The 121896-nt window shown below is 41.2% G+C and overlaps 11 protein-coding genes, 1 long non-coding RNA gene and 2 pseudogenes across 16 annotated transcripts in view; 11 read left to right on the top strand and 3 right to left on the bottom strand.

Annotated features, from left to right (window-relative positions):
• The first annotated feature begins 9179 nt into the window (after nucleotides 1-9179).
• LOC115663394 (putative fasciclin-like arabinogalactan protein 20) lies at nucleotides 9180-10551 on the top strand. The gene has a single exon (XM_030585400.2). The coding sequence runs from the start codon at nucleotides 9385-9387 to the stop codon at nucleotides 10381-10383; it is 999 nt and encodes a 332-aa protein (XP_030441260.1). The 5' UTR covers nucleotides 9180-9384; the 3' UTR covers nucleotides 10384-10551.
• A 6533-nt stretch (nucleotides 10552-17084) lies between these two features.
• LOC115670641 (glucan endo-1,3-beta-glucosidase-like) lies at nucleotides 17085-18557 on the top strand (annotated as a pseudogene).
• Nucleotides 18558-28271: 9714 nt separating this feature from the next.
• Nucleotides 28272-28824, top strand: LOC130137317 (putative fasciclin-like arabinogalactan protein 20). The gene is made up of 2 exons (XM_056308103.1): nucleotides 28272-28446; nucleotides 28532-28824. The coding sequence occupies exons 1-2, from the start codon at nucleotides 28272-28274 to the stop codon at nucleotides 28822-28824; spliced, it is 468 nt and encodes a 155-aa protein (XP_056164078.1).
• A 4050-nt stretch (nucleotides 28825-32874) lies between these two features.
• Nucleotides 32875-34103, bottom strand: LOC115682370 (probable ribose-5-phosphate isomerase 2). Its single transcript, XM_030606614.2, has one exon. It carries the CDS (start codon nucleotides 34055-34057, stop codon nucleotides 33215-33217), a length of 843 nt encoding a protein of 280 aa, XP_030462474.1. The 5' UTR covers nucleotides 34058-34103; the 3' UTR covers nucleotides 32875-33214.
• A 5457-nt stretch (nucleotides 34104-39560) lies between these two features.
• LOC115682172 (protein PIN-LIKES 2) lies at nucleotides 39561-42230 on the bottom strand. Of its 2 annotated transcripts, none has more exons than XM_030606357.2 (2): nucleotides 42038-42230; nucleotides 39561-41148 (listed from the first exon to the last, which is right to left on the bottom strand). In XM_030606357.2, the coding sequence occupies exon 2, from the start codon at nucleotides 41075-41077 to the stop codon at nucleotides 39719-39721; it is 1359 nt and encodes a 452-aa protein (XP_030462217.1). In that variant the 5' UTR covers nucleotides 41078-41148; nucleotides 42038-42230; the 3' UTR covers nucleotides 39561-39718. The 2 variants fall into 2 exon arrangements, with proteins under 2 accessions (XP_030462217.1, XP_030462363.1); XM_030606503.2 differs by lacking the exon at nucleotides 42038-42230 and adding an exon at nucleotides 41904-42027.
• A 3854-nt stretch (nucleotides 42231-46084) lies between these two features.
• LOC115669814 (uncharacterized) lies at nucleotides 46085-51607 on the top strand. The gene is made up of 4 exons (XM_030590950.2): nucleotides 46085-46546; nucleotides 47055-47428; nucleotides 50422-50464; nucleotides 50941-51607. Exons 1-4 carry the CDS (start codon nucleotides 46432-46434, stop codon nucleotides 51363-51365), a joined length of 957 nt encoding a protein of 318 aa, XP_030446810.1. The 5' UTR covers nucleotides 46085-46431; the 3' UTR covers nucleotides 51366-51607.
• A 2637-nt stretch (nucleotides 51608-54244) lies between these two features.
• LOC115689006 (beta-glucuronosyltransferase GlcAT14A) lies at nucleotides 54245-59048 on the top strand. Its single transcript, XM_030615002.2, has 4 exons — nucleotides 54245-55426; nucleotides 57691-57766; nucleotides 57894-58009; nucleotides 58134-59048. Exons 1-4 carry the CDS (start codon nucleotides 54940-54942, stop codon nucleotides 58646-58648), a joined length of 1194 nt encoding a protein of 397 aa, XP_030470862.1. The 5' UTR covers nucleotides 54245-54939; the 3' UTR covers nucleotides 58649-59048.
• Nucleotides 59049-60210: 1162 nt separating this feature from the next.
• On the top strand, nucleotides 60211-65060 carry LOC115688897 (pentatricopeptide repeat-containing protein At1g71060, mitochondrial). 4 transcript variants are annotated; one of them, XM_056304259.1, is made up of 4 exons: nucleotides 60211-62310; nucleotides 64361-64436; nucleotides 64623-64840; nucleotides 64971-65060. In XM_056304259.1, the coding sequence occupies exon 1, from the start codon at nucleotides 60283-60285 to the stop codon at nucleotides 61846-61848; it is 1566 nt and encodes a 521-aa protein (XP_056160234.1). In that variant the 5' UTR covers nucleotides 60211-60282; the 3' UTR covers nucleotides 61849-62310; nucleotides 64361-64436; nucleotides 64623-64840; nucleotides 64971-65060. The 4 variants fall into 4 exon arrangements, with proteins under 4 accessions (XP_056160234.1, XP_056160240.1, XP_030470741.1 ...); XM_056304265.1 differs by having other exon boundaries at nucleotides 64619-64840; XM_030614881.2 differs by having other exon boundaries at nucleotides 63066-64436.
• On the top strand, nucleotides 62169-65789 carry LOC115689099 (beta-glucuronosyltransferase GlcAT14A-like; annotated as a pseudogene).
• A 1976-nt stretch (nucleotides 65790-67765) lies between these two features.
• LOC130137517 (uncharacterized) lies at nucleotides 67766-68665 on the bottom strand. Its single transcript, XR_008815937.1, has 2 exons — nucleotides 68478-68665; nucleotides 67766-68192 (listed from the first exon to the last, which is right to left on the bottom strand). It is a non-coding gene; the product is annotated as an uncharacterized LOC130137517 (long non-coding RNA).
• A 14152-nt stretch (nucleotides 68666-82817) lies between these two features.
• Nucleotides 82818-84383, top strand: LOC115670084 (heavy metal-associated isoprenylated plant protein 20-like). Its single transcript, XM_030591311.2, has 3 exons — nucleotides 82818-83042; nucleotides 83217-83292; nucleotides 83871-84383. Exons 1-3 carry the CDS (start codon nucleotides 82965-82967, stop codon nucleotides 84161-84163), a joined length of 447 nt encoding a protein of 148 aa, XP_030447171.1. The 5' UTR covers nucleotides 82818-82964; the 3' UTR covers nucleotides 84164-84383.
• Nucleotides 84384-91981: 7598 nt separating this feature from the next.
• Nucleotides 91982-96836, top strand: LOC115670254 (multicopper oxidase LPR1-like). Its single transcript, XM_030591484.2, has 4 exons — nucleotides 91982-92456; nucleotides 93718-95175; nucleotides 96405-96504; nucleotides 96612-96836. Exons 1-3 carry the CDS (start codon nucleotides 92238-92240, stop codon nucleotides 96456-96458), a joined length of 1731 nt encoding a protein of 576 aa, XP_030447344.1. The 5' UTR covers nucleotides 91982-92237; the 3' UTR covers nucleotides 96459-96504; nucleotides 96612-96836.
• A 1677-nt stretch (nucleotides 96837-98513) lies between these two features.
• Nucleotides 98514-104633, top strand: LOC115665153 (uncharacterized). Its single transcript, XM_030587059.2, has 10 exons — nucleotides 98514-98696; nucleotides 98800-98934; nucleotides 99849-99965; nucleotides 100057-100185; nucleotides 100727-100903; nucleotides 101085-101225; nucleotides 103316-103498; nucleotides 103663-103734; nucleotides 104221-104489; nucleotides 104524-104633. Exons 1-9 carry the CDS (start codon nucleotides 98577-98579, stop codon nucleotides 104380-104382), a joined length of 1236 nt encoding a protein of 411 aa, XP_030442919.1. The 5' UTR covers nucleotides 98514-98576; the 3' UTR covers nucleotides 104383-104489; nucleotides 104524-104633.
• Nucleotides 104634-121288: 16655 nt separating this feature from the next.
• Nucleotides 121289-121896, top strand: part of LOC115665268 (MYB-like transcription factor 4) — a 1738-nt gene continuing 1130 nt past the window's right edge. The window contains exons 1-2 of the mRNA XM_030587301.2: nucleotides 121289-121520; nucleotides 121677-121806. Of these exons, the coding sequence (XP_030443161.1) occupies nucleotides 121391-121520; nucleotides 121677-121806 (260 nt within the window). The 5' untranslated portion in view covers nucleotides 121289-121390. The remainder of the gene's footprint in view (nucleotides 121521-121676; nucleotides 121807-121896) is intronic.

The following is a 121896-nucleotide window of genomic DNA, read 5'->3' as shown; positions in this document are numbered from 1 at the left end:
CGGGACTTTTCAGTGGGTGGTTATGCCTTTTGGACTAAAGAATGCAGGAGCTACGTATCAACGGGCAATGAATTTGATTTTTCATGATATGATTGGCAAATTCTTAGAAGTTTATATTGATGACGTGGTGGTTAAATCAGCTCAAAAAGATCATCTGGATTATCTCGAGCAAGCGTTTATTAGGACAAGGAAATACAAATTGAAGATGAATCCAACCAAGTGTGCCTTTGGAATACAAGCAGGAAATTTCTTGGGATTTTTGGTCAATCAGAGGGGAATCGAAGTTGACAAGAACAAAACAAAGGCTATTATGGAGCTTTCTCACCCTACATCAAAGAAACAACTACAGATGGTATCGGGAAAATAAATTTTCTAAGAAGATTCATTGCCAATTTGTCTGATAAAATGGAGCCGATGACACAGCTTCTGCGTCTCAAAAAGCAGGATGAATTTATATGGGAAGAAAAACAACGAAAGGCGTTTGATTCGATCAAAGCTTATCTAATGAATCCGCCGTATTAATGCCGCGAGAACGGGCAAACCACTGAAATTGTACTTATCAGCTACCGATATAACTATCGGGAGTATGTTGGCTCAAGAAAATGAGAATGGGAAAGAACAAGCGGTATATTATTTGAGCGGGGTGTTAAGCGATGTTGAAAAAGATATACCGCAATTGAAAAATTATGTCTATCTTTATACTTTGCTTGTATGAAGTTAAGGCATTATTTTTGCCAACTACGAGTACATGTGATCGGTAAAACGATATAATAAAATATATGCTATCCCGACACATTATAAAAGGGCGTATAGCAAAGTGGGCCTTTATCTGTCCGAGTTTGATTTGATATATGTGCCGATCAAAGCAGTAAAAGGCCAGGCCATTGTTGATTTTCTTACCGAATATCCATGTTTACAAATGGAAGAAAATGAGCAAAGTCTCAGTCAGGTGCTACCATGGACTATGTATTTTGATGGATCGCGTGCTAAGAGCATGGCTGGAGCTGGATTGGTAATAATTTCTCCCGATGGGAAACTTACAAGGTGCGTCTGTAAGTTAAATTTTGAATGTTCAAATAATCAAGCCGAATATGAAGCATTGATTATCGGATTGGGAATACTGATTGAGTTGAAAGCACAGTTTATCAAAGTATTCGGTGATTCACAATTAGTGGTAAAGCAATTAAGGGGAGAATACCAGTGTCTGAATAAGAATTTGATTGGTTATTACTATCTAGCTAAAAAGCAATTAGAGCAATTCAGGGAGTACGACATAGCCCATGTTAAAAGAGATGCAAATTTTGAGGCTAACGAGTTGGCTCAAATAGCTTCTAGATACCGAATATCAAAAGAGTTAGCTGACATCACAACCACCATAATACTGTTGGTACCTTCTATTGAACAAAGAAAGATACCGATAGCAGTTAGCGAGGTAGTCCAAAAAGAGGATTGGAAGCAAAGTATCATCGAGTATTTGAAGAATCCAGATTCAAGAGATCGAAAGCTGAGAAGACAAGCCCAGAAATATGTCGTATTAGGAGAAGAATTATACCGAAAATCCTCAGATAGATTGCTTTTGCGTTGTCTTGATGAAGATAATGCAAAATTGGTTATGGCAGAAACACATGAAGGCGTGTGTGGAGCTCATCAAGCAAGAATCAAGATGAGATGGCTGTTAAAAAGGTATGGATATTTTTGGCCAGCAATGATGCAGGATTGTATTAATTATGCCAAAGCATGTCTTTCATGTCAAAAACATGGACCGTTGCAACATGTACCTGCTATGGAGCTCCATTCTATTATAAAGCCGTTGCCATTTAAAGGATGGGCAATGGATACAATTGGTAAGATCTACCCACCCTCTTCTCATAAGCACAGTTATATTTTGTTAGCCACAGATTATTTTACGAAATGGGTGGAGGCCATTCCATACAAGAGTATAACACAAAAGACCGTGATCAAATTTATGGAAGAAAATATAATTCATCGATTCGGCTTGCCTGAATCAATTCTTGCCGATCAAGGTACGGTGTTCACTTTGGAAGTGAGGTAAAGGAATTTGCGGTCAAGAGGAATCAAAATGATTTATTCCACACCGTACTATCCTCAGGCAAATGGACAAGCTGAGGCTACTAACAAGGTTGTTATTGGTCTTATCAAGAAACATCTAGAAGAAAATCCAAAGGAATGGGATACTTTGTTGTCAAGAGTATTGTGGGCATACCGAACGTCACGAAGATCAAGTACAGGTATCAGCCCTTATATGCTTACATATGGACAAGAGGCAGTTTTACCAATGGAAATAACAGTGCAATCTTTAAGAGTCCAATTACAGAGTGAAATGTTGCCTGAAGATTATAAAGATTGGATGCATATAAATCTGGATGAACTAGATGAGGTTCGTGCAGCTTCTTTGGATCAATTGATCGCACAAAAGAGAAGAGTAGCTAGAGCTTTTAACAAAAGAGTTAAAGTTAAGCAGTTTGTGGTGGGGGATCTAGTATGGAAAGCGATACTGCCTTTTAATCTCCAAAATAGAGAATTCGGTAAATGGTCATCAAATTGGGAAGGACCCTATTTAGTTACCGAAGTGCTGAGTGGGAATGCATACAGGTTGATGGATGTCAATGGAAAAGAACTATCACGTTCTATAAATGGGAAATTCCTAAAGAAATATCATCCATCAATCTGGGAAACATAAGGAAATTTATTCATCTACTAGAAGTCAAAATACATTCTGATCTTGGTTACAAAGATTTGCGGATCCTTAACAAGTTTGAGATTTTGGGTTACAAGATTAGAATGTAAGGCAAGATTCGGGTGAAGTTCGGAAAGTTGTTCTTCAAGATACTTCATGTGACGAGAATGGAAGCGGACAACTTCAAACTTTTCCCAAGCTTCTCGAAGCAAGCTATGCATACTGTTTGAAGAAACTTCAACCATGGATCTAACTCGAAAGATTTCATCTCTGACCATTCTTTGTTCTACACAACGATGATTCAAAAAGAAAGTAAGGAGTCGACGTGCCATATCAACGTCATCTTTGGCCTGAGTACAAGACTCCTGGGTTTGAGCATATTCAGCCTTAGAATCTTGCAATCGGGAAAACTCCTTTTCAATATGAAGTTGAAGAGCATCAGCTTCCACAACAACAGGTTCCAAATTCCAAATCTCCCTCACATTATGTTCGAATGCATCAAAGTTATCAGGGAATAAAGAACATAGCTCCCAGACTAGATCCAGAAAGGTAGAATCTGCAGACAGAAACACTTTGGATCTGAAAAAGTCTGTCAGGTTGGTAACTTCTACCTTATGATTGTTGTTCAATAATAAAGCATGGTGTCCTTGGGACAGCAGTTCGTGTAGTCGTCTCCATAAGGATCGATCACCTATAGAGAATGAGGCAAGTTGTCACGTTAAAGGGAATGAAGAATGGTCGTCAAGGTCGGGTAGAAAGTTTACCTTCATAAGTATTACGACTATTCCGTGAGCGAGACCAAAGAAGCAGTAGAGATGAAGAACCATGTGAAGACATCATGAACTGAATTGTGAGTTTGCAGGGAATCTGTGGCAAGCTTAAACAGTTATAAAGGGAGCAGATCGTGGAGGATGATGTGTCAGAATTTTCTCGGAGAGACGGGATGGAGATGGAATTTGAATCATGTATGTGGATAAGCAGTTATTAAGTTGGTAACCAATAAGTTCAGAGAGAATGAATGATAGGAAAGATAAGCATTTGATCTTTCAGTTACTCAAGTTACAGTGGAACAGTTATCTTTGAGTTGATTCAGATATCTAAAAGAACCAGACAGAGATAAAAAGTGATATTCGGGTAGAACGTTTGAGTTACCGATTGCTAAAATATACAGCGTCGGGAATTTGCTTTATCGGGATATCTTACATTTGAATATACATCGTCGGGAATTTGTTTTATCGGGATATTCCACATTGGAAGATACAGCATCGGGAATTTGCTCTGTCGGGGTATTTTACAATTAAGCAAATGCAAAGAAGACCAAGAATGTACTCCAGCAAATGGTTTCAACATTTTATCTCCAATTAGCCAATAGGGTTTTGGCTTCAGTTACAAAGTCTCTTAATCTAATTTCTAGCCCGTAGTTTTCATCCATAATCTCTGCCCTTTTCTTCTCATGAACCTTAACTAACCCAATAGTATTATCAAACTCTTTCTCCAATTCCCTACATTTCTGCATCTTGCGTCTAAGTGTGGGAGAAAAGTTTGAGACTGTGAATTTCTGGTCTATAATTTGAGCATCCACCATCCTCAGCTCTGCTTCAAGTTCTGCTTTTCTGGCCTCCAAGCTTTGAAGTTTGCTTGCTTCAACTTTAAAATGATTATAGAAGAGACGAGCATCTTCACGCTTGTTGGCTAATTCATCCTGGATTGCCAGTCCTCGGCTTTCTCCAAAGAGAAGATGGGGAAGATGATCAAGATTGACTCTGATTTTAGTCACAGCGTCTACAAAGTCAACAGCGAAGAGATCAATTTTGTCTTGGAAAGAATCCGACAAGATAAAGGATGGATGGCCAGAGCATATTTCCTGGAAAAGATTCCTCGCTTGGCGTTCTTTGTTAGAGTCAATGATCAACTTTCCATAACCAGGCTCTAATAGGTTTAAGAGCTGTTCCCATTTAGCTCTAGCCACTTCTCTAGGAACTTCGACAAGCATTGACAAAGTTGAAGGCCCTGAGGAATCATCAGTCATTGAAGAACTGGGATGGGTACCTGCCAATATTCTTTCCAACTCCTCCCGTTCTGCTAAAGAGAAAATTTCTATCTGAGCAGATGGGTTGGGCACAGCAGAGGATGTTGAAGGAGGTAAACCAGTGATGATCTGAGAAGTTGGTGGCACTTGCACACTCAAAGGGTCTGAGACGTCGTTTCTTCGGGCGTTGGAATTTCTTGAGGTGCGAAACGGGTATGTCGAAGGCTGCGGATAACATATGTATATCGAGATAAGCGAATAGAAATTTCGAGTCAAATACAGGGCAATAACATTTACCAGTAAAAGTTAGAGGAAGATTTTCTTCAGGTTCTATGACATTGGTAGGAATATCCTGCGTTGGTATACCTTCTTGGGGATTTGAAACAGGAGTTTGATCTTGAATCAACTCAGCAGTGACTTCTATCAAAGAAGCAGGAATTACTGGTGAAGGATTTGGGGCTGATATGATAAGAGCCTTGCTAGGAGAAGCAACACTGGATGGATTAGTCTTGGAGGTATCTGGATTAATCAAAAGATATACAGGTTAGTGCTAATATGCACATTGCTAGTCTCCATAAATAGAGCAAGAGAAGTACCTTTTGGTGGGCGCGGTTTCATCATAGCTCGAAGTGTGAGCTCTAAAGATTGATCAGATGTTGGAGGATTTTCTGGAGATTCTGAGGAACGAATAGTTACTTTTCTAAAGCCGCGTTTTGCTGGTGCTTTCTTTGGGGCAATAGAGTCCGAAGCCTTTCTTTTCTTGTTCACTGCGAGAGTATGATATTAAATAGGAGGCTGAAATCAAGCAAAACATATATTGATAATGAAATTACCTTTGGAAGGTTCTATTGACTTGGTTGGAGACTTATTCACAGCCTCAATTGCTTTTGGTGCTATAGGAGGAACAACATCTTTTATTTTTGAAAGAATCGAGATCCGAGAGGATCGAAAACACGATCTTTTGATAATCTTTCCACCAAATGTCAAAATCGGTGAAGAATAATCGGAGTAGCCAGTGAATTCAATGACACGAGACAATCGGTAGATACTCCGTATCAACGTGGTCGGCTCATTAAAAGGTTGATCATCCTTCAGCTTGCAAGTTAATTTATCAAAAGAAGCAACAGAGAAAGTGTAAATAGCAGGAACAGGGAACTCCTTGAATTAACCCAAGTTGCCTGGCACAGTATTGGGGAGAATAGATTTCAAAGCCAGCAGCAAACCTGCCTTTTGTCGAAAATCTCACAGGAAGATCAACAGAAGTCAAGACAGATTGCCAAAAATCACTTTTGTTCTTCCGAAGCGGGAAGGTAAGATTTGAATTGAGGGGTAAAGAAAGGAGAGAAGGAATGTGAATTCTCCTCGGTGGAATAAAGTTGAGAAATAAAGTACCGAAAACGGGAGGATGGTGTTTTAGGAACAGAGACCAGTTTCCTGCTCAAAGTTTGGCAGATTAGTTGGTCAGGAATAGAAACCGAGAGAGGCTGGATAACTTGATCTTTGGAAAACCAAGTGGGGAAATAGAAGGTTGCCCATGCTTGAAGAAGCCAAAGGGGACCACCAAAAACGCCACTAACTTCATCTGAAGCAGTGGAAGAAGAGGCATGGGCTAAACCCCGATAGAGTAAGGCCAACAGTGTCTTGCCTAAAGAAAGCCGGGTCCCTGAAGCTAAAGCAGAAGCAACAGCAACAAAATCATTCGAGACCCTAACTATAGGGTGGCAGAAAAGGAATTTACAGAGCCAGTATAAAAGAAAAGCAGTGTGCTCCTCATCGGTAACTGCATTTTCCTTTTTAAAGTAGTTTTTCATGAATGTCCCGTAGGCCATTTCAGAATCAGATAATTTGCCGAGCGGCGAATGAGAGTCTAGAGCGGGGTAGATGGGTCGTACCCAAAAGAGAGAGCCCGGTAAGGCGGTGTACATCAAGCAAAGTTACCGACATAGGAGAAAAAGGGAAAAGAAGCACGGTTGGTCGAAGATGACCAAAAACAGGACAACGCGCCAATCAGTTCCCGATTCACATGGTAGTCGAAACAACTAAGACGCAAAGCATCGTGGATGGAAAGGGTATTCCAAAGAGAACCCTTAGAAGGAAGAAGACGAAGGTACCATTGATAGAACTCAGAATCAAAATCAGAGAAAGCCCTAAGGCGAGAAAGACGAGAATACCACGGTACGCCAAAATAGATGACTCATGGATAGGAAGTACCTCAATCGATGACGAGGGAAGCGGTTTGACGGGGCATTGTGGAACGAAAAAGTGATTGTGAGCGGCGGGGCCAAGGATATAAGAATCTTCAAAATCATTACATACGAGAAAACGAGATGAGATCCTTCTTTGAAATTATCAGAATCCCGGAATAGATAATATCGGTCGAGGGCATCTGATGCAGAAAAAGAGAAAGTTTGGTCCTTGGAAGCTTTGGAAGCCATGGATTTTAGTAGAGTGTCGGAAAAGATTGCAGAGATTCAAAAAGGTGAAGATGAAGAAGAACGAAAAAGGAACGATTTTTATAGAAAGTGTTTTGGAGACGAAAAGGTAGGGGCGCGAAGCAAGGTGATGAAGCGACGTCAAGAATAGGTACTATTTCTTTGATATTTAAAAGAATTAAAAGTTCTTTTAATTCTTTTAAAAGGGGGCATTTGTTTACACCAAAATCGGCATGGATGTCACGTCGGTTTAATGTCAAAATCCGATGGACAATGGAGCTCAGTCGTAGTACGTTTGGATAAAATTCGGGAATGTAGTAAGCGTGAGTGGCACCATGTCCCGAACTCGTGTGGAGAGAATCGGTAATTTTACCGAAACATGAAAAGTTTACATTTCGGGAAATGTTGAAGCTACCGAAAATCGGCAAGATCACAACCCAGCCACGTGAATCGTGACAACAGGAAGTTATGAGCAAGAAGTGGAGATAGTAAACACGAGCAGATCGTGGGAGATCATTTATCCAAATTGGAAGTTATCCCAGCAGTTGAGATCAAGTTTTGGTGGACAATGAAATTGAAAAACGTGGGTAGATAAGACAGTTATTGAAAGCGCCAAAATTTAAAGTTCGAAAACAAAGAAGTAACCGACAAGCAGTTACAGGGTAGGATGAGATATACGTACTCAGAGGAAAGAAGAAGAAAAAACACACACAAGAATGCAAAAACACTCAAGTTTATATGCACTTTAGTTTCATTTGCACTTTTACTTCCTGCGTTTACAGCTTCCTGTAGCTTTAGTTAACCTTCAAGCCCTTTACCGCTTTCGTAGGAGTATTGTAACGTAGCTTAGAACTCTGTTGATCCCAGATCCATTTTCAATCCACTCAATTTCTACCCGCTTCCACATAACCCAGCACTACACTCTGTTTTTTCGCCACGATATTCCTAGTAATCAAGCCACAGAACCTACTTTAATAAAAACCGAAAATCACAGTTTCGGTGAAGGATATTCCTCGTCGCAAAACGAGCGAACAGACCCTTCTTTGTTTCCTGTACCTCTCAAGTTGTGAAAATTGGTTTTTGGGCAGAAATCTGAATGGTGATCGGGTCAACCATCTTCCTCCCAATAAGCTATCTGGAATTCCACCCACGAGCTGAGAAGAGTACCAGGTTCTTGTTCTGTTTTTTTTTTTCAGCTTTTTCCATGTTTTGTTGTTCCGCTCTCAAAAGATGAATGCCATTATCAAATTCAAGGTCATTGACATTGATGTCAGTCAAGCTATTCTTGTACTCCCTTAGCCATGCGTGTCTTAGGAAACTTTAGTAAAGCTCTGAACTTGTATACAAGGAGATGACACTAGATTACAGCCGTAGATCTCCCCTTGATCTCACAGTAGATATCTCATCTCTCAATCTACCAACTATCCGCATTTGTTATAAGAATACTCTAGAATACAAGTATATATTTTCCATATCAACTCTAAAAATATTCGAGAGTACTCAAGAAACCCTATGCCCTTTAAAGCTTGAAGACTCGCTCAGTCATCTTGGCTACCCTCTTGGCCCATTCTGCCATGAAGACCTTTGGATCGTGACAAATACCTTAGAGATCTCCGGTGAGTGGCGGAAGTTGGCCTTCGATGTTTGTTGGTCAGAACAACGATGATGGGCATTCACCTCGGATGGTTGCCGGTGGAGACAACCTTCAATCTCTAGAAATAAAGGGCTAATCAAAATGATCCCCACAGTTGGGATAACATCGTCGACGACGGCATCCCCCAGTGGAGCTCGATATCTATCGAGCACACGCGAGAGAGTCCCGATATGGCAGTACTTGGCCAACACTTATCTCTATGGCCGAAACTCAGAAGAGAAACGAGAGAGATTTAGTTTTAATTGGAGCTTTTGGAGGATGAGGTTGCATACACCAATGTTGAACATGCAAATTATTACTTAATCACTAATTAATAAACAAAAAGATGCACAGAATCTGCTTCTGTTCTGATTAATAAGAAAATAAAATCCTAGAAGGGCTTTTGTGTCATTTTGTTCTACGCCGGACATTCCCACTTCCCGCCAAAACTTTCCCCAGCCTAGATAACGGTTAACGACCTCCTCAGCGAAACACAAACAGAAGAAAAGAAACTTCTTTCCCTCTCTCTCTGCAACGACTTCAAGCAAGAGCCTTTTCGAAAGAGAAAAACTCCATTTTCAGAGCTTCGACAATGGCGACTCCGGCCTCTGCCGTCGCCCTCGTGCTCCTCTCTCTCCTCCCTCTGTGCTCTCCGCTCCCTCTCGAGTCCCTCAGAGAAGCCACCCATGCTCTCTCCAACTCGGGCTTCGTGTCCATGTCCTTAACTCTCAATCTCATCTCCAAAACCCTGATTTCCCCTCAAATCCCGTCCCTCACCATCTTCTCTCCCTCGGATGACTCCTTCGCAAGGTTCGGCCAGCCGCCACTGTCTCTCCTCCGACTCCACTTCTCACCCCATGCGCTCTCTCTCGATACCTTGAGGTTGCTTCCTCGTGGAGCCAAGATCTCCACCATGAACGCCAATCATTCTCTGATGGTCACCACCTCGCCGTCTGATTATCAGGTTGAGATAAACGGCGTCAAGATTGTCGGCTCGCCGGTGTTCAACGATGGGAACTTGGTGGTCTTTGGGATTGAGATGTTCTTCGATCCAGAGTTCCAAACTTCGGCTCCGGTTCAGAGTCCAAGCCCTGGCCTTGAATGTGTAGCACCGAGATATGGCAGTTTGGAGGATCTTTCGGTTGGGAATGTGTTTGGTGAGGCTTGTGGGGCGATGAGATCAAAAGGATACTCTGTGATGGCTTCTTTTCTTGGTTTGCAATTGATGAAACTGAAGGGTGATAATCAGATGTTGACAGTTTTCACTCCGTTGGACGAATCGATGGTGAATCACACAAGGAGTTTCAGCGATTACCCTTCGATCTTTCTGCGGCATGTCGTTCCGTGCAAGCTCTCGGCCAGTGATATACTGGGGTTCAACAATGGGACAATGGTACATACTCATCTGGACGGATTTGTTATTGAGGTCACGAGAATTGGCTACGCTTTGATGCTTAACGGAGTTCTGATGACTTCGCCGGACATTTACAAAAGCGAGTGGCTCAGTGTCCATGGCGTTCTTGATGTCATTGAAGCAAGAGAAGGCGGACAGCCCGGGATGGAAGTTTCATCTGAAAGTGGCAGAGTCTAGTAATGATTTCATGATGAATCTTCTGTTTCAATCCTCTTCTTTTCCCTTTGCTTTCAGAGATAAGTCTCTTTTATTGTGATCACACACCAGTTCATTCTTTTTCACTAGTCAGTCTGTTTAGCAGTCCTCAAAACCTATACAGATAATAATAGCTCACACTTGCGATTTTCTTCATTGTCGGTCCATGATTGCTCTGGCTCCGTGGATTTCTGTCCGCGTCTGATTCTGAACTAGAAAATGTTCAGTAGGCTGGGATGAATGGCTAGTCTGCGAGATTCAGACTTCTAGATTGAATCAAATATATTGGAGTGATTTCCATATTTCTTCACTATATGTGAGATATGATGTCTGTGGTTTCACTTTCCTCCACATGGCCACCATCTTTTCATCTCGGAATGCCGTACTTTTACGTCTATTTCTTTGCGGTCATAGTAAAGCAGCAGTCTTTATTGGCAAGTTCAAGTTCAGTTGCATTTCTTTAAGACCAGACCGCAAGCGATACATCTTATTGTGGACAGATTACATCAGCACCTGCTCATGGAGGTTCTTCTGTGCTTCGTGAATTTGCATACTCATCAGAGCACCCAGGGTTTCTGAAACCCAATTCTACACCCAAATTCATCCTAGCCAGTACATAGCAGCCCAGTGAGCAAAACCTGTTAGAGTTCAGTCGTATTCTCGGTCTGCGATGATCATTCATTCTACCAAATTTATTCAACTTACCGAAACACAATCCAGACTCTGACAAGGTCTTTTTCTGCCATCTGTTTGCTGATGCTCTCTTGTACTGTCGATCGACACTCCATCGCTATTCATTGTAATCCAGTTACCACCTGGGTTCTTCCTCTTCTTTTCTTCATTAGCTTTAGTTGCTCCTTTCTTGCTGTTACATGCTTCACTCGAACCATGACCTGAAGTCTGAAGAATTCTTCTAGAGCTACTTTGAACTCTCTTTCCAATTCTGAAATTTCAAGAAATCAATTCTTAGATTTGGGTAAGAAAGGACGAGGTGACGTTTGACCAATGGTCGCACTCAAATACTGGATCAAAATGTCTCGCGTAAAGGTTAGTCATCGTAGCCACAGAAATCAAACATGTTTTCCACGAGAAACTTCATTTTCAGGGATCAAATCGCATTTCAAAACTTTCTTGTCAATGGCAACAGAGCTGGAAGGGATACTCGCCGACACCTAGAGAGCTTCTGCTCTTGTAAACTTGTGAGTTGATTTAGTAGGTCTGATTGTTCTTCACCCTCTGTAATTTAAAAGACATACGTCAGAACTCTCTAATTAGGCATTTGAGCTGCGTCGAGTCCTCTCTTGGTCATGCTAAGGAAAGGAATCCCAAAAATAAGAGAAGAGTAACGAATTCAAAGACAGCCAAAGAAGATTGATGAAGACTCACCCTACAAGACATGAAACGGCCCAGCGCTCATCGCGTTGCCCAAAACTCAAACGACTGTTATTCAACCAAAACATTCTTGAGCAAGTTTTATCTCTCTGTATCTTCCCTTCCCTGTTTCTTCACTCTCTTCCTACGAAGAGCTTGAACCAGGCAGGTCCATTCAGCAAGTCCCGTGTGAGGTTCACTAATGCGACGGCCCTGCTAAGCCGTTTTAGCTGTACAGACAGCAACCGTAAGGTTACAGACCAGATTACAGAAGAAGAACAGGACGGTTGAGAGGATTAGGAGTAATTGCCGTTGTCTTGGCGACCTGATGAGTGAATAAAGGAACCAAAGTAGCAATATAACTGCACAAGATGTTCAATTCGTTAGATGATGCCCTGCTGTGGCTGAGCTTCCTCATTATGCATATGCAAACACGCACACACAAAAAGAGCTGGTGAGAGGAGATTCTCTTTCGACTACCTCTTCGGCAAAACAAACGGAGACAAACGGAGACGCAACATTTGCGCTTATCGTTGCCTTAAGACTACCTCTTAGGCAACCCATTATAAGAGCGTTGGCATATGTCTTCTCAAGCAACCAAACATTGTAGTGTTGCAATCACAGTCCTGCCAAAGTCGTTTTTGTCGTGGCGAGGTCCATGGATTGTCAATCCCGTGATCAGGTTTTGTCATGGCTCGTGAGAACTGTCTCTAATCTCTAGCATTCCTTCGATTGAACTAAGAGCTTGATAACTATGGCAGAGTTTAAGGAAACACTGAGACAGGACCGAGAAGGAGGGGGAGAAGAATAATGAGAGACGAAGGCATGTTTGTTGTGAGATGCATAGAATGGATGTCTTGAGTTATAGGGCTTCCGGAGAAGAAAGGGCAACTCTTCATCACCAAGAAAGGGCATGTGGAAGTTTCCTTAGGGAAAAGCCAATTAAATTTATATAGTTCTTTTTTACTTTGAAAAACGCGTTTGCCTTCGCTTGAGCGATTGATGATGGAGGTGAGCACATGAGGAAAAGGCACTATAATCAGCATAAACATTTCTCCAGTTCAGGTTCATTTAGATTTCTTTATCACAATAAATCTCTTAGATAACTCAACTAGAGGTGATTATTAGGCGGCTCTGGGTGATATCGGGCTTTTGGATCGGGCATAAATTTTTGCTCGAGCCTTCATCATAGCCAGGTCTTTTCATTAAATGCCCTTATTCGAGCCTGCCCAAAAAATTACCTAGTTGCCATGTTGGATTAGCCACACGCCCTTGCCCCTCCGCCTCCCCCTCCAGTGACCCCCACAGTTACTACACCTCTTATTATGTATAGGCATGTGAATTTTTGTGGCTGGTCCTGCATCATTCATATCCCAGGTCTCTGACCTCCATGAATACCTTAGAGATCCGTGACGAGTGGCGGAAGTTTATTTTTTATCTTTGTAGATGAGGACAACGATGATGGGCATCATCTATCATCACGGACGATGTGGCATTCGCATAATCTATCCACATTTTATTTCGGTGTCACCCGATGGTTTCTTGAATTCAATCGAATTTGATGTCCAAAGAACTTCATTAGATTAAGTTTGTGAAAGTAGATTGATTAGACAGATTAAAAGCACAAAAACTTCGTACAAAAAAAAAGTTATAAGTATAGGGACCAAAAGTAAAAAGACAGTCAGTTCACTAAATGGGCTTTCCACAACAATATCACATATGGACTTAGCTATTGAGTGAATGGGCTTTAGTTTGTGGGAGCCTGACTCTAAATTGGTAACTGAAGACATATAAATTAGTTAGTGCTGTGTTTGATTCAAGCTGGATCGGGTTAATTGCATCGACCCAACTCAATTCATTGATCATATACATGTCCATAAGAAGGAGATCGCAAGCCATGCACTTATACAAGTAGTTACTTTCTCATATCGACGAGAGATTTACAAGCACAATGCAACCATCTAATAAAAGATAGAAGGACACTGGGACCTTCTAAATTGCAACCATCTAATAAAAGATACAAGCACAATGCAACCATCTAATAAAAGATAGAAGGGCACTGGGACCTTCTAACATGCGATCATGTAATAAAAGATAGGGAAAATGACACAAGCAGTCCCTGAACTTTGCCCCAATGTGCAATTTGATCCCTAAACTTTTAATTTGTTCAATACAATCCCTGAACTTTTATTTTGTTCAATATCATCCCTGAACTTTTGATATATGTTCAATTCAGTTCCTGAACTATATGAAAATGTTCAATGCAGTCATTTCCATTAATTCAAATTGAGGGACTATATTAAACATTTTCATATAGTTCAGGGACTGAATTGAACATATATCAAAAGTTCAGGGATGATATTGAACAAAATAAAAGTTCAGGGACCACATTGAATATTAGCCAAAAGTTCAAGGATTATATTGAATAAATTAAAAGTCCATGGATCAAATTGCATATTATGTCAAAGTTGAGGGATTGTTTGTGTCATTATTCCTAAAAGATACAAGCACAATGCAACCATCTAATGAAAGATAGAAGGACACTAGGGCCCTCTGACATGCAACCATCTAACAAAAGATACAAGCACAACGCAACCATCTAATTTGCCGGTCGAAGCTGGTCCCCGACAAACGCGTGGAGATCACCGCCAAGCGCGTGAAGATAGAAGGACACTGGGACCCTCACCTTCAAAACAAAGTCAAAGATTAGAATCTTGTCTGAAACAATTCTATCCCCATTTTTTTTTCTTATTACAGACGACGTAATGAAACGATATCTTTGTCACTTGCTAAAGAAATCCCCATTTTCTTCTTTTACTTTATTAAAGGCGATGGAACGATTATCTTTTGTCACTTACAAAGAAATCCTCATTTTCTTCTTTTATTTTATCACGTGCGATGGTATTTTACTAGAGGCGATGTCATGAGAAATTACGATAAGTATAAAGTGAATTTAGGACTTTCAACTTTAATACTATGTTAAAAAATCCAATCCAGATGTTTGAGCCGATAGTTGGAATGAGACAACATGAATATAAAGAATATTTATGACTCATTGTCAAGCGATATGACATAATATTTTCAACACTATTCATCGTAACAACGCTGGCATATGTATTCTTAAACAGTGAATTATTTTAGGTCTAAGGTCGTTCTTGTCGATAAGGTCTTGTCATGACTCCAACAGCCCGAAGCCATCGCATGGTGCAGGGTTGCCAAAGAGAAAGATCAAGTCTCGCGACGCGAATTTGTTTCTCGTTCTCTGCTTTCCACAGTAATGGACAAACAGTTGGAAGGGGGGTTGGTGAAGATTTCTTTCCCCAATTTTCATTTTTTATTTGTAACTTCTGTTGACCTCCCGGCGCTCACGCGAGCGAGCATGTGTCGTTTCGATTAGTTTATTGAATTGGCTAAGTCGAAGGCAATGGAATATTCATGTTCATTTTCGCTAAGATCCCTGTTTTTCAACAATTCTGATCGACGGACTCCATAAATAAAAATCACTCATGTGGTAGAGACCCATAAATGTTGTATAAATTCGTCCGACCTAGCTAATATTTCTATAAGAAATTGTGAGAATTACGCTGGTTTCGTGGCAACACAAGTTTTCAATGATTTTTTTTTTTTAGAGATGGGTTCATGAATTAGTTCTATTCTTTTTGCTTCTGTGTTATGGTGGATGCCGGAAATCTTTGGTTTTGGGTGTTTCTGCTGTAATATAACGCGGTAGCTAATCGAATCTTGCAATTAAATCAATGCTAAAAAAACACCGGAGATTTACAAACGAGGAACCACGTAGTTTGGTCCAAGTATCGATTCCTATCTTACGAGATGAGCCAACAGCAAATAATCCAATAATAATCAGAAAATCGTAGAGTTACAATCGCTATTTTCCAGACTTAGATTACGTCCAAACCCAATTATGTTTAGGCTCACGTAATTGTAAGATAAATAAATCACCTAAAATTACTTCACGGCTTGAAACACTCACGCCTTCACGAAGAAAACACTCAATTTGGATGTAAATTCTCCGTACAAGAAGGACCACAACCGTGGGCTCCTCTTCTCTTGGCGGTTCCAAAGAGCCAAAGAGAATCTCTTACCGTTTTTCTTAGGAGCCGTGTGCTGTGCCATCCGAACTGTTGAACACCTTGGGCTTCATTTATGATCCGCAATGATGGAACGGCATTTTTTTTTTGGTCGGCAATTTACAGATTCTGACAATTGAGCTGTGCTATGCGAATGTGAACACTTTTTTCTTCATTCTTTAAAAAAATATTAAGAGACATGTTATTTAAATTAGCTCGTCCCATTATTAACTGAGATCTATTTCCTATTCTTTTCAAATCTACTCGATATAAGCTTTATAATAAAACTGGAAAAAGGAAACATACAGACTATTTTAATAGATAAAATGAAGGATAAAAGATTAATAGTGTATGACTTATGCATAAAAGATTTATAACTCGAAATACAACTCGTTTCATTCCTCGGATAATATTAGTTAAAATAAATATAAATCAATTTAAAAAATAATTATAAGAAAAACCTAAAATGTACACATTCACTTTTTAATTTAACGTTGCTAGGACAAAAGCCATTTTAGATACTTTGTACTAAAACAATACGATTTACTACAAGTATTTTTATTTATCCAATTTGGAAAAATCCCTTTCAACTCAACACCGGGTGGAACCATGTCTCATTTCTCTAATCATCAACAGTGCTCCCCACCATCTTTTGTGGCGAGGGCTTCAAGCTGAACACTACTGGAATGCCAAAAACACACAGAGAGAGCCTGAGAGACGGAGCGAAAATGGCGGATGAACAAATTCATCAACTCACAGAGGAGCTGTACGAAGTAGGAAGGAGAATAAGGACTCTCCAACAGCGGCTGCGCCACAACAGAACGCTTTTGTCGAGTCATATTTGGGAAGGGAATGTCCAACGCGCGGATGTGGTGAGAGTGAGAGTACAGGCGATCCGAGAAGAGCTTGGTTGGGCTATGGAGGAGCAAAACGGGCTGATAGTTGAAATGGCTCAGCTGATACGGTATGGATGATGCTTTTTCAAGTTTTTTTTTTTCGTCCGAAGAAATTATGAAGTCGTGAGATTTGCACATGTTGAATGTTCAGGCAATGGTTTTCTCGAGCCATTGCAGAGCTGAGTAGTTAGTAGTTCTGTTTAGCTTAAGGGTATGTTATCAGGATGGCTTTGCTAAAGAAGCCCAGCTGAGAAGCAGATTGAGACTATAAACAATTGATGGTAAAGTTGCTTATTATTAAACCTACGCAACATGGTGCAACCTCCCGATGCTGATGGTGCCGCAAGGCGGTGCAGCCGCCGGGGCTGGGAACTGCACCGCGACAGGTCACACAGCGGACCTGAACGCAGCGTGCCTGCCCGCAGGAGCTGGAGCTGAGGTGACGAGCATGGGGAGCGAGGGCGGGGTGGAGTGCAGGAGCGCGTGCGGTGCATTCGGAGACCCGCAGTTCTGCTGCCTCTGGGGCTGCACCTTCTGCTCCCAGGGACCCCACCACCGGCAAGTTCGCCAGCTTCACCGGCGACCGCGGCTCCTGCACCCTCGAGTGCTCCAGCAGCGGTGCCACCCCTCCCGCCACCCTCGCCGAGTTCACACCTCCGGTGGGCTCCACTTCTATGACGTCAGCCTTGTTGACGGGTGCAACCTTCCGATGCTGGTGGTGCCGCAGGGCGGCGCCGCCACCGGGGCCGGGAACTGCACCACGACAGGTCACGAAGCGGACCTGAACGCAGCGTGCCCGCAGGAGCTGAAGGTGACGAGCATGGGGAGCAAGGGCGGGGTGGAGTGCAGGAGCGTGTGCGGTTCGTTCCGAGACCACCCCCCCCCCCCCCCACCGGCGACCGCGGCTTCTGCACCCTCGAGAGCTCCAGCAGCGGCGCCACCCCTCCCGCCACCCTCGCCGAGTTCACACCTCCGACGGGCTCCACTTCTATGATGTCAGCCTTGTTGCTGGGTGCAACCTCCCGATGCTGGTGGTGCCGCAGGTCGGCGCAGTCACCAGGGCCGGGAACTGCACCGCGACAGGTCACGCAGCGTGCCCGTAGGAGCTGAAGGTGACGAGCATGGGGAGCGAGGGCGGGGTGGAGCGTGTGCGGTGCGTTCCGAGCCGCGCCCCCCCCCCACCGGCGACTGCCGCTCCTGCACCCTCGAGTGCTCCAGCAGCGGCGCCACCCCTCCCGCCACCCTCGCCGAGTTCACACCTCCGGTGGGCTCGACTTCTACGACGTCAGCCCTGTTGATGGGTACAACCTCCCGATGCTGGTGGTGCCACAGGGCAGCGCACCCACCGGGGCCGGGAACTGCACCGCAACAGGTCACGCAGCCGACCTGAACGCAGCGTGCCCGCAGGAGCTGGAGCTGAAGGTGACGAGCATGGGAAGCGAGGGCGGGGTGGAGTGCAGGAGCGCGTGCGGTGCTTTCGGAGACCCGCAGTACTGCTGCACCAGCGCGTACGGGATGCCGGATGCGTGCAAGCCGAGCCAGTACTCGGAGTTCTTCAAGAGCGCGTGCCCGAAGGCCTATAGTTATGCTTACGACGGTGGCACGAACACCTTCACCTGCGCTTCGGCACATTACGAGATCACGTTTTGCCCGACACCTTCTACTGGTGTCAAGGCGGCGGGCGGTGAATATGCGGTGGCAGCTGGGGGCGTCGGGCGGCATCACCATGTCATCGACGCCGCTTTCTGTTGTTGCTGTCGTGGTTTCGGCGACAGTTTGGCAGTTGTGGCAGCTGTTCTGATCAAAAAATTTCTAGTTGTTAAATTAGTAAGATATTCCCCTTCATTTCGTCAATGGAAACAGTCGGCTAGAGCTGAAGGATTGCGTTAGTTTCTACATATCAAACAATGCTTTAATCGTTTGCTTATGGAATTAAAGGACGTTTGACTAACCAGTCTCTGGGGTGAAACAAAGTAAAGAGTGACAACAAAATGTTCACTGCAATTTGTATATCAAGTAGGATTACTGAGATCGCTTTTTCTGGAAAATGGCAATTTCTACTCAGAAAGTATTGATTGAAGTTGGAAACCCTAGTTTTCCATACAATTTTGGGGTTCTTCAAACTCTTAACATTTCAAAAAAAGTGCATGCTTTTTAGATTGCAAGACTTTTTTGCAAAATAGAAGATTATAACACTCGGAGAAAAACTACAATGGTTTATCTTATAGCTTATTTGCGTCGCATCATAAAATGTTCACAAGAAAATAGATCTATTTGAGGGAAAAATAAGTGGGTGTCGAGGTTCGTCCAAAGATCACGGTTAGATATGATTATTGGGAAGGCCCGTCCGAGCAAGGCGAGTCCTTAGATTAAGCCTAACTTTTTCCGCATACCTTCATCATTAAAAAGAAAAAATGATGCATAATATCTTCATTTACCGACGCTTTTTCAATGTGAGATGACAATTTCAACATTGTTGGGTAAATTTTAAAGCAACACTCCATAAAACATTGCATGAAGCATATAACTAAGCGAAAGTAGAGAATGCGACAATTTGGAAATTCAAAACTAGGACAATTAATTAATTAGACTGGGAAATAACTAGCGCGGTTACCTACTCGGCCATAAATTCTCTTTTAAGTCAATCTTGCAAATTCTAATGTATAATTGAAAGTAGAACGACGCTGGGACCCTTAATTTTTAACAAATCAAGGATTTCTTCTATCCACGTTTTCTTCTTTTATTTATTACAAGCAATGAAATGATATTTTTTGTCACTTGCAAAAAATCATTACAAAAGTAACGCTTCGAGAAATTTTTCCCTAAATTTGCAAAAATAATGTTTCGAGACTAGTATTATTGTGGAATATTAAAATTTCCAAAAGCAACCCTTTCCAAGCGAGTGTTATTTTTTACCGTAATTAGGGTTACGCTCTTGGTTGTCATGCCAAGAAGAAACCTGGTTCTTCTCTTGATCCAATTTCGTTTGATTGACCCAATCTTGTCATGGCTCTTTAGAACTGTCTTTAAACTTTAGGATTCCTTCCATCGAACTAAGCCGCTATAGGGGTTTATCTCTTAAGTTGGGATTTGATGTAATTCTCCGGTAATTATCTCCCCATTAATATGTCCTTCGGTAAAGCTTTGGTCTTGGAGTAGGACAGGTACCTCCAAAGCTTTCTCCCTTATCCACAAGAAAAGGGAAAATAAGTGTGTATTATGGTAGATGAATTACATAGCTAGTCATGCCTTGCTTGGCATTCTCCTAGTATCAAATAAAATAATATGACATCATCATTTTAGTCCTTATTACATGAGCTTGATGATTATGGCAGAATTTAGGGAACCCTGAGGCATGAACGAGAAGAAAGGGAGAGAATAATGAGAGATGAAGGGCATTTTGTTCTGGACATGCATGTCATGGATGTCTGAAATAGGGTTTACTTTGAAGAAAGGGCAACTCTCCAGCACAAGCGGAAAAGGCATCGCGGATAATAACACCACAGACTTTTCTCCCAATTTTGGAATGTCTTTTCCCCGACTCCTTTCTTGCTCACGACTCTTCCTAAAAGGACAAAGTAACTATCTTAATCAATTTTCTGACCAAAAAAAAAAAACTATCTTAATCAATTTAGGTTTGCCTATAGGGGCCAGTAGTTTAAAATAATGAGAAAGTGTATTGTGTAGCCATATACCCCAATTTAAGATATCAACAACCAATGAGGTATTTGGCCTTATTACAATCATCAAGCATGAGATTATAAAAATAAAAAAAATCATGCGATGGGAACTTATACTAGCGACTGGTTGGATATTATTGTGGATGACATGCCGACATGAACGTATCATGCGGTATCATCGTTGCACGAGATTGCCTAGTTTGGAACTAAATTTTCCCGTATATACCTTAATTAGTGCCTTCGATGGCCTCTAGATAAGAGCGCCGAGAGAAGCGAAAGAGGGGTAGCCCTTTCACATAAAAGAGAGACACTATATTATAGGAATAATGACACAAATAGTCCCTGAACTTTGGCCAAATGTTCAATTTAATCCCTGAACTTTAGTCTAATATTTTCAAAGACTACATTGAATATTTTGATATAGTAAATTGAACATGTATCAAAAGTCCAGAGACCACATTAAACAAATTAAAAGTTCGTGGACCACATCGAATATTAGGCTAAAGTTCAAGAACCAAATTGCACATTAGGCCAAAGTTCAAGGACCATTTATGTCATTTTCCCTATATTATATTTACTTTGTCCATGACATAGCCACTGGGATAGCGACACGCTACAAACTCCAAAGCCGGTGGTTCGGGTTTATATAGATTTTCTTAATCACAATAAACCTCTTAGCTAACTTAACCAAAGGTGATCATTAGGTGGACCGAGGTAATATTAGGCTTAAATTTTTGCTCGAGCCTCCGCAATTAAATTTCATATGAATTTTCTAGGTGACCCGGGTTTTCTTATAAAATGCCATTGCCCCAGCCTACACAAAAAAATGAGCCAATCACTTCGCTGTCTTAGCCACACACCCACGTCCCTCCACCTCTGGTGAACCCCACAGTTAGTACGCCTCTCTTTTTGCACACAGGAATGTGAATGTTTGTGGCCGAGCGCACATCATTCGACCTTGACGGTTGCGGATGGCGATGACCTTCAATCTCTAGAAATGAAGGGTTAATTAAAATAATTACTGCAATTGGGATAACACTGTTGACCGCATCTCGCATTAGAGCCCAATAGGGATGTGCAAAATGGACTGCCCAAATCAAGAATCACTCGGACTGGACCAGCTGGTTTGGTCCAATTCTCGAAAATATCGGTCCGGTTCCTGGTTTCTAAAAATGGAACCGGTGTCCAAGTGATCGGGTTCCCGGTTCCAAAGAGAACCAAATCGGACCGACTACATATACTTTTTTATTTTTTTATTTCATCAAAAAAATTAGTAAAATGTAAACTAAACCCTAAGTGAAGAACTTTTTTTATTCATTTTTTTCAATTTGAGGATCATTACATGCATATCACTTAATTCAAAACAACAAGATAATATCAAATAGTGGGAATAAAAAAGTGACCGGTTCCATTGGACTGGACCGGACCACCAGTTCTAGGACCAACTCGTCCGGTCCCCGATTCCCAATTTTGGAAATCCATCCTCCCGATCCGATTCCCAGTTTCACTTTAGAATCGGACCGGAATGGGAACCGATCACCCCTAAAGCTCAACACCTATCAGGACACGCGACATAGCTCCACTAATGGTGCCATTTGGGCAACACCTATCTACACTTGACACTCGCCTTTGTTTTGCCAAATCCCAAAGGAAAAATTATCTGAACTCATACTCACCGAACAACAATATCTCAACTTTTCAAACTGTCCAAAAACGCTCCGATTTTTACTTGAGAGATAAAGATATTCACAGTTAAGTTTTCAGGAGGAGTTAGAATTTTTTAACTGAATTCTATTCGCCTCAATACTTTTGTACCTCAAAAAAAAAAAAAGTCTAGGCATTTTTTTGGTTTACTTGAGGGTGAGGACATTTTTTGCCCCGTTGTTATAAGCTGATTTATTTTGTTTTTTCTAGAATTGGCCCTTTTTTTAATGTTAATCAAATTGGATAGTGGCTACGAAAGACCGCCCAAACTAGTTGGCCCAACGGTGCTAACGTGAAATTGGAAAGTGGTTTCGAATTCTCCGGGACGACTACATGTCGCTTTAGACTTTCGACAACGTGCGGTGTGAAATTTCAACACATTTGGTCCTTCACCCTTTAGAAAATATCTCATTTAAATTAGCTCGTCCATTATTTACCAAAATCTGTTTCCTGTTCTTTTCAAAATCTACTCAACATAAATTGTGAAATAAAACTGAAAAAAAAAAAGAGGAAACGTAGCTTTTCTGATCTAATTTAAGTAATATTTGGGTGAAAACAAAGCTTTGGACCCAAACGATTTCTGATCTAATTTAAGTAATATTTGGGTAAAAACAAAGCTTTGGACCCAATCGCCGTTGTTTTGGTTTATACTCAATACTTTAAAGTTATTACCACGTAGGAGAGAAAAATAATTTTAAAAAAATGGCATGTCAGCATTTTCGCAAGTCAAATTAACGTAATTAACGGAAGGACTTGATTGTGCTGATTTTACAAGTTTTTTGATTTTATTACGCTATTTAAAATTTTTAGGAATAGTACTGCACACACATATTTATTAATACTTTATATTGTTCCGAGACTTGTGTGAAATCATGAGGAGTCCAGCCCAATACTCAAGTTAGAAGTGAACAGTGCCCTCCTTTTAAAATGAAAATGGCCATGATTCTATCCTTTTCACTTGTCATCTTGCTCTGGATCCTCATGCATCTGACAGCCCAAGGAAGCGAAGGGCTCCGAGCTAGTTCGAACAAGTCCGTGGCACTTCCGTGCATAGGACGTGGCCCATTCGTGCATGGGACGTAACCCGTCCGTGCATGGTACGTAACTCATCCATGCATGGGACGTGGCCCATCCGTGACTAGACGAGAGCACCGTCCGCGACCCTTTAGTTCTCTCTGACACACGACCCTGCAGCTTCCCTTGGCAGGTGTCCTTCCCCACGCCCTAAGGCCTCTGGAACTTTTTGTATAGCTATGTAATGATTGTATCGGTTCAAACACCACCGTTGGATCATAAGGGTATCAACGAATCAGATTAGACCCGCACTTGTATATATAGGGGACCCTCCCCCTTCATTTGTATATGTTCATTTGCAAAAAATATAACTACGCTGATTTTTCTCCATTTTTGTGAATCGAGTGTGTGTGTGTGCAAGGCTGACTTGGGAGTGATCCTAAAGCCGCGCGGGTGTGGGATCATTGTAAATCGACCGACCCGTGACACATCCATAAGTTCTAAAGCTTCTTCCCGCATCTCAAAAGCAAAGAGAGTGCCCGAGAGAGGAAGCTAAAAATGGCAGACAGACGACTTCAAGAACTCACAGAAGAGCTAGATGAAGTGCTAACAGAAATAAGTGATCTCAGAAGACGGCTGGCCAATGCCAGAAGGGCTTTATTGCGTCATATTTGGGAAGGAAATGTCCCACGCACAGATGCAGAGAGAGTCAGAGCACAGTTCATCCAAAGCGACCTTGGTCGGGCTATAGAGATGCAGAACAGGCTGATAGTCGCAATGGCTCAGCTGATACGATAAGGATGAACTTTTTTCAAGCTTTTTTGTCTGAAGAAATGATGAAAGTCGTGAGATCCGTACACGCTAAATCTATTGGCTTTCTGGAGCCACCATAGAGCTGAGTTTAGCTTAGATTATGTCCCGAAAGGTTTTTCTCAAGAAGCCCGTTTGCGAGCAGGTGTTTCAATGAAGATCAGCTTGTAAAGTTAAAGTTATTTTTAAACCCATGCAACATGGTGCAGAAGCGGACAAGAGATTCTTCGTTTTGCAGGGTTCCATATCTAGCTTGCAAAAACGACTAATAAAGAGCTGATAAACCGATACGTCCTTCTTGCTAAAGATTTCTAGTCATTTCTGAATGATTGCGTTAGTTTCTACGTATCAGATTCAAGTGTCTATACTGTGGCTTCTGTTGCTTTAATCGTTTGCTCATGGAACCAAAGGACCTTTGACTAACCAATCTCTGGGGTGAAATAAAGTAAAGATTGGCAACAAATTGTTCACTGCAATTTATATATCAAGTAGGATTACTGAGATCGCTTTTCCTGGAAAATGGCAATTAGTACTCAGAATGTATTGACAGAAGTTGGAAACCGTAGTTTTCCATACAATCCGGGGGTTTTTCAAACTCTTAACATTTCAAAAAAGGTGCATGCTTTTTAGCTTTGCAACTGTTCCGCTCAGAGAAAAGCTTTAATGGTTGATCTTATATCTTATTTGCGCTGGCACATCTACTCTCGTGATGAGGTCCATGGATTGCGAAACCCATGAGCAGGTCTTGTCGTGGCTCGTAAGAACTCTGTCTTTGAACTTCAGCATTCCTTCCATTGAACTGAGCAGCTCTAGGGTTTTATCTCTTGAATTGAGTTTTGATGTAACTTTCTTCGGTAACCATTTCCCACTTAGTATGACCTTCTGTCAAGCTTTGGACTTGGAGAGGAGGAGTGATCCCTCCAAGCTTTCTCACTTATCCACAGAAACAGGAAAAACAACTAAATAAATGTGTATTATGTTAGATGAATGACATAGCTCTTCATGCCTTGCTTGGCATTCTCCTGGCATCAAATAAAACAATATGATAACATCAAATGAGATTGATAATCCTGTCAGAATTAAGAAAACCCTGAGACATGCCGAGAAGAAAGGGAGAGATTACTGAGATGATGGCATTTGTGCTGAATGCATAAAATAAATGTCTGAGTTAGGGTTTACTTCGAAATAAAGACACACTTCAATACAATGGAAGTGTCCTTTGAGTAGAGCCAATTGCATTTATATAGCTTTTTTTTCCGAACAAAAAAAAAACGTGTTTGGTTTCGCTTGAGGGACTAGCGGAGGTGAGAACATGAGCAAAAGGCATCGCACACAAAGATCAGCATAAAACGTTTCTCCTGATCTTCAGTATGATTTATCTGCTCCTTTCTTGTTCAGGCACTCTTCTTAAACGGACAGCCGCCGCTAACTTCATCAACAACCGACGAGGTATTTGGTCTTGTTACAATCTTCAAGCATGAGATGGTAAAAAGAAATCATGTGATGTGAACATATACAGATGATTGGTTGATGGCATGCTGATGTGGACATATCGGGCAGCATTATCTTTGCATGAGATATCTAGTTTGGGATTAAATCTTTCTGCATATACCCTTAATTGTTGCCTTCAATGGCCTCCAAATCAGAGGGAGGAGAGAAGTGAAAGACAGTAGCCCTTCGAGATCATAGAGAGACATTTAATTACCTTTACTAATTTTGTTCGTGATATAGTCACGTGGATTTGGGATCCTTTACAAACTCCAAATCCATTGGTTCAAGTTCATTTAGATTTCTTGATCACAATAAACCCCTTAGATAACTCAACTAGTGGTGATCATTAGAAGGACCCGAGAGACATCAGGCCTTAAGATCGAGCCTAAATTTTTGCTCAATCATCAATCATAAAAATTCATACGAATTTTCGCGCTGGTTTGGGTATTTTCATCAAATGCCCTTCCCTAAGCCCGCCCAAAAAATGACCTAGTCACCACGTTGCCTTAGCCACACACCCCCGTGCCTCCACCTCCAGCGACCCCCACAGTCAGTACGCCTCTCGTTTCGTACATAGGCATGTGAATGTTTGAGTCCGATCCTACATAATTCAGAACCGAGGTCATTGACCTCCATGAATATCTTAGAGACCTTCGGTGAGTGGTGGGAGTTGACCTTTGATGCTCGCCGACGAGGACAACGGTGATGGGGCATCGACCTCCGGTGGTTGCCGATGGAGACAACCTTAAATCTCTAGAAATAAAGGGCTACTTAAAATGACCCCCACGGTTGGGATAACATCGCTAACAGCATCCCCGGGCAGAGCTCAACATCTATCAGGGCACGCGAGTTTCGATATGGCGGTTGTTTCGCCGGAATTTCTCCCTCGACGAAATATCTTTCACCGAAAATAGTTCATCGGCTTCTAATGGAAAGAGGTTGGTTCTGTGGTGATCCTGGACAGGAAATATCCAAGTGAATACAGAAATCGAACACTTTACTCACAATGGAATTATACAAACACAAATCGTGCCGGAATTCAATCGATGGCAAGACTTGGAAAATACAATTGATTCAAACGAACCAAATGTTGTCGAGCCCTGGCAAAATTTAATTGACAGCAAAGCTTGACAACACAATGATACTACGCCAGAATTTTATCGACGACCCAGCATCGAACATGAAACACACGCCGGAATTAAATCGACAACGTCTAAAAGTTACGACTGTGAAAAGTAAATTGCAATATAGGAAAGTAAAGATAAAGACAAATTTGTTCAATTTGTGCGGAGATTTTCGGTTATATAATTTGTGGTATTTATAATGTTCCAAAAGTAACTGTTTCCCGACAGTTGCATTCTCTTGGAGCAGTTCCCTTCATTGATCTTCACGTTCCTTCATTTCCGAGCCACTTCTCGACAGTTCGCGACGGTTGAATTCTCTCAAGCGGTTCCCATCATTGACTTTCCACACCCTTTCCTTTCTGAGAATTCGATGCCCATGACCTACTTTTAAACCAATGCTTCAATTTCGTTGCACGATAACTACTCCACGATCTATCTTCGGCGACTGTTCAAACTTTCAAGCAGAAACCGTTCCATCCAAAAGTGTTAATTCGTTCCTCCTCGATTTCGACTACTTTGCCGGTTTCCAACTCTATGGTCATACTCTAATGTTATCAGCATTTGCTGGTGGCTTCTATCACCCTGATTAATTTGCCTCGACTAATAGCTATGCTTCCATGTCCATGTGCCTTCTAAAAACTTTGCTGATTTCCTGTCTCTCTTCAATCACCGCATATTGACAGCCGGATATGGATGTTTGCCGATATCAATGATGAGTTTCTACGGTTGTCGACAAGATACCGATCACCTCCGTCGATAAAAAATATCGCGTGTATGCTCACGTGTTTCTTACATGATTGTTTATGCTCGTGCCGAAAGCACGTGCATGTCCATGGCGACGCTCAACTATTTTTGTCGTAAACAGCGGTATTTGGGCAATACCTGTCTGTGTTGACACTTAGAAGGGGAAAGGAGAGATTGAATTTTAGTTGGAGCTTTTGGAGGATGAGATCGCACACACCACTGTTGAACATGTATATTATTACTTCAATCACTAAATAATAAACAAAAAGTATGTACAGAATATGCTTCTGTTATGGTCAATAAGAAAAGAAAATGCTAGAGAGGCTTTTGTGTCGTCCTGGCCCTACTGCCAAACGCTCCCACATCCCGCCATAATTTGCCCCAGGCCGGGTTGATGACGGTTAGCGACCTCCTCATCGAAACACAAACAGAAGGCAAGAACACCGCGTCCCCCGCAAGAACCTTAAACAAGCGCCTTTTCAAAAGGGAAAAAAAAAACATCAAAACTCCATTTTCAGAGCTCCAGAAATGGCGACTCCGCTCTCCGCCGTCGCCCTCGTGCTCATCTCTCTCCTCCCACAGAGAAGCCTCTCGATCTCGGGCTTTCGTGTCCACGTCCCTAACTCTCAATCTCATCTCCAACACCCTGATTTCCCCTCAAGTCCCCTCCCTCACCAACTTCTCTCCCTCTGATGACTCCTTTGCACGGTTCGGCCAGCCGCCACTCTCTCCTCCGACTCCACTTCCGGCCCCATGCGCTCTCTTTCTCTCTCTCTCGATACCTTGAGGTCGCTTCATCATGAGGCCACGATCTCCACCATTAACGCCAACCATTCTCTGTTGCTAAGCACCTCGCCGTCTTGATTATCAGGTTGAGATAAACGGCACCAAGATTGTTGGCTCGCCGGTGTTCAACGACGGGAACTTGGTGGTCTTCTTGGGATTGAGATGTTCTTCGATCCAGAGTTCCAAACTTTGGCCCCACTTCAGAGTCCAAGCCCTGGCCTTGAATGTGTAGCACCGAGATATGGCGGTTTCGAGGATCTTTCGGGTGGGAATATATTTGCCGAGGCTTGTGGGGCAATGAGATCAAAAGGGTACTCTGTGATGGCTTCTTTTCTTGGTTTGCAATTGATGAAACTGATGGGTGAAAATCAGATGCTGATGGTTTTCACTCTGTCAGACGAATCTGATGGTGAATCACACAGGGAGTTTCAGCGAGTACCCTTCGATCTTTCTGTGGCATGTCGTTCCATGCAAGCTCTCGGCCAGTGATCTACTGGACTTCAACAATGGGACATTGGTGCATACTCGTCTGGAAGGATTTGTTATCGAGATCACGAGAATTGGTGACGCTTTGATGCTTAACGGAGATCCAATGACTTTGCCGGACATTTACACGAGCGAGTGGCTCAGCGTCCATGTTGTTCTTGATGTCATCGCAGCAAGAGAAGGCAGACAGACTGGGATGGAAGCTTCATCTAAAAGTGGCAGAGTCTAGTAATGATTTCTAGAGGAATCTTTTGTTTCAATCCTCTTCTTTTCCTTTTGCTTCGGGAGATGAGTCTCTTTTATTGTGATCACACATCAGTTCATGCTTTTTCACTAGTCTGTCTGTTTAGCAGTCCTCAAAGCCTATACAGATAATAATAGCTCACACTGGCGATTTTCTTCATTGTCGGTCCATGATTGCTCTGGCTCCGTGGATTTCTGTCCGCATCTGATTCTGAACTAGAAAATGTTCAGTAGGCTGGGATGAATGGCTAGTCTGTGAGATTCAGACTTCTAGATTGAATCAAATATATTGGAGTGATCTTCATGTTTCTTGACTATATGTGAGATATGATGTCTGTGGTTTCACTTTCCTCCACATGGCCACCATCTTTTCATCTCGGAATGCCGTACTTTTACGTCCACTTCTTTGCAGTCATGGTAAAGCAGCAGTCTTTATTGGCAAGTTCAAGTTCAGTTGCATTTCTTTAAGACCGCAAGCGATACATCTTATTGTGGACAGATTACATCAGCACCTTCTAATGGAGGTTCTTCTGTGCTTCGTGAATTTGCATACTCATCAGAGCACCCGGGGTTTCTGAAACCCGATTCTACACCCAAAATCATCCTAGCCAGTGCATAGCAGCCCAGTGAGCAAAACCCGTTAAGAGTTTCGTCGTGTTTTCAGTCTGTGATCAGCATTCATTCTACCAAACTTATTCAACTTACTGAAACACAATCCCGACTCTGACAAGGTCTTTTTCTGCCATCCGTTTCTTGATGCTCACTTGTACTGTTGATTGACCGTCCATCGCTATTCGCTAGTCATTGTAATCCGGTTACCACCTGGGTTCTTCCTCTTCTTTTCTTCATCAGCTTTAGTTGCTCCTTTCTTGCTGTTACATGCTTCACTCGAAACTTGAAGTCTGAAGAATTCTTCTAGAGCTACTTTGAACTCTCTGCAAGGTCACTTTTTGGAAGATGTCCTCGCATCTTCCTTTTAAAAGATACCAGAATAAAGATGCTATTTTCGTAGTTACCATGTTCCTATCGTTCTCTTTCCAATTCTGAAATTTCAACCAATCAAGTCTTGGGTTGGGGCAAGAAGGACGAGGTGACGTTGTTTGACCAATGGTCGCAGTCAAATGTCTCACGTAAAGGTTGGTGATTGTAGCCACAGTTATCAAACATGTTTTCCTCAAGAGAAAGTTCATTTTCAGGGAACCAAATCGCATTTCAAAACTTTCTTGTCAACGGCATCAGAGCTGGAAGGGATACTCGCCAACACCACGAGAGCTTCTGCTTTTGAAAACTTGTAAGTTGATTTAGTAGGTCTGATTGTTCTTCACCCTTTGTAATTTCAAAGACACGTCAGAACTCTCGACTTAGGCATTTGAGCTGCATCGAGTCCTCTCTGTGTCATGCGAAGGAAAGGAATCCCAACAATCAGAGAAGAGTAACAAATTCAGAGACAGCCAAAGAAGATTGATGAAGACTCACCCTATAATAAGAGATCAAACGGCCCAGCACTCATTGGGTTGTCCAAAACTGAAATGACTGTCATTCAACCAAAAACATTCTTCAGCCGTTTTCCTTTCTGCATCTTTCCTTCCCTGTTTCACTCTCTTCCTCAAAGACCCGAAGAACTTGAACAAGGCAGATAAGGTTACAGACCAGGTTACAGAAGAACAGGACAGCTGAGTGGAGTAATTGCCGTTGTCTTGGCGACCTGATGAGTGAATAAAGGAACCAAAGTAGCAATAGAACTCCACAAGATGTCAAATCCCAGATTGCAAACCAGTTTTCATTAGACAATACCCTGCTGCAGCTAAGCTTCCTCATTATGCATATGCAAACAAGCATACGCAAAAAGAGCTGGTGAGAGGAGGATCGCTTTTGAATACCTGGCTCTAACAGGAAGCCTCGAATAAACGAAATATCTTCGAGTCCCCTTAAATGCCGACCAACAGTGGCACACAGCCACAACAGTTTTTAAGTCCACAATCGATTGAATCATACTTAAAAAGGGAGTACACCATTGCTTCCACAGATTAACGATTCAAGACTTTGAAAAATCAATTCCCACTGCTTGATTTCCACCATCATTTGAAAATGTCGAATTATGTAAGTAGCACATCGATTAGCAATCCAGAGAAGGAGCAAGATGACAGCGTTCTCAATTGCCTAAAACACTTCCTAAGAAAGCACATATTCCTCTCAACTGGTTGACAGTGCTCATGAAAAATTTGCTAACAGATCCACTTAATCACAGGTGACCTCAATAACAGGGCGATACCATAAACCAACAAGCACATGCGTATCATTATACAAGGAGTCCAAAGATTCTGAGCAAAGCTTGGATGCTAAAAAGCACACTGGTTCCCAAAATGCCCTGATTACACTTCAGATGGAGTAGGCTATTCACACAAGAATATATGCGAACCAAGAATATGTAGGGCTCATACATATAACGGGTCGATTCATTCCGACATAAACTCTCAACCATTAATAGACCGAAAAAACTATCAACTCAAACTAAAGGGACAAATTAGTCGAATAGGAGAAATATTGAAGAGATCCAGAAGAAGGAAATAAAGCAGAACTTATACTAGAAAGAGCATGTTTCTGGTATAAAGAAGACGACAGTAAAATTTGAGTGCACTCCTGCCACATACCGTTCTTCCTAACATCATATTGGAAGAAAAGACGGAAATTAAAGAAACATGCCCTCACCAATAACCACTGGGAATGGCTAGCAGCGGAAAAAAACACATGCAATCAGCACAATTTCAATTAGCTCGCATAAGCGAAAGATAACTAGTATCTCGACCTTTCGACATTGCCACCCCAGCGCAGACACTTGGCATCCCAATTGTTAGCAGGCAATCAGTAAAGACATTACTCTATAGTAACAACAAAGATGATAACACTACTACAATAATAGAAGGAAAACATGACAGAAAACAAACCCAGTAAGATAGGATTGAAACCCAAAATTTGTGCCTCTGTGTAAGGAGGAAACACAGACCCAAAGCTGAGGATCACTTCCAAATACCTGGCTCTAATATGCCTACTCTGTAAATGCAGAAGGATGCAGCAGGCAAGTGAATTGGGAGCAAGTATTGGAAAGGTTAAACGTCAGCTAAAAAAAATCTCTAGTCTAGATAATTACCCTTAACTCCCTTTAAATGCTAATGAGCAATAGAATATATAAACAGATCGGCAAAGTGGAGTATCTCAATGCACCAAAATGACATTTCAATCAATACATCATGTAGAGGTGGGAATTCACATCCTGTCATCATATTCATGTCAATTATTATATTGTAACATTGCTAAATTAAGTTCAAATTTGATTAGTATGAAGAAGACTTGATTTTCATAAGAACCTGTTCAAAACATATCAATAAATTCTTGTAATGTAATGTTCTCATCTTGTGTCAGAACTTGCCGCCCCCTCAAGGACATCCAAGGCTATTCACAAATCAATTCAAAGTGGTACTCCACCACCTTCAAAAATTTGAAATCACTTAGGGCATAAATTAACAATCAACAGAAGGAGAGACACAATGACCTACCGGATATGATGGCAAAATTCTCAGAGAATAGAGGGCAGAGCAGTATAACCTGTTTCAAACAAAAACTTTCCATAAAGAGTAGAGGACCTGCATTCCTCTCCACAGGATGAGAGAATTGAAAATGTTATATTGAATCTGCTCAACATGGACGTCCACTAAATCAAATATGACCTCGATAATAGAAGGCACAACGCCATAACCATAAGAACTAGGCTTACATGGCCCCGTATGCATACATATACATATTTGCAGTCTTGAAATGAACACAAAGATATCCGACAACCCTAAACAGCACACAGGTTTTGCAATATGCCAATTTATAACTTGGATGGACTATAGACCAAATACACATAAAAATCGGAAACATCCAAAAGAAAAATTTAATGCTCCCTTATTTTACACAGCCACAAGAGAACTAAAACCCTCCAATCAAACTAAAGGAACGATAAAGTTGAATGGAAAGAAACTGAAAAGATCTCAAGTAAATAAAGCAGAACTTGCATTTAAAAGAGCATGATTTTAGGTATACAGAAGCTTGTCAATCAGCTTTCCTAAGAAAGCCATGAATGTTCCAATGTCCCCCCAAAGTTTCTCTCCAGAAAACAGCAAAATTTGAGTGGACTCCTGCCACATACTGTTCTTCCTAACGTCCTATAGAAAAGACAGGGAAAAAGGAAAAATAAAAAAACTTGCCCTTCCCAATGATCGCCGGCCAAAACTTCCGGCCGGCTCGCCTCAACAATCCCGTAATTCAGGTTCTCAAACTAATAAATTTGTTAGGAATAGCCACTTCATCGCGGCGAACCAATCAAAACTACTTCACTATTTGTTCAGCACCTCAACCCCGTGCTTCCCCGCCACGATCACGGTGGTCGCCATGTCGAGAAACATCCCATGCTCGACGACACCGGCCAGCCGCAGTATGGCGTCGCTTGCCACCTTCAAGTCCCCAATGTCCTTCTTGAAGTACAAGTCCACAATGTAATTCCCGTTGTCGGTCACAAATGGCTTCCCAGTCTCCGGGAAAGTCCGCAGCTTGACGGCGCACCCCGCGTCCTCGAAGAGCCGCCGCAGCCTCTCGGCGGTGAACTTCCAGCAGAAGGGCACGACCTCGACCGGCATGGCGAGGCCGCTGCCGCCCAGATACTCGACGAGCTTGCTCTCGTCGACGATGACGACGAACTTCCGGCAAGCCCCCTCGACCATCTTCTCCCGGAGCAGCGACCCGCCCCGGCCCTTGACGAGGTTGAGGTCGGGGTCCACCTCGTCGGCGCCGTCGATGGCCAAGTCGAGGGAGGGGCACGAGTCGAGGTCGGAGAGTGGGATGCCCAGGGAGAGGGCCTGCTGGTGGGTCTGGGTGGAGGTGGGGACGCCGACGATGCCGGACAGCTCGCCGCGGCGGAGGAGGTCGGCGATGCGGTCGACGGCGTGGCGGGCGGTGGAGCCGGTGCCGAGGCCGACGACCATGCCGGACCGGACGTAGTCGACGGCCCTGTAGGCGGCGATCCGCTTGAGGTCGTCCTGGGTGAGGGCGACGGCGGGAGGCAACGAGGAAGAGGCAGAGGAAGAGGGAGGGGATTGAGGGGGACCCAACAAGCCAGACTCCATGGCAGGATTCTCGGAGCCGAGGAAATGGGGATAGGAGGGAATCGCCATGGTCCTCATGTTTTTTATATACCCAAAGAAAACGAACGGGAACGAGGGGTCAGAAGAATCAAGAAAATGCCCAGAAAGGAAGCAAGAAGCTGGATAAGGGGTGTGGGGAGGGGTCGGTCACAAGAGGGAGATGGGAGTGAATCCCATGGTGAATCGCAGGGGGAAAGCTCCGGGTAAAAAAGGAGAGATCTTTTTTGATGGGAAAGGAAGGAAATTTGGGTTGGGAATTTGGGGAGGAGGGAAGAAAGGGAAGTCGGGGGTCGGATTGTGTGGCGCTGGAGAGGAGAGAGGGCGAGGGCGAGGGCGAGGAGGCGATAGGGTTTCTTTGGGCGTTTTCGGTGGAGGAAGGGAGGGAGGGAGGGAGGGAGGAAGGGGATACGTTTGGATCTAGGGAGGGGGAAAAAGCTGAAAAAAGGCGGAATTTTTCAGAGTGGCTTCTGCAGAGGAAAAGCAAGAGACGCTGCTCCCTTTTATATTAAGAGGTGAGGGAGAGAGAGAGAGGGAGGTGTTTCCCGCGGTGGGCAGCGGCAGATTCCTCGAAAGAAGTGGAAGCCAAGCCAATCTCTCTCTCTCTCTATCTCTATCTCTGCCTTTCTTCGCCGGTGGCTATGGGTGGTGGGGCCTGCGCCGCGCGCGAGGAAGATGCCCTTCTTTTCCTTTTCCCTTTTCGTTAACGTAGGATTGCCCGGTGAAATCTTCTGATCTTGCAGTTCTGGATTTTTAAGATCGTTTTTGATTAGTCTCTCCGGCGAACGGACCTAGATTTTTTTTAGTTGTGTCGCCGGTTCTCCGAGCTGCTCGCTCGGCCTCGTAGCGGGAACGGGGGTGGCAACGGGCCCGCCCCGATCGCCGGCGGCGCGCGAGTAAAAGATGCGGTCTTGGATTGAATATTTCTCCTGTAGAGATAATCTATAGTTTGCCAACTCACACCGCTGTTCTTCTCTTGTGCGAAAAAGTTAGGCTCTGTGTGATCGCCGATACCGGGGGTTGACCCACCGTCCTCCTAGTCAATCAAAACATGATCCGTATTTTGCCAGATGAATAAGATGACAGTACCATGTAGATAAAAAGGAAACATCGATTCCTAATGCATACACACTCTCTCTCTCTCTCTCCCCCGACATCCCGACCCAAGCACGTCGCTGCCGTCACGTCTCCAACCATCACTACCACCGACGACTTTGCGAAGCCGGCGACGGTACCACCCCTCCTCCTCAAGATCGAATGTAAGGAATGTGTGGAGGGGACAAGACAGGGAAGCGATGGTGCAACCTACAAACAAAGAAGACGCCTTGCAACGAGTCTAGTGACGAGGGATGAGGATGCGACGACGTATGCGTGTCAGGGAGAGAGTGAGGGTTGGCAAGTATGTGTGCGATAAGATTTGGTGGGGTTGATTGAATGTATAGAAAATCGAAGTAAAATGTACGCTTGCCACGATCATGCGAAGGAAATAGCAAAAGAGGATCAAAGTAGAAGATTGCAGATCGCACATTCGCCAATGTCGGCAGGCTCGAACGATGTCCTAGTCCTAATAAGCTGGGTGCAATGGCATAATTAGAATTGACACTCAAATGTTAAGCATGTTCAGATAAAATTTTTGCCAAAACAGATACATTCTCAATAAAATTACTCATTTATGTACCAAAACACAAAATCACAAGGCCGCAAAGCTCGTCAGAATAGCGGTCTAACGTGTCAAGTTTGAGCCGTGCTCCTTATCCATCCATATTTACACATTTCTTGATTCCCCAATTCAATAATTTTCTTTGTACTTTTAATTTTCTGATGTAGTGTGATTACCAACGGAAGCTGATGCCTTCATTGCTCGAATACTGTTCCTCGTTTTACTAAACCTTTCTTCTTCTTATTAGCTCTAATCAGCCATTTTACCATCGAATGTCTTTTCTTCTTCCCAAAATGACACTGAGGTCTGAACCCACTGATGCTCTTACTGTCCCTCTCTCATTTATGTCATTTCTATGGTTTCTTTAGGAAACAAAACATTATTTTATGAGTTCTTAACTTATGAATTGATTTTGTAGGAGACGTGATACACCCCCAGAACATTCAAAAAATACCCTCTTTTTTGTTTTCTGGAAAGTTCAACCCTTGGTTATTATACTGTTGATAGACATGTCAATTTCCTAGACCCTCACGCCTATTCCGGTGTCAACTTTAAAGCGTGTTCAGAGCTCCATCGATGGTGGTCGTCTTCCATTTTTTAAACCCAAATGTAGAATTTCTCGGTGCGCCAAATTCTAAAGAAAATCATACGTTGGAATGCCCTTTTCGAGCAAAGCTTCGGTGCAGGTTCCATCCGAGAAAAAAAAGAATGGTCAGGACAGGAGGAGTCTCTCTCTCTCTCTCTCTCTGCTCGGAACCTGTCGTTGTCCCTTTCGAACTGGGGCCCGTGTAAACGGAATCCAAATCGATGCAAATCTCGATCTTCTTTAATAGGGCAAAAGGTGGGGAACAAGGCATGGAGAATGGCACTGATGACGATTCTCCGCATATGCTCTGCCTCGGCCCTCCCTCTGTTTTTTCCCACCTCCCGATCAACATCATTACATGCTGTTCTTTCGTAAAATTATGTGATTACAAAGCAGAATCCTGTGTCCGTAGACGTTATCTCGATGTGTGATGGAGACGTCAATGAACGAAGTGCGAAGAACAAAGATTGCGGGAAGATCTCTGCCCGTCCTGTTTGGCATCTTTTTCTTGGAAAAGTCAAATTTTGCTTGGCACCCTCGTACCAAAGAAGCAAAATGCCCCTACGATTGGACTGGATAGTGTCATCGTCTGCCTTGTCGTGATTGTCGTGGTTGTCGTGTTCGTGGGATTAGATAGCCACGGTCGTGACGCATACGCCAAACTCAACCGCGTTTAGAGCAAGGTCGTCCGAGCAAAAAGGTTTTTACCTAGGACCGAAGGAAAGCCTGCGTTTCTTGGTCTCGTGCTCAGTTTCAAAGATGACCTTGGATGCATTACTATCGAGTGACTTGACTAACCCAATCGAGGAAACATGTGAAATTTCCAATGGTTTTTGAGAAATAGTGCAGTCCGTGTCTTGAAAATTGAAACTTATTCCTCATGGAATATTGCCTAGCCGTGTGTTAAGGGCGCCCATTAGAAAGACCCAGATTGTAATTTCGAGTTAACAAACGAGGCACGATAAAGATAGAACAAGAACGAGGGTTGGAATGGGGTCGAGGGTAGAATGTGATTTTCTATCTCTAGCGAGATGCGAAAGACAAGCGAGGGCAGAAATTTTCTACTTGGCGCTTGTGGACATGCATGTCTTGTCATTCTCACTCCATGACATTGGTGATTTATATGAATCTACCTTTGGAGTACAAAAGAATATATCTCCATCTAAAAGTTCTTTGAAAATGTTCTAAGTGTTTGTGTGGTACGATGTTTCGTGTGGAAAGTGCGACGAAATACACTAGGATATAACATATTCCAAACGGTGGATCGATCCCTCAAGGAACCATAAAAACCCCAAATGATAATTCAAGGATGCAGATCATCTCATCAGTGTGTTTGATTCAGCATTTTGAAAGCCCATTAAAGAAATTTGGAGTGTTTGACACCCATTCCCAAGAGGCTTCACTCTAAATGCTAACATTGGAAAGGCTGAAAGCTCAAGATAAATGGGAACCTTTCTTGAGCTTTCAACATTTTTGAAATGCTAAAACAAGGGTCAAACGATTTTTTTTCTTCCAAAATTACCATCACCAATTCTTCAGTTTTTTTTTATTTTGCCTCTCATTACTACTGTTCATCTTCTTTGTGCGAGGGCGCTCGGCAAGGGTCGACAAAGCCAAATCTGACCGGCGAGGTTGCATGACCCATGCAATTGTTGCCGGAGGTCGCACAACCCTAGGCGGTCCTCACTCGGGTTGCATGATCCTTGCCTAGTTTGCGTGACCCTGGGAGTCGCTCAAGGTCGTGCAACCTCGGCCGACGGTTGCATAGCGCCAAATCTGGCTTATCGGCGGCTTGAGCCCTTTGCAAAATTTTTTTTACCAAACACAATTTGCATTTTCCCAGAGCTCTATAAACTAAAGGCCTTTGCATTTTCCCAAAACCAAGAATCATGGCCAATCCATCTAATAAGCAAAATAATCCACGTTTGATACATTAAAATTGATAGGTCCACGCAATGCTACTCTCATCTTTACCTTCTCCTACTTTCTACTTTAACTTCTAAACTTTTTTAAAAAAAATTTATATGCATTTTTTATGCATGTTTTTCTTCATTTTGTGCATTTATTTTAAAAACTATAAACTGGTAAGCACTTCACATTTAAAACCACAAGATACATTTACAATGTACCGCATGAGAATACAACTTGAGTCGACACAACTATATTCACACTCAATTTAACTTTTATCTAATGTGCATGTATAGTTAATTTCTTAACGTGAAATTAACAAAAGATTTAGGACTAAAATGATACGATGTAAGGTTTAAGATTGAATTAACCGTCGTAAAATAAGTTTAAGACTTTTTAGACAATTATCCCATAAAAACCCCACCGCTACAACAGAGAACAAGCAATTAAGCTTCACAAAAAGATCTTATGGCTTCGTTTACAAGCAAAATGGATCAACCGGAGCAACTTTTCCATCCTCCAATTTCAAGTTTCAACCTGAACATATGCACGTCGCGGGTTCTTCTCACGGTCCCAACGACCTAAACGCGATGAAATCACTTTCATCAGTGGCATAGATGAACAAAAAAAATCCAATACTAGTCTTGGATTGAATCACTTGAAGGAGGGGAAGAGAAGTGCTTTTCCAATTTTCTAACATGAGCGTTCTATTGGGCTTGAACTCCTGGGCTAGTTCAAACTGACTGGCAGACCCTCAGAAACCGAGATGACTAGTGCAGATTGGACAACTTCAGCACATGGACAGGCAACAAACTCAAAATATACATGTTGCCATGTGTTTCCAGAGCTACAGTATATTTCTCGATCCACTGAATACGCCAGAAAATGCAATCAATTTGACAATTGCATAGTCCTTTCCGTCCAACACGGAAAAGAAATATCTCACGGTAGACGTTACCTTCTACCGAAAGTTTCAAGATCAAGAACATATTCATACACAATTGGTGAGTCAAACTTTATGAAGTTAACAATTGCGAGATCAATTTACATACTGTCAAACAATGGCACATGGTACAGACAAAGGATTATTTATAAAGGTTCAATAAACTTCACCATCAGAAAGGTCCAAAAGAATTTCACCATCCAAAGTCCAAAATACATAGACCATCTTGCCGTTATTGCCTTTTCACCGGCTTTCTTTTTGAACAATAAAAAGGTTGTCGAATAGCTTAAAGTACATAAGGCTTAAGTAGAAGCAAGCTGAAGATCAACATCTGATCCTTCCTAAAGGATGTAAAGATGTAACATTTCACTGATCAAAATGATGTGAAAAAGAAAACGGAATCATCTCCACATTCAAATTTCACCCATGAGCAAAATCTACTGAAAGATTATATAAGATAACAACCTTACTTCATTAGAATGCTAATAAGAATATTGTCACCTGCATCATCACTTAACAGCATTAATTGAGCACAGACTACATATCTAATTACAAAATGTGACACAAATACTGATCATTAACCAGATGGACCTACGGTTGCCTGATTCATATGTATGAAAGAAGCCTAAAGTAGATGACAATATACAGAGAAAGGGAAAATAGAGCAAACACATGCTGCCAAAACAGAAGCGCTGAAGCCTCTTGAACTGCATAACCTCTCAAGCTGGCTATTGCTCCCAAAAGAATGGCACTTGGAGTCGTGTATTGCAACAAGAGAACGAACTTATACATTGCATCTCCATGGACAAGTAGATTTAGCTTATCAGCCAACGTCACAATACCTATCCCCATGACTGGAAGCACCAAGAGCCTCGCGACAGATATACCGATGGTAGTTCGGAGACCAAGAGTAGAATCATTTGGACCCTCCGCAAGCATACCACCCAGAATAAGCATCACTGATGGCACCATTGCCCCCGCTAAAATCTCTAAGCTGTCAGTGACAAAAGATAAAGGAGCATCGTATCCAAAGACAAAAGCTTTTATCTGAGGCACCGTCCCAACAATAATTGCCAATAGTGAAGCGATAGTTGGGGGTTGTAGTATGTGCTGTATTGGTGTCTGTTCTGCGACAATTCTGATCCTCCTGACCATTTTTGGCTCAACCAAACACCTGATTGACCTGGGACTACTATTACCACCAGTTTCGCCACTGAGATCAATATCAGAAAGAGTGCCCTGTGAGACACTAGATATGCTGTCGAAAATCCTAGCAATGAAGGGTGTCTTTGAATGCTCAGTTTCCTTATCCTCGATGCCCGGCCATTCAGCGTCCACGAGCAGAGGCCTGCTGGCGTCATTAACAGGTGGCTGTTCCTCAATCTCTGTCTCTTCCTCAACAATCTCATAGAACTCCATTGGAGGCTCCATCATGTGGTAAACAAGAGTATAAACAAGGATAACTGCAACCCACTGAGCAAATGAGACATAAGCTACCCCCCTTGAGTGGCAATGAGCTCCAAAAGGGTTGTCTTTAGTATGACAGACAGATCCAACCACAGCAAGAGGTAGATTTCCCGTATTCCCAAAAGCAGTCATGATTATGGTGAATCTATTGAGCTGTGGGGGAGGTCGACATATAATGACCACTATGTAACCCAGAATGCAACCAACAATGGTAGTCACCAACACATTAACAGGGATGAACCACCATTGCATAATATTCTCAAGTGTCATGCTTTCACCCAGTTCGGTGAAGATAAGGCATGGCAAGAAAAGAGCAAATACAAGTTTGCTGAGAAGCTTAAACGTTGCCCTTGGAATAATTTGCTTTTTTGGATGTGCAAGAATCAGTCCTATAACCGTGAGGGACAGAAGTTTCATTAAGGGGATTATTGCACTCAGCACATCTTGGCCGCCGGATTTCATACTGTCTTGGTATACTTCAGCCAGAACTCGAAACATCTTTTCTTTGAGCACCCTCCGGCCACCTCAAAATCAATGTTGCAGTATGGATGAATCACCAGAACTTCCCCCTGAAATGCATCAAAGAAGAGATTCGTTAAAAAAAGAATCAGAAAGTCTCTTGAAAGGAGCAGTTTCTAAGCTTTCGAAAGGATATTCAAACTCCAAAAAAGAAATCAATCAGACAACGGGAGGGTCAAGGATTACTCCAAATACAAAGGCAAATATACTGAAATGCAGCGCCTTTTGTAAAGCTAAAGAACCTTCTGCAGATCAAAAACAGAGGGGCTAAAGGAAAACCCGTTCACGTGTAAGATTAAAGATGTCATTGAATCAACACTAACTAATAACCACAGCTTGAATTGCAACAACAGACCACTATCGGATTCGGGGTGTATTACAATCTCACAAACGAATTGAAGCATAAATAAAAAATTACGTGGATGGTGTGACTTTGGGTAATTTTAAACTTAAGCGTATGAAATTCATACATCCCCTACAAAATCTTTCATTCTCGCCACACTGATAAAAGATTTTGCGTCCGACCACCGAACAATTAATAAATCCTGCGTAAGTAGCAAACAACAGAACGACCCAAATCGAGGGTACACAGGACAAAAGAACTTAGATATATCATTTTCCACTACTCGAGAAGTGCGAGCAGAATGTTGATTCTTGATCCGTTCGTATTCACAGAACGACCACGAGCTGCGTCCCAGTAATCAACCACGGTCGGATTCCAGAGAAACACGAATGGAAACAAGAGACCATCTTCCTCCCCGGACCGCGAATTGAAAAAAAGCGAGAACATTCAAACGAAATCGACCTGCTTGAGACGAAAGCTACCGCGATCGTAACCAAAGAACCGGAAAAGAAGCAGCTTGATCAGGCCCGCAACACACCATACACAACGCCATCCACAGAGAGGCAGAGAGAGAGAGAGAGAGAGAGAGAGCTCACAATACAGATCGAGAGAGGAAAACCCAGAGAAGCCCGCGAGCGGAATTCAGCTCTGCTCCGTCAAAGTTATCTTCTTTATCGCAAATTCGCCGAGAGGGAGAAGGCAGAAGAGATTCACGGGACTCTTGTTTCGAGGGGAGGAGAAGCAGAAGAAGAAGAGAGAAAAAAAAAAACCAACTTTATTTGATAGTGAGAGACAAAAATTGTAAATTTTTTTGTTTTGATTGATCCGAAACTTTGATCTTAGCCGATAAATAATTTCGCTTGTCGTTTTTCCAATGAATAGCTGAGGTACTAAGGAGGCTCTCGATAATTGTACCCTGGAATTTAATTTTTTTAAAAACAATAGAAATTATAAAAATATATTTTGGAGTAGAAAAATGTCAATTGGACAAGGAATTCGCGAGCTGGAGGATCCAACTATGAACCTGGGAGATACAGAAGCGAGAGCAGCGCACGTGCATAGGTTCTTGCTTCTATAATTCTTTATAGGGACAAGTCTTGCTATAAGTCACAAAGCATCATGAGAAGTGCGTTTGAGTCACAAAAACACTGAAAAGTTCGTTTAGTCACAAAAACATCGAAATGGTTCGTTTGAGTCACTAAAATTAACACCGTTAGATTTACGAACGGAAAATGCTGACGTGTCATTTTTAATTATTTTTCTTGAGACACGTGGCGCCACGTCAGCAAAAATAAAAATAAAAATAGAAAAAGCTGAAAAAAAACCAAAAAAAGGAAAAAAAAAAAAAAAAAAAAAGAACCCGGCGGTGGCCAAGCCCGGCGGCCGGGAAGGACTGGCGGAGGTCGCCTGGGCCTTCCCGAAGCCCGGCGACCCTCGCCGGCGAGGGCCGGCGACCCTCGCTCAGATCTGGGGCGAGGGTCGCGCCCTCCCCCAGATCGAGGGTCGCCGGCCCCGGGCGAGTCCCCGGCGAGGGCCGGCGACCCTCGCTCAGATCTGGGGCGAGGGTCGCGCCCTCCCCCAGATCGAGGCTCGCCGGCCCTCGCCGGGGACTCGCCCGGGGCCGGCGAGGGTCGCCGGGCCTCGAGAAGGCCCAGGCGACCTCCGCCGGTCCTTCCTGGCCACCGGCGGTTCTTTTTTTTTTTTCCTTTTTTTGGTTTTTTTTTTATTTTTTTTTTTTCAGTTTTTTCTATTTTTATTTTTATTTTTGCTGACGTGGCGCCACGTGTCTCAAGAAAAATAATTAAAAATGACACGTCGATGTCACGTCAACATTTTCCGTTAGTAAATCTAACGGTGTTAACTTTAGGACTCAAATGAACCATTTTGACAAGTTTTAGGACTCAAATGAACTTTTTGCAAGTTTTAGGACTCAAACGCACTTTTGTGACAAGTTTTAGGACTTATAGTGCACTTATCCCTTCTTTATACGATGCGTGTGCATTCATTTTAAAAATAGGGTTAATACCACGAAAAATCCTAAACTGGTACACTTGTGACACATTTACCCCAAACTATTTTTTTGACCATAAAAAACCCCAAACTGGTACACCTGTGACAATTTTACCCCAAACATACTCACAAAAAACCCTAATATGACTGTGACAATTTTACCCGAACTAATTTTTAATATTATTTTTTATTTTTTGAATATTTTCTTTTTCTTTTCTTTTCTTTTTTTTTCCTTCACCTTCAACCTCTGGCCGGTCGCCGGTCCGGCGACCGGCCAGAGGCGGAAGCCGGCGAGGGCGACCCTCATCGGTATCGGGCTAGGGTTGCCCTCGCTAGATCCGGCGAGGGCAGCCCTCGCCCGATACTGGCGAGGGTCGCCCTCGCCGGATCTGGCCAGGGCGACCCTCGCCTGAGTCGGGCGAGGGCCACCCTCGCCTGAGTCGGGCGAGGGCCGGCGACCGACCAGAGTTTGAAGATGAAAAAAAAAAAGAAAATAAAAGAATAAAAAATAAATAAAAATTCGAAAAAAAATAAAAAATAATATGAAAATTTTAATTCAGGGTAAAATTGTCACGTATGTATCAGTTTGGGGTTTTTGTGGTAAGTTGAGGGTAAAATTGTCACAGGTGTACCAGTTTGGGATTTTTGGTGGTAAAAAAAATAGTTCTGGGTAAAATTGTTACAGGTGTACCAGTTTGGGGTTTTTTATGATCAAAAAAATAGTTTGGGGTAAATGTGTCACAAGTGTACCAGTTTAGGGTTTTTCGTGGTATTAACCCTTAAAAATAACCATATTGCGAGTTACAATTAATATAATTTAAGATTTTAATAGAAGCAAAGGGTGACGTGTGCCGCGGCACTAAATAGAGTTTTAATTATTTTTAACCTGTAAGTACTGCATTTTACATTCTGAAATGTAAAGCGTGTGGTTAATGTTGTGCAGCATAATCACGTGTTTAGGGCATTAGTTTTTTTTTTTTTTACCCCTCCCCTTTGAAGTCTACAAATTTTTTTTTTAAATTGTTTCAGCTTACTCTCCAAAACTTCAAACCAACACAAGAAAATGTGTTATTGTCATCATTGTAAGTAGGCCCGTCAAATGGGCAGACCGAATTAGATCAAGTTTTGGCAGGTTGAAAAAGGTCCAATCCAAATTAGGCAACTTTACCCATTTTTATGCAGTATAATTTTAAAGACTTGCACCTGATTTAGACCTAAACCGTCCCAACCTAACTCGGGCTCTAATTTATAGCAATTTTCTCCTTAAATTGTAGCATTTGGAAAATGGGCGACTCTATCGACTAGTTTGCCGAGTCAATAAGAGAACTCGAGTGCTTGGGGTGGGCCTGTTGACGAATACTTCACGTGGCATATGAGCAACGTGGAGCTATGGGTAGGCGCTGTGATGATGGACAAGGATACCTATGCGGATGGGTTCGGATGTTGGGTTATGGATAGGGTTGGGTTCGGGTTAGAAATCTTCATATTATCTTGGTGCAAAAAATTTGATCTAATTTAGTAGAAAAGAACATGTTTCAAAGGTATATATATATATATGATATAAACTTCTACTCAAATAAACACTGGAGATCTTAATATTCTTAAAGATTTAAAAATACTCAGACTTTTAAAGATTTGTAATGTTAAGAAAGAAAATAGGGAAATGTACCGAATACCAACTATATAAGTTGAAAACGGCAAATCAAAACGAAACAAGAAAGTTGGAAAAAGGAAGAAGTTTCATAGTTGCAGATGTTCTTGAGGGTGGCAGCTTAGCTCTAGAAACTAGGGGCAAGCATGGGATTTAGGATATAATAGGGAATTGGGAACCGGACCGAACCGATCATAGGATTCGATCCATTTTTAGGTTCCCGTGGTTACCGTTTCCAACAAAAAGTAGGGCCAAAACTGTGCGATTTGATTCCTAATTCCTAGGTAAGAACCAAGCCAAAAATTGGGAACCGATGAAACGCAATTACATTGTTTGAACTTTTTATTATTTATTTTATTTTGCATGTTCATGATTGTTGCTATTGACAAGTGGGGTTTTTTTGTTGTTGTGTTCACTTTGATTTTGCTCAACTAAAAATAAAAAAAAAATAAGGAAGAAACACATGAAATGAAAAAAAAAGAAATTGACCGGTTCCCAAGTAGACCTCGAAACCAATTGACAGGATACGTTTCAGGTCACAGGGCCCTAAGATTGGGTTTCAAGTATTATATGATCGCATACATACACGAGGACTAAAAGTGGGGACGAAATCAAGCATCACGAAAAAGAATGGAAAGCCCATCATCATCTTTTGCAAATTCGAACCAAATTTGATTGACTAAAAACTCATCGACGCACCGCAACTTAGCAAGACCACAATGATAGGGAGTCCGACTTTGCATTGACCGAAGCAGCAAACCAACTCCTCGGTAATGCGATGCGAGCGTGTAATTCTTCAAGCACTTGGGGGGCAATCATCCTCCGCGATGGATCCGGACCATTCTTGTCAAAGATTTGATTTTTATTCGAAACTCTGATCGGGACAAGCTTTGGGATCCATCGCCGACATCATCAAGTCAAGAACACGAACATGGCCGAGAAAGAAAGCCCACGGACATGGATGGTCGTTCGCGTAGGCGAACGATCCCTTCGAGTAAATTTATTCGCTTTCCATCGTTCTCCACACCTTCTTTCCCCCCACTTGAGAAACCCTTTTGTCCTCTCTCGCTCTCGTTTCTTGTTTCTTCCTCCTCCTCCTCTCCTTCTTCTTCCGCCTCCCACTACTGGCAAGTGCGGCCGAGGGCATCCAGTGCCTGGCCAACTCGCCTTCCGACATGTGGGCAGGAGGTGGTGGGTCCCGCCCGGGTCGTCTCGGATTCCCATCACCAGCTTGATTGAACCGGACGGAGGAGGGGCGAGCAGTGCTGCGACGACGCCGTCGTCGTCTGGATCTTCGCCCGCCGACGCGGAAGAGCGAGAAGGAAGAAGATGGCCAAGGACAGGGACGAGCCTAGGACGGCTCCGCAGCCCGATCGCTGGTACAATCTGACCCTCGGTCCCTCGTTCAAGCACGATTCTTCCAACAAGTACTGTACCCTCCGATGTAAGTGTTTTGGACTTAACCCATTTCGTCACGTGGCCTGTCTTGTTTGCCTGAGATGATCGTGGGGTGTTGGCATTGTTGTGATTGGTTGAAGAGATGATCGGTGTGCCCGGAAATTCGAAGGATCAGAGATTGGTGGAGGAGATGGAGAAGAGATGATTGCTCTGTACTCGTAATGAAGCTTGGGGACGTTGTTTCTTGAATTCTAAATGGCTGGATTGATTCTTTTTTTTTTATGTATGTTGGTTTGAAAAAGGTGTTCTTTTAAATGCATTTAGTACTTTTTTCCACCTTATATAAAACATTCAAAGCGATTGTGAATTCCCCTTTTTCATACTTGTCTGATTTGTTCTTGTCAAGAATCGTTGGATAGCAGGAAATAGGAAGTTGACGTAGTGTGTGAAGCTCTGAATTAATACGTGTATGTGATAAGTTGTAGTGATGCAATGTATTCGTTGCTAGTACCTTACCTCTTTCTTGAACTTTTGTTCGATATGCATTTCTCCAGATGAATTTAAACCCGCTTCTATCGATAAGACGAAGCTGGGTACGCTGCAAAAGAATAAGGAGAATCGGGTTTCTGTGGAGTTTCAAAATAATCAACTAGGAAAGCCCAAAGTGGCATTTGAGGGCAGCAGCGAAGATTACAAGGAGAACGATGCTGTGTTGTTCTTCGATGGTGAGACATTCCGATTGGAACGACTCCATCGAGCTGTGAAGCAGCTGCGTCACGTTCGCCTTCCTGGTGAATCTGCGGCGGCTGCTTCTTCTGCCGCTTCTGCAGCCGTTCATTCTGTGCCAGCAGTAGAGCCTCGGTTATCTCCGGTGGCGAAGGTTGGAAAACCATTGCATTCGTCTCGGAATACAATTCCAGCTGTTCCGGTGAGTCCAATTGCTAAGCTAAGTTAGTCAGTCACTAATTATTTGGCTTGTTCAAAAGAGTGATCTATCTCCTAAAACATATGGAATGGGGATTAGAGATAAGTAAACTGTTGTTTTTTTTTTTGGTAAGGAGATAAGTAAACTGTTGTTTGTCTTTGCTGATTCTAATTATTCTGTATAATAATCAAAATCATTATGCTTAGGGAGAGATTGATCCATTATGATTATGTTGTGTAATTACAAGGACCGGTAGTTAACAAAGGATAGATGAAGAGACTCCAGGGGTCCCAAGTTTTCTTTATAACAGGAATGCTGTACATCTTGGTGTCTATGATTCATTGAATAGGTATATTGCTGTACGAACCCTTTATCTCGTTGAACCTACTCAAGTAGGCCTCCCACGTGAATGAAGTTTTGTGAAAGCTTGACTGCTTATGATGGATTGGATGCATTTGTGTGCTAGTATTCAATTTCTTATTGTTATCCTCTGCTTTTCAGTTTTTGTTCCTTCCAGTACTCCATGTCTGATCCTTTAATTGTCATTCTCTTGTTGGCTATTTGACTTCGTCTGACTGAATGAGATGCTAGATTGATGTGATGTCTCACTTTGCCCTCGAGCACTTGTATTTCTTTGTTCTGACAGAAAGTGAAGTGGCCCTAGAGTTGCACATCATATGACATTATAAGCACAGTTGGAAAATCATATGTGATCAACAGTGTATCATCTTCTACCTTTCTGGGTGAATTGTTAGCTTTGGAAATGAAGTCCAGTCATAATAGTCTGATTTCTTTAGTACAGACTTCATATTGTAGGTCATGCTTTTCTCACATATTGTCTCTAGTAGTATTGACTTTTATGGTTTGGAAACTAAGATATTATCATGATCTTAAGTAGGTTATGGTCAATGAGGATTTGCGTTCTTTCTGCATGTGAAGTTTAAATAGCTCGCCAGGTGGCATTTTTGGTTCATGGGTCAGGGCCAAAATCTTGGATAGAATCCAGGAGAAAGCCTAAAAAGAAAAACAGCATTAATTGTATATTTGTTTGTGAGATAAATCAAGTAGGCTCTATTACTTTCGAAATAAAATCTAGTTTGAAAGTTCTTATTAATTCAAGAAACTTTTATGCTTAGTTATGATACTTATCTGCTAAAGATTTAGACTCCCTTCTCTGAAGGTTTGTCGTCTCTATCTTATATAACTATATGTATTGCCGATCCTACTTGATTTCCTAGATTTGATCTTAACAAAGTGTGTTGAAATGATCTTTTCATAATTTTTCCCTCCATCAGTTTTATTGAGATTCGGTTACCTTTATGTTGAATAGATGTTTAGAATAACTTATCAAAACATTTATGCATTTAAGATCTGCTCATTGGATAGGGATAGTAAATCTTTCTTTAGTTATAGTGACGGATTGAGACGGATTGAGAGGCTCGAGAGGCTCGATATAAGAAATAGGCAAATTCAACGATCATTAATCTTTTAAGCTCAGATATATGGTGCTGCTTTTTCATTGATTCAATCTAGCACTTGATCATGTAGGCTATAAATCAATCATGAGTAGGATCTCCATTTTAGTAGTGTCAGTCTCTCCAAAAAATCCTGAAAGGAAAAAGTTCTAGGCCTTATCAATAGTAGAAAGTTCTAATTGTTAACTTGAGTTGGCTTGCATTGTGTGTCTATGGGTTTATACTTTTGATTCTGGCAGTGTAAAATCTGACAGTGGAGTGTGTACTAAGTTGTTAATTATATAGGGCATGTGGTAATTTCATGAATATAAAGGAAATGGGGGAAAACAGGCACAAGTTGTGTACCCTGAGTTTCAGAAGTACTATTAGCTTGGGCTTGATATCTAGTACTTCACATGGAGAAGAAGTTGACAGTACCTTGATAAAGAGCAAAACTTGAATGATGTTGGTCTGAAATGGATACGGGATCTTTGGTAGAACTGAGTGGTTGGATGTGAGGATCATCTTTAGAATATAACCAACATTGCCTGACTAAGTTGAAAACCTTCAACTTAGTTTCTCAGACGACAAGTATAGCAATATTGGTGAAACGCTTTTTAGTATTTCATACGTGGGATGCTATCTAATCAGCAATCTGCATTTGGATCTCTTCTCTGGTTGTGTGCTACATTGCAGCCTGGAATGGCAAAATTAATATCCTGACAACTCTGATATTGAAACAATCACCAGACCAGCATTTGTATACTCCGTATCCTATCTACCATTAGCAATTATTTTTTCCTCTTTTTGTTTAGAGTCTTCTTATTTGTACGCCCGTGCTTAGGGCATACTGCAACTTCCAATGGAGACAGACATTACATTCACGTAATTATATCCCATCAATCACATGCTCAACTTTGTTTAATACATTTTCTACATAAACAACTTAATGTGGATTACATTCCTTCATTCATTCACTGCGTTCATTCCACCGGGGCGAGCAAAGCACACCAATGCGAGAGAAAGTCTTTGCTCCTAACGACTTTACAATTAATATATCCTTACTTCAAAGGCCTGGTCTCTGTCCTATCAATGAGAGCTGCTACCCAACTGTTGTCTCAGTTAGCTATGCTTCCAAAGTCACTATGCCTCTCTTGTATATGACCAAACCCTAAATCAGTGGGTTACATCCCATCTAGCTCAGGAGTCATTGAATCTGTGGTGTTCTTTTGGTTTTTCTTCTTCCTGTTTTTCTTTGGAATGGCATCACGTCTGAAACTGACTGAACTCAATTTCATCAGGCTTTCTTCCGTTGACAACTACTACCACTCTCATTCCAAATCCAACCTCTTCCCTACGACACACTAGGAAAGCCATTTTATGTTTGAGTTCTGCCTGTACCAGATCTCCATTCTCCAGTCTTCCTATATGAAATTGAATTCATGTCATTGCTGGGGCTGGTAGTACTAGATGTCCAGAGTACATTTTTTTTTTTGTCTGTATGCTTCTCTCAGTCATCGCTCTCTTCTGATACCTGTGCAGGTTGAGGTGGAACGGATTGATATTGGTGAGCCCCATAATCCAGGTATGTTGTGTTTAGAGGCTTCTTTGTATTTTGAGCGTTACTTTTTCTTTCTTTGGTATTATCTTTCCAGCTTTATGTCATCATGTGGATTGAAGTGAGTGAGATTGCTACGGAAGCTGTGTTATATCATTGGCAAAAGCTAGTTCCTGTCAAATGTAATCCAGGAAACTTATCTTACTGATTTTGAATGGAGGCCATTCCCTGGCACCCCTTGGTATTAATGTTTGGTTAGTTATTAGAAGATTAAATTGACATTTTGTTTGAAAATCTATTTCTTTTGCCATTTTTTTACCGTCATTTCTTGTTCTTCACTTGCAAGAAATCTGAAACCTGTAACTCACTTCAATATGGGATAAAGAGCCTAAGTTCCTATAAAACTGCATAAAGAAGTGAAACATGAGATGTTTCTTTATTGGGTACTTGTTTAGGCCTTCTCTTGATTCTCTAATGCTAAATTGCTATTCATTGTTTGAAAGGTCCAAAACCTGCAGTGAAGGGAGCTGCTACTCATTCACCCTATCCATCAAGTGCCCCCACTGCCTCTCCAGGCCCCAGAAATTACGAGGCTGAGGAAAATCAAGACATAGACATCGACGAACTCTTCGGCATCGGATCGCCGGACAACGAAAACAATGCCGAGCAAAAGGTTGAGTTTGGATCTGATGCCAATGAGCCACGTCACAATGATTCAGATGACGAGATCGCTGATGTGGACGATAGTGGCGACGAAGGGCATAAGGGCCAGAATGCAGCGGATGCTCTGAGAGCTCAACTCAATGCAGAGGGCAGGGACCGTCAGACATCTTCGTCCGGCAGTAGCAGTGGGAGCGGAAGCGGTAGCGGGAGTAGCAGCAGCAGCGACAGCGATGCGAGCGATGACGACTCGGTCAACTCTGTCTGAGAGGCACCAGGTAACAAATTTTAAGGCATAAAGGAATACAGTCATATAATAGCAATATCTCAATAAGCCATCCCGGTGTTTGACGGGGTTGGAACATGATTTTTATAAATTTTTCTTTTCTGTGGTGGGACAAAGTTTGTCTTTCCGTCAATGCCGCCCCCTTCTCAGTTGCATTAGCTACAGCATGAACTTCAAAAACTGAGATGATTTGAAAGAATGTTCACTTGCATTTAGTTGTCTCATTAGGGCAAGCGATCAACCTCCTGCTGCTTTTTGGATTGAGGTGTATCATACAGAATTCAACCAATAGATGGAAAAGCGGCTGCTTCTGCTGTTTGCGCAGATTGAGTGGTGAGGGCAATCTGAGAGGGCATCATAGAGAAGCTAATTTCTGAAAACTTTTGGTTGAAAAGTATATGCAGGGAGCGTTTACAATCCATTCATGTGGGTGTTGGATGTTTAACTTGCAAACGGGGTTCCGGTATCAAGCATCGTTTTTCTCTTGGCATAAGGTTTGAATTTGGTGAAGACAAAGAATTCGCTTGTACCTACAAAAAAATCAAAAGTTTGGTCAATGATTAATTGGTTCTGTGCTTTGAATTATTGGCGATCTAGATTAATAGATCATTAGGTTGCATCATCAATGTTTAAAAGATGAAAGCTACATGGACAGATGACGCAGGATCTGACGTAGTACTTGAATCCAGATGTTCTCGATAGTCAATGGTCGACTATGGTACGGATGACGTCGTTGGTACTACTATTCCCAAAAGTCTCCTATTATTGAGCAAGCGATCTCCATTATTGGTTCACCTATCTCCTAATGCAACTTTAATGGAAGAGAAGAAGAATTAAATTGACTAATATGAAGTTGGTCATCAAACACCTTCCAGAAAAGAATGGTAGTTGGCTTAGACAATCCGAATATTGTGTTTTCAAAGTTTTTGTGCGATCCTATCATATAGATTGAATTATTGAGAGACGAGGCACGAATGAAGATCACGTTTTTAAGGGTGCGCATGGAATGCATTCCGGAATAAAAATTCTGTTCCGAAATGTATTCTGGAACAGAATGGCGTTTGTTAAAAAATTTCCGGAATGGATTCTGGAGCGACTTTTGCATTCTGGAATAAAAATGCGTTTGTTAAAAATACTTGATTCCAGAATGCATTCTTGATTCCAGAATGCATTTTTGATTCCGGAATGAGTTTTTGGCAAGAAAAAGAGAAGCTAGTTTTTGTAACTTCTTGATTCCGGAATGCATTCTCCCTATTTTCTCACAAATTTTTTTTTTTCAGAAAATGCATAAAAATTGAAAAATTCTAGAAAAATTCATAAAAATTTCCAGAAAATAAAAAAAAGTCAGATTTTGGGAAAACATGAAATTTGGTGAATTTTTTTTTAAAAATAAAAAAAAATCATAAATTTCAAAACTTCACAAAATAGCTTAAAACACATGTGGCCACCCACTTTGTGTGAAATTTAAATTTTTTGAGGTGCCCAAAAAAAAATCAAAAATTTCAAAACTTCAAAAAATGACTTAAAATACCTGTGACCACCTACTTTGAGTGAAATTTAAATTTTTTGAGGTGCCCAAAAAAAATAAAAAAAATAAAAAAATAAAAATTTTCAAAACTTCACAAAATGACTTAAAATACCTGTGGCCACCCATTTTGAGTGAAATTTAAATTTTTTGAGGTGCCCAAAAAAATAATAAAAAATAAAAAATTTCAAAACTTTACAGAATGGCTTAGAATATCTGTAGCCACCCACTTTGAGTAAAATTTAAATTTTTTTAGGTGCCCAAAAAAATAAAAAATTCAAAACTTCACAAAATGGCTTAGAATACCTGTGGCCACTCACTTTGAGTGAAATTTAAATTTTTTTAAGTGCCCAAAAAAATTAAAAAAAATCAAAAATTTCAAAACTTTACATAATGTCTTATAATACATGTGGCCACCCACTTTGAGTAAAATTTAAATTTTTTTAGGTGCAAAAAAAATCAACAAATCAAAACAGATTTCTATTCCAGAAATCAATTTCTGGAGCAGAATTAGTCATGTTTTACCAAACAGATTTCTCCTCCAGAAATCAATTTCTGGCAAGAATTCCAGAAATCAATTTCTGGCAAGAATTTGATTTCTGGAGCAGAATGGTTACCATTCGCACCCTAAGATGCTAGTCGACGCCTATTTCCTAATTGCTCGACTTGCCAATCCGAGTCCATGGTCCGATGGCTTTGCGTACAAATTGCTGTGCTCAGGCCGTGTTGGGTTGAAGTCTGGACCCTAGCCAAGCTGCAGACTTGGAATCTGGACATGGGACTTAGGACCTCGACCTTAGGCTCGGGATGTCTATTAAGGACTCATCCTGAGACTCAATTACCGCTTCAACCCGACATTTCGATGTAGGTATACTAGATTCAGGTCCCGGTGCCCAAAGTTGGGTCCCCATCCAGCCTCAAACTTGGGAGCCGAATGTGAGAACTCGGTACTTTGACCGGCGAATCTTGGACGATCGACGCTTGAGATGCAGGTCTGTTTTGGCAAAGAAGTGCATGAGTTTCATACTAATGAATACAGGAAAATTTCTTGGACACATGTTGAAAACTAAACTCTAAACGAAAATTCTTCAAGACTGACGTAACTTTGAACGCCTCGCACCCAAAGGATCAAGCACTTCAACACGATTTCCTTTTCAAATGAATCGATGGGATGAGCATGCATTTCACCTCGTAGAATTAAGCTAATCACGTGATTACAGCAACCTCAAATTTTTCGACAGAACAAATTTAGCTGCAGCGCGCGCGGCGAGCACGCCTCACGAACCGGAATGACCCAGGACGTGAGCCCACATCCCAAGAGGACAAATGTCCTCCGTGGACCTACAATTCAATTAACACTCATTTAGAAAATATGTGGGAAAGGACAGGGTAATAAACAACTAAAAGACACCATGGCGGTCGCTTGTGGGCGGTACAGTACAGTCTCCCCCCTGCTCAATCGGAAGAAAGCCTTTAAAAAAGAACAAACCTTTCTTAAAGATCCCAAATCAAAATCCCATTTTTTTTTTTTGTCCACACCGAAATCGCATCCGTAGAGAGAGACAGAGCGAGTCCCACGAACAACAGTGTCTCTTTCTCTTCTCCTCTTCGCCATCATCATCATCGCCATCCTGCTAACAAATCCGACCTGAAAACCCTAATCCCACCCTCTTGGAATCAAATCCTCTCAGCCTTCATCTCTTGCCTTTTCTGGGCGTAGAATCTGGTCATCGTAGCGGGGTTGGCTGAAGTAAATAGTGACGGGTGATACTGCTTCTGTTTTCTCCCCGTTATCCCATTTTTGACCCCATCTTCAGCTTCGATTTACTCCACCTTCACTTTCTTCCACCCCTTGCCTCTCCAAGAACTGCACCAGCGCCGAGATCGGTGCATACCCATTTCCACGAATCCGCTCCAGACCCTGAATTCGACGCAAAGTTCCGTCCTTTGATGCGATACCCGTATGCCCATCTTCGCTCTCGAGCTCCATAACCGACCCAGATTGCGAAGAGGCAGAGAGATTATTATTCAATGATGGGAGCTGAGAGAAAATGGATGTTCACGCTTTTCTCAGCCACATTCCTCTCCCTCTTCCTCCTGCTCGTCTTCTCAATCTCCGCCTTCAGCTCGCCCAAGCCCCTCCCTTCGATAATCCTCCGCGGCCCGCACCACCCGCCCGCCTTCGCTTACTACATATCGGGCGGGCGGGGCCAGAAGGACCGGATCCTCCGGCTGCTGCTCGCGGTGTACCACCCGCGGAACCGGTACTTGCTGCATCTCGGGAAGGAGGCCTCGGATGACGAGAGGAGCAGATTGGCGGCCGCGGTGGAGGCGGTGCCCGCGATTCGGAGCTTCGGCAATGTGGATGTGGTGGGCAACCCGGATCCCTTCACGTACATGGGATCGTCGAATATTGCCGCGACCCTGAGGGCCGCGGCAATTTTGTTGAAGGTGGACAGCGGTTGGGATTGGTTCATTACTCTGAGCGCGTTCGATTACCCGCTGATCACGCAAGATGGTAAGCAGTTTCGGAGAAAATATCCAGTTTTGTTTGTTTGTGTCCTGCGGTTGGGGATTATGTTGGATTTTGTGATAGAGCTGTTCTTCTTTGGCCAGTATGTGAAGGAGTTGTTATTGGCGTCTCTTTTGTCTGTGATTTCATGATATTAGTTGAGCCAGATGCTGCGTTGGAAAAATTCTCTGTTACTTGGAAGTTCCATTTCTGGGTTACTTCTCGATATGGAAAAACCAATTACCGATTTGCGAGGGTAGAAAAAATAACGTGCCTTCACATGTCAATTGTATAACAAAAAAGGGAAATTCTTCGCCTCATTTGGTATGTTATTGATGAGGCAAACTGCTAGTTTGGCCTGTTATTATAGGATCTGTTATGTGTTCTGTCGATCAGTAATCCTCTAGGGACCAAGAGGTCTTTGGTATGCTTACCCGCACTTGAGAGATAATATCAAAGCAAATTTGATGTAGTCGGAATCTGAAACATATCCAGTGAGGGTCTATTTTACATGGTGCAACAGAAAGGGCTGGGTTCCTCGTTTTTGGCTTAGGTTGCTTATGACTGGGATGTAAACCTGTGGCTTTTGTAAGGCCGATGTTGATTTTTGCAACTAGTTGCCCAAATTGTACTTTTCCTTCTATTCTGAGAGTAAGCAGGAACGTTGTTTTGGGGGATCTGGCTGGTGCAGCTGCAGGCCCCTGCTTATTCTGCCATTTAGAGACCATGGTGTTATCCTTTTGTGATCCTTTTATGTGTTTTATCTATCAGGTGCCTTGTGGTGTTTGAGTGATGCATTGCATGTACATGATCCTCTTGGAGTCGTGTTTTGCGTAATTCTTGTCATATTACCTGGAGCCCATGACCTTTGCTCTAAGCAATCTTCACATTCTTGCCATATGGTTGCTTTCAGAGAGATCCAGCGACCCATTTGAGTTGGCTGATGTGGATCCACCATGATGGTATCATCAAGTCAGATTGAACTGTTGCTGAGTGAGAGGCAATGTCCATCAACAGTTTAGATTACTAAATTCCTTGCTAACATGTACTTACTCCTTTTGCCACTCATATTCCCTATAGAAATATGCTGAAATAGCGCCAAACAATTTCGAGTGTACTTCTGACTATGCCCAGCATTAACTACATACAAAACTCAGACCCAAATGCCAGTTAAACTTGCGCAAGTATTTCTTGTTAGTTTTCACCTGGGATGTGAAAGTGGAAGCCAAGGATTGATCTCTTCGTCAGTAAGGTTGTTTCGGTGCAGCATTACATCAGGTTTTCGGCAAAGATTTTTCTGTTGTGATTGGGCATAAAACCTGTGTCAATATGTTTCAGCTCTGCCTGTATTTTGACCTAGTATTAACTTAATCAAATATGGACATTTGATTTCATGGAGTTCGCTAATGCTGGATTGGTGCATGCTAGAGAACATTCAAAGAAGATTCAGAAATTAGACGTTGAAATTATGTCACTTGATACTGTGATAGTGCGCTTTTGTAGCGAACCAGTGCAAGAAGGCTTTAGTTTGGTTGTTGTTAATGGTGTTGTTGATGGGTATAGCTCAGGCTGCTATGATTCCAGTTGTCTACCCCTGAGACAAGAGACCCACCCAATTTTTATGCAAGATGTCTTTATTAACTTACAAGTTGCGAGTGGCGTTGTATTTTAACTTTGAGGGATTAGCCCTGATTATAAGAGAGAAGGGCGAACTTTTGGGGGAGTATGGGGGGTTAACTCGAAATGAGAGACCTTCGGCATAAGTCTTGATTACCTCTTTCCTATGACACAGGAGATGTATGGACTTTGTTTGTGCATGTCCAGAAGTTGGTACATCTGGATGGCTACTATGTGCTCCGACTGCTGCGGTACATCTTGATGGTCTAAGATGTTCACTGAGTCTTACATAGAAAATTTGGTGCAGGATCTTCCCTCCATGCAGACTGCCGTCAGATTCTTTAGTTTCTTCCTTTTGCTTTGCTTGACATACTTTCTTTGAATATTTCCCCTATGACCTGGACACTTTTCCTTCTGTCAAGTTTCATCTACCAAAATCTCGATTTATATTCTCAATTTTCTTTGAACTCCAATGCTAGAAACTAATTAGTAGTTTAAAATCCTTCTCGAGTTTGCCATCATGACATGTGCCCTTTAATCTTTCACACTGTTCTAGCAATACATAGGCATTTCTTTCTTTCATTTTCATTGCAGCTTGCTTAAACTTATTGGGCTGCTGGGAAGTCCCTTGATCCTCTGGTTTCCCCTTGCAGATCTCTCCCACGTTTTCTCCTCAGTTAGCAGGGATCTCAATTTTATTGATCACACCAGTGATCTTGGATGGAAAGAGTAATTTCCTCTCTCTCTCTCTCTCTCTCCCGCGCACACACGCATGCACACAAGAAAAGCTCTTCCAAGATGTTATTTTGAAAGGATCGTCTTAACATATCCTGATTGCTTTCTTATTCTGGTGCAGACAGCAAAGGATCCAACCTATTGTGGTTGATCCTGGGCTATATTTAGCCAGGAGAACTCAAATTTTTCAAGCAACAGAGAAACGACCAACCCCCGAAGCATTTAAAGTCTTCACCGGTAAAGATTTCTCAATGGCCATCACCTATTAAAGTATCAAGTCAGAAGCAGATTGCTCTCTAAGCAGACTCACGTTGAGCATCTCTTGATAGGTATAATAACTAGTGTTTGTGCCTCCATGCAGGTTCTCCTTGGGTCATGCTGAGCCGACCCTTTCTTGAATTTTGTGTTTTTGGTTGGGATAACTTGCCTCGAACCCTTCTTATGTACTTCAACAACGTGATGTTATCGCAAGAAGCATATTTTCACTCGGTCATCTGCAATTCCCCCGAGTTCAAGAACACCACTGTAAACAGCGACTTGAGATTCATGATCTGGGACAATCCACCTAAGATGGATCCCCTGTTTCTCAACAGTACCGACTATGATCAGATGGTCCAAAGTGGGGCTGCTTTCGCAAGACAGTTCAAAAAGGATGATCCCGTTCTGGACATGGTCGATGAACATATTCTCAAACGTGGGCCCACCCGAGCTGCCCCTGGACCGTGGTGCACGGGTCGCAAGGGCTGGTTGATGGATCCATGCTCTCAGTGGGGTGATGCTAACGTCTTGAAGCCTGGTCCGCAGGCAAAGAAGCTTGAAGATTCTGTCATGAATCTTGTCGATGACACGAAGTCACAGTTGAATCAGTGCAAGTGAGGCCATAGTAGTTCAAGAAGGAATGAATCATTTCCCTGATAGCGGTGCAGTCACATAGGCGATTTAAAAGGGTAGCCGTCAGTGGATATACATTCTTTCAGGTTGAATGAAACCGATTCTTTTGAGAGTTCCTCTCATGATCTCTTGACGGGCTCCTGTTCTGTGGATAATAGGAGGGGCGGAGAAGGTAAAACAGAGCAAATTCACTTCAAAGCGTGGGCTGGCATTGTGTTTTGGGGAAAGGAGATTGTATGGTGAGCCTCTCTATTATGAAAGAGGATCTCTCTCTCTCTCTCTCTGGGCTCGCAATTTGCATGCTCTTTTTCTGCATTTGTATTGTGTAGGTTCTGCCTCTGCTTTTCATTGATCACAGTTTATTGGAGGAAAGTGCATTCTTTAACCTGCCGATGGTGCTCTCTCTCTCTGTCTCTCTCTCACTCATATTTTTTTGAAAACTGAATCCTGGAAACAAGATCTACTAAAATGAAACAGTTCGGGTCATTAACATTTTCTTCAAAAGACTAAATCAGGGTAATCAGATGCTGAGTTGCTCTGTGTTAGCATGTCCCATTGAAATCGCAAATAAGCGATGTGGGATAATTTCAATACCCCATCTCACGTGCTAATCGGACTGAGTACCACATGTGGTATTGTCATACGACATAAATCTTATCTGAACGGAAATTGACGTCGATACCATATTAGGGTATGAAACGGCATAGGATTATATTAACAATTACTACATACAAATCACAGATACAGAATTAAGTAGTTTTAAACAAGTCTTTGTATGTCCAGTATTACGTGGCTCGTATCTTTAATAGACCCGACCATTGACAATGGGTGCAAACGACCAATTTTTCTGATTTCCAAGAACGTCACGTAATTATCAGAGTGCTACGTACTTTTTAGGTTAAACCCCAAAAATTGGCCTAAAACTTTTGCCTGTGCGGAGGAAAAAAATAGCTCAATATTTTTCTCCACAAACTTTCGCGCGAGGGGCGAGAATACCTACCGTTAAAATTTTCAGTCCAAGCAAGATGATGTATAAGAAAAAGAGGCCGATTTTCTAAAAGAAATCGGCACCGTTTGGCTCTTGCTGACTTGTCATCGGCATCTTTCGCCTCAGCTCAGCTCTTTCAATATAGGAATAACGAAACAAACAGTTTCTGAACTTTAGCCCGGCGTGCAATTTGGCTCTTGAACTTTTAATTTGTTCAATGTAATTTTTGAACTTTAGCCTAATGTTCAATATGGTCCATGAACTTTTAATTTGTTCAATGTGATCCCTAAATTTTTTGTACATGTTCAATTTAGTCCGTGAATTATATGAAAATGTTCAATGTAGTCCCTAAATTTGAATTAATGAAATGACTATATTGAATATTTTCGTATAGTTCATGGACTAAATTGAACATGTACCAAAAGTCTATGGACCATATTGAACAAACTAAAAGTTCAGGGATCACATTGAATATTATGCTAAAGTTCATGGATTATATTGAACAAATTAAAAGTTCAGGGATTAAATTGCACGTTGAGCTAAAGTTTCGAGACTATTTGTGTCTTCAGCCATCGCCGTTTCGTTTCCCCTCTCTCTCTCTCTCTCTCTCTCTCTCTACCTACCCACCCACATGGACCGGCGTCGTTTCCTCCGGCGCTCGTCGGCGCAAGCCCGCTCCTTCTTCGCCCCCGCCTCCCCTCCCGGAGCGCCCGCCCCTTCACCTCGAATCCGGCTCGCGTCTCCGTCCGGCCACCGTCTCGGCCTCAGCAGATCGATCCGCGGCGGCTCGGGGCGTACCCATGACGGCCCGCGTTCGGACGGGACCGCCCGGGACGCGGATGAGCTCGTGAGGATCCTGTCGAGCGCCGCCGGCTCCGGTTCCTCCGTCGAGTCGTCCCTGAATGGCGCCGCGGCGGCGGCGGCGATGCCGCCGGCTCTGGTCGCGGAGGTTCTGAGGAGGCTGAGCAATGCGGGTGCTCTGGCGCTCTCCTTCTTCAGATGGGCTGAGACGAAGAGAGGGTTCGAGTATAGCACCGAGAGCTACCATGCTCTGATCGAAGCTTTAGGAAAGATCAAGCAGTTCGGCTTGGTGTGGAAAGTGGTCGATGAGATGAAGCAGAGAGGGTTGGTGACTAAAGAGACCTTTGGGTTGATCTCGCGCAGATACGCGAGAGCCAGGAAGGTTAAAGAAGCGATCGACGCCTTTGAGAGGATGGGGAAGTTTGGATTGAGCTTGGATTCGTCTGATTTCAATAGGTTGTTGGATACTTTGTGCAAGTCGAGAAATGTGGCGAAAGCACAGGAGGTGTTTGATAAAATGAAGGGGCGGTTCAAGTTGGATCTCAAGTCGTACAGTATTCTACTGGAAGGTTGGGGTCAAGAAATGAACTTGTTGAGGATGATGGAAGTTTACAGGGAGATGAAGGACGAGGGGTTTGAGCTGGATGTTGTGGCTTACGGGATCATGCTCAATGCGCATTGCAAGATTAAGAAGTACGATGATGCCGTTGGGTTGTATCATGAAATGCTAGCCAAGAACTGCAAGCCTACTCCTCATATATTTTGTACTTTGATTAATGGGTTGGGGTCTGAGAAGAGGTTAAGTGAAGCATTGAAATTTTTTGAGCAATCCAAGGCTTTTGGGTTTGCTCCAGAGGCTCCGACTTACAATGCTCTGGTGGGAGCTTATTGCTGGTCGATGCGGATGGACGATGCTTATAGAGTTCTCAATGAGATGAGAAAATGTGGCGCCGGACCAAACTCCAGGACTTATGACATAATCCTTCACCACTTGGTAAAAGCTAGGAGATCGAAAGAAGCTTACTCGGTCTTCCAGAAGATGAGCAATGAACCAGGGTGCGAGCCAGCTCTGAGTACATATGAGATCATAGTGAGGATGTTTTGCAATGAGGACAGGACGGATATGGCATTGAGAGTTTGGAAACAAATGAAGGACAAGGGTGTCCTTCCTGGAATGCACATGTTCTCTACTGTGATTGCCAGCCTTTGCCATGAAAATAAATTGGATGATGCTTGCAAGTACTTTCAGGAGATGATGGACGTGGGTATACGTCCTCCGGCTAATACGTTTAGCAAGTTGAAGCAATGTCTCCTGGACGAGGGACGGAAGGATGATGTTCTGAATTTTTCTAGGAAGATTGACAAATTGAGGAAAACACCACTCGTCTCATTGTAATACGCCAAAAGATTCTGGCCTCTTGATAATGCCTTGGGTTCTTATTTTTTCGGCCTTTGGGTATATTGACTCTTAGAGCCTCTGTTGGATGCATGTGCAACTGCGTAAGTAACTTAAGGACCGACAGCGGTACTGGAAAACCCATTTTGTAAGCATGGACTTGAACTAAGATCAGGTGGGAGATGGATGGAAATGCTCACTTAAGTCACTTGCTCACACTTCTCTGTCAAATCATTCCTAATTTCTCATCCTCTTCGCCCTTCTCCATCTCTACCTTTACCATCCCCAAACTCAGCACGCCTTCTTTACCTGCTTTATCGTTACAGTGCTGCCTTCTGCTCGGCATTGGGAGAAGGACCAGAACCTCTCAGTTGATCCCTACTTCATATTTGTAACCTTCCCTGTCTCGTCTTGTCACTGATGCTCTGAGTGCGTTCGATTACCCATTGATCATGCCAGATGGTAAGCAATTTCGGGAAAAATAACCAATTTTGTTTGCTTGTGTTCTGTGGTTAGGGAATATGTCGGATTAAGTGACATTGTTCTTTTTTTTGCCAGTTTGTGAAAGAGTTGTTATTGGTGTCTCTTTGTCTGTGATCTCATGATATTGGTGGAGCCAGATGCTGTGCTGGAAAATTTTTCTATTACTGGGAAGTTCCTTTTCTGGGTCATCTCTTGATATGGAAAAACCAATTGCTGATTCGCGAGGGTTGAAAAATTACACGCCTTCACATGTCAATTGTAGAAAAAATGATAAATTCTTCCACTCATTTGGTCTGTTATTGATGAGGCAAACTGTTATTTTTGCCTGTTATTATAGGATCTGTGACATGTTCTGTTGATCAAATTGTAAGGTCGATGTTGGTCATTGGCCAAATTGTACTTTGTAAGGCCAATGTTGATTATCGCAACTTGTTGCCCAAATTGTACTTTTCTCTCTATCCTAAGAGTAAGCAGGAACTGGATATTGGGGGATCTGACTGGTACAGTTATAGGCCCCTGCTTGTTCCATAACTTAGAGACCATGGTGTTGTTCATATCCTTTTGTGAGCATTTTTTGTGTTTTATCTATTTGGTGCCCTGTGGCGTTTGAGCAATGCATGACATGAACATGATCCTCTTGGTATTGTGCTTTACATAATTCTTCTCATACTACCTGGAGTCCATAACGTTTGCTTTAAGCATTCTTCACATTCTTGCCATATTCTTGCTTTCAGAGAGATCTAATTATCCCCATTTGAGTTGGTTGATGTGGATCCACCATGATGGTACCATCATGTCAGATTGAACTGTTGCTGAGTGAGAGCCATTGTGCATCAAGAATATAGACTTCTAATTTCCTTGCAAACATCTACTTACTCCTTATCCACTCATATTCCCTGTAGAAATATGCTTAAATAGCTCCGAAAAATGATAAATGTTCTCCTGAATATGCTCAGCATTAACTACATCCAAAACTCAGACCCAAATACAGTTGAGCTTGCACAAGTATTTCTTGTTAGTGTTCACCCGGGGTGTGATGGTGGAATGCAACGATCCGCCCAGATCTATCTGATCTGATTGGGCATAAAAACTGTGCCTATATATTTCAGCTCTGCCTGCCTTTTGGCGTAGTATTAACTTGATCAAATACGGACATTTGATTTTCTGGAGTTCTCTCATGCCAGAGTGGTGCATGCTAGAAAGCATTCATTAAAGATTCAGAATTAGACCGTGTCATTTGATACTGTGATAACATGCTATTATAGCGAACTCCAATCTAGTGCAAGAAGGCTTTTGGTTGTTTTCAATGGTGTTGTTGACGGGTATAACCCAGGCTGCTTTAATTCCAGTTGTCTACCCCTGAGGAAAGAGACCAACACAATTTATATGCAAGGGGGACTCATATAAGGAGATGTCTTTATTAAGTTACAAGTTGCGAGTGCCATTGTATTTTCACAACGAGGATTAGCCCTGATTGAAGGGCTAATTTTTGGAGGTGTCTGGGTGTAAATAAGAAATGAAAAAACTTAGGGATAAATCTTGATTACCTCTTTTTTATGACACGGGAGATGTATGGACTTTGTTTGTGCATGTCCAGAAGCTGGTACATCTTGATGGCTACTATGTGCTTTGACTGTTGCGGTACATCTTGATGCACTAAGATGTTCATTGAGTCTTGCATGGAAAATTTACTGCAGGATCTTCCCCTTCATACAGGCTGCCCTCAGATTCTTTAGTTTCTTCCTTGTGCTTTGTTTGACACTTTCTTCGAATTTTTTCCTATGACCTGGATACTTTTCCCTGTCAAGTTTCATCTACCTCTGTCTTGATTTATATTCTCAATCTTTTTTGAACTCCAATACCAGAAACTAATCAGTACTCTAAGATCCTTCTCGAGTTTGCCATTGTGACATGTGCCATTTGGTCTTTCACACTGTTCAAGCGATCGGCGTTTCTTGTCAATCATTTTCATTGCAACTTGCTTGTACTTATTTGGCAGCTGACCTTGATCTTCTGGTTTCCCTTGCAGATCCCTCCCATGTTTTCTCCTCAGTTAGCAGGGGTCTCAATTTTATTGATCACACCAGTGGTCTTGGATGGAAAGTGTAATCTTCTCTCTCTCTCTCTCTCTCTCTCTCTCTCTCTCTCTTTCTCTCTCTCTCTGTCTCTCTCTCTATCACACACACAAAAAAAAAGAAGAAAAAAAGAAGAGAAAAAAAAAGCTCTTTCAAGATGTTTTGGGATGTTTGTCTTAATATATCCTGATTATATTCTTATTCTGGTGCAGACAGCAAAAAATCCAACCTTTGTAGTTGATCCGGGACTTTAATTAGCCAGGCGAACCCAGATATTTCAAGTGACAGAGAAACGACCAACCCCTGAAGCATTTAAAGTCTTCACCGGTAAAGATTTTTTCAATGGCTGTCGCCTATTAAAGTATTAAGGCAGAAGCAGAATTGGTCTCTAAGCAGACTCATGTTGAGCATCTCTCGATAGGTATAACTGGTATGTGTGCCTCCATGCAGGTTCTCCTTGGGTCATGTTGAGCCAACCCTATCTTGAATTTTGTGTTTTTGGTTGGGATAACTTGCCTCGAACCCTTCTGATGTACTTAAACAACGTGATGTTGTCGCAAGAAGCATATTTTCACTCGATCATCTGCAATTCCCCCGAATTCAAGAACACCACCGTAAACAGCGATTTAAGATTCATGATCTGGGACAATCCACCTAAGATGGATCCCCTCTTTCTATACATTTCCGACCATGATCAAGAGGTCCAAAGTTGGGCTGCTTTCACAGGACAGTTAAAAAGGACGATCCTGCTCTGGACATGGTCGATGCACATACTCTCAAACGTGTGGGCCCAACCGAGCTGCCTCTGAGGCTTGGTGCACGGGCCGCAAAGACACGGGCCGCAAAGACTGGTTGATGGATCCATGTTCTCGGTGGGGTGATGTTAACATCTTGAAGGCTGGTCTGCAGGCAAAGAAGCTTGAAGATTTTATCATGAATCTTCTAGAGGTATTGAAGTCACAGTTGGGTCAGTGCAAATGAAGCCTTGGTAGTTCAAGAAGGAATGAATCATTTCCGCAACAGTGGTGCAGTCACATAGGCCAGCGTAAGAGGGTAGCTGTCAGTGGACATACATTCTTTCAGATTGAATGAAACCGATTCTTTTAAAGGTTCCTCTCATGATCTCATCACGGGCTCCGGTTCTGTGGATAATAGGAGGGGTGGAGAAGGTGAAAACAGAGCAAATTCACTTCAAAGTATGGGCTGGCATTGTGTTTTTGGGAAAGGAGTTTGTATGGTGAGCCTCTCTATTAGGAAAGAGGATCTCTCTCTCTCTCTCTCTGGGCTTGCGGTCTGCATGCCCTTTATCTGTATTGGTATTCTGTAGGTTCTGCCACTGCTTGTCATTGATCACTGTTTATTGTAGGGAAGTAAATTCTTTTTCCTGCTGGTGTGCTCTCCCTCCCTCCCTCTTTCTCTCTCTCTCTCTCTCTCATCTTTCGAAAACTGAATCATGAAAACAAGATCTACAAAAGAGAAACAGTGCAGCTCATTGACATTTTCTTCAAAAGTTCACATCAGGATGCTGAGTTGCTATCTGTTAGAATGTCCCATTGTAATTTCAAATAAGCGATGTGGGATAACTTTAATATGACATCTCACATACCGATTGGAATGAGATGTGAAATTGACAAAGCTTCACACGCAACATAAATTTGGACGGAACTTGACCCTGATGCCATGTCAGTACGGGTCTGTTTAGTAACGTTTCTGTTTCTTTGTTTTTCTGTTCTTTTGTTCCCCGGAACAGAAAAAGAACAGAAATCCGTTTAGTAAAAAAAATCTATTTTTTTTTTCGTTTAGTAAAAAAAATCTATTTTTTTTGTTTCTAGAACAAAAAAGTGTTCCAGAAATAGATTTGGAATAGAAACAAGAAGCATAAAAAATATGCTTCATGTTTCTGGAACAAGAAAAAAGAAACGATTTTTTTTTTAGAATTCTTCAAAAACAAGAAACAATCCATCGGCCGCAACCCGCCCACCGCCGCCTCTCGCCGTCCTTCGTCGCCACCTACCGCCCGCCTTCCTCCGCCGCCGCCCGCCGGCCAACGCTCGCCGGCCGCCTCCCGCCCGCTGGCCGCCTCTTGTCGTCGACCACTGTTCTCCGCCGCTCGACGCTTGTCGCCACCGGCCGCCGTCCTCCACCGCTGGCAGTCGTGCTCCATCGCCCGACGCCGGCCGCCACCCGGCGCTGGCTGCCTCCCCTCACCAACCACCTGATGCCGGCGATCACCCACCACCGGTCGCCGTCCTCCGCCGCCCCCGGCCACCCACCACCGGCCGCCATCCTCCGCCGCCGGCCATTGTGCTCCACCGCCCGACGCCGGCCACCACCCGGCGCTGGCTGCCCTCGGCCGCCGGCCACCTCCCGCCTTTGGCCACCCGACGCCGGCGGTCACCCGCCATCGGCCGCCATCCTTCGCCACCGACCGCTGTGCTCCATCGACCGACGATGGTCACCCTCCGCCGCCAGCCACCTCCCGCCGCCGCCCCCCGCTGCCGTCACCGTGCTCCGCCGCTGATCGCCGTGCTCCACTGCCTCCCACCGCCGGCCACCATCCTCTGCCGCCGCCGACCACCGTCCTCCGCTCCCCACCACCACCCGCCCCCCACCGCCACCCGCCGTCCTCCGCCAGTAGCCCAGAAGGGAGAAACTCGTCCATGGAATAGAAATGGATCATTCGCGCCCTAAACGCATTTCTATTCTTTTTCTATTCCAGGAATAGAAATTTTGTATAGTTACTAAACGCTATTTTTTGCTCAGAAATTGTTCCAAGAAATAGAAATAGAAAAAACTATTTCTGATAAAAAATTGTTTCTGGGAACATAAACATTGCTATGCAGACCCTACCTGTAGTGTTACTTTTAACACTATTAATGCATATAAATAAAAAAAAAAAAATACAACGAGATGTGAAACAATATTTTGTCCCGATTTTGATCTCCCATAAACTTTTTGAGTAATGTTTTAAATGAGTTAAGCACTCTCATGGAATGTCCGATTCTCCTTCTTAAAGCATTCTTTTTAATGTCTACCAAAGAGATTACATTCTATACCTAAATCATAAGTACTCCCTATCTGTCAGTTGGAGGAAAATGCGACGCTTCATTATCGAATAATGCTAACTAGGTTAATATCGGTTTACAAATTGATGTGCTAAATGATAAGATATTCGAAATGCACATCTATAGACGGCCATTATCACTTGGTACACGAACTCTTGCGATCTGGGGTTAGCTAGCAGTTGAAGTGCATACTCGAATTCACAGAAGAACCGAAGTTACGGAAGTTCATCTTATGCAGCTATCACGTTGACCTTTTATCGGTGCAGAAATACATGCATCAAAGACAATAATGTATAATAGAACACGAAGAACTTGTATCCTTGCACTCACAAAAGAACCAAGGTTATGGAAACCCATTACGACATATACGACAATGCGTCGAGAAAGCTAGATCTTTTCTAGCCATTCTACGCCAAAAACGACGTTCACAGTGATCGCAAACACTTACTATCGGCTATCGAATCAGGACTCGAAACAGTATTCACTCAATCATAAACTTCAAAAACGACCTATAGTAAATATAGAGGGAATGCATCAGTGTGGCTAGGGTTTGCGCGGTTCACTCAGAATCGAGCCGATCCTGCTTAGCCACTGTTGCGACCGAGCATCTTAATTTCGCAGCTTATACGGCAGATTCTTCGGCTTAGGGTCTTGATACGCGTGCGACGGACCTTAATCTTCATGTCTTCAAGCTGAATAGTTTCTGATGACTTGGAAATGCCTGGAACAATGGCACTTGTGTTAGAACTTACGTATCTTACAACAATGTGCAATCGCATGATTTTCCCTTCATTGAAACAGCAAAAGAAGATTAATAGAGTTTCGGAATGTTAAATAGAACAGTATGATGCCAGCACTTTTCTGCTCCTGCCACTCATATACACGTACGATGTACATACATGTCGCGCGCGCATATACGAAAGGTGAGGAAAAGTATCTATTGATATATTATCGTGCAAGAAATTCATTTTAATTTCTCGACGAAGATGAGAAGGGTTAGGCTTACCTATTTTAGCCAAAGCCGGGGCCGACTTCCCCTTTGAAGATGGAACCGAAGCTGTTTCTAAGGATGGCATGGAAGCCGGAATCGAAGCCGGATGGGAAACTGGTTTTGGACCCCAGTGCGATTTTGGCGGCAGAGGTGGAGGCGGAAATGGAAACAGGAACCGATACGGACACAAGAACGGCGGCGGCAGCGGCGGCGGCGGCAGCGGCGGCGGCGGCGGCGGCTGGGGCGGCCAGTCCATATGAGCCTTGGCTCTGCTCTCTGGTTTCGAGTGATGACCGCCCATCTTCCCCCACAAAACCAAAAGCTTCATGTGGAAATAATCGAGGAGGTTTTGTCGCCAAAGGTTGAGTTGTTGATGCAAAGTCTCGTATTCCTTAATGTCTCTTCTTTCTTTTAAAGCAGCTGCACAACTTATTATATGGTAATGCCCATTAATATTGCATGCAAATATTGGATTTCCTTCACAAAATAGGGTTTGGGAGATCCTGTTCTAGGGAAAGAGCATCCAGTTTTCATTTGCAAGATATTCACTTGCCATGCACAAAACAGATGTTTTTTACCAAAATATAATTGTTTTTAATCAAGAATATATAACTAATGACTGCCCTATGGAAAAAATATATATATTCTACCCTCCAAGCATATCTTTTTCGAAAAGATATTTTCAAAATAAAATCTCTCTCGAAATTATTTACCATAATAGCCGCCTTTATCTCTTCCTCCTTAAATTATTGAAACGATTTCTAACACTCTGCACAATCTGTTCCGCTGTCAATGTCCACCGTGAAGGGTTGAGAGGATCATTTGGCACACTAATTTCTCCGAATATATATATATATATTCATTAATTGTTGAAGGTATCAATCCTCGGTACTAATTAAATTTATCAAGCATTGTTATCGGATGCTTACCTTAAATTCGATATAATGCACATTATTGCTATTTCAGGAATAAATATATATATATATATTCTTTTATTCCTGAAATAGCAATAATGTGCATTATATCATGGTATCAGAGCCAAGGGGTAGATAAGGATATTCTTTATAATTTCATTCTCAGTAAAGACGATTTCCTTCGTGGAGATCTTTTCAAGTGATTTCTGGATGTGTTCCAGGCAGTAAAACCCAGTGGGGTAGTAAGACCGTTGGCAAGCATCGCCGAAATCTATTGAAAAGAAGAAAGTAGTCTTTTGAAATGAACTTATTAAGGAGATCTGAGTCTTCTTCTAGTTCTTTATCACAAATGTCCTCAGATCAAGGACCAATAAATAGGGAAGAAATTAATATAGAAGATTTCAATAAATCTATTGAAAATTGGTTTATTCCAAAAGTCAAGTTGGATAAAATTTATGAACATTCTAAATTTAGGCTCTTTGGAAACAATGATTACGTCATTGTTACTGAAGAAAGAGATATTCCACTTTCTAACTCCTTTGCTTCAATACAACTTTTGAATAAGGATTCTATAAAAAAGCATTCCCAGAAATGGAACTATATGCACATAGGATTAGTACAGGTTGGTGCAAAACCCCTTACCAAAGAAGGATTAGATACTTCCTTACTCCTAGTTTTAAGAGATGCTAGACTTTTAAAATATGAAGAATCTATTCTTGGTGCTGTCGAAACCAGTCTTTGCAGCGGACCAATTCATTTTGATAGTCACCCTGGTCTTACAGTCTCTCTCAAAGACAAAAATATTTTAAAATCTCTCACTCTTCAAATAAAAACCCATAATTATTCAATAGCTGAAGGTTCTATTCCCATAGCCCTTATATACAGAGTTTATTACAAAGTGATGAATTACGCAGCCGGGAGCAAAGCTTTTAAATTGAATTCCAATAGAGAAACCCTCCTTTTACAAACTGATATTTCTAAAGCAAATGTTACCATTCCCAGGACCATTCCTTGGAATCGATAACCCTTCCCGATCGGTGGGAATTAGAAAACCGAATTCCCCACCAATCATTCAAAATTCTGATCCTACCAATATCATTCAACATCCTGAAGGAAGAGTAACTATTCAATTTTCCAGAAGATCTATAGATATTCCTAGAAGGTCATGCGACATTAGATCAATTCCTTCTTGGCATTCTACTTCTTCTAGAAGGTCGGTAGATACCATTCCTAATGTTCCTTTAAATATCCCTTTGAATAATACTGAGGAAGCATCCACGAGTGCTCCCCCTCTTCCAAACATCAGTGGTATAGATAACAGGTCAGGAATTTCCAGGCCAGTTTATCAAAATACTCCTGACTTCCCTGATCCAACTCCTTCCGAAATGGAAGATCCTGAAATCAATGTTTTGGAAATAGCCTTTGAGCCTGACAAAATCATCTTGAATAAAGAATTCAATTCCTTTGATAATAAACATATCAGAGAATGGTTCTTTGCTAACTTTCAAAAACAAGCACTCGAAATCAAAAGGGAATATTATGATTACATGTATCAACATGAAGTCGAAATATTCTTCTTTGATTGGTTTGAAAATGAATTTCTAAAAGAAAAACAAATTTTTGTTCTAGATCAATTTTATAAATGGAAATTAGATGATGGCCATGTCATCGAGTCTAATCATCCCCCCCTTAGAAAAATCAAACTTGAACACCGAGAAACAGAAATAATTGCTTCTCCTTTCAAAACTGCCTCTGAAGCAGATGGCATCGGTATTAAAAAAATTGTTGAACAAAATAATTTTTCTAATCAACACCTGCACACCATAGGTAAGCAGCTTGATCGTATTGAGAATCTTACTCAAATTAATTTCCCATCTTCTTCTGTAACAATTCAGAAAAAGGATTTAAAACCGCCTCTCTTTAGGAATTTTGAAATTCCAAAGAATCCTAGTCTTGATTTTGCCAAAGCTTTAGAGGATAGAAGAAAACTCCTCAAAGGAAAAACGGTTTTGATTCCTAAAAATCCTATAATTTTGGATACTCCTTTAATACAAAATCTGAGTGTCAAAGACACTCCTGACCGCATTGAATCTTCCAATCAGATCAATCTTTTAGATAAATCCGATACTGAATCCCTTCCAGAAATAAATCGTATCACTTGGAAGGATCCTCAGAAGTTATATTACTCTCGTGCGACTCCTCCTGATATTCTCACCGAAGAAACTTTTTCTAGAGTCCAAAACAAGTATTCTTCTGATGCTATCTATGAATGGAATATAGATGGTGTTTCTGAACAAAACCTTATAAATATTCTGACTCAAATGGTCATGCTTGCTAATACTTATAAAACCATCCCTGATACTTCCGATCATTCTGTTGCTTATCTTTTAATAGCCGGATTTACAGGCCAGCTCAAAGGATGGTGGGATAACTATCTGAATGATGAGCAAAGGTCTCAAATTTTAAATGCCTTTAAACTCGACTCTTTTGGTCAAAATATTCTTGATGAGGATGATCAACCTATCCAAGATGCTATTAATACTTTGATATTCTCCATATCCCAACATTTTCTAGGAGATTCTTCTCATATTCTCGATAAAAATCAAGATCTTTTGTCCAATATGAAATGTAGATCTTTAGGAGAATTCCGAGAATATAAAGAAATATTTTTGCAAAGAGTATTCCAAAGAACAGGTACGCAACCGATCTTTTTGGAAAGAAAAATTTCTTCTTTGGTTTACCAAAACTCATAGGAGAGCAAGTCCGTGGTAAGATAAGAGAAGAATATGGAAACCAGATTCCATATGACCTTCTTTCTTTTGGTGAACTAACTTCTTATATTTACAAAATAGGAACACAATTGTGCACTAACATTCGTCTCCAAAAACAAATCAAGAAAGAACAAAAACTTTCTAAAAAAGGATTAGGAGATTTTTGTGCCCAATATGATCCATCTTTTGAATCTTTTGAAAAATCCAAATGTTCAGGAAAATGCCCTTCTAAACAAAAGGATAAAAGGAAATTTTATAAGAAACCTTATAAAAAGAAGTTTGATAAAAGACTTTCTAAGAAAAAGGAAAATGATGATTCTGATAAAACCAAAAAACCCAAAAGGGATTTTAAAAAGATCACTTGTTATAATTGTGGCAAGAAAGGCCACACCTCTCGATTTTGCAAACTCAGCAAAAAGGTCAATGAGTTAGATTTAGATGAAGAAACTATTAATCAACTCAATCAATTAATGATTGAAACTGATAGTAGTTCTTCTGATGAATCTAGTCTTGAAAAAGGTTTGCAAATTTGCGATTTAGAAACCTCTTCTTCAAGTTCAGACAGTGAAAATGAAGAAGCCACCAGTTTTGAAATAAATGTTTTGACAAAAGAAGAAGAAATTCTTCTACAAACTTTTGATGAAATATCTGACCCTGAAACAAAGATTAAATATTTGAATCAATTTCAAAATCCCAAATCCGTTTCTAAACCCACTCTTCAAACCGATAGTCCTTACAATATTTCTACTATTCTTGGCAAAACCAAAAAAGCAAAATTTAAACCTATTTCTATTAGTGACCTAACTCAAGAGATCAATAAACAAAAACAAGAAATCCAGGATCTCAAGGCCACTCTGATAATTGTGCAAAAAGACGTTTTGGATATTAAAATGAAAAATTTAAAAGGAAAACAAAAAGAAGAAGATTTTGAAGAAAATGTTCCTGAACCTCCTTCTTCTTCTGATACAAACTTTCTTTTAATGCTTTCTGAAATTACCACCAAAAAATGGATTATCAATATTTCTATCAGAATCCAAAATGAAATTGTTTTGGAAACAACAGCCCTTTTTGACACTGGTGCAGACCTTAATTGTATTAAGGAAGGTCTTATACCAACCAAATATTTTGAGAAAACTTCCCAGTCTCTCAAATCTGCATCCGGGGATAGACTTATGATTAATTACAAAATTCCCGAGGCCGAGATCGTGAAAGACCAAATATCTTTCAAAACTCCCTTTCTACTTGTTAAAAATATCAAACAAAATGTTATTTTGGGATCACCTTTTATCAACTTACTCCAGCCTTTTAAAGTTTCTGAGAAAGGAATTGAAACTGAAACCTTGGGCAAGAAAATTTGCTTCGATTTCATTTCAAAACCCCAAACCAGAAATTTGAATACCCTTCAAGAACATTCCATTTCTGAGATAAATTGCATAATTCAAGATAAAGAAACTCATCTTCAGTTTCTTAAAGAAGACCTTGAATATAAGAAGATTGACAAAAATCTCTCTGAAGCAAACCTTCAGAAAAGGATTTCTATTCTTGAAAATCAAATCAAAAATTCCATATGTTCCAATATTCCTAATGCCTTCTGGTCTCGTAAATGTCACATAGTTGATTTACCTTATGAACCAGGATTTTCAGAAAAAGATATTCCTACTAAAGCTAGACCTTCTCAAATGAATCACGAAGTCCTAAATCTCTGTCAAAAGGAAATACAGGAACTTCTTGAGAAGAAGCTTATTAGGAAAAGCCAATCCCCTTGGAGTTGCTCTGCTTTCTATGTCAACAAAAATGCTGAACTAGAAAGAGGAGTCCCAAGATTAGTAATAAATTATAAACCCTTGAATACAGCTTTAAAATGGATAAGGTATCCAATTCCTAATAAAAAAGATTTGTTAAATAGACTTTGCAATGCAAAGATCTTTTCCAAATTTGATATGAAATCAGGCTTCTGGCAAATTCAAATTAGTGAAAAGGACAGGTACAAGACAGCCTTTACTGTCCCTTTTGGCCAATATGAATGGAATGTCATGCCTTTTGGTTTAAAAAATGCTCCTTCTGAATTCCAAAGGATTATGAATGATATTTTTAATCATTGTTCTGATTATATTATTGTTTATATTGATGATGTTTTAATATTTTCTACGTCCATAGAAAAACATTTTAAACACATCAATCATTTTATCAACATTGTGAAGAAAAATGGTTTAGTAGTTTCCCCTACTAAAATATCCCTTTTCAAAACAAAAATCCGTTTTCTAGGACATTACATTCATCAAGGAACCATCATTCCTATTGAGAGATCAATAGTTTTTTCTTAAAAATTTCCTGATGAGATCAGGGATAAGACCCAGTTGCAAAGATTTCTTGGAAGTTTAAATTACATTATTGAATTCTTTCCTCGTATCAATATAATTTGCAAACCGCTTCATCAGAGGCTCAAAAAAGATCCTCCACCATGGACCCAGATTCATACTGATATTGTTAAACAGATCAAGCGAACTGTCAAGGAAATTCCTTGTTTACATCTCGCGGATCCTTCTGCTTTCAAAATTGTGGAGACTGATGCTTCTGATATTGGTTATGGAGGAATTCTCAAACAATCGAAAGACAATAAAGAACAAATTGTTCAGTTTGTCTCCAAACATTGGAACGATTGTCAGAAGAATTACTCTACAATCAAAAAGGAAATCCTTGCTATTGTACTTTCTATTTCTAAATTCCAAGGAGACCTTTTGAATCAGAAATTCCTATTACGCATTGATTGCAAATCTGCAAAAGATGTTTTGCAAAAGGATGTTCAAAATATTGCTTCAAAACAAATCTTTGCCAGATGGCAAGCCATTTTATCTGTCTTTGATTTTGATATAGAATTCATAAATGGTTCTTCAAATTCTCTCCCAGACTTTCTCACAAGAGAATTTTTACAGGGAAAATGCCTCCCAAACCACCCAACAAACCAACAAGGAGAGACAAAGGAAAACAGGTTGCAGAAACATCTTCCGAAAGGAAAACCCCAGGCCTGACTAATATCAGAACCTGGCTCCAGGCTACTCAGCAACCATTGAATATTACTACCATTTCTAACCAGGTCAAAAAGGAACCTGAAAATCCTTCTGAAAACCTTTCTCAATTCATAACACAGTTATCCCAGGAGGAAGCAATACAGCTTCTCTAACAAGCCTTCAATAGTCAGCCTATCCAACAAGCCTTAGATAGTCAGCCACGACCATCCATGGCAATGGTAAGCCCTGATCCCTCTCCCATAGCCACCCAAAAGGCAAAGGGAAAAACAATTTCTAGTGAGGTGGTCATTCAGTCTACTCAGACAGCCCCTCCAAAATCAAAATTTTTCCATAAAATAATATTTCAGAATGTTTGCAATGTTGAAAATGGTTTTTATAATGCAGATCCATACATATTTGCTAGGAACATGTTTTCTGAAAATTTTTTATACACTCCTCATGATGTTTACAAAACACATGAGTTTTATGAGAAAATTCTGGAAGAAACCAAATCGGTGACATTCAGACATTTCTCCGATAAGGGCCATGTAAATTATTCCACGGCCAGAATTCATAGGGTCATTCACCCTTCTCAGTGGAAACCAAATCCACTAACCTTGCAAAAACTTACTACCAAGACAAATGAAGCCCTTCCATACAGGACCTCCTTTTCATATTTTGACTACCAACAAGCCTGGTGGAACACTTTCTGGAGAAAGAATACCAATAATACCCATACTTGGTTATTCTTTTTCGAAGACTTTGATATCAAATCCATTCCATATTGGTTTATTCGCTGGTGGGAACATTTGGGACCTACTGACGAATTAATCCACCCAAAAATCCAACCCAGTTATGAACACTTTCTAGAAAAATTCACCCCACTTCCATTTGAGAAAAATTTCCCCAAATTGATGCTCTTTTTCTGTTATTTCGGAGTATCTTGGGTTCTTGGATGGTATTTTGATTACAGAAAATCCCCTGAAACCGGCATCCCCATTCTCATAAGACGATTCAAAGTCAAATGGTGGGATGGTTTCAAATTTTTTGATAGGGTTACCAAGCAGGCCGTCACAGAATGGCTAATTTCTAGGGGTTCCATCCCCATCAGTTCTGATAATATCACCCCCTTTCTGCATGACAGAGGTTTTGTGCTTTCTAAATTAGCATCTGCTAAGTCTCATCAACAGCTAGCCGGAATGCTAAAACAAGCCCTTTCTGAAATTGAAGAAACTGGTTCTTCTCATTCCCATCATAGTGGCAATTCAAATGAAGACGACTGCTATGGGATCCCAGGATTTACTCCCATTCCTCACAACTGGGCAAGTGTGAAGGATGAAGAAGAAGAAGAAGAGCCTGAACCAGTGGAAGATCTCTCCAGATTCTCCTAAGGACAAGGCGCCAAAAGACTCCTGGCTGTTTTCATAATTTCTAAGCCGAAAGAAGTCTGTCAACTTTTCTTTTTTCAGAACTTTCATAATTATGTTCGGCCGCTGTTCACTGTAACACTGTGCACTTACCGCTACAGTACTACCCGTGAACTATTTCTACAGGAACCCATTTTGCTTATATAAACAGACCTCATTCACTTGAGAGGGGAGAACTCCTCCAGACCCCTTCTCTCTGAGTTCAAAACCTCTCAAACTTCCCCAGTTCTCTCCAAGCCTCTTTCGAGAGAATAAGAGATCATCCATCTCACAACCTTTCAAAAACCTTTCATATCCAGTAAGCTTCTGGTCCCTGTTTTCATATTATCCTCTGGATCTTAGTTTCCTTTCGAGAAATATAGTCTGCAGACATCTGCTAGAACTATTCTCAGGAAACACAGTTTCATTCGAAACTCCATAAGATCCATCACTTTCTACCAAAGAAATTTTCATACAACTGCACTTGTACTTCAATATCTACATTCTGTAACCTTTTTATACTGTTATTGTAATCTTTCAATATTGTTTATATACCAGTCATTACTCTAGTTCCTTCTTGCATTTACATACTACATACCCCACAAACGGCAGGTCGAACCGCCTGTGGAAGGTCTGTACTTTAATTCATAACAGTTCTCTGCAATTGTTATATATCCTTACTTCTTCTTACCGTTTTGCCCTTTCTTCCTTGCTTAACAAAACCACCTACATGGTTGGTCTAGAATTTCTAGCAATTCTTCTTATGGTTTTATATATTGCTTACGGATTCTTTATTATTTATAATGCTCGCGCTTTTATTTAATTTTATTTATTTAATAGTTTTCTGTGTAGAAATCTGCACATTTATTTTAGAATACATATTTGCTGTTGCTAGAACCAGAGACATATCCGAGATTCTATACTTATTTTCACAATATATTAGATATTTTGAAAATTTAGAACAACGTTTAAAAATTACATACATCTTTGTTGCTCTGTTCTTTTTATTACAATTTCCAGAATTTTATCCTATACTCTTTTCTAATAAACGCAAAAGATCAGATTAATTATAAAAAATTCTATATTACATTTTATCCTACATTTCTTTTCTAATAAATGAATGCGTTTCTTATTTTAATATGCCGATACCTGCATGTCTCAGACCCTTAATTCGACAATGCCCCCCCCCCCTCCCCCCCTCCCTCCCTCCCTCCCTCCGGGAATATTTGGTTTTCCCAAGAAGGGGAAATACTCTCTGAAAGTTTTACTTTTCAGTAATTCTGACGTCCGAACAAGAACCATGATGAAGTCTTTTAAAAGGTCCGAAGTTTTTAGATATGGTTGGGTTACTCAATCGATTCAATGGAGTGGACACTAAAAAACAATTAAGTTCTTGCCTATTTGTATGGCTAATGGCCTGAAAACCTACCAATAGTACCTAACATTCCAGATTTGGTGAGAAATTAATATTATTCTATGCTCGATATTCAGCTATTATCAAATAACATTATATTTTCATTTTTAGCTCTTTACATATTATATAATAAAGCAAATTAAAAGACACTTTCTGCCTCAAACTTTGGCTAAATAGATTTCAATAATGTCCATGGTTTTTTTTTTTTGGTCAGACAATAATATCCTTGGTTGATATGGAAAAAATGGAAGAAAAAATATATAATTGAGTAAAAGATGAAATGGTAATTGCAATGGACCGACAGATAATCGTGTTATCCCATAAATCTCTCATTAATTGTAATTTCCTATTAAATATTTTCATACAATTACAATTCGCTCCGATCCTAAAGCAAACCAAATTATACTTCTCTTCTTTTGATAGCTTCTATTTCTTTTTCTGCACGTACATGGTATGTGCTCTTTTTTGCTAGTATTAAACAAAAGCTAGGAAACCATCTTTGTATTTGGATTTTGATTTCAGATATACACAAATTTCTTGTATTAGTTCAGCTACAGCATGTGTTATTCATGCACGACGTATGTGATGCATAAGATACTGTATATCTCGCACGGATATAAAATCCGCATAAAATTCGACACAATTAGAATTTCTGTTTTTAGGTTTGAGAACTCCCACAAGCAATATACACAAACAACAATCATTAATATCAAGAGTTTTTTTCCCCAACCCACATTTTTTACAAACTGTTTTCTCAGAAGAGAGCACTTTCAATCTTATTTATCTAACGAGGGTATTTTGTGATCTGTAAGCTTCTATATGGCTTTTTCTTGATTTTTCAATTTTTAGTATCTCAGTCAATCAAGAGAAATATAAAGATTTGCCTTTTTAATAGCATAAAAACAAACAGTTTTTCTAGAAAAAGTTAATTACTCGACTAAAATATCGTATGGATATATATATATATATATATATATATATATATATATATATATATGATATCTAATAATATCTTAATGATAGTACTATCCCTGATATAATTAGCATAATTGTTTATCACTAGACTAAAATATTATAGTTGGATGATTTTGGATTTTGGAGTTTTTAGGGATATCAATATTAATGAGATGAGATATTTAAAAATGATAATCCAATATACAAGAAGTGATTATAGATTTTGAACCATTTTTATTTTTGATGTTGTTTTTGTTTTGAATTCGAATGACCCATATATTAAACCCGTTAAGTTTATGTACGTGTATATCATATAGCCACTATTATTAGTTAAGGATATTTCAAGGATTTTAAAAATAGAAAATTACTTCCCTTTCTATGACATGTAGTTTATATTAATCTAACTGTCAATTTATTATATTATTTCGATAAAAAATATTATTATATTATGAATACTAATAATAATATTATACTAATTGCCATTACTATACTTGTAAGGTTAGTTGCTACTTTTCAAATATAGTTTTTTCTCAGAAAATTTCATATAATCATATACAGTATTAAATTAAATAATCAATAATAATTTCAGTTACTGTGATATTATAACCTTGAGAATATTATAGCATAATACACTATTAAATGAAATGATTAATAGTTATGCTAATTAGGCAATTTTGATATATCATACACGATATTCGATCTTTGCTAAAAGAGATTTTTTTTTGTGCTATCGAAAATGAAATTTCTTTTAGATTTTCTCTTAATTGATTGGGATATTAAATTCAAAGACAAAGGAGAACTGCATAGATGTTTTTTTTTTTCCCTAAACCACATATATGTTTGCATGGCACAAAGTGACCTCATTAGGTACGTCAGATCGAAAGTGCCATTTTTTTCGGAAAATATAAAAAAAAAATTACATAGAGTGTGGGTTTGGGAAAAAACTTGTCGTATCAAAGGGTCAATTTTTCTCGATCTCATATGTATGTATATATATATTAATTACCTTAAATCATTGGAACAAAAACATGACCAAGTACATCTCATCACACAACCATCGGTTCCTAAGGCCGAACACGTGCTTCAATTATGCTTGGAAGGAGGCTCTATTTTTCACACATTTACTTGTGAAATTGGTGGAAAATGATTGGTCTAGATTAGAGAAATTGAATATTTTTTTGTTAATCCAAAGTTACGTACACCCAAACTCCAACTAACTCTCTGTATAGCTGGCCCCTTGGCCTTCAATGATTGATCAAATCATGTGTCGAAAAGGCCAATTTAATGAACCCCTTTTCAAGTTAGAACATTGTCAAAAGCAGGCATTTAATCAAGAAATTGACTTCTCTGATGGCCACCGTTCCTGAGGCAACGTCCAAGTGATGGGAGCGGTCTCGGCGAATTCGCACCACAAGCAAGAAAAATCCATCTAATTACGTGATTTACCCTCGTCACTTCCATTATTGGCAGAGCAAATAATAGATACACTAGATATATAATAATGATTTTTCTTGTCTTTTGGTTTCCCAATTTCAAGGTTCTATGGCCTCGTGCTCGGAGGTTGATGCACTCTTTCCTCCTTTGACTTATGTGTGGCCATTATTCGAATAAACGTTGTTTGGTTACAGTTCGATTCATGGGGTATCCGTCACTGTTGCAGAGTTGTCATCCTCTTAGTCTTGATCGTGTCACATCAGATGGATAGTAGTAGAGAAGAAATTAATTCCCATCATATTATATAATTCAGTTTTTTGCCCTCACAAGTCACGATAATCATAACTGTTTCTTTGAGAATCGATCATGGCTACAGACGGTGAATCAACTTATTTCTGCTTTCGACGTAAATCGAAAGGATCTATACCCTTATAGAAAAACCGGCAGAAGGGTCTATGGCGCGAATCATCGTCCAAGAAACTCCTTCGTCAGGTTATTATCTATAGTATTATTACTAGAAACTTCGAGAGTCCCTTCGAAATTTTGAAAGAAACATGACAACATCCATAGAAACCAAGGGTATCATTATTACTGGATGCACCTACCATGCTTGACAAAATTCGTCCCTGATTTTATTGTGACAATTGATGATGTATATACTCATATATAGATGTTAAACCATGCTTTTATCCGGTACCATTTAAACTTTTATAAGGGTTTGCAGTGGTCCACAATTCGGATGCTGATATATTTCGAATGATTTGCGAACATGAGCATGGAATTAAATTTTGTGGGGGCACCATTGGAAAGATAGCATCCTGAACGATGCGATTCATACGTTTCTCTCTGGGACCATATTTAAACCTCGCTGTTGAGCTGTTGTGGCGTTTGTCTCTCTCTCCTTCCCACTTGCACCATCGTTCATCACGTTCAAGAACATTTAACTACACGCATCACATTGAAGATCTCGTCAATGGCGGACCGAGAATTAAGGTTACTTCTAGCCTCCCTAAGTCCGCCGACGTCTCTCTTCCAATGACAGGAAAGACTACTTAAAAAACTCTGCGTCTCTCTCTCTCTCTCTCTCGTCATCGGATTGAGGAGTGAAACTGATTCAAGTTACTTGCAAGTCATTAAGCTCAACTCGATGACTATTCAACTCTTCTGATCGTGAGTCTAGCTCGAGTTTCAACTAAATATGGGAAAATTACCAAAAAAGTCTAAAATCTATGGTACGGCAACCAATTCAGTTCTAAACCTTTTAATCTTACTACTTTAGTTTTGAACATTTTAACGATTTGTCAATATAGTCCTTCTGATCAATTTTGACTGTAAATTGTTGACATGGATGCTGGCCATCCTATATGACACGTTCGACGCTAATGTTGACAGTTTTCAGATTTTTTTTATTTCTTTTCCTTTTCTTTCTTCTTTTTTTCCTTCTCTAGGCCAGCGAGGGTCACCAGGCAAGGGCTTTGTGGCCCTCGCCTACGGTCAGGTAGGGTCAGCTGGTGATTCTTGCTGGCCTAGAGTTAGAAAGAAAAGAAAAGAAAAGAAAAAATGATAAAAAATTTAGAAAAATTAAAGATTTCAAAAATCATGCACGTTAGCACCGACCATGCCACGTAGGACGACCGGTGATGACGTCAGCAATTTCCATTCAAAATTGATTGGACGGACTACATTGGCAAATTGTTGAAAGGTTTATGACTAAAATGGTCAAATTGAAAGGTTTAAGATTTAATTGGCCGCCGTACAATAGGTTCGGGGCTTTTTTGTAATTTTCCCAACAAAATACTTGAGTATCTTTGTCTAGTTGAGGTTCGTGGATCTGAGCTCGAACTCGCCAATTCTCAGCTCGAGAGGCTCGTGAGCCTAATTGATTTTTTTTGCGATTTTTTTTCACATTAGATAAAAAAAATACACGTAGATTTCCTCAAAATTACACAATATATCCACCTTATTCAAGCTTTTCCAAGATTGAGCGCAAGCACGAGCTCTATATCCTTTGTCAATTAACTGTCGTCTAGTCAAGCTCGAGCGGAAATTTTAATACACGATCGAGCTCAAGTCGAGTTTTAAACATCGAATAGGCGAGTCGAGTTGAGCTCGAGATAGGCACCGTATCGGGTCGACTCCAATTCGATGACATTCCTTGGGAGCAAAGCAAGCAGCTCGATTGACAGCCAGGTGCTCATCAATCATTCCACATACTATAATCAGAAAACCCCAAAACATCTCAATTATTATAGCGTTAAGTGTAGTTTTTGTTCGGCTCATGAAGAAAACCGGTGCGTCGTGGCGAGTCCGAAGCCCCCACCTGTCTGGCATGATATTTCGGGGAACGGCGAGATTACACTTAGAGACAGTTCATCCTACGTTGTCCCCATCATTACCATTTTTCTGCGCGTAACTTGCGTCACTGTTCATCCCCTATATATACGTGTGCGAATGAGAGAGAGAGAGAGAGCCAATTCACTCCAGACCTTCCATTGCGTTCTTCCTCGGCCTTTCTCTCTCTCTCTCTCTCTCTCTCTAGCTAAGCTTGTTTTGTATATCAGTTCTTTGCTCTCAAGAAACAAAGACAAAGTGAAGAAGAAGATGGGAGTGCTAGATCGTCTCTCTGACATCTTCGACTTCGATGTCTCAAGGCCACGGAAGAAACGCAAGCCCATGCAGGTTTCTTTCCTTCTTCTTACCACCCCTATCCTTGCTTTGCTTTTCGGCGATCTTTTGGCTTTGATACTTCCTGAGTATGCTGCTCAAGGTCTTGAACGCGCGCCTCTCTTCCTCGGATCACTTCGGTGCCATTCTCTAACTGTGTAGCCCCCGCCGGGGTTGTGAAATTTGCAGACGGTTGATATCAAGGTGAAGATGGATTGCGACGGCTGCGAAAGGAGAGTCCGGAATGCCGTTTCGTCCATGAAAGGTTCACTCTCCCCCCTCCCTCACGTATACCATTTATCATCATGGGGCCAGCATCTCATATGGTTCATTCATGTATTCACCAATTATACGCCGCTCCTATGATTTGTATCTCAAACCCGACCTTCGTCTTAGGTAATTTCTCGCGATGAATGAATTAAGAGATATCGCACCACCGTATCGAGATATTGTGTCATAGCTGGTTTATGTTGGACAAAATTTCATACCATTTGGAGGCCACGGTCGCTCAGACAAAGTTAAAGTATTAGTTCTGTAAATCCGCGATAAACAGAACTTATGATAATACATGATATTAATATGGTTAATTTTTTTATTTTTCATTTTGCAACTAACCAACTACCTATCTATTCACATATAGCTAGGTAAACAACTTTGTAAATATACTCAATTGGACCTAGCTGCTCATTAATGAGATTCAAGGTCCTTTTATACATCACATCCAAGTCCACTTCCATGTCTTCGCATCACCTCCATTTCTTTCCTTACATATAATCCGCGCCACGAAAAGAAAAACGAACCTAAGGTTTCACTGATTAATTAAGCTGATTTCCTTGTTCATAGGTGTGAAATCAGTGGAAGTGAACAGGAAACAAAGCAAGGTGAGCGTGAGCGGCTACGTCGAATCGGGCAAAGTACTGAACAAGGTGAAGAGCACGGGGAAGAAGGCGGAGCTGTGGCCGTATGTGCCGTACAACTTGGTGGCATATCCGTACGCACGTCAGGCCTACGACAAGAAGGCGCCTTCCGGCTATGTCAAGAACGTGCCCCAAGCCCTCCCGAGCCCTAACGATCCCGACGAGCAGTTCACCAACCTCTTCAGCGACGAGAACCCTAATGCATGTTCCATCATGTGAACAATATATGAGAGAAAAGAAAATAGAAGAGAAAGATTAGTGCAGCTAAGTATTTTTTTTTCCATGCATAAAAGGGTTCTTTGCCTTGTGAGTGACTTCTTGTTGTAGTTCGAAGTTTTTCGGTTTAGGTTTTAGGAGCTTAATGTAATTTTGTGTTTTTTGGTACCATTTCATGGTGTCTAGCGTTGAAGGGCAGATCAGTATCAATCTCTTTTTTTTTTTTCTAAATCTTGAATTATAAAAGACATATAGGTCTTTTTCTGAGCACAAGCAGTGATAGGTGTCAGTGTATAAAACGTGGTTAATAATTTATGTCTAAATATTATCGTGGACGATGAAAAATATTTTTCTTTAATTCATTTTTCTAAGCGATACAAGTGATCATTTTTAGAAAAAAATATTTTTCAAATCATTTATTTTCCGCGAAACAAAAGCACCATAAGTTTAGAACATAAAGAAATTTTTTAATGGAGATATATACTAGAGATATCTAAATATAGATCTAATATATTTACTGAGCTATAGGCACGACAGTCCTCCATGTACACGAAGAAATTGACTAGACATATCTCCCTTGCGATTATATAGTCATACAATTAATTAGTTCCCCCTAACCGAAAACTAAAATTAACGTACTCATCTAAAACGTTGACTGCATAAAGATTAACACGATCGGTCTCTTCACAAGCCGTAAACGTAGTAAAAATGTATTCATTTGACATATCTTTTCAAAATAAATAATCGATAATAAATTCGACATGTCTTTTCTACTGATCATCAAAAGGCAATCTTCCAAACGAATGGAATGTTTAGGGCAAATGATTTTTCTATAGAAATGGCATGATCGTGTGCTTATGGCTAATCAATACCAGAGTTGGGAAAAACGTGGAAGCCCGAGGGTTTTCCAGAAATGGCAGCACCATCCTCTTCTGTCCATGATGTACAGATGTACTCGATTTGATTAATGGTGATTATGTTTCTAGCCCTATATCAATCAAGCATTCTTTAATCACCGTGCATGGAAGAGAGGATTAAGTTAATTGGATTGGATGGCAATTTTAGCAATCTTTTTTCGAATGGCGTATCAATTAGAATCCATGCACCGCCACGTAGCTTATATGTGACATGTGTCACATTATTGCCCCGATTCAACAGGTGGAAAAATCGCCTTATGACGTAACCAATCAATTAATTAATTACATGGGTATTTATCCTTAAGAGTGGTTGAGTGATTCTAGCTTATTTAATTGGAGTTCCGATTTGGGTAGGCTTGAGAGCTAGAAAAGAAATAAAGAAAACGATTAAGTAACAATAATGCTTGCGGGGATAAGGCTCCATGTAGTTTTCACTTTCATATAAATAGCGGAGCACGTAACACGTTGCGAATCTCGGTTAGACCAATTTAGATATAGAAGAGAGAGAAATCATTGCTTGGACCAATTGTAAACATTTGGGATTTATATATATGTGTGTCAGTACCAACTATGATTTTAATATGGTGGGACTCATATGTATAGATTTGACTGACCGCATTATATTCGATGGGTGCAATATATCTGAATGTGTGTATTTGGCATGTGTAACAAGTTGGTCACATAAATTCATGATCGAGTAGTAATTAGGGGATTTTTACATTGATTGGATAAGCATTATACATTTGGATGATTATTGATTTTTACTGGGGATGAAATGACGTGGTTTTGTTTTTTCAGCTCAGACAAAAAAATACATATATATTATTGAGCTGAGCTAGCTTCTTAGGAATTATTAACAATTTATTTGGCCCATTGGACTATATAACCTTTTGGACCGGCTCGCCTATTTGAGCAGGTCTAGACCAAAGAGTTAGGCCCATCTTCATTGCCACATTTCATGTTTTGGCCGATTAAGTTCATTAATTATTAATCACAAGTTAGGGTATAAAATTGAAAAATAAGGGCTGAATATATAAGTATTGAATGAATGCTGACGATATAATTGAAAAGGTATTTGATGATAATTGATTATCGATAGCTGAATATGATTAATTTCTTACCAAACATAGAACAATGATCATTACTTGTAAGTTTTACCAAAATATTTTGTAATATTGCAACTGTAATCAATTATTTTCAGGAAAAGTATCAGAAAAGTTCTAAACCTATTGCATTTGTACCAATTTAGTTATAAACTTTTTTTTATGTCAATTCAGTCCTAAACCTTTTATCTTTGTGCCAATTAAGTCCTTTCGACTAATTTTGGCCGGATATTACTGACTTGGACACCAACTGGCCTATGTGGCATCTCCGACGATGACATGAACAACTTTTAATAATATTTTAATATTTTTTAATTTTTTGATTTTTTAAAATTTTTTTCTTTTCTTTCTTTGACCTTTTTTTGCTTTTCCTTTCTTCTTCCCTCTAGCCGATCGCCGGAAAACTTTTAATAATATTTTCATATATTTTTTCGAATTATTATTTTTTTTTTAAATTTCTTTTCTATTTTTTTTGCTTTTCCTTTCTTCTTCCCTCCAGCTGGTCGCCGGACAAAATTTAATAATATTTTCGAATTTTTTTATTTTTTTAGTTTCTTTATTTTTATTTTTTTACTTTTCCTTTGTTCTTCCCTCCAACCGGTTGCCGAACAACTTTTAATAATATTTTAATATTTTTAAAATTTTTTATTTATTTTTTAAAAAGTTTCTTTTCTATTTTTTTTGCTTTTCGTTTCTTCTTCCCTCCAGCCGATCGCCAAAATTTTTTTAATAATATTTTAATATTTTTTTTATTTTTTTAGTTTTCTTTCTTTTTATTTTTTTACTTTTCCTTTATTCTTCCCTCCGGCCAGTTGCCAAACAACTTTTAATAATATTTTAATATTTTTTGAAATTTTTTTATTTTTTTAGTTTTCTTTCTTTTTCTTTTTTCTTTTTGCTTTTCCTTTCTTCTTCCCTCTGGCCGATCGCCATTAAAAGTTGTCCACGTCATCGCCGGCGGTGCCACATAGGTCGCCTGCTATCCAAATCAGTAATTTCCAGCCAAAATTAGCAGGAATGACTGAATTGACACAAAAAAAAGGTTTTGAACTAAATTGGCATCAATCAAATAGGTTTAGGACTTTTCTAACACTTTTCCCATTATTTTTCTATTGAATAAATTAAGTGTCCCCTCCCTTCCTTACCAAATTAAATGAATGCTTTAATTATTATCTGGTTGGTATGATTGTGACTTCACCGAAGCTTGATTTGCGACGTGGCCGTGCTGTGAAGTGCTAAAACTAGCGTGTTTGGTAATACTTGGTTTAAGACAACGGTACCTCAAAGCCAAGTGAGACGACCCTCGAAAGCAGCTTTGACGGGAGAAAGAGTGCTAACCTGTATTAGAATTTTTGAAATTTAATCACTTAATTGAGTTATCAATCAGGTCATAAGTGAACTTTTGACTTAATGGAGTCCTTCAAGTCCATGCTAAGTAAGGCTAGGGAAAATTACCAAAAAGTCCTAAACCTTTTTGCGGTTGTGCCAATTCGGTCCTAAACCTTTTTTTAACCAATTGGATCCTAAACCTTACGCAATTCAGCCAATTCGGTCCTTTTGGCCGGTCGGGCGACGTGGGCTGGCCGGCGCCGGGACGTGACGCCATAGGCCGTGCCAAAAGGACTGAATTGGCATGAATCAGAAGGTTTAAACACTGAATTGGTTAAAAAAAGGTTTAGGACTGAATTGGCACAACTGCAAAAGGTTTAGGACTTTTTTGGTAATTTTCCCGGTAAGGCTATCAAAAAGTTTAATCTCCTTAAGTGCGGAGTTCTCAATTTTCAGCACTTAGTTGAATTATCAAACATGCAGCACGAACAGTACACAACCACAAATTACAGTAGAAGATCATCACTTGCCTCATTTTTCTTGCCATAATCTTCTCACAATTAGCCCAAGATTCTTCATCATTAGTGACCATCTTTTCTTGACCCAACACACATACGATACATTATGGTCTCATCAAGAATGGCACTAATTCTTTATCCGCATCCCCAAGTGCTTTCCACGGCTAGACCCACAAAGAGCAATCTTAATGAGCCACTTTGGGCCCTTTCTGCCAACGAAGCACATGAACAGAATAATATTTCGTCTCCTAACTCAGAAAGCTCTCTCGCCCTCATCATTTCACCTGAGAAGATGGAAGTGCAGTGGACATTCATCATCATGAGTTACAGTCATAACAAGCACTGCAACGAAAACAAAATCAAGTGGCCAATGATGATAATAGACGAGTAGAGCAACTTTTTGAATCGACAGCTTCTGGACCAGTCCCAGTATGTGTAAAGAACATATATTCCGTCTACTGCTACATCTGGTGGTTGTAGATGAGTTTGGATTAAAGTACAATAAAGTTATGTACTGTGTCTATATTCAATTGCAACAAGATAAGTGATAGTTTAGAAGAGGGTGGGTACATATACGGTTTTCTAATGTATTGTACTCCGGATTATAGAAGATACGGGCGTAAGAGACGAACCGAAAGTGGGGGCTGGTGGCCTCTGTGGCCGCTAGATGTGCCTTAAGATTTATTTCCTTGAAATTCTCCGTGTACATATCTTATTAGAAAAATTTAAGCCTAGTTTTCTATCTAATAAGTGAAGGGGAAAGCTTTTCTCGTCCAAGCAAGAAAAGAGGCAGGAAGCAGTGGAGAGGAGGACCCCATTTCCAGGACTTCACTCTCAAGATGATAGGGATCATTTGACAGCAATGTTTTCTCTCTGCTTTCGTGGAAAAAATCTTCGTTCACATTTAAATGATTTGATCGATGGGCCACTTGTATAGGGAGAAAGGATTTTCTCTTTGATGATTTGATTTTTTTTTTTAAAAATCATTGTTATCATTTGAAGACTTTTGTCTCTGCATTCTCGGCATCCTGTGCAAGAGATCAGACAGGAAGCATCTGCTAAGTACCACATGAAAGAAATTGAGGACTCTGGGGAGAAAAAGAAAACAATAACCGGAAATCTTTTCAGACAAAAGTTATGGTCCACTTCCACAAGATTTCTTATCACGTGCGTGGCCACTCTGGTATCACCCATTGAAATCGAGAAATATCTCGATTGGAATTTTCATTATTAGACAAGCGGTTCTTCCCAAAAATTTAAATTGTTAGATAAGCACGCTAGCAATACGCTTATATCACATTTCTTAACATTTGTTAGTCGTGTCGGAGTTTCGTGATTCAATTTATTTAAGCTGCATGCTGCTATGGACAGGTACGTACGCTCAGTACCCATCTAAGGATCAGTCGGGTTCTTCGATGCGTTTATGCTTTTTGACGCACATCGCTTTTAGAAAGACTTAAAACATTTTCTTTTTCATGATCTGTAACTTGCATCCGGTTGCATTCCCAGGTCACCTCACCACCACCACCACTCACATGTTGTCTGGCAGTATGTCCCCCCCTGTGGAGCCTAGAACATGATGAAGTAAAAGTCGAGCATGCCCTTAGGTTTGGCGTTTACCGCGCAACACTCGGGAGGGTGGCCCCACCCAACGAAACAATGCAAAGGCAAGTCCTCATCCTGACATGACTTTTCAACGCATGAACTCCAGAAAGCAAGAAGGGTTTTTTCCTCTAATCAGTAACATAAGAACCACATATTTTCGAAGTTCATCTTGTCATGTCGGAAGGCATATAATTGTTAAATTGGCTGCTCACAGAGTTCAGTACCTTAGTTTCAAAAGGGTCCAATTTAAATGACTTATAAACCTATTGCAAGCCTCGGCATCAATCACATTGTCCAAGATTGATGGACATTGAGATTTCTATATGCTTACTAGATGATATGGACCCAGCTCGTAGCTAATAGTTTTGTTTACCTGAGAAGTCCAGAAACTCTCTTAAGTGATGACAAAGGGAGGGCTACAAACCAAAGATTCTCAACATATAGATTTCTGCAATTGCGAACAAGTCAAGGGAGGATTTGCGTTGGAAATGGGGTTTGAATAATAAAAAAAATTACAATGTATTTTGTCCTCGTCGAGAAGAAAAAGAACACTAATTTTACTGGTCTTTGGTTTCACCTACTTTCGTTTATTATGTTTCCGGCAATTCTTGTTCTTTCCTTTTCTTTCTGTTTGTTTGTGGAGGAGCAAATCATGAAATACGACAAAGTATTTTATGTGATATTGTAATGTATCTCTCACCAATCTTAAGTCAAGCTCGTACTTTACCGTTTGTTTGGCACTATTGCTTAACGCTTATCTCCCCATCTCTGTGGTACAAATGTCGAGTGACAGTCGCGGGTTCTTTTACCCTTTCCCTCACGGTCACTATCGGTGACTAAGTAGTATTTAATGTCGCAAGGTGGTCCTCTCCCCTTCTCAACAAATTTTACGTGTTTAGGAAAGAGAGACTCAATTAGAATATAGGATTCTCACCTTTTTTAGTACAACTACCCTATGAGTAGCATAGATAACTTTTATGATGATCACCCATCGGACACGTGGCCTAGTGATAAGGAAATTAGGTAGGGTGGTGGCGTTTAATTTCAAGTGTGATGTTTGATTCTCCTGCTTCGCAAAGAGTCAGAATAAAAATTTAAGAAAGAAAGAGGACAATTAGAGTAGTTTTTCTTTCCTCTAGCTACTAAGATGTTAAGTTTGCTAGTTATCTCGATGGCAAGACAACTTTGACTTGTGACGAGAATTGGCCTGAGTTTGAATAACTGTCTTTGGTGCTTTAGTCGTCTTCAATAAAGAAAGCGATATGAAAATTACGGAGAAAAACGCTTTCTAAAAATAGACTTTTATTGGGGGGCAAGCTCATGACCAGCTCATTCCCCAAACCAATCCCATCCGCCAGTTTCCTAATCAACTTGGAGGAGAAGGACAAGGAATGTTCTAAACGAACTTTTCCATTTGTTTTATGAACTAGTCAAGCTTCGAGACTTTTGTTTGGCACACCGATGATGTAAAATTATCATTGCACAAGCAAGATTCAATACTAACACTTATTCAATTCTTAATTTTGGCATTTGCATTCATTTTATTAGTAGATGAGGATTTCCATTTCATGACCACTTGCATAAAAAAGTATATTACGCCGACGGTGTACCTTACATAAATCTAAACTTAAACGGTGTTCCGAAAACAATATCGTCCATGTATAATTTTGATGGCTAGGTTGAATTTGCTCCATGCATATAATTTGCACATATTTATCCATTCTCGGTCATTAAGCCTAACGCAATCATGGTTCCCTTTGTCCTTTGCCAGTCATCACTTTTTCCTAGTTGTATAGTATAGTTTGAGTCTCACCTACCCACTTTTCACTCCTTTACATATAAAGGAAAAGGAAATGATTGCACTAGCATATGCACATACTAATCAAGCATTAAAATTGGACCCAGTAAAAGCTTGTTAAGTCAATCATGGATATCTCCAAACACAAACCAACTAAAAACCTAAAATTTAATAGAGCGTCAATGGGCTTATTACTTCAAAACCGAGCTGAAGTCCGTTGAAAAGTCGAAGTATGACGTCCCTCTTTGATTGTTCATAGTCATGTTTCTTTAGGATATCAGTCAATATATCGATTTGTTCAAAAAGTCTTGTTCAATGCACGAATCGACCGAACAAAGTCATTGCTAACGAAAATCGATAAAGTTTAGAGTCACATGCGATAGCACTTCCGGTCCCCTCGATCTGATTCCCGACTCCATCGTCCCAATCATCTAACTCTCCGATTAGCAGACAACCGACAAACAGAACATGACAGCAACACTCAGACAAAGGAAGAAAAAGAAACACAAAAGCAAGGGCTGCACATGTAATATATAAAGAAGAGGAGGATCAATGCACACACACAAGAGTTCTTGAGCATGTCCTCATGTTCTCTTGCGGAGACATCCAAGCCCACCACCACACCATAACAAAAGAGAGCCAAAAATGAGAAGCACTACTTCCATTTTCACCATCATAAGAATCTGATCCCCCCCAAAAAAGCTAAAGATTACCAACTTTTCTCACCACTTTTTCCTCTCTCTCTCTCTCTCTCTCTCTCTCTCTCTCTCTCTCTCTCTGTAAGAGGGCTGAGTTGGGTGCGTTTGCATGATGCTCAAAATGGTCGATCCAGGGAAGAGGACAGTGCTTCTTGTGCTGCTCATCATGATGAGCAGTGTTTGGGCGGAGGACAGGCTCATAAACCCATCAAAGCTGGAGATGTTCGTGGACAAGCTTCCGGACATGCCCAAGGTCCAAGGTTTCGACGTCGTGGGTGGTGTTCCTAGGCCCAAATCCCTGAATATTGGCATGTACGAGATACGCTGGGTAAGAAAGAAAGACACTCTTTTACTTCCATCTTCTTCCCTGCATCTCTGTCTCTCTGCAACTCCCTCTCTCTCTCTTGGGTGTTAGATTATATTCTTCTTGAGTTCCCTCTGATTCATCACAATTCTATGTTGGCATCCCATGATTCATAGAGTTGCGGATTTGCCCTGCATAGAGCAATCTTGTCTTTCTCCATTAGGAACCTATGATGCAGTTCATTCCATTCACATATTTTTACACTTACTTTCGATGAATTCGAGTTCATTTGGGTCAACCTGCAAGAAATTTCCATTTTCGCTGTGAACAAAGGAAAAGAAACTAAGACACGCCATTTTTATATATTTTGCTAACTTTGGCTGCATGTTGATCCTGACACTTTCATCACACCCCCACGCAATCAGATGTCTGAATTCTCGAGCTATGGCTTGTGATTTTGGTCTGTGAGCTCAACCTTGTATTTGCCAGCACAAATCCAGACCAGGCCAAGGCTTGTTCAGTGCACCGCATGTGACATTTTTTTTTTTAAATAAATTTTTTTATTTTTGGGGGGGTCAGCAAATAAAGATTTTTCATTTTGCTATGGCTCTTCACATATATGAATTTCAATTCGCTTCTGGCCAGTGGCTGGTGAAACATTCTATTCCAGTTAAGATAAGATTAGGGCATATCTTTAAATTAAAAATCGCAGATCATAATCATGAATCAACTCAACTCATTTTGCATTATGTTGGAAGAGGGGGGAATAGATCGTGCACCAATCTTTGTTATTTAAAGTGACAAGATTCGCCGAATTATATAAAAGGAAGCGCACTTCCAAAAGAACTGCGATTTAGTCAGTCCATAGCAACTGGTTCTGGTTTGATTCGTCATTAACACTAGTGGCGTTTTTAGTCAAGATGATAATCATTCTTTCTGACTTCTGATATTTAATTTAATCATATGGTTTGTCCCACCTTTTTCTCGATATCTCCACCGACCACCACTCTTCTAGTCGTTACTTTCCTAGCAACTAGAATTTTATATTGCTATATACAATTGGGCCTCAATAAAGTTTAGTCTAACTTAGATAATTAATGGGTTGGAAGCTTTTTAGGTGAATTAATTATTAATTAATTCGTGAAGAACACCAATGATATGAAGGACAATAATTTATGCTGTCGGGTCCTCATCCTATAATTATGTTATCCGTCGTTTTTTTTATATATTTATTTTTGTCATAGTCGTTTTGTTATATGAAGTCTTTGCTTTTTGCTTTTCTCAGAAATTCCATAGGGATGTCCCCTCGACCCCGGTGTTCGCCTACGGCACATCGCCCGCCACCGCCACGGTTCCCGGCCCCACCATCGAGGCCCTCCACGGCGTCGACACTTACGTGACGTGGCGGAACTACCTCCCCACGAAGCACATCCTCCCGTGGGACCCGACCATCCCGACCGCGGTGCCGCGCACCCGGAGGGGCATTCCCACCGTGGTTCACCTCCACGGCGGGATCGACGAGCCCGAGAGCGACGGGCACTCGCACGCGTGGTTCACCGCCGGGTTCCGAGAGCGGGGGCCCATGTGGACCAAGGAGAAATACCACTACCCCAACAAGCAGCATCCCGGGAACATGTGGTATCACGATCACGCCATGGGGTTGACCCGGGTCAACCTATTGGCCGGCTTGATCGGGGCCTACATCGTCCGCCACCCGGCGGTGGAGTCGCCGCTCGGGCTCCCGGCCTGCGACGAGTTCGACCGCCCGCTGGTGGTGTTCGACCGGAGCTTCCGCGTGGACGGCTCCATATACATGAACTCCACCGGAAACAATCCCTCCATACACCCTCAGTGGCAGCCGGAGTACTTCGGCGACGCGATCATAGTGAACGGCAAGGCGTGGCCTTACATGGTGGTGCGGCGCCGTCAGTACCGGTTCCGCATCATCAACGCCAGCAACGCGAGGTTCTTCAGATTCTTCTTCACCAACGGGCTGGAGATCGTTCACGTGGCGGCCGACTCGGCGTACCTCGAGGAGCCCGTCGCGGCCAACGGGACCCTCGTGGCCCCGTCCGAGATCGTCGACGTGGTGGTCGACTTCTCCAAGTCGAAGTCCGACCACGCCGTCCTGGCCAACGACGCGGCGTACCCGTACCCGTCGGGGGATCCGGTCAACGAAGCCAACAGCAAGGTCATGAAGTTCATCATCAAGAAAGACCCGGAGGTCGACCCGACGAGGATACCGGAGAAGCTTATCGAGTACCCGGCGGCGGACCCATCGGCGGCTTCGCGCACGCGGTACATCGCGATGTACGAGTACACGAGCGACGCCGACGAGCCGACGCACCTGTACCTGAACGGCAAGCCGTTCGACGATCCGGCCACGGAGACGCCGGCGGCGGGGTCGACGGAGGTGTGGCACGTGATCAACCTCACGGAGGACAACCACCCGCTGCACATCCACCTGGGGCTGCTCAGGGCGGTGGATCAGACGGAGCTCCTCGACCTGGAGGAGTTCAAGGGGTGCATGATGAAATCGAACGACGCGGAGAGGTGCCACGTGGCCGAGCACGCGCGCGGCCGGAAGGTGGGCGTGCGGCCCCACGAGAAGGGGTGGAAGAACGTGTACAAGATGACCCCCGGGTACGTGACGACGGTGCTGGTCCGGTTTTCCTACATCCACTCGAACGCGTCGTACCCGTTCGACGCCACGGCGGAGCCCGGCTACGTCTACCATTGCCACGTAAGTACATCTGCGTAGCATCCCATGCGTGTTTTTTTGTCGTCATTTGTTTCTTCTTTTCTCGTATATTTCCAAAATTATCCTGATTGAGAATTTTCAACACTACACGCCAAGGACTACATAAACTTTCAGTCTAACGATTACTTTCACAAAAGGCGAAGATTGCGCCAATAAAATTATAAATCTTTTTGCGTCTTGTCAATTGAATTGCAGGCACAATAAAAAAATAATAATAATTAAAAAATTTGGAAAAAAATATTAATAAAAATCATTCACGTTAACGCCGGTCGTACCATGTAGAACGATTAGCGTTCACGTTAGGATTTCCAGTCAAAATTGTTCAGATGGATTCAATTGGCAAAACATGAAAATGTTTAGGATTTAAATGGAACAATTAAAAGGTTTTTTATGACTGAATAATTGGTAAAAGTTCAATAGGTCTAAATAATCCGGTCAAGAACTGTATCACTTAAGTCTGATGATTGCTTTCACAAAAGCGAAAAAAGGAATGAAATCCGGCATCGAGAAAGACAGTAGAGGTGGGTCGTTCCAAAATCGGTGCGTCGGGTTCCGTAAGCCCTGCTCCGAATGCAATATGTTTGCTTCATGCGACCGTCGGCTTAATAGAAATACATCTTCATCATTCATTAGTGTGTGTCTACATATAATATTCAATTTATTAAGGTAGGAGGAATAAAAAGCGGAGGGTGAAAATTGTTTAGGGGAAATACGATTGAAATTCGGGTCGGATCGGGGCAGCGATAGAGTTGAGGTCTTTGGGTCACGAGGTGTATACCCCACCCAATAGCGAGTCTGACATGACGAGCGGGGATCAGGAAAGGTGCGTTCTGGATAGACACGGGCTGTGGTTCACGTGATGCCGAATTCAGACTGATTTTGTCCTGTCCAATTCTTAAAAATTGAATAGATTTTTAAACTCCATTTATTTCGAGAAAAGCAAATAATTTAAATTTTCTTTTTACAAAGAACGATCTTTTGTATCGCTTGAAATGATTAGTCGATGAAAAATATTTTCATTATTGATAATAATAATCTATTTCTAAACAACGCGAGTAGTCGTTTTTACGAATATATTTTCTCAATCATTCATTTTTCGCGAAATCAACTAGCTCAGTACTGCGAATGCTGGAATGAGTAACTAGAATAGTGCCTTTTTGTTTTGGGCCATGCTATGGTATGGTATGACGAGAAGTGCTTGAAATGGGCAGATCTTGGATCACGAGGACAACGAAATGATGAGGCCTCTGAAGTTCATCAAATGAAGAGAAAGGCCCCCTGCATGTTGCGCCGAAGAGGCCCCAAAACAAGGTCAGCACTTCAGCTAGAAACCCCAGAACAAGGCCCACTTCATCTTTCTTTTTTGGCAGTTTTCCAAAGGAGAAATTGACTGGCATGTCTTCTATTGCAAAATGCAGGGTCAATCTTTTTGGGCGACGTGCATCGATGGAGAACGTGTGCATGGATCATGTCCAAGTAAAAATATAGAGTAGTGTCAGAAATTGATGCCAGAGATGTTGGCTATTTGTGTGTATGTGTTTTAGGGTCGTGGATGTTGGAATAATGAAGACAAAAGAGAGGAGATATACGTGAAATGGAGCAAGTCATATAAAGATTGAGATACGGAGCCACCTGATTTGATTCGTTCTTGATAGCAGCCATGAGCTGTTCATCTTAGGGTGATGTTTTTGTCAGCGGACTGTGGGGTCACCTTTCATGCATCCCTAGGGTTGAAGAAGGGCAACCGCTCTTTCTCAAGATCATTCTTAAGATCAAAGAGTCGGGCCGGAAGACCGCAAGAATCGTAAGATCGAATGAGATTCCGACTTAGCCTCCCGTAAGATATTCCGTCGCATGTCAATGCAACGAAGGAGCAGGTGACAAACAAATTTCTTATAGTTAAAGAAGAACGAAGATAGTATTTACTTTGCGATTGTACGTACAGTTCAAGTTAGCACTGAAAATATCATTTAACTAGCCGATAATTACTTAACAATACAAAGCATTGTCATATACTTCATGGGCCAGATATTTCCAATTTCTCCCAATGACTTTTGTATGAATGAACTATTATCGACACGTAAACAGACAGAAATCCAATTTCACTGTTCAAAGAGGGACGAGAAAAGAAAACATAAAACTATGTAAACACATGTAAAATCAGAAATGTTTACTAAAGGATATTCGAAATCAGGGGAAAATTGGTCTGATGGACTACATTGACAAATCGTGAAAAGGTTTACGACTCAATCGGGACAATTGAAAAGTTTAGGACTGAATTGGTATAAGCGAAATAAACTTTGGACTGTTTTTGGTTCTTTTCCCTTCAAAATCACATATTGCTCTTTCACTAACAAGGCAGCGACATGGACTCGATTAGAGAACACAACATCCTCTCGAGATTACTCTGACCAAAAGAACTCCGACAGCAATTCAACAATTCGTTAGGACTAAATAGCAAAATCCCACTTTAGTCGGTATTGAGATATAATTGGCTTAAACTCGAATTCAACTAATCAAATTACTCAAATACCATTATTCTTTTAGAATATACTTAGTTATTATAGTTGCGACAATGAAGTGAGCCGCGTCTCTAATTGCACTCAACTTTTATGGAGTAACCAAGCTGCATCGGCAAAATCACATGACACGATAATTTATTCAGCAGTGACCCAACATCGATAGAAATTTGAAAAGTTGAGATGCTTGATCGAGCAAAAGAGTAAACTCACGGTGCGTTTGTTTCGCGAAAAGTAAGTGATTTAAAATGATCGATTCCATCTTTTATAATAATCAACGAACGAAAACCATTTTCGTCGTTCACGAAAATAGGTCGATAATAAAAATATTTTCAATTAACTAATAATTTCACACGATATAAATAATCATTTTTACGAAAATATTTTCCAAATTATTTATCTTCTGGGAAATAAATCGAGGGTTTAAGGTTCATTTGATTCGATAGGGATAATGACACAAATAATCTATGAACTTTGGTCCAATGTAAAATGTGGTTCTTTAACTTTTAATTTGTTCAATGTAGTCCCAGAACTTTAAACTAATGTGCAATGCGGTCCCTGAACTTTTAATTTGTTCAATGTGATCCCTAATAAGGACTGCATTAATAATGTATCAAAAATTCAGGTATCACATTGAATAAATTAAAAATTTAGGAACTGTATTACACATTGATTTAAAATTTCAGGATCACGTTCAATAAATTAAAAGATCGTGAATCATATTACATAAGTTCGAGGGCTATTTGCGCCATACTTTACCGATTTTAATAAATTTTCTCGCATTAGTCACATTTATCTGGGGTTAATGTCATTTTGGTTTTTTGTTCGAAGGTTTGGGGAGAGCAGATTCGAGCTGCGCGAGAAATGGCGGCGCTGGTCGGCCGGCCATTTCCTTCAAGAGGCGGCGCCGGCAGTTTCCCGCCCAACGGCCGGCCATCTCCGACGAAGCCGCGCAAGTTCTGCATGGCTTCATACCGTCCATCAGTTAAGATGGGCTAAGATTTGGTGTTCTTGTTGTTGCGATTTTTCTTGATGGTGGCGGTTCGGTGCCGCAAATTGATTAACGGGAAGTGCCGCTACCGTGCAGTGGAAGAGGGATTACACGAGCGTGATGATAGTGCCCACGGGGGTCGGTGCGTCCATCGGAGGATATGCCGGCGATGCCCTGCCGGTTGCCCGCGCTCTCTCTTCGGTCGTCGATTGCCTCATCTCTCACCCCAATGTACGGCTCTTTAATTTCTTCTCCGTTTTTATGTTTCTCCTCGAGGGTATAGTTGCCATGTATCGTTTGATGGGGGCGTGTGAACGGCTCGTGGGTGCGCATGGTGATGCTCGGCATTCATGGTAGCTCTGTTCTTGGCTTTTAGTTCACTTCTCTGTTGCAAGAATGTGGATCGCTCAAGAACATTTTGATTAAGGAGAAGGCTGCAGAATTGCCAGGTTGAAATTCTTGTGTGGCTGGTTGTGTTCTGGTGGTAATCAATGAGAAACTTATGAAATTGGCAGAAGCGACTTTAAGTTACGCATCTGTTTTATCTCTGCTTTCAAGGTCCCATGGAATGGACAAGGAGTTGAACTGAAGCTTGTGATCTTTGCTAAGACAACGAGACAGCTTGTTTCCCTCCTTAAAGGATAGCGAGCCTACTATGATCAAAAGTGCCATCTTTGCAACGTGGAGCTACTCTGAGATCTTGTTGCCTTATCGCAACCGTAATGTAAATCAACAAATGGGTTTAAGTGGATTGACTGTTTTGTATGTTCAGGTGCAGCTGAATCAACGATAAACTCCTAGAGTATGGTAGTAGCACCTGTTGTCTGGAACCAACTCTTGCCAAGTATGAATATGAGTCTGGGCACAATAGAAAGATAAGCATGGAAATTTAAAGAAAAAATGAAGGAAATGTAAAATTTGTGCTCATGTGTCTCCTCTACTTGATGTCCGGGCAAATCCTTGAACTGCAATTCTGGATCCACTGGTTATTGTCAGATAAATGAATATAATTACAGATGAACAATATGGTGGAACAGTTCATGGGTGGAACAATTCTGAATATATTTGTTGGTTGCATGTTTCTTTTTTGACTCTGCAATGATCACACATGCCAATGCATAATTTAACATGTCATTGTTCTACAGGTTCTTAATGCAGCAATGCTCTACTGGCCAATGCCAAATATCTTATATGTCGAAGGCCATGCTCTTGATCGGTTTGCAGAAGGCTTATGGGCACTGCAGCCTGTTCACCAGAATAAGGTTCTACTGTGCGCTTCATTTATCTTTAGAACATCAAACATCTTCTGTGTACTTCATGAATTGAATGCGTGGGACTTGTGGCACACCGAAGGTTGGTCTTGTTCTTGATGCTGCAATAGAAGAAGAGCTTCGAGTTCGTCATTTACAAGTCGCTGATGCAACAAGAGCTTCCCTTGGTTTGCCTGTTCTGGAATATATTGTAACAGATACCCCACTAGAGGTCCGACACTATACTTTCTCTGAAATCGCGGTGCCAAAAGATTGTTCACTCCCCCCTCTCCCCTCCTCGTAAAGAGTCTTGTTCTTAGGGCACTCATTTAGCTTATTATGTATAGTGAATTTATATTTTTAAGACATTTTTTTATAGGTAATATGAAAGATAGAGAAAAGTTTAGTAACTTCACACATCACAAGACATTGGAACATGCGAACCTTACATTTTTTTTACATTTCGAATGCGCATTAAATGTAGCTTTGTCAATGCCTTAAGAGCAGTTTTTAACAAAATCCATTGTTTTTTGAATGTGTGCCAATGGTACATTTGCTCTCATTGATCAGTAATTATATTTTGGTTTGACAGCTTGCTATACTTTAACATTAATTTGTGTCACTTTACTGCAGAGTGTTTCTTGCCCGGTCTCCTTAAACTGCTTTCATGTTGCTTCATTTTATGGTTTGAAGCATTATAAACCTTTTTGTAATGAGTACAAGTTCTCATGAATTTTAAGGCTTGAGTTCCTCTTCATAAATTGTACTTTCAGTTGGAGAAGTGGATTGATCCTGAGAATGGCCATTCTACTGGGAGGATCAAGCATCCTGGCGCACTATTGAGAGCTGTACAAACTTTAGTTAGCAGAGCAAAGGTAAATGCTGTTGCTGTTGTGGGACGCTTCCCGGATGATGATTTGGATGATACGGATGATTATCGACAAGGAATGGTATGCATATCATTTGATTTGGATTCCTCATTCCCTGTTTAATAATAAGTTTTCGCCAATTAGAGCTCTATGAGAAAGCCAACTTCATTTATAGATTATTTGTGTATGGAAATGATGCCCTTCTTAGCTTTGCGGGCTCTTAACAAAATACTTCTCCTCATCAATTGACTCCTCTGTTCAGGGAATAGATGATATAGCGGGAGTTGAGGCACTCATAAGTCATTTAGTGGTAAAGGAGTTTCAGATACCATGTGCACATGCTCCTGCTATGTCACCCCTGCCCCTAAGCCTATCTCTCTCCCCGAAATCGGCTGCAGAGGAGGTTAGTGCTTCTACAGAAACAATATTTCTCTATCTGTTGGTGTGTATGTGTATGGTAGTTGGTGCGGGCAGGTCAGTGGCTGTGTACCCTGTCATGCATGTGTCACGGGCCGACAGTTCCTTGGCCGCGGAATAGCCGTCCTAGCGCGTCGTTCACATCAGGTCAGTCCTCGTTCAATAGTCGTTCCAGAGAACAATACGGCAATTAGCTTCCTCGTATCGAATCGTACCACGCCCAGCTTGGCTCGGACGTTTAGTCCATCGAGTGAGACACACAAAATACTTAGGTACGACAACTGGTTCTGCCTGCCATGGCCTCATTAGGGGAGCGGCATTAGCTCTCGACCAGTTTGTACATGGGAGGCTAACCCCGCCTTCAGAGCTCCTAAGGGTATATTTGTTCCATCCTATAACTCCTAGCACCAACCGTCCTGACACCACTCCCACGACCTAGTTACATTTCATCTCTTATGCGTCCTCACTCTTCACCCGATAACCCTGAGCACCACTTACAAGGGTACATGAGTACGAGAGAATCACAGTCCGTGACATTCTCCCCCACTCAGTTCTGCAACGCCCTCGTTGCGGGCTGTTCTGTCGCTTCCCCGTGTCAATTCTCACCATCAATGCCGTTTCTTTTTCGGGACTTACATGAGTGGTGGACGCTCACCCAACAAAACAATTTGTCTCCATTGGTAGCTTTTCTCGATTAGAGCCGTTTGGTCACTTGTGCTTTCCCTGACAAATGTGGTATTTTTCGCCAACTGCACCAATTTTGGCAGCACCATTCTTCGCCTACTTCGGAATTCTCAGGATCTCAGCAGACCAATAGAGATTTTTCTCCTTGTTGATAACGTGGTAGCATAGCCATCTTGAGATTCGCCAAATCAATCAAGGAACATTTTCCCTATTCAGTGAGGAATCAGTTCTTTTCTGTGCCCCTATTGTCATCCTAGAAGCTGGTGGAGAGCCGCACTTTGTTCGAGCATCTTTTGGCCCCGACGATTTACTCTCTACCCTCGTAGGGCCCGGTAGACCACAGGTTTTCTTCGACTCACTCACTTACCGGAGGGATCTTGCTCTAATACCATCTATCACGGGCCGACAGTTCCTTGGCTGCGGAGTAGCCCGTGCAATGCCTAGCGTGTCGTTCACAACAGGCCAGCCCTCGTTCAATAGTCGTTCGGAAGAACAATACGGCAATTGGCTTCCTCGTATCGAATCGTACCACGCCCAGTTTGGCTCGAGCATTTAGTCCGTCGAGCAAGACACACAAAATACTTTAGGTACAACAACTGGTTTCGGCTTGCCATGGCCTCATCAGGAGAGCGGCATTAGCTCTCGACCAGTTTGTGCACGGGAGGCCAACCCCGCCTTCAAAGTTCCTTAGGGTATATTTGTTCCATCTTAGAACTCTTAGCACCAACCGCCCTGACACCACTTCCACGACCCAGTTGCATTTCATTCCTTATGAGTCCTTACTCTTTACCTGATAACCCCGAGCACCATTCACAAGGGTACAAGAGTACGAGAGAATCACGGTCCGTGACACATGCGCATATGAAATTACCTCCACCTTATATGTCTATTAGAAATATTGTGAATAATCAATTTCTTATGGACAAGCCAGAATATCTTAGTAGTGAAGTAAACAGCATTTAAAGTGCTGCCTCAGTGGATGTTGTAAATATGGCACGAGATCCACCGGAATAGAGCATGTCTATAAGTTGCTCTTATCAAGGTTTCATCCTTGCATTCTAACTTATTGTTGCTTCTAGCTTGAGATAAAGGTTGAAATACTTCTCAGTGCTTTTTGTTGATTTCTATCTTTACATAGAACTTCAAAATGCTACGTTTGTTAGATGTATTGTTGCATTCTTACAAGTTATGACCTTACTTTAGTTCGAATGAGTAGCTTCTGGAGACCATACTGGTCTTGGGCTGCAACTATATGGAACGCTCAACACCTTTTCAAACAATTATGAAATTTTGTGCATTCACTAGGGCTCATGCTTGTGTGATTCTTTGTGCTTAACGTGGGTCTTTATGTATATTTTTACTATCCTGAGTCATAATGTATGGGTCTTGTAGATAGGATATACATTCCTTCCTTGCGTGCTTGCTGGGCTAAGCAATGCACCTCAGTACTTAGTCAACAAATCAGAGTTTATGGAGAACAGGTGCATATTAGGCAGTGATGTTGATAGTGTTGTTCTTCCTATAGATGCTTGTGGAGGTGATGGTGCCCTTGCTTTCGCAAGAAGGAAAAAGAAGGTAATTGTACGAATGCAATACTGCTTTCTACTAAAATTCTTTCTCCGAAGTCGTGCTAACAGAAAAGACTTGATAGCATTACCCAAAGGAAAAAGCAACCGGGTTACCTTGAACATGGCCAAAAGAAGTGTTATTCAACATTTATCTCTCTTTACTTATTTCAGCCGCTGATAATTGTTGTGGAGGAGAATGAAACAGTTCTCAATGACACACCAGACGAGCTGCAGATTGAAGTGGTATGTTACTGAAGCCTAGCTCACTCTTCTTCCATAATCTTTTGTGTTGAGATCCAATGAAACATTGGGAGAAGAGTTTGATGCCGGTGAGATTGTCAACCACCTTATTCTTGTTTCTCGAGAGATGCAATAACTGGATTAAAAGCTTCAAAAACACACAGTTGTGCCCTTCAATAAGGGCTTCCTTAGTTAGGACTAAGTGCTAGTTTTGAGACCCAGTAATATCAATAAAATCATATTTTGATTGCTTTAATTATTAAGGAATATTATGTTTGGGGCATCCAACACTTCCCCCTTTGCTGAAATTTAATGTAAAAGCTGTTGGAAACACTTGATCCGTGACTTTCCCAATATCTAATTTTATGCAATGATAAGTGGCGGAAACAAAGAAAAAATGGAAACTCTATGCAATGGCATGCTCTCTTCACGTCTTATGATTATATGTTGCCACTGAAAAGCACGAAACAACCTCATTTGTCTATACAGGTAAAGGTTTCTAATTACTGGGAAGCAATAGGTGTTATTGCAGCTCACAAGGCCGGCGTGCTCCCGGATGCACTAAGAAGGAACAGGATAGGCAACATCTGCAGTGTTTCAGTTGCGCCTCATAACGGTAGTGCAGTTGCTAGTTTTGCCTCTTCTGCTTGATCTGATGTATAGGCCTCATGCAAAAGACATTGTTATACGGCACGCATGAGAACTTTTTGATATGCGAAAGGGTTTTGTGGCAAGAGTCATGTAGAGGACCCATTCGCTTTGTGGCAAGAGTCATGTAGAGGACCCATTCGCGATATCAAGTACTTTAGATTGACAAATGTCTTCTTTTTCGATCTTTTCGGCGGTGTAACGAGCGCTGTACCTAATTAGATATAGGACCCGACGCTTTCGTGGTTGATCTACTCTCTCTCTCTCTCTCTCTCTCTCTCTCTCTCTCTCTCTCTCTCTCTCTCTCTCTCTCTCTCTCTCTCTCTCGTGGGTCACTAAGCTGGCCGACATACTTACTCCGAAACAGGCCGTTGGTGTTTGATGGAACATAAAACAGATGGTCAAGAAGTACCAGTGTACTACGTTGGTGATGGTCCTCACACCCTCACTTAAATACCTCATCAACCTGTTTCCAGCGATTATTGGGTGTTGTCGCTATCATTCACTGTCTGAAAACTGTATATGATGCTGATTTCTGACTTTTGAGGACAGCTATGTATTACCCATAAGTTGTGTGGCCTCGCCGAATGGTGTGCTTATCAAGGATGTCCCAAGGACTTGAACTCTATGTGGCGTCGCTTAGCGATTCTTCACTAGCTTAGGTATTTCCACAGGTGCTCGTGTTTATTGGGTCACTAATTTGGAGGAGTAAGTGTTGCCAGCTGCGAATAGTACAGCGTGCCGAACAGGACGAGTTCCTTAAGTCACGGGGTCCATGTGAATTGCGTGACTTCCCTTGTTTGTGCTGGTGGTCTATCTTCGCAATATGTACTAAAGGGTCAAGAAATTTTGCCTTCCCCCATGTGTTTAATGCAAAATTGCTGAAGCTAAAGTTTTAATAACTCCAAAGCATGCTTTGGTGAATCTGTCGTGCATATCCTCGTTTTGGACAGCAGAATCTCCATCTTTCACTGCTTTTAAGAAATGTCGAAAAGGGGAAAAAGGAAAAAGAAGCAATTTTACTTTACACGACTTCTTTTCTAGTTCTTTAACCTTTCATGATTGGAACATCATTCGTCTAACACCTTCGCAATCACCAGTTGGCTTTATTTGTTTATTTAATTATTGCCTTTTAATTTCAACTGAAGTCACTGTCATAGTACATGGCTTGCTCTCTCACTGCTAAAGCCGGCTTTTTCCTCGCCCCGCCTGCTGACAGGCAGAGACATTCTTGACTGCACCGGATACGTGTGAGCGCGGCGGACTCACTAAATTCAAGGACTCACATGCCGGGATCATTAAGAATTTGTTCCTGCTCTTGGAACGTGCGGGTCTTATGGGACCTATCAAATTCAAGAGCTTATATGCATTCGGTTCGCATGCACCGGTTTCGTTAAGAACTTGTCCTGCCGGCAATACAGAGGACCACCTCGGAGAGAGCTAAGCGAGTTAATATCTGACACCACCACATATTGTGGGTCTAATTCTCGTAACTTGTTTGAAGCATGGTGACTTAAAACCTTGGCAGGTACAATCTCATTGCAACTTCTGATACCGAGAGTGAGTCCCAACCAATTTTGACAACTGGGGTGAATTACTATGACATCTCCTTGTTTTGGTAAAATCATGTAAAACTCTTGTAATTTTGAGAATAAATTAAAATTCATTGAGAACTCTGTCCACAGTTCTTGGAACACATTGAAATAGCGAAACAAGGCTATCTTTGATGCATATTTTTATTAACCGAACAAACTAGAAAGCCGCAGAACATTAATATTTGCCTCAAAACCCGCACATGAGCTCTATATATCTGGTGCACTGTGATTTGCTGTTATGAAGCTGAAAACTACACATGGGAGCAAAATGTCGCGAATTTTATTAGTAAATTTAAGTGATTGGCATATCTACTGAAGATCATAGCACGCAAGCGGGAGCTTTCGCAAGAGGTAGAGGATTTGTTTAAAAGGTAACTTGGAAGGTTTAGTGGTTAATTAGTGCAGATAACCGTGGAATTGGTGAAGCTACTCAAATGAGATTATGACAATCAAGAAAACTACTCTTTTCAGCGGTAGCTTCGGGTCCCTTCAGTGGCATTCAACAACCAAATGGGGAGATTACTGAATCTCTAATAATAGTAAGAGATTGGAGAGAGGTTTAAACATGCTGACAACAGAGCATGTTCATCTGGTTAACACCACTTGATTAAAAAAGAAAAGATAGGGACAGCAACGCTATAATAAGTCTTATCAGGTGTATCGACAGAGTTTCTCTTGTTTGGAAACATCACAAAACAAGAGGGACCGACAAAACAACCAATCAAGAACGGAGCAAGTAAAAGCAGATAAGATCCTTATCCATTAACACTCTATTTAATTTTATTCACTAACATATTGCACACGCATAATGACAAGATAAAAAAGAAAAGAAGAAGAAGAAGAAGGAAAATTCAAATGTTGGTGAGGTTAGTTACATCTGCCATTAGCACATGAGCAAGTCTCTCTTGCTTTGCCTTGATTTTTTTTCCTTTTTCTTACCTAGGCAGGTGAGGATTATATCAATAATCAGCAAACGAATATCGATTTCTAGGGACGATCACTCTAAATCCAACCTAACAATCATACTAGGACACGTAAATGTCGAGATCGAACTTGGTGCACCGGGAAGTCAAAGATGAACTCGATACGAACAGAATACGAACCGGAATGAATGCTCTCTCATTCTTAGCTTTTCCCCCCTAGCACACAACTTCCCAATGTGACGATAAAATCAACAAAAGCCTGCCACAAAAGACTCGCAATAAGCAGACAGATTTCCTAGTCACCATTGAGATATGTTTGGTGGACAGACTAGACTTCACTTCCAAATATAATAAGATCAAACCAGACATGGTAGTAGGTGGTACTTAGGTCATAGTTAATAGACAACATGCATCCTTAATTATTCCTTCCAGCTCGCACAGCAGCTCACAGGTTTCCCAGCGGACAGTCTCACGATTCGGATGCATATCCACTACCGAAATTCTCAGTCAACAAGAGACCACCCTAGTTTCGTTTCTTTGCCACACAATGACACAGACGTACACTGCAGCTGAGATATTCAAGAGCGTCCGTGAGTCATACACGGCCTTTGATCGCATGGACATGCCATGCATGACAGGTTTGTTTGTTTTGCTTTCCTTTGTTTCTCATGCAAAAATGAGCAGATGGGGGCCCAACTCTGTAGGCCTGTAATGTGCAACCAATCCTCCTCCTAATTTCCCAACTCTCTCTCTCTCTCTGTCTGTTCCTTTCCCAAGCGGCCAAGTGCCACCGTTGTCGCCGCTGCTTCTGCTCCCGCCTTTGACCTCCAGCAATCCCGTCGTCGCGCATCGCCTCTCTTGCCCTATCATCTCTCTGTCCCGACATCTCTCTCCGCCTTTTGCGGCTCTCTCTACGAGCCTTAAAGACTTATGAAGGGACGTAACGAGAATCGAAACAGAACAATCACGCAGAAATCAGAGAAAATAGACGATGCACGAATTTTACCCAGGTTCACCCTCGAATAGGGCTACGTCCTGTAAAGAGATTTCACTATATTTTCGGTTTTACAGTCACTCAACTCGTTACAATGATCAGAAAAACGAGTAAAATATATATGTGCCCCAAACGGGCCCAAAACCTAAACTTATACGAAATCTCTTAATCTCGCACTATACAGGCCAGCTTAAATAAAAGCCCAAACCCGTTGAGGTTTCGGGGGTGCTGCCCCCGAGCCCCCGCCCGCTCACCGAAGAGCGGGGCAGCCGTCCGTTGACCGGGTAGCGGAACCCCCGTCGGGGGGCGCTGCCCTCGAACCCCGCTCGCTGACCGGGCAGCAAGACACCCGTGTCAGGGGCGATGCCCCCGAACCCCCGCATTCCACACGCAGGTGTCACATGTCGTCGGATAACACTTCAGTTTCCTTAAGCTCACGTGAGCATACCCGGTATGAGAAACAAGGATCCCCGAAGTATTCGCCAACTCCAATAACTTCTTCCTAGTAGAGAATCACCTTATTTTCACTTATGGTGATTGAAGACGATGGGGGCAACTCACTTTCGCGTAGGTAACACGTGGCTTGGTTGTCAGCATACGAGACGAAAACATATGATGGACCGTTTTTTCTGATCCTTTCCACGACGATCTACCGAAAAAGCTGCCAAGAAAAGTAGAAAAAGCCATGATGAGAAGAACCCTAACATATTTAAGTAAAATAATTAAAACAAATTTGTCATCATTGCTTTTCCCCAGTATAATCAGCTAAAATACAGTGCTTATGAACTTACTTTGCGCTGTTGGGCCCATTGAAAAAAAAATTACTTCGTAGAATTTCTTCTTTGACTGGTTTTGGTGAGTAAAAGACACCAAATTCTGCTTTCTTTGATTAAAGGTGAGCAGTTTCATATTCAACAAGACCAAAACAGAGGAGGACGGTGACCTCACTTTGACGCTGAGTCGACGTGCATGTTTGCGCAATAACGGATGAATCTCTCAATTGTATCTTAAATATGGATGATATAAATCGTTCTCTGCTGAAATAGTAGCTATTTGTACTGAAGAAACCCTAGGTAACGCTAATGGGTGAATAACATGCTAAATTAATTAGGAAATAAAGTAATATATGATTTTATCTTTGTTTCTCTTTTAAGTTTCCTGCTTACCCCAGCTTGGCTTATACGTCAAAACCGTTTGAAGTTCCTGTTCAAATCCCACTAACTCCATACAAATTGCTCTAGGTCAAAGCTACTTTACAATCCAAGAACCCGTATTTAACCTGTTTATGGTGTTTGCAGGGTGTTTCACGGATTTTCAAGTTCAAAAATAGAAGAGCGATCAAAGACCCATAAAAATGATTAATGTTGAGGCCGAAATAACCTCAAGCGAGTTCTGAACGAACTTTTCGAGTGAATTCTATTCTTGCGAACCATTTTATGAATTTATACTTGTTTGAACGCTCCAAAAATCCTTTTAGCAGCTAGCTCCGGTCACAATCATCGAAATAACATTATTAATCTCTCTCTCTCTCTGCGCAGCATTGTAGCATGGCTGTTTTTATCTTTATTTGCTGTGAGGATGTGCGATACTGACCGCACTTACCACAGACTTTGCGTGGGAAGTGGATAAGATTAACTTAAAACCCACATATGGTCGTGGTTTGGTTGAAATAATGGCAAGAAATGACCAGAGATTTCAAAGAGAAAGACCATCGTAGGGCATAATTAGCTGTCAACCATTCATTTTTCTCCTTCCATCACTAGAATTATTAGCAATTATCCTCTTTATTTGTTTTCCCTCATGAAAGAGTCAACTTCAGGTGGAGAGCCTTGTCACCTTCCAGTCAATACCCGTGCCCTAACACCTTCCCAAGTTCCAGCTAGCTTGGGCCTTTCAAATGTTATGGATGGGATTATTTGCGTGGACCACAAGCTTATCCAATATGGTTCCTCCATGTATTAATAGGGATGGGAGGGGTGAAAAGGAAATTAGTGTAGGAATTATCTCGAAACTCATGCATTTCAAGTTCTAGACTTTTAGCGACTTATATAATTGTTTGCACGCATTGATATTCCAGCATTTTCTAAGCTAGGTCTTTTCAGATATAAAGATTCATTAACTTTGTCAAACACGGTTAAATAGTCAATTAGGTCTAGGGTGAGCAATGGAACCGGACCGAACCAGCTGATTTTGGGAAGCTCCCAGTTCCTAAAATTTGGAACCGGTGATTGTCAGTTCGGTTCCTGGTTTCAGGTGTGGACTGAATCACCCGGATTGAGCCGATACTTTTTTTGTTTTATTAGCAAGTTAATGAAACTCAATCATATTTATCACACCTTTAATTTTTCCATCGAGATTTTCATTTAAAGATCCAAAAAACTAAAAAATGAGAGTTTAGACTATGTAACAATGCTTGCAGTCTTGCAAAGAATATGAAAAAAAATGATATCACAACTAGTTCCTGAACCCACTCGGAAACCGGTTCCAAGGTGGGAACCGACCCCATCTTGGAACCAATCACCCCTAATTAGATCTCACTATCCATGCCAGTGAATTCTTCCATCTCTACCCGATTTGGTTCTCTGTATATTATATCAAAGTTGCAAACCAACCATTATTAATGATCTACCTGCATGGCTCGAGTTAATTTTCTTCTGGCACTGGTAGCTTGTATAGAAAATCCATCTTGCATTGTTTATGCTCACTGGCCACGTTCGGCGGTTTCAAGCTGTATTTGGTTCGAGACTAAACTGCTAGAGAGGAAGTGTGGTAACTGAGATTGACTGTGTAATTGTTCTTGTTTTTTTTTTGGGTCAAAGACTGTCAATTGTTCATTAGTAAGAAGATAGGTTTAATTCTAAAATGGTAGGTGTAAATTGTATTAGGTGACGGTAGATGGGCTGCAAGTTCAAATCTTGGTTCCGGAGAATGACATTAATTGCATTTTTCTTAATCCAAGAAAGAATCTAGAGATGGTGGTACGACATTAATTTATTTTAAAATGGATTTTTGTTAATAAGTGTCCTTAGGCTCTCCTTAAGAAGTCATTAAAAGGAAGTTTGCAATTTTGCGTACACTGTTTTTCCCTTGTCCTGTGTAATGAACACTTTGAAAATCAACATATTCCGTGTTAATTATGTTTTACCAGTTTCTTGGTGCACATTTTTATAAGACCCTTGGAACGTGAAAGACACTCGAGTCAATGAATGAGCAACCAATAAGCATTGACCCGGTTAATGGTAATAAAAATAATAATAATATGCGGAAGAGATGATTGTGGAATTTCTGTATAATTCGATTTATATTGAATAAGAATACATTGGCCTATGTATAGACTTTATTAGATGACTATCTTAGATAACATATCAATCAAGATATGCATAATCAAAGAAATATACACGCAATCTTCAAAAATATGGAGAATCAACAGAATTATCAAATTATCTATGGCATAGGAATTTAGGGGATAAGTACCAAAAAAGTCTTAAACCTAGTGCATTGGTACCAGTTCAGTCTTAAACCTTTTTATTAGATCAATTTAGTCACATACCTTTTCATATAGTTTACCAATTCAGTCAATCCAGCTAATTTGGGCTAGAAATTACTAACGTGGATGCTGGTAGTCCTTTGTGGCACATCCAACACTGATGTTGACATTTTTTTTAATTTTTCAATACTTTTTTTGAATTTTTTCTTCTCTTTTCTTTTTTTCTTTCTTTTCTCTTTTTTCTTTTTTCCTTATTACCCTTTGCCAATCGCCAGCTGGCAGAGGTCGCCGGCCGCTGGCGAGGGTAAGGGCCAAGATGCCCTAGCCAATCACAGGCGAGGCCCCTGGCGATGGCGGTGAGGGGACCCTCACCTAGCCCTTGACTGCCACAACTTGACAAGGGTTGGGACGAGGGTTCCCTCATTAGATCTGGTGAAGGGCGGCTTCGCCTAGATGGCGAGGGGCCTTACTACCATCGGCAGGGGCCCTGCTTGGGCTAGGCCTGCCCCCACCGGCCTCTAGTGAGGGTTGGGCGAGGGTCTCCTCATCGAATCTAGGGAGGGGTGGCCTCACCTAGCCCTCGCCCAGCAACCTCTGTCGGCTGACGACTGGCGGAGGGTGACGAGAAAAAAAAGAAAAAAAAAGAAAGGAAAGAAAAAAAGAAAAGAAAAGAAGGAAAAGAGAAGAAAAAAAGAAAAGGAAAAAGAAAATAAAAAAGTTAACAAAAAAATTCGAAAAAAGTATTTAAAAATTTTTAAAAAAATGTCTACTTCAGCATTGACCGTGCCACATAAGATGTCTGGCATTCACGTTACCTATTTTCAGTCTAAATTGACCGAATGAACTGAATTAGTACCAATGTGAAAACATTTAGGACTAAATTGGTCCAATTGAAAGATTTAGAATTTAATTGATATCAATGCAATAGGTTTAGGAATTTTTTGTTATTTTTTCTTAGGAAAATTATCTTATAGAAAACCCTAATTATCTCTAACAAACCCAATTGGAAGATGGTTAAGGCGTGGGTGATGAGCCCTTGACCAATGGGAGAGGAAACTTTCCAAGTTTGGCATTTGATGCTGATTTAGTAAAGAATGGCAAGCATAGTTGAATAAAGAGTCACTATGGTATCGTTCGTTCTTGGATATTCACTTCAACGGCTTTGGACGTGTCTTAAACACATTCATTATGCGAATTTCCATTTTCTTTGCTAAAACAAACTGTTTATTTCCAAAAAAAACTCAAACCGTCATAAAATCAGCCAACAATATATACATGCGTCTTGTTAATAAGTGCCCTGAGGACACTATAAGATCACCATAAGTAGTAATAATACATATTGATACACTTCGAAATTTGAGAGAAGTTTCAAGAAAACCATGGGATTTAAACTAGAAAATATTACAGTTTCAAAAAACGAGCAACGACCCTTAACAAGTATCCAAGGGTATTCTTCCGCTCCTTGCATCATAAGATGGGACATACACGTGAAACAAGATCGGACGTTTACACATCAAATAAACAATGGAAAAGAGGTAAATAAACATGAGGAGAATAACAAGAAGAATTACTGTACAAGAGAGATTGTCAAAATTGAACTCGCGACAGATGCTCTCAACTGAGATACAATGTTAAATAAACCGTTTTTCCTCGACCTAAAAAAATACAAAAATGGGAGCCAACTATGCATATGTGATATAATATTTAAAGTTCTCTCTCCATGCAACAACTTTCTATCTATCTGTCTCTCTCTCTCTCACCTCAAATGGAAATGGATAACCTCACATGAGGGAACAGATCTATCTAAGACGATCGCATACTGCTCAGAAAAAGAAGCGAATGATTGAGATGCCGGCTTTTCAAATGTAATAAACTCCAGTTTGAATCGATCAATTTAGACAACTTGCCTTGTTCAATTGAAAGAGTCTCTACACATCTGGAAAATCTCTTTTGAGCTACTGTTCACCTATCGATTAGGGAATTTCGAGTCCTTTATGGTATGATAGAAGTTGCAAGAGACCGCCATAGTCATGGGGTGTCAACGGTTCTGTTCGGTTCGGGTTTCCCGGAAACCCGAACCGAACCGTTTGGATGTGCAACACCATTGTGATTTGTCCACAATACCCAAATAATTGCTGGTTAGGATGACAATGATGACTCGATTGTTGTGGTGGTGATCAGCAATTTGACCTGTCGTTTAGAGAGAGAGAGAGAGAGAAAGAGAGAGAGTCTCTCCATATGGCTTCATCTATCTTTCTTTCACGGACAGGCCAGGCACGAGGAGCACGAGCTCATCAACAGGTCAAAGGTCGGACCATATTACTTTTTGGTACTCCGCTCGTGCATGGGCTTTGTCGCTCTCGTACGTGTAGTTGCTGTGCATGGCCATCTCATGCAGCAGCTCCTCCTCCTCCGTTCCTCCTCCTCCGTTTAGGATAAACCCCCCATAAAGCGGATAGAAGTCTTGTGGGAGGTTGAGATATTAACGTACGCATCAAAACCCTTGGACACGTGTCCTCTGCTTAAAGAAGCCGCGTCTTAATCTGTCTCGGGGAAATATTTTATATGCGTGAAAATAAAGTGAATTGCAGCACAGGAAGCGTGCAAGTCTTTATGATATCGAATCGTCTGATTGAACGAGCGGGGATAGTATTCACCGTATGCGAATTGAGTAGATTAATTGTGTAATATATTAGTGTTCTGATTTTTCAGATGCGCTCTTTTGTTATAAGAGAGAAATCATGAAAATCCAAAACATATTTTTGTTGTCTAGGCACGCTTAATGAATACTTGTATCGAAACAATTCATATTTTGCTTTTACAATTGGGAAAATGACACAAATAGTCCATGAATTGTGGCTTGATATGCAATTTGGTCATTGAACTTTTTTTTGGTCAATATAATCTCTGAACTTTAACCAAATGTGCAATGTCATCCTTGAACTTTTAATTTGTTCAATGTCATCCTTGAACTTTTGGTACATATTCAATTCAGTCCCTAAACTATATGAAAATGTTCGATGTAGTCATTCCATTAATTCAAGTTCAAGGGATACATTTTATATTTTCATATAATTCAGGGACTGAATTGAATATGTACTGAAAATTCAAAGATTACATTAAACAAATTAAAAGTTTAAGCACAACATTGAACATTAGGTTAAAGTTCATTGACTAAATTGAACAAATTAAAAGTTCAGGAATCAAATTACATATTGAGCTTAAATTCAGAAACTGTTTGTGTCATTAGAATATCAACAAGCGAATCTCCAGAGGGCTTGCGAGCTTCTTGGACGGCTAAGGCCTATCCTAGTAAAAGTCCTTGATAGGTGACAAGTGATCATGGAAAAATCCAAAGATGTGTCGGATTGATGCGAGCGCGGGTGAACCATAACTCCTAATGGATCTCAGATGGGGTCGTGCGATTTGACGATTGTGGTGTACTGAAAGGTTATAAAACTCAATCACGCAACAACTCCTAGCCAACTGTCAATTGCATACGACAAGATTAGCATTAACAGTAGTAGTATAGGGAGAATGGGACTAAGAACATACTTTCTCATGCACTTAACAATGTGAATACAAAAAGGATCAAATCCATCTACTACCAAAATGGGTCATCAATCGCTTATGAACGTTCTAAATTTCCAAGTTTCTTTTTCATCGTCAGATTTTAATTTCCCTACGCTGCCTATCTCGTTTTCAGTCATAATGAAAGTCATCTCAAATTAACACGTGCAAAGAAAGAAAAAATCAATCAAACTTTGGCTAAAGCGATGGAAATCCAAAAGCAGGAAAAAGAAAAACGTGCGTCCAAATGCTTCGGCTCATCTTTTCAATGATGGTGTCATCCTGATTTCTTATTATGTATAAGCTGCATCGACGTCATATAGCTGTTTTCTAAATATTGCTAAGATAGAGAATCTCTCTTAATATGACGATTTTCAACTGGAGGTACCCTGTCAAAGACGCAAGGGTAATGATTTAGGACAAGCTGACCTCGAGATGGGGTTCGATAGTCTTTCATGCTATTGCTAATCATGCAATTCTATGCATAAACCCAACGTTTCCAAAATTAGCGTGTATAGCTAGTGATATGTGGGAGAGACCTGGAATCTACTGTTGCAACGGAAAAAAGAAAGATTTGACTAATCGTTGAGATGTATCAAGCGAGCCTAGCACGGGTAACGAGTCGAATCTGAACAGACAAAGAACCTGGTACAACTTTACAAGTAGTACCTCCCTTGGCCTCTCTCCATGTGAAAGATCTTGACTAATCGTTGTCAAGATTTTATTCAGTGAGCCCAGCACACGTCCCGAACCGAGTCTGGACCGTCCGATCCGGCGATACCCATGGTGGACCCACATCTCGACGGTCCAGATTCCACATTCGGCTCAGTGTATACATCACATTCGTGCATTAATTTTCCTCCTCGCCGTCGTTATTTGCTAGGCTAGACAAATAACCTAGTACAAACTTCAAAAGCAGTACAACCCTTGGCCTGTCTCTCCATGTTTTTAACTTACACTCCGGAGAGGAAGTGCGGATGGAAGAATTTTGGTCTAACCAAAAGTCACTATTCACTAAACCTGGGGGGTTTTTTGAATACAGCTAGAGACGAACAGGTGGTGGTGGTGGGGGTGGTGGTGGAGTCGGATATCTAGGATGCGTTTGGTAATTTGTTAAATAGTAACTGATTTTATTCTTTTGTTCCGTGAAACAAAAAAAGTACAGAAATCCATTTGATAAATTTTTTGTTCTTGAGCACAAATTTGTTCCCAGAATGAATATTGGAGCGGAATCAAAAACAAAAAAAAAGTTGCTTCTTGATTCTAAGAACAAAAATAAAAAATAGAATAAATTTTTTTTTCTTTTTCTTCTTTCCTTTTTGGCCATGGCCGGCGAATGGCGACCGGCCACAGGCCAGGGCCGGCGAGGGTCCCCCCTTGCGGCCCTCGCAATCCTTTTCCAACCCTCGCTCGAGCTGGCGAGAGCCGCCCTCGAGGCTCGCGGCCTGGGCAAGGGCCGCCCTCACCGGATCCGCCGAGGACGACCCTCGTCGGCTCGGGAAAGGGCCGGAAAAGGCCGGCAAGGGCCGTCCAGGCCACGAGGGTCTAGCCCTTGCCTATGGCCGGTGACCCGATCATGGTCAAAAAAGAAAAGAAGATAAAAAGAAAAAAAAAAGAAAAAGAAAGAAATATTATATTTTTTTATAAAATTATTAAAATATTAATAATAAAAAGAAATTTTGTGCAGTTACCAAATACATTTCTGTTCTTTTTCTATTCCGGGAATAGAAATTTTGGGCCGTTACTAAACGTTTTCAAATGTTTAGAAATTATCTCTGAAAATAAAATAAAAAAAATTATTTCTAAATATAAATTATTTTCGAAAATAGGATGATTACGAAACGCACTCCTAGTACTTCGCTTTCGTGGGTGTGTCAGCCTGTGTCCCACGTTATCCAGTTCCGCAAGCATTTCGGTGTCAGTAAACTAATCCCCAAGGTAAAAAAGAAGATAATAATCAAGTCGATTATGATTGTGGAGGGGGGAGATTTTTATATTCTGATCATCTGCAGACTGGTGGTTCCATGGAGTTATCAAGTGCCCAGTCCTTAGGGGGCCAATTGAGGATCGGGGTCGGGTCTTCTTTATTCATTTTCCTCTTACTTTATTGCGTTTCTAATGTCGATAGCTACCCTCTCGGTTCATTGAATCATGGGGACCAACAGATACGAGAAATAAATAAAAAACATGTATAGCATGACAAATGCGGCAGAGGTGAAGAAACCCTAAAATGTGCTGTTACAACGTGTTGATTTCATGGGATTTACCATGCGTATTCATCCGTTTGCTTAAGCTACTAAATGGAAGTGTGATTTGGTTTATATGTGCTCTTTTCGAAGGGGCATCGACGTCCGGTGTGAATCCGTTCATGTTAGAAACAGTGGGAGGTTCGCGTGCACCGTCATGTGATTGTGTCAGCTTTTCGCCGGAAGACTGGCGGTAGGATCAAATTACCCCCTTTGTGGAGAAGAAAAAGTGTAGCGTATCGAGTCGTCAGAATCATAGTTTGATACCTAATTGCAAAGTCCATTAAAAGTTTAATGCTCGCAAGTGAAAGTGACCCCCCTTCTTTGCCATTTTGGTGGTTGAAAAGCCACGTGATCAGCTTTCCCTTCTCCCTAACTAGTTTACTGTGAAGAATCTGCACGCTTTGTATCATACAATTAAGCCGCCGGTAATCATCGCCAGCCGCCACTGCCACCGTGTCAGCCAGCCAACGATGCCCGAACCAATCGACCTCTCCCTCCTCCCTCTCTATCTCTCAACTCCGGCCACCCCCACCCTGAGCCATTGCTACCCAAAGGTGGCCTCCACTCCGTCATTGTCGAGGACTCGAGGCCTCGACGGCGGCGATGAAAGGGGCTCCAGATTTGGGGCACGACCTCTGGATCTGGAGGCAACGAAGGCTTGTCACCGTCAACGAGGGAGCTGCTCATCCAGCAGCAGCGACGAAGCGAGTTTGAAGCTGTTAGAAAATATTCATGAAAGGTTTTGATGATGATAAAACTTAAATGAAGTATTTAGTGAGTTGATTTAAGTGTGCAGAGGATCGTATCTAAACCATGCAGAGAAGTTAAATTCTGACTCTACAAGTACATGGGTCAAATTTCACTAAGTTTGAAAACTGCACAAGGAAGGGTATAGACCAAATTCTTGATTCTGCAAAAGAGTCGAACTTGATCGTCGGGCACTTCCGCTATATAGACTAGACTTGATGACCGTTGTAGTTTCTAAATTGAAGATCCAACTCATAGCAATAAAGCATGATATTCTAAGACTGTTTATGCAAATAATCATGGACTAATTCGCTGAGCAGGTTGTTGAGATGGCGGGATCAAAACCAGCTATCGATAGAAGATAATTTGCCATCAATAGAAAATCTCATTGACATCCCAGATTTGAAAGAATTTTTTGCACGTGTTTTGCAAGAAACTTTTGCCGAGATTTTTTACATAGTGCAATGACAGCTACATGATCTAAGTGCAATGTTCGAATTTAGAGCTTTATAAATTGAAGAAAACTCGGCCAGAAGTCATATAGTCTGAAAGGGCAAAAACAAGAGAGATTCAGAATTTTTTTAGAAGAATTTTTAGTCCGTCAGTCTTTCATAGCTTGTAACACCCATTTGAGCGCTATTCTCAAGAGATAGCAAGAGTGACAAACCCATTCGTAGACACGCAATAAAATCGGTTGTACTTAGAGAGGTGTCGCGGAAGATTTGACTTTACCTAGCGTTTTTTGTAGGGAAACGTCCGGCTATCGATGGAACGTATACCATGGCAAGACTTAGAACAATAAACGTATCGGTTTTTCTTTTAAAACTTGTCTGTACTTGAAGAAACTCGTTTACACTGTCGGTGCATCGAATAAAAGTCAATACATCATAACAAAAACTATTTGATTTGCTTGAATGTCTTGTCGCATTATGTGCTCGTACTCAAAACCTGTTCTGCTAAGACCAAATATAATATTTTTCAACCTACCTGCGCATGGCCGAGTTGATGGGCGCTTTCCTTCCCTCCTTAGAGGTTCTGGATTCGAATCCCCGCTCGGTTCCGTAATTTAAGTGAGGGCGCAGCGGTGGGTTCTTTGAAATTTAGTCTCACGAGGTATAGGCGATTACACAATGCTTGGGTCTCGTCACTGTCCAGGAATGGTAGCGGATCCTCGGTCACCAAAAAAATATATATATATAATATTTTTCAGCTGCTCTTCTGTATATATTTTCAACTGCAGTCTTTTGTTGAATGTTGTGATTATTCTATATTTTTTGCGTTAGACATTATGCCATATACAATGCGCAGCTCCACTGCTATGGGTTTTTTTTCTTCTTTCTCCCTAAGCGACTTTGTTGTCATTATAGTTCGGTATATGCAAATTTTCCAACAGGTGGAACACGGGATTTTGAAAATTCAAATGTTTTTTATACATCAATCTCGATTCAAGGTCTATGCTACAGTAGCAAATCGCATCCTTCTATGTAGCCTTGCGCGTATCGCGAAGAAACTCACACAAAATTTATATTTCCTATAGCGAATTTTTGTTAGGGCTTACATTTTAATGCGTTTACCCCCAATTTTCTAAAGGTGCACATGGTCCAGCGACATGGTGCGACCATTCACGAGCTCTACCTACTATGACTTCCGTTATATGTTTGATGAGCTTTTGAAGTTCTTGGAGGAATTGAGATCCCGGAAGCTTGTGACTATTTTATAAATATCATCCGCATGAACAATAATAATCTCTATTTTCTTTTTTTACTTTTGACAGGAGTGCTTATATGGACAGGCGACTAGAAAATTAATTGGTTTTGCTAATTGATTGCTTCAGTGATCTTTATTTACAGTAACAAGATGTCATGCCTAGAAAATACGAACAACCCATAAACTGTGTTTTTTTTTTTTGCTAGATAAACTGTGTTTTTTTACAGTAATAAACTGTGTTTATTACTAAATGAAAATGCAATGAAATAACCTAGCGTACGAGTACATCATAAAAGAAAGGGTTAATATCACGAAAAACCCCAAATTAGAATACTTGTGACAAATTTACTCAAAACTGATACACTAGTGACAAATTTACCATTGGTTAGTTTTCGTTAATTTTTACTATCAAATTACTGAGTTTGATGATATGTGGCAATTGATAGGTATACCAATTTAGGGTATTACCCCTCTGTTTGTCACTGATTTACCAATTTATGATTTTTCGTGGTATTAATCAAACTTAACGTAGGGTAAATTTATCATAAATGTATCGATTTTAGGTGTTTGATGGTAAAATAAATTGGTTTGGAGTAAATTTGTCGCATATGTATCAGTTTGGGGTTTGTGATGGTCAAAAAATTAGTTTAAAGTAAATTTGTCACATATGTACCGTTTTAGGGTTTTTCGTGGTATTAACCCTAAAAGAAAAGGCATAAATGACACCGCCTTTTTCTTGATTAAAAGGAGAAAAGATTGACATTAGTTAAACTGACAGAAACGATATAGCTGCAGAGATTAATTGTACTTATATTCGTCAATGTCTGCATTCATGATAGTAGTAGTAGTAATAAAAAATAATAACATCAATTATAACAATAGTAATAGTAACAACAATATGTGTGCGCACAGATTAATAAACAACCGGTAAGCCATTAACGGAGTTCCAGATTGATTTCAACAAGAAACCCTAATTCACTGCACGTACATATTCATGTTACTGTGTTCTTTGTCTTGTCCATCTATACGGGTGACGACATATCCACCGTGTGCGAATGAGATGAGGAAACCGAAACAAGACCGTTCGTTACGCTGTTAAAGTCACAGGGCTGAGAGCATGGGGGAAACCGAAGGAACTATCAGTCAAACCATGGGAAGCATGCGATTGCTCCAACCCCTCCCCTCTCCCTCCTCCTGTGCGTGTGGGGGTGTGTGTTCTTGGATCGTATATGATCATCTTCCTCATCTTCGCATCAGCTGCTGTGAATTCATGTTTTGTTGATCGTCTTCAGACGTTTTTTTGTTTTGTCCTCTTTCACGCAAGAAGGCTTATATTCCCTTCGGTTCTCGCTCGTTTTGGATGGTTTCTCATCTCCCATCCACCCTTTCAACTAAAGACCAAAAAGTTTTTGCTCAGAAGCGCAGAGAGAGAGAGAGAGAGAGAGAGAGAAAGAGGGATGGTAGGGTTTGACAATGAATGTGTTGCTGTGGTAGTTAGTTGCCGTTAAGTATGAGTCCTTATCGTTCTCTCTCTCTCGCATGGCCAAAACCACCAGTCAAAGTCAACCTCCCCGCCTTACCATCCATATGACAGCACCTACCCTAGATATATACCTGCCTTGGCTCCTCTCTTTATCCCCTTGCCTTGTTCAACTCTCTCTCCCTCTCTCTCTCTCTCTACTGTGAAAATCATATCCGAAGCTTTGCCTTCGACGACTGCCCACGGAAATTAGAGAACCATGAGGAAGCCTTGCTGCGACAAGCGAGACACCAACAAGGGTGCGTGGTCGAAGCAAGAGGACCAGAAGCTCATCGATTACATTCAAAAGCACGGCGAGGGTAGCTGGCGAACTCTTCCACATGCCGCCGGTATTGTTCTCCATTCTTCCTTACATCCCATTTGTAGCAAAACATGGCACGACTAAACAGCAATCGGAAATTGAATAATAAAAAAAACAAGAAGAGAATGATGGAGTTTCGTTAGGGGGAATATATAACTGAGAATGTGAGTGCATTGGTCATCAGGTCTGCTCCGTTGCGGCAAAAGTTGCCGGCTGAGATGGATAAACTATCTGAGGCCGGACCTCAAGAGGGGCAACTTCGCCGAGGATGAAGAAGATCTCATCATCAAACTTCATGCACTCCTCGGCAACCGGTGCGTTTCTTTGATTTCACTCCATCTGTTCTCTCTTTTCTCGCCCTAATATTGCGAAAGAAATGCATTTTCCTACTCCATTTGAGGATA

This window comes from Syzygium oleosum, unplaced genomic scaffold (genome assembly GCF_021117445.2).
Source record: "Syzygium oleosum isolate NSW1041296 unplaced genomic scaffold, Sole_v2.1 Sole_v2.02, whole genome shotgun sequence".
NCBI lineage: Eukaryota > Viridiplantae > Streptophyta > Magnoliopsida > Myrtales > Myrtaceae > Syzygium > Syzygium oleosum.
The sequence above is the reverse complement of the archived record's forward strand: the minus strand, read 5'-3'. Positions and strand labels throughout refer to the sequence as shown.

What these genes read in the sequence shown, in the direction of transcription:
- LOC115663394 (XM_030585400.2), top strand. Translation starts at nt 9,385, where the DNA reads ATGGCGACTCCGGCCTCTGCCGTCGCCCTCGTGCTCCTCTCTCTCCTC.
- LOC130137317 (XM_056308103.1), top strand. Translation starts at nt 28,272, where the DNA reads ATGTTCTTCGATCCAGAGTTCCAAACTTTGGCCCCACTTCAGAGTCCA. An exon ending in TGTGATGGCTTCTTTTCTTG is followed by an intron (nt 28,447 to 28,531) that starts GTTTGCAATTGA and finishes TGAATCACACAG; the next exon opens with GGAGTTTCAGCGAGTACCCT.
- LOC115682370 (XM_030606614.2), bottom strand. Translation starts at nt 34,057, where the DNA reads ATGAGGACCATGGCGATTCCCTCCTATCCCCATTTCCTCGGCTCCGAG.
- LOC115682172 (XM_030606357.2), bottom strand. Translation starts at nt 41,077, where the DNA reads ATGTTTCGAGTTCTGGCTGAAGTATACCAAGACAGTATGAAATCCGGC.
- LOC115669814 (XM_030590950.2), top strand. Translation starts at nt 46,432, where the DNA reads ATGGCCAAGGACAGGGACGAGCCTAGGACGGCTCCGCAGCCCGATCGC. An exon ending in CAAGTACTGTACCCTCCGAT is followed by an intron (nt 46,547 to 47,054) that starts GTAAGTGTTTTG and finishes GCATTTCTCCAG; the next exon opens with ATGAATTTAAACCCGCTTCT. An exon ending in TGGTGAGCCCCATAATCCAG is followed by an intron (nt 50,465 to 50,940) that starts GTATGTTGTGTT and finishes ATTGTTTGAAAG; the next exon opens with GTCCAAAACCTGCAGTGAAG.
- LOC115689006 (XM_030615002.2), top strand. Translation starts at nt 54,940, where the DNA reads ATGATGGGAGCTGAGAGAAAATGGATGTTCACGCTTTTCTCAGCCACA. An exon ending in CCCGCTGATCACGCAAGATG is followed by an intron (nt 55,427 to 57,690) that starts GTAAGCAGTTTC and finishes TTCCCCTTGCAG; the next exon opens with ATCTCTCCCACGTTTTCTCC. An exon ending in AGTGATCTTGGATGGAAAGA is followed by an intron (nt 57,767 to 57,893) that starts GTAATTTCCTCT and finishes ATTCTGGTGCAG; the next exon opens with ACAGCAAAGGATCCAACCTA.
- LOC115688897 (XM_056304259.1), top strand. Translation starts at nt 60,283, where the DNA reads ATGGACCGGCGTCGTTTCCTCCGGCGCTCGTCGGCGCAAGCCCGCTCC.
- LOC115670084 (XM_030591311.2), top strand. Translation starts at nt 82,965, where the DNA reads ATGGGAGTGCTAGATCGTCTCTCTGACATCTTCGACTTCGATGTCTCA. An exon ending in AGAAACGCAAGCCCATGCAG is followed by an intron (nt 83,043 to 83,216) that starts GTTTCTTTCCTT and finishes TGAAATTTGCAG; the next exon opens with ACGGTTGATATCAAGGTGAA. An exon ending in TGCCGTTTCGTCCATGAAAG is followed by an intron (nt 83,293 to 83,870) that starts GTTCACTCTCCC and finishes CCTTGTTCATAG; the next exon opens with GTGTGAAATCAGTGGAAGTG.
- LOC115670254 (XM_030591484.2), top strand. Translation starts at nt 92,238, where the DNA reads ATGATGCTCAAAATGGTCGATCCAGGGAAGAGGACAGTGCTTCTTGTG. An exon ending in GCATGTACGAGATACGCTGG is followed by an intron (nt 92,457 to 93,717) that starts GTAAGAAAGAAA and finishes TGCTTTTCTCAG; the next exon opens with AAATTCCATAGGGATGTCCC. An exon ending in GCTACGTCTACCATTGCCAC is followed by an intron (nt 95,176 to 96,404) that starts GTAAGTACATCT and finishes TGAAATGGGCAG; the next exon opens with ATCTTGGATCACGAGGACAA.
- LOC115665153 (XM_030587059.2), top strand. Translation starts at nt 98,577, where the DNA reads ATGGCGGCGCTGGTCGGCCGGCCATTTCCTTCAAGAGGCGGCGCCGGC. An exon ending in GCCTCATCTCTCACCCCAAT is followed by an intron (nt 98,935 to 99,848) that starts GTACGGCTCTTT and finishes ATTGTTCTACAG; the next exon opens with GTTCTTAATGCAGCAATGCT. An exon ending in CGAAATCGGCTGCAGAGGAG is followed by an intron (nt 101,226 to 103,315) that starts GTTAGTGCTTCT and finishes TGGGTCTTGTAG; the next exon opens with ATAGGATATACATTCCTTCC.